Here is a 143,761-nt window from a genome sequence, read left to right on the forward strand (position 1 = left end):
CAGGTGGAGGATTAACTAAGCGAGCCAAAGCGCTGGCCCCAGAGAAAACAGATTTCTAAGTGGGGGAAGACAGGGCATTTTAACCCGTGCATGTTCAGATTAAACTTCCAGGTGGGGATGACGAGGCAGCTGACGCGCTCCAGTCTGCAGTCAGGAGCAAGAGCCAGTTTGGGGACCCGCAAGTGATTAAGCTGGAGGCTGCCCGCACATAAAGGTTGTCTTGTTGTTTTCTAAGAAACTTCTAAGAAAACGGAGATGGCCTCTCTGCCAACCACTTCCAAAAGTTTTTTTGTTGTTTTTTAAGACTATCGTCAATTCCTAATTAAACTCATTTTACTTCGAAGAGCTAATACGTTCTCATGCCCAGAATTTCCACCTGCAAACCAAGCTGCCTTAGAACTTTCCTCTCCCGAGACTGACACTGCTGGAGCTGTGACAGCGTCCAGGAGCCCACGTTTGGGAGAGCACAATAAAGCTGGTTTCAAGAACAAGACAAGCTCAGCCCCCCACCCTCGCGCCCAAGCCCAAGTTTTTAAACTGCTTGACAATAAAAAGCCTCACAAAAGTCTTACCAAGATTTAATGTACATTTATTCTTAACACGTGGAACATATAGTATAAAGATTTCATACTGAATAAATGATATTCATTAAGCCAAAAAAGGAAAAAAAGGAGGAATTTACATCAAGTTTTAGCTACATTGTTGAAATACAAATATGCAGATTTTATCACTGAAAAAATCTCAATTGTGTTTCTTCATCAGGAACTTCAACTGAACCTAGAACTTTTTCACACCTCGATTAGAAAGAAAACAAAACAAAACAAAAACCCAGAAAATAATAAACTATAAGTTGATTGGCTGCTGAGACAGCAAGGACTTTTTACAGAGACCTGTACAGCATCGCGCCAAGAAGGGCGATGTCTGGCAAGAGATTAAATAGCTGTGTCTCGCTTTGTGCAGGTCACCAACTTGTTAACTCGTCATACTAGAAAGGGGCAGCCGGGAGGGGACCAACCTGTGGGGATCCAAGGGTATGTGCAATGTACAACGTCATATATATACACACGTGGCAGCGTGGCCGCTGCAGCTAAAGGTTAAAACCAGTTCTAAGAGGTGATCTCGGGGTTATTCATACAATCGAGGAGGAGAGAAAGAGGTCAGGGTGTTGTAGGTTCACACATGATACTTTGGGGGAAAAGCCTTTTTTTTTTTTTCTCCTCAACGTTTAACTAAAAACATTTTTAAAAACTACAGCTTGCTGCTGACCCAGCGTTTCTCTCGTTTCCGTGTGAGACATTATTATTACAGTATGTTTACAGTATCAGGTGTACAGTACAGTACATGAAAGGGTCTACACTCTACTGCACAGGCCTCTCCAGTGAACAGTCTGTCCACAACTGCCAGCTTCTCGGCTCCTGCAAGATTGTGAATGTACAACAATAAACCACACAGTTCAGCAGTCACCTTTTTTGTCCTTCAGAGTTTTTTTTGTATTTTTTTCCTTTTTTTTTTAACCATTAAAAACAGTTATGAAATGTGGCATCCCGTTGATGCAAGGACCGGGAAAGCCAGTTTTATTTTATTTTTTTCCCCAAACTCACTGTAAACAACAGTAACTTTGGTTAAAATAAAAAAAGTCTTCTATGTAGGCAGAGCTTTGTCTTTTCAAATAGGGTGGGGTCCTGAGGGGTTTAAGGTGAGGGCAAGGAACAGAAAGGTGGGGGTGGGGGGCAGGGGAGGAGGAGGTAAGAGAACAGGAGAGACTTTTTTCCCCAGGGAGAAGCTGGACAGCACAGGGTAAACTGGATTCTGAGGTGGTTTTGCATAAATAAAGGGCAACAGTCAGTTTCTAAGTTTTCCACACACGCACACACACACAGGGGGGAGGTGTCCCACGGCTGTCATGACTGGCCAATCAGAAACAGTACATCACAAATGACCTGTGAAACCAGTGAGTTCATCAACGGTGACACCGAGATGTCCAACAGCCGTGACTCGTACAGCGTGAACTCCGAGTGGTTCTCATCAACCTTGGCCAGGGCGAGCAGCGCGCGGGCAGCCCGCCGCATCATGTCCACGCTCGTTGGCTCAAAGGGCGGGTTCTGCATGTGGAGGAGGCTGGCCTGGCTCTGCTGGAACTGGGTGGCAGCGAGGCTGTCCTCCAGGAAGCCCAGGAGGTTGCCGATGCTGCCCTTCTGCACGGCGATGGCGCGGGCTGCCAGGCTGTCCCCCTGCGCCAGGTTGGCCAGCAGTACCACGGCCATCTCCCGGCACACCGGGTTCTTTCGGTCACTGAGGAAGCGCACCATGGTGCTATACAATTTCTCCAGGCGGCTGAAGGGGGGTGTGGCCAGGATCAGGTCCACATTGTTGTCCTGGATGCTGAGTTTGCTGAGGGTTTCCAAGACCAGTCTCTGGGGGGAGAGGACGGCATTGGGGCCCAGGGTGGAGAAGGGGTCCTGGGCTTCAGCTGAAGGGCAAACTGCCCAGTGCAGGAGTCCGTCCAGGACAGGCAGGCAAATGCTCTCGGGGTATGGGGAGAGGTCCAACTGCCCCGAGATGTTGGCGAGTGTGACCAAGGTGTTTTCCCGGAGCATCTCCAAGCAGTCCCACCACCACTCCACTTTGTTACAGCTCACCCCTTGGTCCTGTTCCTCCTCCTTCTCGTAAGTTAGTGGTGCCTGCTTCCGTTCTGGGTGCTTGTGGTGCAGCAGGATCAGCTTGCCCAGGATGAGCAGCAGCCCTGGGTGTTTAGACATCTCAAAGTCGTTGCCTGGCACAAACGACAGGCTTCGGATAGTATTGGAGACACAGACGCAGCGCTTGGCAAGGGAATCCTGCCAGTCGAGAAGGGTGCACAGTGGGGTCTCATCCTTACTGTGGGGCTCGTCCTCTAGGATCTTGATGTTCCGGTGGCTCTGTGCTGGGCTAATGCCGAATGGAAACTTGCTGCTTTCCTTGGTGGCCTCTGCACTCTTGGCTCCCTCCTCGGTCAGCGTGCTGGACCGTGTGGACAGCATGTCATCCATAGTAGCTGTGATCCGTTTCTCGGGGGGGCCATCAGGTGGGGGCCCCTCCTGTTCTGCTGTCCCAGGCGTACCCTCTACTGTTGTGACATGTTTCCGGGGCGCCGCAGGGCAGGGGGCATGAGGCCGTGAAGGCAGCAGCTCCGTCTTGCTCTCAAAGTGGGTCTGAATGTGCTCGGTGGTGTCCCCCCCGCCGATCCGCCAGTGGAGCAGGCCGCTGTCAAACTCCTGCACGCGCCCAAGCTTGTCTGAGCAGTCCACCACAAACGGGTCGTTCTTCTGTGCGACCTTCACCGGAAGTCTGTCAAACTTGCTCATCAGCTTCTCCTCGTTATTCTCCGAGGCCGGCCTGTCCTTGCCTGAAAAGGCCAGCTCCTCATCATTTTCAGCAACTTCCTCCTCGTCTTCCTCCTCTAGTTTAGGACCTAGAAGTTCTTCGTCGTCCTCGTCCCCCTCCATGGGGGCTGGACTAGACACCTTGCTGAATCTCCCAGGGTCCAGTAGTGTTCTCTGTCCTGGGTCACCCACCTCATACTCCTTTAAAATGCCAAAGATCTCGATCAGGCATCGTCGGAAATATTCCACAAGGAGCTCTAGTAACCCTGGGAGCTAGAAGAGAAAGAACAGGAAGTAAATTAAGGGAGAACAATGTCCTACAAAGAGAATCCTTGACGTGAGACACCCCCTGACGCGGCTTCCCCTCCCCTTTCCTTTGAGGTCATGTGACTATCACGGGGAGGGCAGAGCTGCTCCCTTCCCGAGGCTTTCCACAGCGCAGGCTGTTTATCTTAGTCCCCCAGGCCTCCCGCCCACACCACCTGCACACTCGCCTGCCTCCAGTGGCAGGGAAACGCCAGCCAGCAGCACCGCACCTCACCCGCCAGAGCCTCCCGTCTCTGTCTCTGTTTCCCAACCACTCTTTTGCTTTTCTTCATCAGGCTGGTTTTCCTACTCAATGGACACCACAACTGTCTTTCCTGTGACACTCGCCACAGGCCACTACCAAGTTGAGCCCAAGCTACACAGCACAGAGGGATGATCTCCTTCAACAGGAGCTAAGAGAAGAGAGTGCAGTGTGGACAGACGTATGTACGCTCCTCTCCAAACTCCCCGACGTTCCAGGAGGTACACCTCCATGAACCTTGCAGTGGGATAAGGCTTCAGCTCTAAACGCTGGTCTGAGCCAATGCTAAGGAGACCCAAATTCCAGCTTGGATCTTTTATACAGGCCATACACCTCTAAAAGAAAACATTAATCTCCAGTCAAATTACTCTTTGGCTGCAGCAGAGTGGAAAAAAATACAGGCTTTTGGATCAGAAAGATCTAAGTTTGAAATCTGTTTTTTCCAGGAACTAGCTAGCTGTATGAAATGATCAATATTCCTAAAAGTTTACAAGGGTTGCTCTGAGGTCGAATGGAATATGTTAAACGCCTGGCACATGGAAATTGCTCCATCAGAATTGTTCCTTTACTTTCTCATGGGGAGCGATATCATACAATGAGAATCAAGTCAGGCTTTGGAATCGGAAGTATCCCACTGGGCAGGATGAGACTGAGTTCATTTACTATTTACTACATGGCCTGCTCTGAGGATGACACGAAACAAATTATTAATGGTCTGCCAAAAAGTGAGGGCACAGTAAGCAGTCACCACCAGTAACAATGCCCCATCAGCTCCCTGATCAACAAGATGGTAGGTACTAAAGACTATCAAAACAAAGAGTAGGATGGTGCAGCACAAACTCTTCCCAGCTACTGGGAAAACTCAAGGTGCACGTGCTGGTCTGCAGAATCAAATGTGCAAGCACCTTTCAGAAACGGACAAAAGCATGGGGTGTGGGAGGAAGTGGGCAGCAGCTGGGCACAGTGGTTATGCTCCATCTGGGATGCCCACACCCACAGCCCACAGTGAAGTGCCTGGTTTGAGTCCCAACTCTGCTTCCCATCCAGCTTCCTGCGACTGCACCCTGGGAGGCAGCAGGGATGGCTTAAGTACTTGGGTTCCTGCTACCCACAGGGGAGGCTCGGATGGAGGCTCCAGGTCTCCCAGCTTCAGCCTGGCCCAGCCCCGGCTATTGTGGAATCTGGGGAATGAATCAGCAGATAGATGACGTCTATCTGTCTTTGTCCCTCTGCTTTTCAAGTAAAATGAAAGCAAAGATGATCATTTAAAACAAGCAGCTCCTAAAAAACAAACAAACAAACAAAGGGCCGGCGCTGCGGCTCACTAGGCTAATCCTCTGCCCGAGGTGCCGGTTCTGTCCCGGTTGCTCCTCTTCCAGTCCAGCTCTCTGCTGTGGCCCGGGAGTGCAGTGGAGGATGGCCCAAGTCCTTGGGCCCTGCACCCCATGGGAGACCAGGGGGAGGCACCTGACTCCTGGCTTCGGATAGGCGCAGCGCGCCAGCCGCAATGCACTGGCTGTGTGGCTACTTGGGGGGATGAACCAACGGAAGGAACACCTTTCTCTCTGTCTCTCTCCTGGCATCAACAAAGACCTCTTCTGCTCAAGAGGAGAAGCGAGAGAGGGAAAAGCAGGGAAATTGCTCTGCTCAGTTCTGCTCAGGTCTAGAAAATATGGCATCCTCACCAACATCAAGTTTTTCTTTAACCAATACCAGTAATTGTCTCTTACATAGAATACACAAATTGTTACTGCTCTCAATGTCCTGAGCCAGTGTCCAGTGGCAAGAGAAACAGCAGCATACCAGCAAGAAGATGGCTGAGAGAGGCAGGCCACATGGGCTGGCATCTGCTTCATCCCCGTACCATTTAGTATTAACCTGTGTGAAGAGGACCTTGGGCCCTTGCAATCTGTACTCACCTGGCTGAGATTGAAGGTCATGATGCTGTTGTCGTCATACAGAAGGATGTTAATGGTGTCTAATGCCCACGTGCTCTCTGCCAGGAGCCCAGACTTGAGGGACATCATTACCCGCCATGCCTCCGGGGTTCCTGAAATAAACCTCTGTGTCGTCCATCCACCAAGCCCAGGTTGGCTGGAGGCAACCCCAGGGCTGCCCCATCAGTCAGGCTACTCTGGAGACATACGAGGTGGAAGGTGGTTCACCCAGAGATGACACACACCTGCCTCTCACAGCGTCTAAGCTCCCTGGGGCATCGCTGCATGGCAAGGCCTTGAACCTGGCATCAGCTTAGTTCTTCCTTACCCCAAGTTCTGTGGTTTTTAGTCAACACTGGACCAGATACAACCTTATCCAGAATATGAGGCTTGCAGAAACAACGGACAAGGTGGGAAGGGGCAGATTAAGCAACCCAGGCAGGGAGTTCTCCTTACCAATGTCTTTCATTGTGAGCCGCCTTCGCTGCTTCAACACAGGCTGTGTGGCTTCAACAGAGCCAGGTGGGAACGTGATGTCCCGCCGAATCAGGGGGGGCTGCACAGGGGCAGGTGCTATGTGCGAGGCAGGCACTGGTGGACCTGCCTTCTGCATTTTCATCCCAGAGTGCAGGAACGGAGACTTGCTGGGAGAGGTGCGGTTCTCCATTGGCCGAGGCAGGGGGGCGGGACTGGATACCTGAGGAATGTGATTCTGCATGCTTGGCGGGGGCTGGTAGTTAGACGGTGGGGGCCTTGTCATGGGAGGCACGGGGGCAGAGGGACCATATGGGGGCTGGCGTGTGCCATGGGAAGGCCACGGGCCTTCGTGGTTGGCCCTCTGATCCGTGTGCAGCATTTCATCTGTTCGGTTCACACCATGATACGTGGGGCCCTGGGGGGCAGAGCCCGTGCTCTGCCTGTTGGCATAATTATAGGTCATGTCATTACGCCCCTGCCACATGGTGCCTTGCTGAGCAACCTCAGCTGATGCCTGTATGGGACCGCCCATCATTTGTGGTGGCATGTTCTGCTGGGCACTGGAGCCAGGGGGTGCAGAGACACGGTCTCGGCCAAATTGGAATGGAAATTGGTTCTGGGGACCGCCTGTTGGTCGGCGCTCAGTAGCAGCGGTGGCAGTGGCAGGATAGGCATTGCCGTACTGGTTGTACACATCTTGCTGAGGGGAAGGCTGGGCAGCTTGCTGCTGGCTGGCAGACTGGGCCTGGGCTGGGGGCAACTGCTGCTGCTGAGGCTGCCCCTGCCCAGTGCTGTACGGCACACTGTACATTTCCCCTTCATGCCGCTTGGCAGGAGGGCCGTATGTGCCATCCATTGGCCGCTTATAATTCTAAAAGAGATAAGCAGAGGGAAAGTTAATACTCTGCCCCCAGAGACACAAAACCCACAGATGCTAGGATGCTACACCTGGACACTCGGCTTATATCTGTCGCTTCAGAAGAGAGCACTCAAGACTCCAAGAGAACAAGGAATCACTTTTACAAAGCATCTTCTTAAGTTGTTTCTCAAAGAAACCACCACTCTTTCTTCCTCGCTAGTCTCCAAGTTAAAAAACGTGCAAAACTTCAAAAATCAAAATCAAGTCCCTTTCTAGCCCTTTTGGAGGACTGGGGGGACCAGACTGAGGACCCGGCTCTTCAGGCAGAACTGGCTAGTTGGGCGAGAGGACACCCAGCTACCCAAACCAGCTCTTAGACTTCCACAGGGTGGCTGTGAAGGGAACCCATTCCCAGCTTCCCTCCTCACCTGCTGCTGCTGCTGATACATTGTGGTCTGCTGGCTGGGGAAGGGGTTGCCGGAAGGGGTGCCTTGGGTGGAGAACTGATTGCCATAGGAATCATGTCTGCAGGAGAGAGACTGAGGATGAGGGCAGGCGAGGGCCAAGCCAGTGCCGCAGCCCCCCTCGCACCAGGCTGCACTCACCGTTGCTGCTGCTGCTGCTGCTGTGGAGGGTAGCGGCTGGGAGAGTACATCCCCGAGTCTGGGGTGGAAGGCATAAGATTCGGCTGGGGGCCCCCCGTGCCCATGCTTCCCTCAGGCCCGAGTCCAGGCTCCGTCCTGGACAAAATTAGAGCAGTGGTTTGAGTTCGAGGGCATCATGGCTGGAGCAGTGGGTGCCAGGGCGGGACAAGAGCAGTGGCCATGCTTACCTCACTCTGTCATAAGGACCTCCATAGGGATAGTGCTGTCGTGGTCCCATCGCCACATTTCCCAGCCCAGGGCCGGCAGTCCGGCTGTAGGGGTCACCCATCCCACCGTTGGGGCCCTGCCCTGAGGACATGAAGGGATCATTCCCTGGAGCTGAATGCAGAAAGGAAGGCAGTGAGCAAAGGGAGAGGCCAGCAGGCTGACCAATCAATCCACACTGGGCTGGCTCCAAAGACCCAGGCCCTCTTCTTGCTCTCATTCTTTCCTGACAGGTTCAAACACAACTCTACAGAGACCCAATCAGCAAAAACCTTGTACTAATTTTTAAGGGGTAACAAGGTGAGCCCAGGGAGGGGGAAACAAGGAAGGAGATAGCGATGAAGAAGGGTGGTTAGGTCAGGAAACACTGTCTCAGAGCACGGCTCAATGAGAACCTGGAGCCAGCCTCCAGATAAGCCCCCACCACAGGCACACAGGCAACAGCAGCTGGTCACCTTTCCTCATGCTGCCATAAGGATCCTTATTTGGCTCGTAGGACATGCGCCCCATCATGTCAGAGGTATTCATACTGGGCTGGTACCCAGGGTTTGGAGTCATGGAATTCCGCTTCTGGAATGTGGGGTCACTTCCATCAGGAAAGGCATCCTGGATCCCAACTGAATTGCTCCTGCTCCAGAATGAGAAAAACCAATGATACCCCAAACAATCTAATTTCTCCAGCGTACCACAGACATGCAGGAGTCAGCTGGCTGGGCAGGCAGGGCAGGGAACTATCTGCAGGCTGCAAAGGAGTTCCACTGCCCCTGCCCCAGGGTCCCCCAAACCATCTGCCCTGCTCCTGGCTTACCTCATGCCTGGCAAGGGGGGGATCTGGCTGTGTGGTGTGGATGCTGGAGTTGGTGGCTTCAGGTCTCCTCCTTCTGCCATAGAACTGCTGGTGGACTGGGGCGTCTGTGGCCCCTGCATAGACCCTGACCCCGCTGTGGACAGAGACACAGGTGAGGCGTTTTCTTACCAGGAAGTGCTCAGTTCTCACAGAAGCACAGTAATGCCCCAGGAGTGCTCTGGGAAAGATTTTCCCAAGGCTTTAAAGCCTCCCTCACCCTTCTCAGTAGGGGATCTGCAAGGCCAGGTCATAGAGAAGGGAACTGGAGGGTTTTGTTGCTCCTTGCGTTTGTTGTACATTTGGAGAAGAGTGATGTATCCATGACATCACCGCTCCACTGACTCCTTGAGTCAAGGCTGCTTTCCTGACTTTTCCAAGGATCTTGTCTGTAAACCTGTTAAACACTGTAACTCTGGTGTACACAAGCTTCCAGTCATAGCCTGCACAATCCTGGGAGGGCAGGGTTCACCTTGCCCCAAACCTATGTTGCACTTTAGGAGTCTAGGGGCTTCTACTCTCAAGCCTCCAGCACAGTGTCATCCCTCAGGTTCAAACGTTCCTCTAAGCTGATGAGCACAGAACTACCAGTAATTACTGTCTCCATTAGTTACCATTCCAGGCACATGTCCCACTGCTGAGACCTCCCTCAGCGGATGAGTCATCTCAGGCACTTGTCACACCCCCAGGTCAGCACCAGGGCACATGTGTTCACACCCACCTTCCAGGGTCTTGGCCCTTTTCCCTCCTCATGCATGCCTGGGCCCCAGCCTCCTCTCAGAAAGAAGGGTGGGCAGAGGCACTCCCATCAGCATTCCATTCACATCCCCTCCCCGCCCTTCCATCCCATTCATCACCTTCTCTGCTCCCTGGGGAATCCAGGGCTCTAGTCTGAGCTGCATTCTAAGGCACTGACATCAGTGGGCCACAGCTCCCCCAGATGGCCCTGCCTCACTATCTGTCAGTTTTTCTCCACTCTGCGGGTGTCTCTCCCACTCACTAGTTTACAAACACTTGGCAAAATGCCAGGTGTACAGCGAAAATTAAAACTTAAAAGGCTGCCGCAGCATACGTCCCAAAGGAATCACCCCTGCCCGCTCTCTAGTCTGCCAACCTGTTAAGCCCTGGCATCTCCTCTTCTACCCCGGAGACAAGCACCGGGAGTAAGTAGCCAGGGTACTAGGCCCTCATCCTTGGTAGGGCTGTTCCACTTGTCCTTACCAGGAGAGGGAGGCTGGATCTTAGGCTGGGACTTCTTCGAATCAGCAGCTGCGAAGATGTCTGGGGGAGGGTCTTCTCCCCGTTCAATCTTGCATTCAAAGGCATAGAGACACTGGATATACTGCTTTTTCAAGGAACTGGCAGCGCTGCTTGATGTGCCCACATTGAGGTTGGTTGCAAGTTCCCGCCATTTTTTGTTCTTGTTGACCTGTACAAGCAACCAGAAGACTTAGGGTGTATCATCAACCTAGTCTTTCCTGTTCCAAAGCTTCAAACCCCAGGACTCTCGTGGAACCAGAGGTCTTTTTTTTTTTTTTTTTTTTTCTTCTTCAAAGATTTATTTATTTGAAAATCAGAGTCACAGAGGGAGAGGGAGAGGGAAAGGGAGATCTTCCATCCGCTCATTCATTCCCCAGATGGCCATAATGGCTAGGGCTGGGCCAGGTCAAAACCAGGAGCCAGGAGCTTCTTCCCAGACTCCCATGTGGGTAACATGGGCCCAAGCACCCCAACGATCTCTTGTTTTTCCAGGCCATTAGCAGGAAGCTGGATCAGAAGTGGAACAGCTGAGACACAAACCAGCGCCCACATGGGATGCTAGCATTGCTGGTGACAGCTTTAGTTTTACACCACAGCACCAGCCTTACAATCAGAGTTCTGAGGTAACTGCAAAAGTTCATCCTTTTTGGTGGGTCACCCATAACAAGTGCTATGCTCAGTCTGTGGCTGGCTTCACTCTACCCTCAGTATATTTCACTGCAACTATCACACAATGAATATTCAAAACAGAGCGAACTGCACATGACTACTAGAACAGAAGCATAGTCAGTCTTTGCTTTATAAAGGGCACTGCTGAAAACAGCATGCAGACCACAGTCAGACCCAAATCCCATTTCAAATGCACTAATGAAAACCTAACATTTTATAAAATGGAGATTCGTGGTAGTATCAGTGACCACCCTGCTTGACTTACTTCGTTAAACTGGGGATGCTGACACCTGATCCTCAGGATGGGGCTCTCTGCCGATTTGATGTTCTTGTACTAACTGCTCCCCTGCATCTCAGGGACATGTACCTACAGACTCCTTTCCTTCACCCCTTTTCTCGGTCACTGTCCTGACCGTCCAGACATTCAGGGACTTACGACTTCTTTTTGTAATTCCACACCCACCAGCCTACAGTTCTGCCTCCTTTCCTCAGCTTCTGGATACAACGACTAAAGACCATTCCCCAGATGCTTCCTACAGTCAGTCTTTCTGCTTCAACTGGGCAGGTCTGTTCCTTCGAGGATTCCTGTACTTATTCCCCTACCATATACAGCCTGTCCCTCAAAGGCAGGCGAGCAATGGCTTTCCAGTCTAGAGCCACCAAAGAAGCTCAATAGATTGTGAGACTCCTTGATCTGGAACCCGTGATACAGAGACAAAAGTTTAAGGGAAAAGTATGGAGGGGAACAACCTAGACAGAGGGCAGGTAGCTAGGAGTACTTCCTAGAAGAGGGTGTAGAGATGGCCTTGCTATATCCCAGTCTCTCCATCTCCATGCATCTGGTCCAGTCTCCTGGAATGAACCTATAAACCCTACTAATCCTTCAGAAAAACTCAGGACTCATCTCCTGTCTTCTCACAACTTTCACTAACTTAAAATACTACTCTTTCTCCTGACTTCTCATCATCATTGAACTTTAAAAAAGTTCAATTATATCTGAGTATGTACATCCTTTTGTAAACTAGAAGATAGGGCCTAGGCTTTGGGGATTTCTTTTGTACTTCACATCTTAGGTTCAGTGGATCCAGAGACCCACTGGATCAGAAGCCAAAGCCAACAGGATGCCCCCACGCCACAGAGGCAGGAGAAGCCTGACTGTGAGAGCTTAATGTCAGGGAGAAGTACAGAAATAAGCTCAGGTCACATCAGAAGCCTCAGCGGCTTTGCTTCCCACGCCAGTTAAGTGGCGGTGTGCACGTGTCTTGTTTGGTTTTGTTTTCCTTTGTGGGGGAGGGGAATAAAGCCTGAAGGGAGAAAGAATTCATAACTGACTGCTGGTTGGCTTCATTCCAATCACTTTCTTTTCTGCTGGTGACAGCTGTTTTCCTCCTCTGATTTAGGAGGTTTGGAGTAAGTCTCTCCCTGCCACACCTCCCCCTAAGCTCAGCCACAAACTGATCTAAGAGCAGGCTTCTGGTATGGTAACTAGTGAATAGTCTAACAAGGCACAGCATGCTGTCAGGGCGGACTCACCTGTGTGCTTCCTGGGCTGAGTCTAAAATGAAGCCGTAAGGTATCAGGGTAGGGACAAGCCTCGGGGTGGCAAGCGGTTCAGAGCCTACCATTCACACACGTCTCCCATAGTGGGTGACGAAACACACAATTGCCTACTAATTCACAGACTATTTCTGTTTAGTAGCTCCTGAAATCCTGTCCGCACTGGGAAGCTTCCTGGAGTGAGGGGTCAGCAGCTTCTCCAGATGCTCCTGTACCTTCTTGCAGATGCAGTCATGTGGCAGAAGTCCTGCTGAAACCTGTGTATGTATTATTTCTAACAGCCTAGCAGGGCGCGCACTGTCCCCACTTTACAAGTGAGAAAAGTAAGGCTCAGAGTGGCTTACACAACGTTATTCAGGCCACACATGTTGCGAAATGGCTAAGACAGGACTTAAAACCAGGCCACATCTCTCTAAACCCTCCCTGCACTTGCTACATCAATCTGCCTTCTGTGGAACCACAACTTGCCCTATGTATCCCAGTGGGATCCTAGATGCATGAAAAACTGAATGCTAACAGCTCATACCACCAAGAAGTGTCAGTCTTTGCCACATCTTCTGGAAACCCTGTGTTTCCTGTGACTCAGACAGCAGGAGAGGAATGTCCCTGTGGGATGCACAGTGTCATGGGAGGCTAACGAGTACCTGGAGGGAAGGCGCTTAAAACTACAAGGAAGGCCAAACGTCAGGCACTCACCTGAGTCAATCCACCAATCTCCTTCACAGACACATAGAGGCGATAGAGGTCCAGAGGTTTCCTACCCACAGCAGGCAGATTTGTCATGCCCATGGCCTTCTCCTCCGTGAAAGCCAGATAACGGTCTACCCACATCTTCCTCTCAGGCTCACCACCCAGCTCATATAATTTGGTGATTTTCTCATTGGTTGTAGTAGAAGAACTGGATTTCTGGAAGGGACAGGTCAAAAGTCATGGACTGTTTGGATTCAAAGCCCACGCTAAGGGATTCAGAAGTCTCCTGATTAGGGCAGAGGTAAAGCTTCTTACTTTAGGGTGATCACTTGACCCTGTAAGTGGGAGCTCCATCTTTCTATAAAGGACACAGACTGTGTGCTACATACTGGGAGCTGTGCTAGATTCATTTATTTATTAGGTGGCATAATTTATCCCACTTAAAAAGGAGATTTATTTACTTTGAAAGGCAGAGAGTCGGGGTGGGGGGTGCGGGTTTGGGGGAGGGATCTTCTATCCACTGGTTCAATTCCCAAATAGCTGCAACAGCCAGGGCCAGGAACTCGATCCTGGTTTACCACATGGTAGGCAAAGGCCCAAGCACTTGAAATACCATCCACTGCCTTCGCAGGAGCATTAGCAGGGAGCTAGATTGGAAGTGGAGCACCCAGGAGTTGAACCAGTACTCCAATATGGAATGCTGTATTGCAAGCAGCGACTCAACACCGTCCCCATTTATCCCCATTTTAAAGACAGGGAAGTAGGCACAAGGCAGCAATGACTAATACCTGACAGATTTTAAGTGGTAAGGCTGAGTTTCAAATTCTTGTCCAACACACATCAATGCCAGTACTACTCCCATTACCACTACCAGAAGCCTGGACACACTCAGGCACTGTTTAGAGAGCTTCCGAAACTGAACAATCTTGAGACAACAGGATGAACTAAATGAAGAGAAACTCTTATACTTCTCAAAAAAGGACAGGGGTTAAACAGCTGCTTACAATGTCAGCATCCCAAATGAGCGCCAGTTCAAGTACCAGCTGCTTCATTTTCAATCCAGCTCCCTGCTAATGAGCCTGGGAAGTCAACGGAAGATGTCCCAAGCACATGGGTCCTTGTCATCCACACAGGAGACCCAGATGAAGTTCCTGGCTCTTGACTTGGCCTGGCCTAGCCCCAGCTGTTGTAGCCATTTGGGGAGTGAGCCAGCAGATGGAAAGATCTCTTTCTACCCTGGCCGGCGCCATGGCTCACTAGGCTAATCCTCCGCCTTGCGGCGCCGGCACAGCGGGTTCTAGTCCCGGTCAGGGCGCCGGATTCTATCCCGGTTGCCCCTCTTCCAGTCCAGCTCTCTGCTGTGGCCAGGGAGTGCAGTGGAGGATGGCCCAAGTTCTTGGGCCCCGCACCCCATGGGAGACCAGGATAAGTACCTGGCTCCTGCCATCGGATCAGCGCGGTGCGCCAGCCGCAGCGCGCTGGCCACGGCGGCCATTGGAGGGTGAACCAATGGCAAAAAGGAAGACCTTCCTCTCTGTCTCTCTCTCTCTCTCTCACTGTCCACTCCGTCTGTCAAAAAATAAAAAATAAAAAAAAATTAAAAAAAAAAAAGATCTCTTTCTACCCTTCTCTCTGTAATCAAAAAAAAAAAAAAAAAAAAAAAAAAAGATAGGTCTCCTACTTGCTTGAAAGGCTTTGGGCATTATTTTGTTCAAGACAGGAAGATGGCCAAAAAGGGTTGGAAGCCAGAGGGGAAGAGCCAAGGAGGTAGCAGGTGTCTTTTACTTTCCCTACTGACGCAGATAGGGAAAGTGATGGTATGCACAAAGACAGAAACGTTTGAGATGATCTGAGCACCGAGCATGTACCAAGGCTGCCATACAGTCTGACAGAGAACACACTATGACCAACCCATGGGGAGGCCGAGGACCTCAGCGTCATCTCCCCCTTTATAGAACACAGGCCACTAACCATTCCTGCTGCTGTGAGTAAGGTCCAGAAAGAGGACAGGAACTAACTGTCCATGGTGCATACCGTCTATCAATGTTCCAGTAAGTACAGAAGGCAGTCAGTTTCACAGAGGGCACCAGCCAAACAATTCAGAGACTTCTACACAGCAGTGTCTTACAGTGTTACAGAGGTATGAGAATCAACGCTATTTACTTCACGATTCTTTGAGCTAACTCAAACCTAATTCAATGAGCTATTATTCTGGGCCCCTTCATGATAAGAAGAGGCAACTGCGGGGTTTTCAGATTACTTAGTGATGTCCTAACAGGCTAGACTCATCACTCTCTTTTCTTTTCCCTTCCTATCACTGAAAAAGAATAGGATCCAAAGTTGAAAGGAGTCACGACAAACTCGATACCTTGGATTTGGACTCTGTCTTGGGTGTCCCATCTGCCTTGTTGTTCATTTTGGTCGCAGGAGTTAACTTGACATCCCCAAGGCCCATCATCTCTGGGCTGGCTGCCATCCCTATAAAAGAGAGGACATAATTCGCATGTCCAATACATTAGTTAGCATGTGACGATCACTCTTGAAACATTCTCTAGGGTGAGCAAGGCAAGAACATACCTGCTGAATTGTTGGCCATGGTTCCACCCATGGGGTATGGGGGTCCCTGAGGGTTGATCATGCCAGCCATACTATTAATCCCTTGTCCATAGGGAGGTCCAGTTCCCATCATGCCCCCCTGATTCATATTGGGGTAGCCTGGTGGCCTAAGGAAGAAGAGGGAAAGTGAGAGATAGGTTACAAACATGAAGCTTTCAGATTGGGATTTGAGCTAATTAAAATTAAGGCTGTATGACCATCTAGTTAGGCTTAAAAGGAAAAAGCATATGGGTCTTCCCCCAAATAGAACTATGTAACAGTTAGATATTCTCATTTTCTACTTCCCACAAGAGTCTAAGAAGGGTTGAACTCTATAAATCACCCCCTCAAGTTGTATTTCCTTTTAACAGCCTAAATGAAATGCTCAATTGTACCAAGCCTTAATCAAATTGGACCCCTGGACAAAGCATCTGGAGATGGCTTTACAATCTTTCTTGATGGTCATAACACAAACTTTGCACTTCATCACTGTGAAGGTCTACCAAACCCACTTCTTTAGTCAACTGCTCTGTTTTATTGTGGTTTATCAATACGGCAATGAGATTCATTTTAAGAGTCATGGGCACTAACAATAGGGTGGTATAAGGAGTTGTATCTTGAATAACAGTGAAATCATATTCACAGAAGTCTGAGACTGATGAAGAGATAACTCTTCAAGTCGCTGGACCTCACACAGGAGCCTCCTGCACTTCAATACCAGTCAATGCACAGGACCATCAACAACCACAATACTACCATTCTTCCATTCTTCACACCAGATTCAAATCATGTTTATCACTAACCATCCTTTTAGAAACCAAAAAATTAGACTGACAGAAGTGAATCCACCTCTCCTGAAGACTTACTTTGCTAATCAACATAATCTGTTTATAGTTCTTTACATATAGTATAAAGTCCTTTATATACATATTTGGTCATGTGAAATTTGATATCAATATAAGATGCTTAAGAACCAATAATTCTGTTGTTTTTTTTTTTAAACACTATAATCTAATAAAACCTAGTCTCTAAAGAGCTCTTGATATGTTTCTACCTGTTACATGTGCATACATACAATGTTCTGATTTAGTTCCAGAAGCACCTCAATCACTAAATGGGTCTATGGTAGATTTCCTTGCACTGACACCCCTTTTACTTTCCAGGCCTTACCTGTTTTGGATAGAGTTGGCAGCAACATGCATGGCGACAGCAGTTTCTTGAGTTTTCCGGTTCATACCCCCTGGTGGGGGGCACATCCCTGACCCAACCTGAGGTGGCATATTGGCCATGTTAGGGCCATAAGGCCGGTTGCCCATGGAGGCATGACTCATTCTCCCTGGAGGGAGTGTGCCATAAGGTGGGATGCCAGGCTGCCCATGCATCTGACCTCCAGCACTCATTGGGTTTATGCTTCCAGCCATGCCTGCACTAGGGTAGTTGGCATTGGGCAAGGCATTATAGTTTGGCTGCCTGGGGTAGCCTCCTGGAGGGGGGAGGGGGAGAGGAAACAAGAGACTGAGTTAGTGACTCACTGGCAACTCACAGCTCTAAAACTCTAAACAATGAGAATCATTGACTATTTGGTCAGGAAAGAGGTAAACTTCATGGTAGCCTTTACCCCCATGCGAAAACTAAGTAAAGCAGTAGTGTTTCCCCATCTTAAAAAAGAGGTGAGCAAGGCTGGCTTTGCTATCATCTGGGCCCTTAAATCCCCAGAGGAATCCTTTCTTTTCAGTACACTCACCTTGCTTTCTATCCCATGCTCTGTGCAAGATATTCACCTTTAGATCTACTTAGGGCTGATGTATATATCTATGTATGTTTTTTAAAAGATTTATTTATTTGAAAGATGGAGTTACACAGAGTGAGAGAGAGACAGACAGACATAGAGGTCTTCCATCCAATGGTTCACTCCCCAGATGGCCACAACAAGCAGGGCTGGGCCAAACTGAAACCAGGAGCTTCTTCCAGGTCTCCAATGTGGAAGCAACAGCCCAAGCACTTGGGCCATCTTCCACTGCTTTCCCAGACGCATTAGCAGGAAGCTGGATTAGAATGAGCAGCTGGGACTCAAACTGGGGCCCATTTGGGATGCAGTGGCTTTACCTGCTATACCACGACAACCTCAAGACAAGAGCTGATTTTAAGTAACAATCTATTCTACTAGGACTTATTCATTAAAACAAACAAAACAAAACAAAACATCCACAGCTAACATCTAAAGAGTCTGTGCTCAGTTCTGGGCTAAACACCTAATCCCCATTTTATAAATAAAACTTAGGAAACTCATACTTTTCCATGGTGACAAAGATAAGGAGAGGCAAGATGGAACCCAGTACAACCCTACATCAGAGTCTGAGATGGGTAGATTTAAGGCAAAGGACACCTCACTTCTACAACATATCAGTGAGGAACTATTTTCTCCTCCGCCTACTCCCAGTTGGGTAGTATACTCACCTTGTGGGCCATACTGACCCCCCTGGGGGCCATAGCTCCCCATGGAGTTCTGCTGGTAGGAGCCCATGCCTGTGTGCATCTGTCCTCCAGAAGGCTGACGCGGAGATAAGGCCGAGCCGGGCTGGGGGGAACTGTACTGGGGCATCTGGGGATTCCTCTGCATATAACCTATTTGTGGGTAGTAGCCATACAGTTAGTATTTTTAAAGGTTTATGTATGTATGTATGTATATATGAGGTATGTATTTGAAAGGCAGAGTGACAGAGTCAGAGGAAAAGACAGAGAAAGATCTTCCATCCACTGGTTCACTTCTCTCAATGGCTGCACAGCCAGATTTAAGCCTCGCTGAAGCCAGGAGCCAAGAACTTCATCTGGATGTTCCACGTGGTGTTAGCGGCCCACACACTTGGGCCATCACCTGCTGCCTTTAGGAAGCTGGATGAAAAGCCGAGCTGCCAGGACTCCTACTGGCACTCCCATCTGGGTTGCCGGCAGTGGGCTTAACTTGCTATGCCACAACACTGGCCCCAAACATACACTTATTGGCTCAGTATAATAGGGACAAATGCTCTCCTGGGACTTCACTGTTATGTTCTCCTTGCAGCTACTTTTATGAAATCTCTCACGTGCTATATGGTCATATAGCCTTTCAGGCACCTCCAAAGTGCCCCAAGCCACTAATTAGGACATATCAACTGTTTCCACGAAATGGAAGTTTGAAAAGACAAAGAGTAATGATGAAAGACAAAATTGTGACTGAGTAGGGCAGGTACTGTGGTACAGCAGGTTAAGTTGCTGCTTAGGACACCTGCATCCCATACAGAAATGCCTGAGAGGCAGAAGATGACGGCTCAAGCACGTGAGTTTCTGCTAGCCAGCTGGGAGACCCGTATGAGGTTCCTGGGTCCTGACTTCCATATGGCCCAGACCCGGCTGTTATAAGCATTAAAGGAGTGAGTCAAAGGATAGGTGATCTCTCTCTCCGTCTCACTTACTCACTCAGCCTTTAAAATAAGTCAAAATGGATAAACACTTAAGAGGGAAAAAAAGTGAGTGACAGTGAGTGAAGACTCAGAGCTGACACTTCAGGATTGCTGACCAAATGAGGCACAATATGGAGGGACAGGGAGCGTGACCAAAAAGCAGACAAGTACTAAGAAATGAAGACTGAATGTTGGGCTGTGATTCTGAAGTCACCAAAATGGTCAAGTCCACTCTATTTATTCTTAAGAATTATTTATTTGAAAGGCAAAGTTATAGAAAGAAGGAGAGACAGAAAGAGGTCTTCTATCTGCTGCTTCATACCCCAAATGGCCACAATGACCAGGGCTGGTCCAGGCCAAAGCCAGGAGTCAGGAACTCCATCAGGATCTCCCACATGGGTGGCCGAGGCCCAAGCAGTTAGGCCATCTTCCACTGCTTTCTCAGGCACATTAGCAGGGAGCTGGATCAGAAGTGGGACTCTAACTGGTGCTCTCACATGGGATGCTAGTGTCTCAAGCAGCAGTTTAACTCGCTACGCCACAACGCCAGCCCCAAGTCGACTCCGACTTCACAATTGGCTAGTGATTCAGTTTTTTGATTTAGCCCTCTGCCCCTCCTCCAAAGCCCAGACTCTCACCTCGATCTTGGGCAATGCTTGATTGGTTCATGGAAGGATGCATGATGCTGTCAGATTGGCCACTGGGTGGCCGAGGCGGCATCTGGTTGCCTGTTCCAGAGAAAATAGTAAGCAAATCATGGCTAAGCCTCAGAATTTTAGCTGGAGGTCATTCAGAGCTGGGAATGGCTCACGGAGAGGCCAAGCATCTCCCAGTGTCACATACACAGATCCAGCCAATGGGGTTCTCATCTTATTTCCCTTTTTCAAGGGCTAAGGGGAAATTCTGCAGACATGAGCCAGTTGAAAGTTGGGACTCCTTAGTATCACTAGGGCCAGTCACCTTTCCCTCTCCCCAAAAAGCAGCACTTGAGGGTACCTGGCACTGCAGCAGGCGAGAGTGGTCCTGAGCGAGACTGAGCAACACTGGCGGGAGAGCCAACAGGGGAGGGGGAGGGGCCTCGGATGCCAGGCAGGTGAGGGGAGGTGTGAGGAGAGAAAGGAGACTGAGCTGGATTGCTCTGCTCTCCTTGGCTGCTGGAAATCCCTGATGTGCTCACTCCAGGGCTCAGAGCTCCTTCTGTCCCCATGGGGAGATCATCTATTGAGCCAGACAGATCCTGAAACACACACACAAGAACACAGATTAGTAGTGTCAGGCAGACTCTTTCAACACTTGTACTACATGCTTGTACTACATGCTTCTCCCTACATAACCAAAAGCAAACATGCTACACGCATGACTTAGTTACAGTACTATGGCTCACTTATGGCAAACTGTTAATGATCAGATGGAAAATATTTTAGACTTTGCGGGCCATATAATCTTTCTCAAAACTACTCAATTCCGCCACTGTAGCACAAAAGCAGTCACAAACAATACAGCAGCAAAAGGGTGAAGATACATTCCAACAAAACTTTTCTTTATAAAAGCAGGTATCTGGCCCACAAGTCGTTGCTTGTTGCTCCTTGTTTAATTTCCTCAAGTAGATCCAGTACCTACACCTTCTTTTCCAGCCCTGAGTTCTATGGTCTTAAGAAAGCAGCTATTTTAATGAGACTTTAGTTCTTTCCCAGTGGAGAAACTTCACAAAACGCTGCTAAGAGCTATGAGAAGAAGTCTGGGCAAAATTTACAATCCCTTCTCCTTCAGATTTTGATAACCTCCATTTCCAAGGATTCAATCACTCCAAGTTGTCATCCTTTGAAACAAAAGGGGTGAGAAAGGGAAGCATTGTATGAGAAAGGCAATTTCTTAACTGCCAAGGTTTAGGACTATATTCCCAACATCTGATTTTCAACAAAGATGAACAAATGTTTGCCAACTGAACAAATTCAGCTTTTCCCCTAGCTCCGTTTGTCAGTGAGATTTGGTATCTATTGGGGGGGGGGGGAGTGTGCTGCTTAAATAAATCAGTAAAGAGCTCACTCAAGTTCTATGAACTCCAAGATTAGCAATATGAAAAATACAACCAACCCCAGGAAATGCTCCCTGCCTCCCCCTTGCCCTACCACACCACGTATGTTCACTTGCCAGCAACCACTTCAGGCTGGGAACTATGTGCTGAAGAAACCATGAAAATCCCTGTTACTTAAATGGTTAAGAAGAGTTCTCTTAAAGAGACAAATCTGAAGAAACAGATTCGGGGCTAGCCTTGTGGCATAGCAGGTTAAGCCACCATCTGCAATGCTGGTATCACATTTCAGAGGGCTGGTTTGAGTCCCAGCTGTTCCATTTCAGATTCAGCTCCCTTCCTGTTAATGTGCCTGGGAAAGCAGTAGAAGATGGCCTAAGTGCTTGGACCCCTGCCTCCATAAAGAAGACCCAGGTGGAGTTCCAGGTTCCTGGCTTTGGCCTACTCCAACCCCAGGCACTGTCGTCATCTTGGGTGTGAACCAGTGGATGGAAGATTCTGTGTGTGTGTGTGTCTGTCTCCCCTCACCCCATGCCTCTATCACTCTTTCAAAAAATTAAATCTTAAAAGGGGTGGGGATTGAACTTGGTCTGATTTGAGTCTATTACTACTCACATAAATGAACTAACCTTCGAAAGATCAGTTCAATGTGACTCTGACAATAAGGCTAGATGTTAGAGGGCACCTCTTGGGCCCTCCCTCAAGTATCCAGGCTGGCTGATCTTCCACAAACCATTTGGCTACGTGGTGAGGTTGGCAGCATTTCTGTGGAATTCTATGGGACCAAAGCTTGCTCTGAGGAAAGGCAGGTGAAGAGGTGTGCATTAGTTTCGGCATCCGGCTCTTTAATGCTAGCTCAGAAGTCAGAAAATGCTAGTTTTCATGTTGATAAGCAGTGGAACTGGTATATCATAGCAGACTTCAACAAAGCAACTAGATGGGCCAGCACTGTGGCATAACGGGTAAAGCCGCTGCCTGTTAGCACTGGCATCCCAGATGGGCACCAGGTCCCGGCTACTCCATTTCCTATCCAGCTCCCTGTTAATGGCCTGGGAAAGCAGAGGAAAATGGCCCAAGTCTTGGGCCCCTTCACCCACGTGGGAGGCCTGGAAGAAGCTTGTCATGTGATCAACCCAGCTCTAGCTGTTGTAGCCATTGGTGGGGAATGAACCAGAGGATGGGAAGATCTCTCTCTCTGTAATTCTGTCTTTTGAAATAAAAACTTTTTTAAAAAATGCTGAGAATTAGTTCTATTATTGATGAACATTTAAGAGGCCAACCTCCAGGTAACACCACAGGACCTCCTCCTTCTCAAAGGAGTAAAGTATCCAGACCTATAAACTTGCCCGGGGTTCAACAAGAAAAGGCTAATACATTGTACCAGGGACACCTGGCTTCTGAGCCAAGAACAGACTCAAAAGAGCAGCAAGATGACAACAGGAGACAACTGTGAGGGCCAGGAATGTGTCCTGAAATCCTGGTGGGGCCTACAGCTTGCAGCAGAACTCAGAGCCCAGGTTGTCTCGGCGACCAGGAGGCTCTCACGTTCCCACAGTTGCCTACTCCTTATCAAACTGCCAGCTTCTGGTAACAAGAGCTACTAGCTCACAGGAGAAAGCAATTAGTATTTCAGAACAGAATAGGAATCAAGGATCCAGCCACAAAACAAGAACTTGGCTCTGTTCACATGGCTTTGAAAAATTAAGTGTTTTGATTTGAACATACGTGTGTGTATGTGTGTCTGTCTTTTACAAGCACTCTTATGGGTAAAAACATTTCAGATAATACATGTACAGCCAAGGTCCCCTTGTCTTTCTACTGTCCTCAATATGGGAACCTGTACTCAATTTGGTGTGTATTCTTAGACATTTTCTGAAAAACAGAGAGGGAAAAAAACAGCCAAAACCAAAAACAACTGAACAAAAAACACAAAACCCCTCTAACTGCTATCAGGTTAGGGCAGGGACTGAGAGGTTCCTTCCTTTAGTCACACTTCTGTTAAAATAAAAAACAGGCTTGCTGTATACCCACAAGGTGAGGGCCTGAGACCAGATTAAGGATCCCAGGAGCTAAAGAAAACCTCATGGGGCTGGCATTGTGTAGTAGCAGGTAAAGCCACCATCTGCAACAGTGGCATCCCGTATGAGCGCTGGTTCAAGTCCTGGCTGCTCCACTTCTGATCTAGCTCCCGACTAATGCACCTGGGAAAGCAGGAGAAGATGTGCCAAGTACTTGGGCCCCTGCATCCACCTGGGAGATGTGGAAAAAGCTCCTGTCTCCTGGTTTCAGCCTGACCCAGCCCATACTATAGCGGCCATTTGGGGAGTGAACCACAGGATGGAAGATTTTTATCTCTCTCCTCTAACTTTGCCTTTCAAATAAGTAAAATAAATACTGGGGAAAAAAAAGAAAGAAAGAAAAGAAAACCTCCTGTGGCCCCTAGAGGCGTCTGTGTCTGGCAAAGCACTTCCTTCCCAGAGGTGCTCTCAGTAGATCTGATGGTTTTGGTAAGGTGCCCTGAGCACAGCCACTGGCAACACCCCCATGTAGCAAAGAATACCAGGGAAGGAAGCAGCATTAATTTTCTTCTCTCTCTAATTTGAGGCCAATCTGTTAAACTTTTGTTCTCATCAGAAGGCAAATGGTCATCATGAGGGTAGTTGGTTTGAAATTCTTTTAAAAAACTTTGTTAGTACAGGAAGAGGCAAATAGTCTACTATTAACAGCAGCTATCATTGAAGCATCTACTACATGGCAGGCACTTTATGAAGTTACTTAATTTTCTACATTCTTGGCTGTAGGCACCACCTTCACTACCGCTTTGAAGAAGAGAAAGCTGATGCCAGAGAGATTGGATTACATGCCTAAGTCGTCACCCAGCAAATAAGTGGAGGAAACAAATTCTGAACTTAAGTCTGCTACACTCCAAAGCCTACGCTGTTCACTTATTCTCTTCACTTCCTGGGATACCACGTGAACTGAAGGAAAAAGGACAGACCTGTGAGCTGGGAGACCAAGGCCCATCTTTTGGAACTTATCAGTTGTGACCCTGGGCAAGCTGGTAACATGTGAAGACTGGACAAATCTGAGTTTGTGATTTCCCTGGGGTTTCTATACGAAACCCACTAACACTATTTGGTTTGGGTCAAATGACCAGCAGCAATACACTGGAATGAGACATAATAACACATAACCAGTATAAGATGTGAGACATATCCATCAGTCCTAGTGGCTAATCACAGTAATTATTTTTATTGGAGAATGGGAGGGGGTGGTAAGGGTACAAGTCACCAAAAGAAGTCTCCCCCCACATCTACACAAACAGATGTTACTCTGCACTTCATGTCCTTTTATTATACAGGACACACCTCTGCTTTCTACCCTACAAAAAGCAAGTTTTTCAGGTCTTTTGTTCCACAAAAAAGCTGAATATCTGGTTGTTGAGTCAGACTTCAATGTACCTAACAAGTTGTTTTCTACAACACACTTTCATAAAGACGAAGTTCAGTCCATCCTGGCTCCTACTCTACATGATGGGGGCTGTGCCCAGCATGTGAGGACACTCGCATTCTCAGCCCCCCAGCACGGCCCACCTAACAAGGGTCTTCTGCAAGGACGCCCACAGAATTGAAACAATGCCCATTCTGTGAAAAGACCTCTTTTCCTAGGTTTGCTCTCTTCCGAGTTTAATCTTGCTGAGAGATGGGAGAAGAGGATCAGCCTACTCCGTGCCCTGCCGGTTCCAAGGAAGCAGCAGGGCCAGGAGAATTTTCTCACGTGTTTCATGCATTTTATTGCTCATCTACCATGCAGATCAAAAGCACTGGAGCAAGTCCAACTATTTCACACAGAATCTCACACTCCGGGCTGGCTACAGCCCCGAAAGCCTTCATTTCTTCACTTGAAATATTGCCCAAAGTTATTTTTGGGATGTGACCTGATAGAGGAAGCCCACAGGGACTCCATGACGATAACTATTCCAGCTGTGACTGGTTGCCCAGCTCCAGTGAGTGCCAGCATGGGTTTGTCAGGCTCTGCTGACAAACAGAACTCAGCAGCTAACACCTTCTCTTCACATCACAACAAAACCATGCCTGAAATTATAGTCCATACTTCACTGGCTGAGGAGGTTGGGGTGGGGTGGAGTGTGTGTGTGTGTGTGTGTGTGCGCACACTGATGCTCTCACAAGAAGAATCACAAGTTCAACAAAAACTGGCTGCCTGATGAAGTATATTTTCAAGCAGGAAGATGCCAGACCAGAGTTAGAGGAGGGGGCTAAAAGACCTCCCAGCAGAGCCACATGGGGACGGCATCAGTTTATTTTGCCGAGCAGATTAAATAATGTTGTTGGACCAGTCTAAAGAACAGGATCACGGCAATGCTCAGAAACCTGGCTGAATCCTTGAGGAGCCCCGAGATGGAATTCTTGTACCCATTTAGTTGAAGAGCTTTTGCTGAGTTGCACAGATTATTTTGCATGTGTTTATTTGCAGGTAAACTACCTATCAAGAGAACCAAATAAACCCTACACACTTGTTTTTAGTGAGTATGAGTGTGAGATACAGAGTCTCCGTGTAGATGGTAGCAACCTTCCAACTCAGCTGTAGTCATCTGATACATTCTCAGTAACGTTTCAGTTGTACCTTCTCTTCTAAAATCTCTCTAGTCATTGTTATAAATGTCAGAAAATGCAATCTGACCCACCCCACACTAGCAGGGACTCTGGAGTTACCCACCTGCTGCACTGTTTTTCCAAGAGTGGGCTCCATCCAACAGATTAACCACCACCTATGCTTGGAGAGCAGGCTAGCTGCTGTTGGCTGAAATGCCAAGAACACAAAACAGGGAGCAGGCTGCCTCTTACTCCTGGTGGTACTTCCAGGGCAAGCATTAAGCAGGTGGTGAGGAAGGCATGTAAAGACGCAGGGGCTGGCTCCATCCTTTCAGTGCAGGACTAAGCACAACCTCCTGCATGGACGACGCTCACTGTCTGGTACAGAGAGAGTGCTTCAGGAAAGGCTCAGAAAGAAAACTATTTCCTTCTTGCCCAACCCAGTTCCAAAAACTTGGTTTGTATCCTAGAAACCACCAAATAGGATGAGACCCCCCACCAGACTCACTCTCCTCTTTTCCTACAATAGGCGATTGTTCTGGGGATAATGGTTCATTCTTCTTGGTACCTTCTGGCTGCCTGGTGGGGAACGCACAGCAGAGAGGGGTCAGACTCTTTTTGTCTCCAGAACGCTTTCAGGGGCCCAACCTCCAAGAGGAAACCCCCATATATGTGTCAGGATTCATAAAGAAAGCTCTAGGAGACCAAATCTCCAAATTCCAAAGATGCTGAAAACAAGTTAATAAAGCAAGTCCCTTTCTGTCTCTCTTTTGAAAGAAAACAGAATTTACACAAATGTAACTATCATGTTTAAAAGAATTGATGGACTCACATTTCATTTTTACTGTCACCTTCTGATATAACTTCCATTTTATCAAAGAAGAGAGAGGCTCAGAAGTTAGGTGACTTACTCAACTCGGAAGGGGCTAACCTCCCTAGGCCTCACTTAGCTCCTTTACAGAAGTAAAGACTGAAACCAGATAATCCAATTCTATAAATCTACAAGGTTGCATGTACCCCCTTGTCCCTCTCCATGCTTCCTGTAACCTTCACGGTCTATTTCAAATCAGCACTTTTATCTTAAATCTACTTTGTGCTTATGGGCATATACTTTTTCTCACTCTTGGGTTTTCTAAGGGGCACATGATGTAAGGGAGGGTGTTGGGAAGATGTCTTCGAATTGTAGGACAACAAGCAGCAAGAGAATTTCTGTAAAGGGGGGAATCTGGTTCTATTATCAAGCACAAGGGTGTGGCTCAGACAGAGACGTAAAGATATCCCTGGCCTCTAGATGGCCTCATCTCAGGAAATTTCAAATGTTCCCACTTTGTTCCTCACCCAGCCTGGCAGTCATACTTCCAAACAGCACAACAACTGGGTCTCTTGTTCAGGGTGCTGGTTTCTGAAGCTAAATGACGGGAAAGTTCCTTTCTGGAAGCAGAAGTCAGGCAAGTTTCAACCTCCTGGCCACAGATAAGCTCCAAGAATGAGCCACAGAGTTAACATACATCAGGCTGGCCAATTTCCCAGCCACCAGAGTAAACTAGGTGGGAGGACCAATTGCTTCAAGATGCACCAAAGGGGGCCGGCGCTGTGGCATAGCGGGTAAAGCTGACGCCTACAGTGCCAACAGCCCATATGGGCACCGCTTCGAGTCCCGGCTGCTCCACTCCATTCTAGCTCTCTGCTACAGCCTGGGAAAGCAGAAGACAGTCCAAGTCCTTGGGCCCCTGCACCCACGTGGGAGAACTGGAAGAAGTCTCTGGCTCCTAGCTTCAGATCGGCGCAGCTCCAGCCGTTGCAGCCCCAGCTGTTGCAGCCAGTTGGGGAGTGAACCAGTGGATGGAAGACCTCTCCTTCTGCCTCTCCTCTCTGTGTAACTCTGACTTTCAAGTAAACAAATCAATCTTAAAAAAAAAAAAAAAAGAAAGAAAGATGCACCATAGGCCCAACTATAGACTAAACTAATCTTTTAGCCTTGGGAACTTCAAAGATGACAATGGCTCTCTGGGAGCAATAGAGGAATCAGAAGCTTCCACACTGGCAGGAGAGATCTGCCAGCCATTCTGCTGAACCAGATTGCAAACCAAAGATACAGGACGATGGTCGTGACCCCTCCGGCCCCCTGTCCTCACCGGAAGCTGCTCTAGACTCAGTGTTACAGGGCTGATGGCAGTGTGCTGTTAGCTCCCCATTTTCTCCACTAGCTTGCAGGACTGGAGCAGAAAAATGCCAGGACACAAAAAAGGCAAGAAAGGTGCTTGATACTCGATAATCTGCTTCAAAGTACACTCTCGAAACCCAAACTCTGTTGGTCCTCCCTTTTTCCTTTAATCTCCAAACCCCACCTTTACCCCAGCATTTGAACTCTATACTCCCCCCAATGAGAGATGCTGACATTTAAGTGAATGAACTCTAAAACTGGGAGCATAACCCTGACTGGGCCTTGGCCACCTGAGTAAGAACTGTCGCCAGACCTGCAGCAGTGCAGCAAAGCAACGTCTGAAAAGGAGGCTGACAAGAGGCGGGGCTCTGTGTCACTGGAGAAATTTCAATCTAATTGCAAAATACAAGAACTTGCTGTTCTAACCCACCTCAGCAAAATCTCTCGAGGCAGGTCTGACCCTTTGGGTGGAGGCTAAGGGCGTTGCCGAGGTAAGAAGGAAGAAAGGCTGCCGGGCTGCTTGCATGCCTGTGGTGGGAGCCCCTGCGAACGGCAGCCTGGCCACTGCCGCAGCCATTGATTTTCCAGGGGTCGATATTCTGCTCCCGCAGGTCTGCTCGGCTGGAGGTTTAATCACATCGAGTGCTTCTGCTCAGCATCTCCCCTTCACTCCTATCCACCCCCCCCCCAAGCCAATAAAACAAACACTAAACACCACGAGTGGCAAAGGACAGATGTGACCGTTCTCCCCACAACTGTTCCCACCCCCAGAGAAATTCCAGGTGAAGCTTGAAGGGAGTAAATACAAGAGAGGAGCCAATGCTACATGGGGCAGTCCACAAGAAGCTGTGGGGAGACTCACAGGCCACAAAGTCTTTTAATTCAGGGCCCAATATCCCAACACAGACTCATCTAAAAATCAGGATATTTTACACTTATTTATTTGTATTTTTTTTTAAAGATTGAGTTATTTACTTGAAAGATAGAATTTCAGAGAGAGAGAGAGAGAGAGAGAGAGAATACTGATCTTCCACTTGCTGGTTCACTCCCCAAATGGCCTTAAAGTCTGGGGCTGGGCCAGGCCAAAGCCAGGACCTAGGATCTTCTTCTGGGTCTCTCACATGGGTGCAAGAGACTCAGAGACTTGGACCATCCTCTGTTGCTTTCCTAGGCACATTAGCAGGGAGCTGGATCAGGAGTGGAACAGCCAGGACTCGAACCAGCACCCATAATGGATGCTGTTACAGCAGGCCATGTTTTTTTGCTTTTGTTTTTTTAAACAGATGTAAACTATTTATTGGATATTTGCCACCAAATATTGCTAAAATATGGAACACTTCACGAATTTACATATCATCCTTGTGCAGTGGCCATGCTAATCTTCTCTATATCGTTCCAATTTTAGTTTATGTGCTGCCGAAGCGAGCACAGGCCATGGTTTTAACTTCCTACACCACAGTGCCAGCCCCAGGATATTTTACACTTAAAAAATTGGGTGAATAGCTGGCCTGGAAGTTGGAACGCCAGTTAGGACACACACGTCCACACTAGAGTGCCTGGCCTTGATGCCTGGCTCCGGTTCCTGACTTAAGCTTCCTGCTAGAGTCCTGTCCCACGTTCTAAGAGGCAGTAAGGGCAGCAAGTAATTGAGTTCCTACCACTCACATGGGAGACCTGGATCAGGTTCCCAGTCCCAGTTGTGTGGGCATTTGGGCAGTGACCCAGAGGATAGAAGCTTTGTCTTTCTCCTTCTTACATGAATCAAAAAACTTTACAAAAAAATTCCAGGCTTCCAACTTCTAAAACAAATAGAGGGACCGACACTGTGGCACAGAGGGTTAATACCCTGGCCTGAAGTGCCGGCATCCCATATGGACACGGGTTGGAGACCTGGCTGCTCCACTTCTGATCCAGTTCTCTGCTTTGGTCTGGCAAAGCAGTAGAAGATGGGCCAAATCCTTAGGCCCCTGCACCCGTGTGGAAGACGCTGGCTCCTGGCTTTGGATCGGCGCAGTTCCAGCCATTGTGGGATGTGAACCAGTGGATGGAAGACCTCTTTCTCTCTCTCTGCCTCTCCTCTCTCTGTGTAACTCTTTCAAATAAATAAATAAATCTTTAAAAAAAAAAAAAAAACCACACACACACACAAAAAACAGAAGATCTTCCAACTCTTACGGGCACTAATAGGTTGAAACCCTGCTCTCTGGTTTGTCCCAGTCCTCATGAGGCCTGCATAAATGACCAGCCCCCCTGTACATATACCCTGCCCCCATCTGAAGGTTCTCACTTGGGCCAGAGAATGTCTTATCCAGTCAGTAACCACCTCTTGGCCAAAAATATACAGATTTTTGAGGGTCACTAGTTAACAGACTCAAATCTGGAAAAAAAAAAAAAATGAAACTGGGTCAGAGCTGGGCCTGAGTTAGAGCAGCCAAGAGCAGTGCATATTTATGGAATGGGGCTGTTCTAATCCCAGCAGGAAACAAGAGCTCTATAAAGTTAGAGGAGGTAAAGAATTTAGGAACCATCCATTTCCTCAAAATCAAGTATTCCCCATTAGAAAGGCCAAACACACAGAGTGTGTTTCATGATGAATATAATCAGCTGTAATCCTAGAACCTGAACAAGGAGGGTAGCAAAGGGGATTGTGAGAGGACAGGACACAGGAAAGCAAGCAGCATGCTGGGTATAAGGGTAATAGGAAGGCAGCATTGCCTTAGGATTCTACGTCATCTGTTTCTCATATCTATAGCAAGCCTGGTTGCCCCTGAGGATTACGGCAATGAGAAAGCAAGCAAAGACAAGTAAAGAAAGCAACACTGGCACTGTGTTGAACATAGCTTAGAACTAGGGGCCTGACAGCTCCTTGATTTTGTAGCTTATTTTATTTTATTTTATTTATTTATTTTTTTTTATTTTTTGACAGGCAGAGTGGACAGTGAGAGAGAGAGAGACAGAGAGAAAGGTCTTCCTTTGCCGTTGGTTCACCCTCCAATGGCCGCCGCGGCCTGCGCGCTGCGGCCGGCGCACCGCGCTGATCCGATGGCAGGAGCCAGGAGCCAGGTGCTTTTCCTGGTCTCCCATGGGGTGCAGGGCCCAAGCACCTGGGCCATCCTCCACTGCACTCCCTGGCCACAGCAGAGGGCTGGCCTGGAAGAGGGGCAACCGGGACAGAATCCGGCGCCCCGACCGGGACTAGAACCCGGTGTGCCGGCGCCGCTAGGCGGAGGATTAGCCTAGTGAGCCGCGGCGCTGGCCTGATTTTGTAGCTTAATAGTTCTAAGTTGGTATCTGCCAATGGTCTTTCCCTACCATGGCCTACTGGTCTAGCAAAATTAAAATATTTAGATGGAATAGATATGAGTGGAGAATGGATAGAATCATAAGCCAGAAAAGACAGCCACCAATCCCAAAAGTCTTTAAAACCACAAGAACAGCTCTGAACACAGGGAAACCATACATAAGCTCTGGAGGAAGAATATGAAGGGAAAGGGATATTTTTGGTAACACTGCCTCTGAATGTTGTTTTCTCCCCTACTTCCACCAAAATGTAAGGAAATTACCTTTACTCCTCTCAGTAAACACTCTTCCTCCCACACTGAGGCTGGCTGGTCTTAGGGACAGGTTTGCTGACTCCCATGCTCATTCCTTCAATCCCTAGCTCCCACCTTCAGCAAGGCAAGGCTTGTTAGCTTCCTTGAGAAAGGCCAAATGAAAGGAAGGTAGCACCTTAGAGTTAAGTTCCACCTCACAGTAAGAGATTATGTCACAATACTAGCCAATTCTATGCTGATACCAGGTGGAGAAGATGGAACAGGTTTACTTCACATTAGATGGATCAAGGGAAGATCAAGTACTAGTTCCCAAAGAAACGGAACTAGAACATGTACCAACTTCAGTGAAACTTTCAGGTAAAACACCAACTATCTTAGAAACATGAGAAAAAGACAACAGAGCTAACCACATACTTGATTTATCAGGTATGTTAACATAACTCCACACCTAACGGGTCCTCTCCTCTGGAACAAGTTTGAAAGAACAGATTCTCACCTTGGTTTACAGGGCCCTACTGGTTTTTGCAAAGGCAGCCTTTTCAGGTGGACCTGGCTTCCTTCCTGTTCCAAAGACTCAAGTCCCCCAAGGATAGACAAGAAACAGACAAGAAACCATATGCATAGGTACTTTAAAAGTTTGTAGAACATGGAATTAAAAAGTAAGCTTATTTCGGTGCAAAAAAATTCTTGAAATCCATGCATTGTTTTTCCTAATATACATTTTCCCCAAGTTTTCTGAAGGCCCCTTGTATCTGGAGGCTGATTATCTGATTTTGTGTATGTGTATTTAATTTTTTGTTTTTAAACAGGACAATAACGGAAGCCAGAGAATGTACCTTGCTGGAGTAATCTAATCTGCTCAACAGAAGGTTATAAAGGCACCAACAGGAAAGGGAGTGAGTGGAGGTAAGCCACTGTCACTAAAGTGAGTGAGTTCAAATATGTTGACTAAAAAATGTCAGGAGATTAGTTTTTGAGTCTTCTTCTCATTGTAAATGCTTCTTACATCCTCTCGGGGGAACAGATCTAAGTCCAGAAGCCATAGCATCACTAATTTTGTTTAGTAATCTGAACCACATATCCCTTCATACCTCCTCCTTTTCTTTCTCCAAAGAGACCAGACTATGGAAGGCAAAATATTTTTCTGATTATGCTGTTCTTCCTTCTCTGAAGGGATCTTTTTGCTGTTCCTTGTGGAAGTTGGTAATAGTAAAAGCACTGGATTGGAAGTCAGGGAACCCCGGGCAAGTCCCTTACCCTTTATGGGCATTAGGTTCTTCATACGTAAAGTGAGAGGTAGAAGAGACAGGAAACAGGTGGTGATAGTGTGGTGAATATTCTGTTGGACTGGCTCATATTGTCTTCATTCTACTTTTTTCTAATTGTAGAGGTTAAAAAGCTAAAGATTCCATTCCATATGCAATTCAGTTTCCATAACTCTCAAGATATCAAAATATGGCACATATCATATTTGTCTCCATCATTTGTTCCCACAATAACATTTTAGCCCATTCCTCACTTAACCTGGTGCTGTTTCTGACAGCAGCAACTGCTTCTTGATTCCATCTTACTGATCTTTGGGTCATATTAAGGGATAACTTGAGAGTATGTAATCCAGTAGTGGCTCAGAGATAGGAGCTTCCCTGTAAATCAAATCTGGGTCCTATTCCTGGAGGCCAAGGCTAAAATATGCTCCCTCAATCCTTCCAATAATGTTTTAAGTGCAAATTCCATATATTAAAGCCTCTTTATAAAACATACCTAGCCTGGGTTCAGTACAGAAACATCAGATAATCCCAAGAGTAGTGTGAAGAACAGATTTATCCACAAAGTATATTCTTTTCTATGCTAATGCTTTTCTGGGGGCAGATGGGCAAGAGGGGTCCTTAAACCTTTAAACACATTTGTCCAGAACAATCGTCTTCATTTCTTCCTTTTTATAATCTCCCTCTGAAGCTCTGGGGGGAGAGGGGGTGAATCGCTCCCACAGGATGGAAGGGTGAGTCAGCACGTGCTTCTTTTCCATCCTGATGTTCTCTGTAGGCTGCTCTTCTGCTGAGAGTGGCATTACCTGACCAACCCAAAATAAGCACCATTTATACTTCAGGGAGGCTTGGTTCGACAGGGCACAACTACCTCCCTCAGCAGCAGGAAATATGTTTATAAACTCCAGGTGCAGAAGGACCAGGGTATACCAGATCCTGTGTGGCTAGTGAGTGAGGAAGACTAAGTTTAGCTCCACTTGGCTTCTTAAATCCATTTCTGGTCCACAGCTTCTTGAAGCAGTCTGGGAAGAACCTGAAACACATGGTCCAGTTCTCACGGTGTGCTTGTGGGAAAGGCACTTCCAGCTAGCACTCAGTAGGACCAGCTGACTCCAGGAGCCACCATACTAGAAGTACTGCTCATCTGCTTTTCAGTCTGAAGCTGTTCAGAAAACAAAAGGTTCCAGCAAGAGGAATCTGTGTGAGACACACAGGCAGGAAGCAGAGCTGAGCTCCCAGTGACTAGAATAGAAACAGGAAATGGGCCCAGGAACAAGCATACCGTCATCCGCTGCAAGCAGCAGCCTCCAGCAGGCACTAGGCAGTGTCAGAGCTGGAGCAGTGTGATTCAGATGGAGAAGCGCATTGGCCAGCCCTGCTAGAGAACCAGTGTTCTAGAGAAGGGACAGCTACACGCCTGGGGTACACACTGCTCTGAGCAATCTGGGTAGATATGACAGAGGGGGTGGGGATTTCCTTTTCGAGAATGTGAGAGCACCTGGGCACCAGTTCAAGGGAAGCAAGCACAGATACATGGTCACAGACATAAAGAGAACAGGTCACCAACCTCAGAGTGGCCTGACTTCTCTGGCCACTGAAATTGCTAGTGGCATTTCTGTTAGTGCTTTGAAAATAAAACATCAAAAACCTAGGCAATAACTAATGGCCCTCTCTCCTATCATAAAATGGACAAAAGAGAAAAGAAATAGTTTAAGATTAAAATCCTTCAAACATTCTGGCTTTTTAAAGCATTCAGAGGCATCCTGTCACTCCCCCAATAAACCTAGACAACAAAAAGCTGGTCCCCAAGCTCAGCTAGGTAGCAAGAAACCAGGAGCTATTCATACTCAAATATTCATATATTTACCAAATAACTACTTGTCCTGGGCAACGACAGAAGCAGGCTCAAGTGCTCAGCTAACGTACCAGTAAAATGATATGCCAGCATGAAAAAATGAGGCATATTTCAGCCTCTTTTAAAATATAAATTAATTAATTTGAAAGTTAGAATTAGAGTTAGAAAGAAATAATTTCCATCTGCTGGTTCACTCCCCAAACTGGGGCTGAGTCAGGCAGAAGCCAGGAACCAAGAGCCCCACGAGGGCTTCCCATGTGGGTGGCAGGTACCCAAGAACCTGGGCCATCTTCTGCTGCTTTTCTCAGGCCATTAGCAGGGAACTGGATCAAAAGCAGAACAGCTGGGTAATGAACTGGCGCCCATGTTGGATGCCAGTGTCACAGCCGGCAGTTTTACCTACTATGCTACAACGCCAGCCCCAGTTTTTTTTTTAAGTCCAATTTTCAAAATTAATTTTTATTTATTTGAATGGCAGAGACACAGAGATCTTCTATCCACCGGTTCACTCCCCAAATGGTTCCACAGCCAGGGCTGAGCCAGGTCAATGCCAGGAGCCTGGAATTTAATCTGGGTCTCCTAGGTGGTGTCAGAGAGCCAAGTATTCCAAGCCATCATTTGCTGTCTCACATGGTATGCATCACCAGGAAGCTGGAATTGGAAATACAGATGAGATCGGAACCCAGGCACTCTGATACGTTTGCAGGTATCCCATATCGCATCTTACCTGGTGGGCCAAATGCCTGCCCTTCTGCTGGTTTTTGAAGCTAAGGTGAAGTTTTCCAGAGAATTATTCCATTCTAATAGTCCAAGCTTTATATTTCCTTTGAAAAATTTTACTCTTACCTCTGAACATTTAACTGTATGCTCTGACACTATTACACATATGAATCACCCAGGGATTTTGTTAACAGAATCACACGCAAATAGATGGACAACTGGGCCTAAGAATCTTCATTTTTCGGCCAGTGCCGCGGCTCAATAGGCTAATCCTCCGCCTGCGGCACCGGCATACCAGGTTCTAGTCCCAGTCAGGGTGCCAGATTTTGTCCCGGTTGCCCCTCTTTCAGGCCAGCTCTCTGCTGTGGCCCAGATTCTTGGGCCCTGTACCCGCATGGGAGACCAGGAGAAGCACCTGGCTCCTGGCTTCGGATCAGCGTGGTGCGCCGGCTGCAGCGCACTGGCCGCGGCGGCCATTGGGGGGGTGAACCAACGGCAAAGGAAGACCTTTCTCTCTGTCTCTCTCACTGTCCACTCTGCCTGTCAAAAAAAAAAAAAAATCTTCATTTCCAGCAAGCTCTTAGGTATTGTTGGAGCTGCTGGACAGTGAACCACATTTTGAGGAACAGGATCTGATTAAAGTTAGCTAACGTCACCAGGACACTGAAATCTAAGAAGAAAGGCACAGAACAGAGAGAGATTCTCCATCTGCTGGTTCACTCCTCAAATGGCCACAACCTGGACTGGACCAGACATAAGCCACAAGCCAGGAACATTCCGGGTCTCTACGTGGGTGGAGGGCTACCTTCTGCTGCTTTCCTGGGGAACAACAGCATGGAGCAAGATAGGAAGTGTTACAGCTGAAACCAGTGCTAATGTGGGATGATGCTGTCAAAGGCGGTAGCTTACACCACGAGGCCACATCACTGCAGGGGGAAGGGAAGGAGGCACTGCAGGGGTAGGAAGGAGGCGCGCAGCTGACTTTTTAATATGTAAAACAGGAGTGCATGCTCAGTACTTTTCAACTCCTGACCTCCCAGGAGGACCGGTGTTAACTGTGGCTTGTTTCCTGGCCAGTAAGATTGCCTTGCTTCCTAACATATTAGGATTCTTTAGGAACAGCATAATTCCCTCTTCCCATTTCCTCTTTCACTGTAATCCAAATTTGTAACATCTGAGAATATCACAGAAGTAAATAGCCACTATATTATTAAGTGAAATCTTAAAAAAATTTTTTTGAAAGGCAGAAATAGATTTTTCATCCACTGGTTCCCCAAATGACCACAGCTTATGTTGGACCAGGCCAAAGTCAGGAACCTGGAACTGAGTCAAGGTCTCCCAAACAAGTGGCAGGAACCCAACTACTGGAGTCATGATCTGCTGCCTCCCAAGGTGTGCATTAATAGGAAACTGGAATCAAAGCTAAGTGGGAACTCGAACACAGGCACTCTGATAGGGGTTGTGGGCACACCAAAAGGCATCTTAATCACTGTGCCAGATGCCTGCCTTTGAGTGAAATCTAAAGATTGGCTTCAAAACCCAAGAGATAAAATAATATGGATAATTTAAGGCATTAAAAATCCTAATCCATGGGGTTGGCGCTGTGGCGCAACAGATTAAAAATTGCTGTCTGCAGTACCTGCATCCCTGTGGGTGCCGATTGGAGTCCCAGCTGCTCTACTTCTGATCCAGCTCCCTGCTAATAGGCCTCGGAAGGCAGAAGATGGCCCAAGTCCCTGGGCCCCTGCACCTATTTGGGAGAACCAGAAGAAGCTCCAGGCTCCTGACTTTGGCCTGGCCAGCCCTAGTCATTGCAGTCATTTGGGGAGTGAACCAGTGGACGGAAGATCTCTCTCTGTGTAACTCTGCCTTTCAAATAAATAAATCTTTAAAAAAATATTTTAGCCGGCGCCGCGGCTCACTAGGCTAATCCTCCGCCTTGTGGCGCCGGCACACCGGGTTCTAGTCCCGGTTGGGGCGCCGGATTCTGTCCCGGTTGCCCCTCTTTCAGGCCAGCTCTCTGCTGTGGCCCAGGAGTGCAGTGGAGGATGGCCCAAGTGCTTGGGCCCTGCACCCCATAGGAGACCAGGATAGGTACCTGGCTCCTGGCTCCTGCCATCGGATCAGCGCGGTGCGCCGGCCGCGGCAGCCATTGGAGGGTGAACCAACAGCAAAGGAAGACCTTTCTCTCTGTCTCTCTCTCTGTCTACTCTGCCTGTCAAAAAAAAAAAAAAATAAAAAAATAAAAAATATATATATATATATTTTTTTTTTTTAAATTCTAATCCTGTTCTCCATCTCACCCTCAGCACCAATAACATTTGTTCCTACCTAAAAAGGAAACAGCAGCCTCTAAGACGTTTTCAGTGGAAAGCATTATGTCCCATGGAAGCCAAGCCAGCAGGCACCTTGATTCCTCTCAGACCTCCAGGAGGAGATGCCTGTTTATGCTCTCCTGGTGTGCTGCCAGCATCTACCTGCCTCACAGGCAGGAGAGTCCTGGATCAAGCTGCGGAGTCTGGGCTGACTCAGCCCTTTCTTCCTTCTCAGTGCCTTTCAAGAGTGCTCTTTTCCCCTTCCCTTGTTCGTTTACTTTCCTTAAGCCCTCAGAAATCAGGTCCTTTCCCTACCTAAAAAGAATTAATAAAATGCCTTTTGACAAATCTAACAGCCTAGTTTTCCTTGAAACTAAAATTCGATGTGAATTGTTTTCCCTCATCCCTTGGTTTCCAGAAAGATCACGCAATCTTGGTCCTCCTCTGAACTCTCCAACTCTGTTGGCTGCTTCGACCTGGACTGAAGGCATTTTTTAGGGCCCCATCCAGCTCCTTTCTCCATACTCCACATCCCAGGGGGTCTGCTTTACTCCACCATTTAAATACCACACAATCACCCCCAGACTCTCCACACACAAACCTTCAATAGTGAGTAACTAGGCATTTGTTCTTAGACATCTCACTGTATCATAGTTCACAAAAGAAAAACAGGAACTTCTCAAAAATGAGTTTCTCCTATTCATCTTCCCACTTCTGTCAGTGAGATTTCCCCCTCTCTCTTCTCCTCTTCTCAATCAATCAAGATCTTTAAATCTTCTACTCACAGAATCCACTTATTCATAGTTCTATGAATTCATTCCTACAAGTCTTACATGTGGGACTAAGTGGCTAGCTACCAAGTGAGACAGAAGGGATAAAACTCTACACCTTCTGCCAGAATTAGTTTAATTTTTCCCCTTGCTTTCAGACTCTTGCTTTTTCAAATGATACCCCACACCAATGGATCACTTTGTAAAACACAACCCAAAAGACTGTAAGATCAGACCCAAGTGGCTTACTTAGCCCAATATGTCCTCAACACTGGTGATCTTTCTGTCCAGTTATTTCCCATCCTGCATACCCAGCTCCCAGATACCATCTATACTGTGCCCCATTCTCACCCCTGCTTGGCCTCTACTCAGGTGGGACTTTTCCTTTCCAACCTCACCACAAGCTCATACTAAACTTCTTTCATGTCTTTCCACATTAATGGCTTAGACATAAATGGATCATTGACTTCAACAAAACTGGTAGTGGTCATTTTAGCATTCAGGCATAAAATATTCTTCTGTTACACATCTATCTATTGCACTAATGAACTAGAGAAGGAGCCTTGAAGATAGCAATGCCATATTTAGAATCACGGATCTAAGAGTTCAAACAATCTCTTACAAGCCGTAAGTCCAACTCTTACCTAATGCCTATTTGGCTTCTATATAACACCACAGCAAAAAGCGTACCACACCCCAGGAGGCAGCAGGCCATGGTTCAAGACATTGGGTTCCTGTCACCCATCTGGGAAACCTTGATTGAGTTCTTGGCTCCTGGCTTTGGCATGGCCTAGCCCTGGCTGATGTAGGCATCTGAGGAGTGAACCAGCTAACGGGAACTGTCTCTGCCTCTCAAATAAAATTTAAATTAAGCATGCAGAGGGTTGGTGTTGCGGTACAATCAGGCTAAACCACTGCTTGGGAAACCCAGATCCCATATCGGACTGCCAGTTTCTCCTGGCTGCTCTGCTTTGGATCTAGCTCTCTGCTAATAATGCTCCTGGGAAGCAGAGAATGATGGCAAAAGTACCCGAGTTCCTGGATCCATGTGGGAGACCCAGATGGAGTTCCTGGCTCCTGGCTTAGGCTTGGCCCAGCTGGGCTGTTGTGGGCATTTGGGGAATAAACCAGCAGATAGAAGATCTCTAATCTCTCCCTCTCCTTCCCTTTCTCTGTTTTCTTTCAAATAAATAAATCTTTTTTTTTTTTATTTTTTTAAAGATTTATTTATTTGAAAGTCAGAGCTACACAGAGGCGGCGAGGCAGAGAGACAGAGAGAGGTCTTCCACCTGCTGGTTCATTCCTCAATTGGCTGCAATGGCCGGAGATGTGCCGATCTGATGCCAGGAGCCAGGAGCTTCCTCTGGGTCTCCTACGTGGGTGCAGGGGCCCAAGGACCTGGGTCATCTTCTACTGCTTTCCCAGGCCATAGCAGAGCAGCCAGAACTTGAACCGGCTCCCATACAGGATGCTGGCACTGGAGGCGGCAGCTTTACCCACTACGTCACAGTGCCGGCCTCCAAATAAATAAATCTTAAAAAACAAAAATGCATACCAGGTTTTACCCCAGGGACAGGAAATTTACCAACATTAAAATACACACACTCATTCTTCCTCTAAATTACAAAGGAACCTCTGTGTCACTCTTGAACTTAAATCTATAAACCACAGGTAGCCAGAGATTTTAAAGCCACGCTGTTACTTGGCCAGATTCATTTTATTTTGTATTTTAGAGATTTATTTACTTGAAAGGCAGAGTGGCAGAGTAGAGATCAATCTTCTATCCACTGATTCACTCCTCAAATGCCTGCCACAGCCAGGACTGGGCCAGGTGAAAGCCAGGAACTAGGGGCTCCATCCAAGTTTCCTATGTGGGTGTCAGGAACCTAAGTGTTTGGGCCATCACCTGCTGCCCTCCCAGCTGCATTAGCAGGAATGGTGGATCAGAAGCAGAAGAGTCGGGACTTGAACCAGCACTCTGATACAGGATATGGGAGTCTCAAGCTGCAGTCTAACCTGGCCCCAAGTTGGTTGGTTGGTTGTTTTTTATCACTCTGGTGATTACGCTAAAGACAGAATTGGAAGGAAAAAAGAACAGTCAGGTGTCTGTGGGAAGACACCAAGTCAGAGGTAACAGTGACCTGAGAGAAAGGTTCTGGGGAAAAACAAGGGAGACCAGATGCAATTTCTGAGGCAGCGTAGTATCATCACTAATGATGGCATCCAGTGATGAGCAATACAGAAGAGTTTCCAGGGTGGTACTGGCAGAGCAAGGACTGCCCAAATCCAGGAACAAACTACACTGAGGACACAACTGCAAGGCACCACTTCCAAGTTTCTCTTCTTTCCATCTCAGTACCTACAGCTTGCCCTCAATACCACCAAGAGTCAAACGACAGCATGAGTCACCACTATTATTCAAGTCACCACTGTGGCTTCCTAGTCCAGAAAACATTTTTCTTCCCTTTCCAAGGGGCTGCTGAGCTCACTGCTATTCCACCTATGGCCTTGCTGTTGTTTTTTAAAGATTTAGTTATTTTTTTAATTTGAAAGGCAGAGTGACATGGAGAAAGAGACAGAGAAAGATCTTCCATCTGCTGATTCACTTTCCAAATGGCTCTAACAACCATGGCTCAGAGAAGCTAAGGTCAGGAGCTAGAACTCCATCTAGGTCTCCCCTGTGGGTGGCAGGGGCCCAAGTCCTCAGGTCATCATCTGCCACTTTCCCAGGCGCATTAGTAGGGGGCTGAACTGCAAGTGGAGCAGCCAGAACTCCAGCAGGCACTCTAATATGGGATGCTGACATTGTGGGCAGCAGCTTAACCCGCTTTGCCACAGACTGGCGCCCCACGTGGGGCTTTTGGAACTGGCAGTGCACCAGTACCCCATGAGAGTCTATTAGGAATGCAAATTTTTGCGTTTGACCTTACTACATCTACTGAAATCAGAGTGTTTTTTATTTTTAAAATGTTTTATTTTTTATTTATTTGACAGGAAGAGATACAGACAGTGAGAGACAGAGAGAAAGGTCTTCCTTCTGTTGGTTCACTCCCCAAATGGCTGCTACATCTGGTGCTGTGCCGATCTGAAGCCAGAAGCCAGGTGCTTCTTCCTGATCTCCCACACGGGTGCAGAGTCCAAGCACTTGGGACATCCTCCACTGCTTCCCGGGCCACAGCAGAGAGCTGGACTGGAAGAGGAGCAACTGGGACTAGAACCCAACCCCCATATGAGATGCCGGCGCCACAGGAGGAGGATTAGCCTAGTTAGCCACGGCGCCGGCCTCAAAATCAGAATTTCTCAGGTAGAATTTAGTATCTGTGTTTTAATTACTCTCTAGGTAATTTTTTTAAAAAAAGATTTATTTACTTATTTGCAAGGCAGAGTTACAGAGAGGGAGAGGCAGAGAGAAAGTAGTCTTTCATCCACCAGTTCACTCCCCAGATGGCCCTAGCAGCCAGGGTCGAGCCAGGCAGAAGCCAGGAGCCAGGAGTATCCGAGTCTCCCATGTGGGTGCAGGGGCCAAAGCACCTGGACCATCCTCCACTGCTTTCCTAGGTGAGTTAGTAGGGAGCTGGATCAGAAGTGGAGCAGCAGGGCCAGCTGTCTGCTGTGGCCCGGGAAGGCAGTGGAGGATGGCCCAAGTGCTTGGGCCCTGCACCCGCATGGGAGACCAGGAGGAAGCACCTGGCTCCTGGCTTCAGATTGGCGCAGCACGCCAGCTGTAGCAGCCATTTTGGGGGGTGAACCAACGGAAAGGAAGACCTTTCTGTCTCTCTCTCTTTTTTTTTTTTGGCAGACAGAGTTAGACAGTTGGTTCATCTCCCAAGTGGCCGCTACGGCTGGTGCGTTGCGGCCAGCACGCTGCACCAATCCGAAGCCAGAAGCCAGGTGCTTCCTCCTGGTCTCCCATGCGGGTGCAGGGCCCAAACACTTGGGCCATCCTCCACTGCCCTCCCGGGCCACGGCAGAGAGCTGGACTTGAAGAGGAGCAACCAGGACAGAATCCGGCGCCCCGACTGGGACTAGAACCTGGAGTACAGGCGCCACAGGCGGAGGATTATCCTAGTGAGCCGCAGCGCCAGCCTCTCTCTCATTGTCTAACTCTGCCTGTCAAAAAAAAAAAAAAAAAAAAAAAAAAAAAAAAAAAAAGTGGAGCAGCAGGAACTTGAACCAACACCCATATGAGAATATGGGATACCAACACTGCAGGCACAGGCCCCACTCTCTGGGTAATTTTTATTGCATGTTATGGTCTGAGAAACACTAGCTAACCTCTCCTGATCAGGGCTTTCAATTCCAAATCCATTTTCCATCATTCTATTCCAGATACACTTTCTTTTCTTTTTTCTTTTCTTTTTTGACAGAGTGGACAGTGAGAGAGAGAGAACAGAGAGAAAGGTCTTCCTTTGCCGTTGGTTCACCCTCCAATGGCCACCGCGGCCGGCGCACCGCGCTGATCCAATGGCAGGAGATAGGTACTTCTCCTGGTCTCCCATGGGGTGAAGGGCCCAAGCACCTGGGCCATCCTCCACTGCACTCCCGGGCCACAGCAGAGAGCTGGCCTGGAAGAGGGGCAACCGGGACAGAATCCGGCGCCCTGACCAGGACTAGAACCCGGTGTGCCGGCGCTGCAAGGCGGAGGATTAGCCTAGTGAGCCGCGGCGCACAGATACACTTTCAAGACCAAAATATACATTTACAAATGTGCCCAAGAAAAAATGGGGAGGCATTCATTATTTCAAGGAAATCACATCCACCCGGATGAATCACTTAAATAAGAAGCTGTTAAAGATATAACATCATCATTCTGAAAAAAGCCTATAATCAAAGTCATATGCCAATTTTCTGTATTTGCTCCCAAATGAAGAAAGCTACAAAACTTAATGGAACACCTAAAAATTTGCTCACTGCTCACCAGTGCTGCAAGGTGAAGCAGTACATGTCCTCACTTCTTCCTAAGGCTTGTGCCTGTGTCAGTAAGCACAAATTAAGCGATGTGGGTTCCCAGAGTCTGTGATACCTGCCTTGCCCTGGCAGTGAAAACAACCACCTGGTAAAAGGGTCGACCAGTCCTGTCAGGCATACACTTCTTGTGTGAGGAGGTTCACGTACTCAATGAGTGGCAGCCTATCTATGCCACGCACTATGATGGCAATTGGCAAGACACAGCAAGGTAGCCCTCACTGAATCTGCATTAATTAAGTAGCTTTAATCACACTTAACATAAACACTGGCAAAAAGTACGGGTGCTGAGAGTTTACTACGGCAAAGGACCCTGGCACAGCCTAGAGTAGAAGCTCTCTATCTGGGTTCTAAGCCAGTCATCTGGGAAAGTTTCATTTCAAATGCTGAAGGAACAAGTCAGCACTCTGCACCCTGGCCCTTGCTTTTTTTTTTTTTAAAAAAGATTTTATTTGTTTATTTGAAAGTCAGAGTTAGAGAGAGGCAGAGGCAAAGCAAGAGAGATCTTCTCCCTGCTGGTTCACTCCCCAGATGGCTACAATGGCTGGAACTGCACTGATCTGAGGCCAGGAGCTTCCTCTGGGTCTCCTACATGGGTGCAGGGGCCCAAGGACATGGGTCATATTCTACTGCTTTCCCAGGCCATAGCAGAGAGCTGGATCTGAAGCAAAGCAGCTAGGACTTGAACCGGCACCCAAACAGGATGCTGGCACTGGAGGTGGCAGCTTTACCTGCTATGCCACAGTGCTGGCCCCAGCTAGCCATTGATTTTTTTTTTTTTTTTAAGATTTATTTATTTGAAAGCCAGAGAGAGAGAGAGAGAGAGAGGTTTTCCATCTGCTGGTTCACACCGCAACGGCTGGAGTTACAATGATCCAAAGCCAGGATCCAGGAGCTTCTTCCGGTCTCCCATGTGGGTTGAGGCGCCCAAGGACTTGGGCAATCTTCTACTGCCTTCCCAGGCCATAGCAGAGAGCTAGATCAGGAAGTGGAGCAGCCAGATCTCGAACTGGTGCCCATATGGGATGCCGGCACCACAGGCAGCAGCTGAACCTGCTACGCCACAGTGTGGGCCCCAGCCATTGATTTTTTTAAAAAAAGATTTATTTTATTTATTTGAAAGAGTTACAGAGAGAGGCAGAGACACAGAGAGGTCTTCCATCTGCTGGTTCACTCCCCAGATGGTCACAATGGCCGGAGCTGCGCTGATCCAAAGCCAGGAGCCAGGAGCTTCCTCCAGATCTCCCATGTGGGTGCAAGGGCCCAAGCACTTGGGCCATCCTCCACTGCTATCCCAGGCCATAGCAGGGAGCTGGATGTGAAGAGGAGCAGCCAGTACTGGAACTGGTGCTCATATGGGATGCTGGCACTTTAGGCCAGGGCGTTAACCTGCTGCGCCATAGCGCCGGCCCCCCAGCCATTGATTTTTAAAGATAATCTGTGCTCCCAGGAAATTTTAACACGCAGCCTTGGTAGACAACTAGTGGTCTTGAGCATCATATGATAATGCTGGCAGCACAGAGGGCTTGCCCTCTAGGAGCTTACCAGTTAAATGAGTAGAAACACTGCCAACATGCTCCGTCAGCACGGGGTGAAGGAACCTCAGACACAGGACAGCACTCCTCTGAGTCAAGCAGGGCACAGGTGACCACTGGGTGAGGCACCACGGTTGTTTCTAACGTGTACAGGTACTCAGACACTGAACTGCTCTTTAAAGCTTACAGTCGAAAGTATTTTAAGTTTTTTAAAAAAGATTTACTTATTTAAAAGGCAGAGTGACAGGGAGAGAGAAGACACATCTTCTATCCTCTGGTTTACTCCGGCCTGGGAGGCAGAAGGGATTGCTCAAGTAATTGGGTTTCGATGGAAGATCTCTCTGTGTCTCTCCCTTTCTGTCATTTTGCCTTTCAAATAAATAAATCTTTTTTAAAAATAAAAGTCATGCAGTCAGTGAAGTCGTCATAGAAGCTGAGCCTGAGGCTTGGTTAGGAAGTTTTCTGAGGAAACAGCCTCCAAGATGAACAGGAGCTGTTACAGGACCCAGTAGAGACAAGGGAAGAGGACAGAGAAAGGTCTCCAAGCAGAAAAAGGAAATGAGGCCCTGGGGAAACTGTGCAGGGCACGGCAGACAAACGGACGAAGCGATGAGGCAGAGGCTCTCAAAGTGCCACCCCTGGAATTTATTAGAAACGTACATTCTTGGAGCTGGCATTAAGGCATAGAGGGTTTAAGCTGCTGCCTATAGCACTGCATTGGCACCAGTTCAAGTCCTGGCTGCTCCACTTCTGATCCAGCTCCCTGCTAATGCACCTGGGAAAGCAGCAGAGGGTGGCTAAGTGGAGGAGCATCTGCAAACACGTGGACAACCCTGAAGAAGCTCCTGGCTTCCGGCTTTGGTTGGCTCACCCTGGCCTCTGCAGCCATCTGGGGAATGAACCAGCAGACAGAAGACCTCTCTCTCTCCCTCCTCCTCTCTCTCTAACTCTGCCTTTCAAATAAGTAAAATTTAAAAATATTTTAAAAATCAAGAAATATGTGCTCTCAGGCCTCACTCTAGAACCTACTGAATCAGGTGAGGAGAGTTAAGAGAAGAAACAGCAATCATTTCTGATGACTGGGCAATCAGATGCTGATGCTTAAAGACACTGGCAGAGGGCTTAACCTGCTACGCCACAATGCTGGCCCCCTACTCTGTACTTCCGAGCCAGCTTCCTGTTAATAAACCTGGGAGACAGTAGATGATGCGGCAAGTACTTGAGTTCCTGCCACCCAGATAGGTGACCCTGATGGAGTTCTTGGATCCTGGCTTTGGCCTGGCCTAGAACTGTCTGTCGCTGGAATTGAGAGTGATCCAGTGGATGGAGGGTGTCTTTATTATGCTACCTTTCCAATAAATTATTATGTTTTACATTTTTAAAAATAAAAAAAAATTTGAAAATTAGATTTACAGAGAGGCAGAGGCAGAGAGAGAGAGATGTCTTCCATTCACTGGTTCACTCTCCAATTGGCTGTAATGGCTGGAGCTGGGCCAATAATCTAAAGCCAGGAGCTTCTTCCGGGTCTCCAATAAGGGTGCAAGGGCCCATGGGCTTGGGCCACCTTCCACTGCTCTCCCAGGCCATAGCAGAAAGCTGGATCAGAAATGGAGCAGCCGGAAATCGAACCAGCACCCACATGGATGCCAGCACTGCAGGTGGTGGTTTTTACCCACTACGCCACAATACTGGCTCCTATTATTTTTAAAGAAGATGGTCCTTACAGGAATCTGGCTTCTCATTTCTCCAGATGTGGCTGTTTCCTAGCCTGGCTAGGTAAATCCAGCAACAAACCAAAATTTCAAATAACCACTTTTTGTTTCTTGATCCAAGTACCTGAGGAATAAAAAATAATTTAAAACACAAGATGCCAATAACTCAACCAGCTCACTTCCCACATGAGCACATGACCCACTTGGATGAATCTATAGCAGAAGCCTGTACTTGGGATTGTTCCTTGCTCTTGGGCTTCCCCGGAACAATCCTTCTCAAAAGAACAATTCCCCTCTAAAGACTGCCAACACCTTCACTTCAGTAAGTGACATCAGAAGCTGCTGGACCCCCAGCCCTCAGAATACATGCAACATATTTGCACATGAGCCTTCTCAAGACTGAAAAAACACCAAATACATTTCTATCAAAGGGCAGCAACTTACAGCACTGAACCCCACCGATGTGGGTTCTTGCCACAACAGCACCTCACCCAGATTTAACTGGAGACACAGACGATGCAAAGTGACTACAGATTTCTGGCTGAATCGGGTTAAAAAGCATATTCCAGTGAAGCTCATGAGGCAGAAAAGGACTGCAATGGGCGTGAATGAGAAGAGAGCCAGAAGTGACAACTTTATTCAGATACCTCTCCCCCAGTTCTTAGTTGACAAAGTCGGCCATCAGTGCTGTAGTTGTGGCACAGCAGGTTACGCCGCTGCCTCTGACGCTGGCATCCCACATGAATGCTGGTTCAAGTCCTGGCTGCTCTACTTCCAATCCAGCTTCCTGCTAATGTGCCTGGGAGAGCAGCAGAAGACGGCCCGAAGTGCTTGGGCCCCTGCACCCACATGGGAGACGCAGATGGAGTTCCACGTGCCTGGATTTGCCTGGCCCAGCCCTGGCAGCTGCAGCCACTCGGGAGTGAACCAGAAGATGGAAGAGCTCTCTGTCACTCCTTCTCTTTAATACTGCCTTTCAATTAAAAATAAATAAATCTTTTAAAATGCAAGTCAGCAGTCTCAGAAGCCCCATCTGACAGCAGTGCTTCATCTTAGAGCCTGAACACCAGTACTGAGGGACCCTGTAGGACCCGCCCCACTAGGACTGTATCTCAGCGAAGGCCTATTCTTTTAAAGATCCAGAAACCATTTTCTCCCAATTCAGAGTAACTGAAGAGACAGGTTGTAAATTCAAAAGTTTCAAAAGATTTATCTGGGCAAGTCTGGCTGAGTTTCCATTTGCTAACTGAAGCAGGATTTGTAATGGAGGGTTTGCTACCTGGATTTCAGAGTAGCCTATTTTATGTCTGTGCCCAGCAGAGTAACCTTTAGAGCCCAAGTGACTGCCCACGTGCAGTGGCAGAGCTAGAACTACGGTTAAATGTTTCCACAAGCAGCCCACTATCAAACAGTTGCTTTTTTTTTTTTTTATTTTTTTTTATTTTATTTTTTATTTTTTTGACAGGCAGAGTGGACAGTGAGAGAGAGAGACAGAGAGAAAGGTCTTCCTTTGCCGTTGGTTCACCCTCCAATGGCCGCCGTGGCCGGTGCGCTGCGACCGGCGCACCGCGCTGATCCGATGGCAGGAGCCAGGAGCCAGGAGCCAGGTGCTTTTCCTGGTCTCCCATGGGGTGCAGGGCCCAAGCACCTGGGCCATCCTCCACTGCACTCCCTGGCCACAGCAGAGGGCTGGCCTGGAAGAGGGGCAACCGGGACTAGAACCCGGTGTGCCGGCGCCGCTAGGCGGAGGATTAGCCTAGTGAGCCGCGGCGCCGGCCTTTTTTTTTTTTTTTTTTTTTGACAGGCAGAGTGGACAGTGAGAGAGAGAGACAGAGAGAAAGGTCTTCCTTTGCCGTTGGTTCACCCTCCAATGGCCGCCGCGGCCGGCGCGCTGCGGCCGGCGCACCGCGCTGATCCCATGGCAGGAGCCAGGAGCCAGGTGCTTTTCCTGGTCTCCCATGGGGTACAGGGCCCAAGCACCTGGGCCATCCTCCACTGCACTCCCGGGCCACAGCAGAGAGCTGGCCTGGAAGAGGGGCAACCGGGACAGAATCCGGCGCCCCAACCGGGACTAGAACCCGGTGTGCCGGCGCCGCAAGGCGGAGGATTAGCCTAGTGAGCCGTGGCGCCGGCCCCAAACAGTTGCTATTAACACCTTTCAGATCTGAAGCAGTCCCTACGGCCTCTGAGATGACTATGATGGCTGACACTTACGAAGTGCCTAGAGTACACCAGCCTCTATTAACCTAAGTAATACTAATCACCACCTGGTAAATTAAGTATTTCAGGTTCATTTTACAGATGCAAAAACTAAGGCACAGAGAGGTGAGGTGACTGACTGCTGCAGAGTTACTGCAGAACCAAGATGCAGACCTTGGGTAGGCATTTGCCTCGCAGGTAAGTAGGAGAGACTGCAACTGGGACACCTACGTTCCCTTGTTCAAGTTCAGTCTCTGCTCCCAACTTCAGTTTCCTGCTAATGTGTAACCTTGGGGGCAGCAGGTGCTGGCTCAGGTAGCTGCGTTCTTACCGCTTATGTGGGCTACCTGGATTAAGTCTGGCCTTCACCGTTGGCCCAGCCCTGGCTGTTGTAGGCATCTGAGGAGTAAACCAGCAGATAGGAAATCCCTGTCTCTCCCTGTCTCTCTCTCTGGTTCACATAAAAGAAATAAAAATTTTAAAAATTCAAAAAGAAAGATTTAGACCCACAAACTCTGGCTGTAAAGCCCAAGCTCTTATTTGCCAGACTGTATGGCCTTTCTCAGAATATGGTCAGATCATTCCATAAATAAGTATTTGAAGTTATAAAAAAGCACCTGGGAACCAAGTACTCTTAGATAAAAGTGTCCATTCACAGAAAACCACTACCAGAAAAACCACTTTCACTCCATCCATGCTCACTATGACAATGCATGCTAAATGTATTCCAGATCCCACTTCCTAGCTAAACACTAAGCCGAAAACCTAACAACTGAGCCCTCAAGAATAAGGCCAAGAAACACTTTTCTCAACTTTGGAGAGCAGAAGTACTTTTTTTTTTTTTTTAACTTTTATTTAGTAAATATAAATTTCCAAAGTACAGTTTATGGATTACAGTGGCTATCCCCCCCCATAACTTCCCTCCCACTCGCATCCCCCCCCATAACTTCCCTCCCACTCGCACCCCTCCCATCTCCTGCTCCCTCTCCCATTCCATTCACATCAAGATTCATTTTCAATTATCTTTATATAAGAAGATTGATTCAGTATTTATTAAGTAAAGATTTCATCAGTTTGCACCCACACAGAAACAGAGTGTAAAATACTGTTTCAGTACTAGTTATAGCATTACTTCACATTGGACAACACACTAAGGACAGATCCCACACGAGGAGGAAGTACACAGTGAAGCAGAAGTACTTCTAACATCTCTATCTTCACTGCTCCTCTTGTCTCTATGCTTCAGAGCCCAAGAGTAAACAAAACCACACATACACACACACATCTAAACAGGTCACAAACCTGTTCCCTAGCCAGGTGGACAAAAGAGGCATTCTAGAAGGTCAGTCTTTGAATCCCTATTCAGAATTTTGACCCTGAATTCAAGGAATAGCTTCTTGTTCATTCATTCAGTGTTGGGGAACATCTGAGCTGCATAAGGTCCACAAAGTGATTTGGTTTGGCCCTGCCAAGGCAACCACAGGCAGGACTAGAAATTCAATACATATCTACACAGCAAGTTAATTTTTAAGTTGACAATTCTGTATGGCATGAATGATATTACAAATATTCACATGGCCTTTGGCAGAAAAAAGGTTCCCCACCTCTGAATCCAACCAGAAACCGGTTTTCTTTGGTTTCCTCCTTGTCTCTACCACCTTCTAGAGGGTGGCAGAAATACTCACAGGCAAGCTGGAGGGTCTTGACTGAAGGCTCAGGTTCATATCTTCTTGCCCTCCCTTACTGGAGGTCATTGAGGGGGCTGAGGATGCCTGAGACCCAAATGAATCTTGAGATAGCTCCTGAAACAAGACAGACAAAAGCTGAAACGGGCTAGTATTAATAAACCAGGCCAGCTTATTTCATAGAAAAGAAGGTAAAGGACTCTTACACAAGGGAAGCTGGGTGAGAGGGAAAGCTCAATTTTGAACATTAATTAAAAGAAGGAAAATCCAAGCTGTGGTTCTTAAGTATGACACCAGTGGGCTTTTTCTGATGGAACCCTGTCCACTTACTGCCACCAGAACGCTGTCTCTTGGGGTTAAATGCTTATGGTCTGGCTAATGACAAGTCACACCTATCAAGAAATGATACCAACTGATTTTTAAAAACTCATGCTAGAACCTTTGCATTAAAATAAGTACTGCTTCCTTCAAAGACATTGCCTTGGCATGAAACATTTACTCCAACGATGCTACCAGTACATAAAAACTTCACTGGGCTTGTCATCATTCCGTCATTTCTCCTCTTTTGGCTCTATAAAGAATAAAGCCCAAATTACTATTTTTAGGCATCATTACCTACACCTTATTCACCATATATAGCTTCAAATGAGTCTTAGCTATTTCCTAAAATTAAACCCACTCTCAAAAAGTAAGATTTGCCACACTGAGGATTTTCTAAAGAATGTGACACCAACTCTGCTGGTAATTTCAAATGAAGAGATCCTAAATATTTTGAATATACAGAATGGGATGGTGGTTATAATGAATGTACAGTACAGCTTCCCAAGTTGACTAGTTTTTTAAAACTTTTTTTTTTTTTTTAATATTTATTTATTTGAAAGGCAAAGCTACAGAGAGAAGAGGGAAAGACAGAGATCTTCCATCTACTGGTTCACTCCCCAAATGGCCACAATAGGTAGGGCTGGGCCAGAGTGAAGCCAAGAGCTTCATCTGGGTTTTCCATATGGGTGCAGGACTCCGCTGCTGCTTTCTCAGGTGCATTAGCAAGGAGCTGGATCAGAAGTGGAGCAGCTAGGACTCAAACCAGTACCCATATGGGACATTGGCATCATAGGCAGCAGCTAAACCCACTGGGCCACAATACCGCCCCCTAGGTATAATAACTATTTTGAAAAAAGACCAGATGCAAGCTCTATGCTGTAGCAAGTAAAGCCACTGCCTGAAGTGCCAGCATCCCATATGGTCACCGGTTCGAGTCCTGGCTGCTCCACTTCTAATTCAGCTCTCTGTGATGGCCTGGCAAAGCAGTAGAAGATGGCCCAAGTCCTTGGGCCCCTGCACCCATGTGGGAGATTCAGAAGAAGCTCCTGGCTTTGGATTGGTATAGTTCCAGCCATTGCGGCCAACTGGGGAGTGAACCAGTGGATCAAAGACCTCTTTCTGCCTCTCCTCTTTCTGTGTAACTCTTTCAAATAAATAAATAGATCCTAAAAAAAGAAAAAGAAAAAGGACCAAAATCACTTAGATGATTAGGTTTTGAGATGCTTGTTTTAAAAAAAAGGAAAAATCAGGGGCCACTGTTGCGAGGCCACTTCACAATGTTAAGCCACTTCTCGAGACATGGGCATCCCACATCAGGGCACCAGTTCAGCCTCAGCTCCTCCACTTCCGACCCAGTTTCCTGCTAGTGCATCTGGGAAAGGCACTGGAAGATGACTAAGAACTTGGGCTCCTGCCACCAGGTGGGAGTCAAGGATGGAGTTCCTGGCGCCTGGTTTTAGCACCTGGCTATTGTGGGTATTTGGGTAGTGAACAGCAGATGAACGATCTCCCTCTGTCACTCTACCCTTCAAATAAATAAATAAATCTTAAATAAATGACAAGAAAAATCAGTACCTTTACCTTCAAATTCGTGCCTGTCTATGCAACTTACCATTGCCCTATCCCATCATCAGTACGGACAGCTACAGGTCTTCATGCACGGTTACACATACCTTTATTAGTTCGGCCAATCCAGCTCCTGTTTACCCTCCCAGAGTTTAACTGGTTTTAAGTGCATATCAGAGAACAAACTTATAGAGTGCGGTTCTCCTGACGTCACCTCCCGAGCTGTCTTGGGTCACATACGAGAGAGGCGAGAGGCAGGGGCGCCTTACCTGTGGTGGCGGGAAGCGCTGCTGGGAATAGGCAGCCTGCTGGGGGAGCGTCGAGGATGCTGGCTGCTGAGGCTGCTGGTAGGGAGGCTGCGCCTGCGGCTGTGAGTAGGGGGGCTGGCTCTGGGGATGCTGCTGTGCCGTGGACTGCTGGGAGGGATACGGCGCTGGGGACTGCTGATGCGGAGGCTGAGATGGCTGCTGGGAGTATGGCGGCTGAGAGGACTGGAGCTGTGGCGGCTGAGACTGCGGCTGCTGCTGATACGAAGGCTGGGCGTGAGGGGTCTGAGATGGTGGTTGCTGGGAGTAGGCTGGCTGCTGCTGCTGCTGGGGGTGAGGACTTTGCTGGTTGTAATATGGAGTCTGGCCCTGCTGACCATACCCGCCAGGGCCTTGTTGCCCATAGGGAGGAATCTGCAGGAAGAGAAAAGATACTTTTAGTGACTCTTCTGGATGAAGAAAGGAGAGGTAATTGGTCAAAAGCTATGTTATAAGGATGGGCAGAGAAAGCAGGCAAGCTAAGCCTCACTCAAAAGGCCCAGGGGTCTTGTACCCTTTCCATATAAACCAAGCCAAGAAGGATGGCCAAGCTGGGTTCTATTAGTTGGATTGTTTACATGTGGACTACAGTCATTCACGGAAAATTTACACTATTTGATATTTGGGCAACTTACATGAACTCAAGAGCAACCGTTTTTACCCACAGTCCAGTTTTTTTTTTCTTAATCACGGCCTGTACTGTTTTTGTAAGCATTAGGATTCTGTATCCTAACCACAGCCAGAAGTCAACAGCAGCCTAGTGGAGGCAACCGAAAACCTAGAATTCACTCACCCAGTCAGCATGCAAATCACTAAGCTAGCTACTTTAGTTTTCTCATTTAGTCTTCCTTCAAAAAAAAATCTGAGGGCCTACCTGCTTACCTGTGCCTTGCACTATTTTAGGCACTGGGGACATACCTGGTTGAGGGGAGGGAATCTATCCATCTCTCCTCAATCCTCATTGAAAAGGAACAGAACAGTATCCTGTCTTCTATATTTAAAGACATAGTTTGCTTTTAAGTCTTAGAAATAAGTTCAGTTTTATATTTTGTCCCTCATTACTTTTAGTGTAACACTCAAATACAAATGGTAGAAAATTCTGTGAACACAAAAAAATGACAATAAAAAGATAACTGTATACACGGCTAGACAAAAGGAGACGAGGGGAAATTTTAACATTTCTAACAGCATTGTTAGCATCTTTATTGTTTGGCTTTCCTTTTTTCTCAGGCCCTCCTAAACACTCAGGCTACTGATATGTTGAAAGCTCAGAGTAACATGAAAGGCCTCCTTGTCCCCCAGGCACAGGGTCTAAGTGGTTTTCTTTGTAGTAGCAGTGGCTGGGTGCTCAGCCACTGCTCCTCTTTCATCCCACCTCCTTCAGAAATCAGAGTGGGAGCCGGCACCGTGGCTCACTAGGCTAATCCTCCGCCTTGCGGCGCCGGCACACCGGGTTCTAGTCCCAGTCGGGGCGCCGGATTCTGTCCCGGTTGCCCCTCTTCCAGGCCAGCTCTCTGCTGTGGTCAGGGAGTGCAGTGGAGGATGGCCCAAGTACTTGGGCCCTGCACCCCATGGGAGACCAGGAGAAGCACCTGGCTCCTGCCATCGGATCAGCACGGTGTGCCGGCCGCAGCGCGCCGGCCATTGGAGGGTGAACCAATGGCAAAAGGAAGGAAGACCTTTCTCTCTGTCTCTCTCTCTCTCACTGTCTACTCTGCCTGTCCAAAAAAAAAGAAATCAGAGCGGGGACAAGTAGCCCAGCCAGGTCAAGAGAACTAGACGGATATGCACAGCCTGTGGTCAGGGAGCAGTTTTCCTTGGAGCACACAGAGGATGATACCTACAATCTTAGCAGCACAGTGTAACAAACTGAGCCAGTTGGCCTGTGTTTACATTAAGAGGCTTGGAAACCAAATATGTTCTGAGTTTGTAGCTCAAAGACAGATCCTAAATGCCAGCAAGCATTGAGGTAATCAGAGTAACCATCTACCTGCTGTGCATAAGAGAGGCCGCCCATGGCAGTCTGTGCCCGACCCTGCATGGTCATCGGGTACCGCTGTGGAGTCTGGGACCCATATGGTTGTCCTGGGTACCCATGTCCTTGCTGCGGTCCTGACGGAGGTCCCTGTTGTTGCGAGTATGGGTTAGTTCCACCATATGGCTGAGGTCTCATCTTGCCCATCTGATCCATTGGACTGGATGGCTACAAAATAAAAAGAGCATTTCATTAACCTAAAGTGTTGATAGCCTCTGGCCAATATGAACACACAACCAAAGTATACGGGCCTTCCAAGTCTACGCCACATAGGAAACCAGTTACTATAAAAAAGTAATGAGACTCAATAAGCCTTGAGTAAGTCATTTAACTTTCGTCAGAATCTTGATTTTGTCATTCACAAAACTAAAGCACCACCTGTTTGTGAAAGCATTTTGCAAGCTAAAACTACTCTGTAAGTGTGGTACTACTTGAAACCCAAGGGACAGGCTAAGTGTAGAGCAATTAATACATGCACTCTTTAAGTGCAGAAAATCAGAACAAAGGCCTTTCACGTAGGAGAGGACAGGGCTACAATGCAATGTTATGCCCTTGTTCAACACCATCCAAACTGATGCTCCAAAACACAACCATCTGAATGTTTCTATCTTTCCAATAGTGGTGACTTTCTCCCTTGGACTATGGCATAAGCAGTTAAAATTTGTGCTTTCTTCCAAATGAGCAACAAGGCTAACTTAACAGTTGCTGAGGGAACAGTAACAGAGCTTAGAGTCTCGTGCATCTCAACCAAAGAACTTCTGTCTCTTTAAAGAACAAGATACAGAGGCTCAACACAGCACCAACAATGAAAGTTCAAAGTTCAAATCACAGGTATTTGTCTACAAACATAGCTTTCTTTCCAGTTCTTTATGGAGCAACAGATTCAATCAGCTCGTTCATTTCTTTGGCTTGCCTTTGTTTTATCGGAGCTGTACAGGACGGAACCCAGTAAACATTCTCTCATAGATACCTACCTGTGAAGGGGAGGGGAGGGCAGGGGGTAGTTTCTCTAAGCATCTCTTAGCTTTCCCCAAGGTGGAACATAAGCCCATAGTCTAACATAAAACGTGAAATTTATTTTTTTTAATTTATTTATTTGAAAGGCAAAGTTATAGAGAGGTAGAGGCAGAGGCAGAGACATAGAGATCTTTCATCTGCTGGTTCACTCTCCAAATGGCCCCAACGGTCAGAGCTGGGCAGATCTGAATCCAGGAGCCAGGAGCTTCTTCCGAGTCTTCAATGTGGATGCAAGGGCCCAAGGACTGGGCCATCTTCTACTGCTTTCCCAGGCCACAGCAGAGAGCTGGAATGGAAGTGGAGCAGCTGGGACTCAAACTGGTGCCCATATGAGATGCTGGCAGTGCAGGCAGCGGCTTTACTCACTGTGCCATAGTGCCGGCTCTAAAATTGAATCTTAAGGAGGCCAGTGCTGTGGTGCAGCTGGTTAAGCCACCATCTGCAGATCCAGCATCCCATCTTGGCACTGGTTCAAGGCCTGGCTGTTGTTCTACTTTCGATCCAGCTCCATTGCTACTGGTCTGGGAAAGCAGCAGAAGATGGCCCAAGTGTTTGGGCCCCTGTCACCCATATGGCAGATCCAGAAGAAGCTCCTGGCTTTGGCCTGGCCCAGCCCTGGCTGTTATGGCTTTCTGGGGAGTGAACCAGCAGATGGAAGATAGCTCTCTCTCTCTTTCAATTAAATAAACAAACTAAAAAAAACCCAAAACAAAAAAAACCCTGAATCTTAAAAACGGCTTGAGCTTCAACATCATTAACTCTCAAATGAAAGAGTTCAATGGTTCTCAAATGTGAACATGTATCATAATCACTGGAGGTCTTGTTAAAACCAGACTGCTTGGACCCACACTGAGCAGGATTCAGCAGGTTTAAAATGCAACCAAGGATGCACTCGTAACAAGTGATGCTGACTGTACCAGTCCAGGGAACACACTTTGAGAACCACTGGTTTACATCACCTTTTAGGGTCCCTTCTAGTCCTGTTCTATAATTAACAAGTTATGCTATAATTTAAGGTATGTAAGACTTTAAGCAACAACAGCGAAATCTGTAAAATAAGGGGGGCATCCAAGTAATTGGTTCTTTGTATATGCTTTTACAAAAAAAAAATGCTAAGTGTTTTTAAGAGGAAGGAACACTGTCATGAAGAAAAATGGGTAAGACAGTAAGACACAGAAGCTATTCTTCTAAATATCAAGAGAAAAAAGCAGAAGCAGATTTCTCTCTTAAACCACAGCTGAGATCTCAGCTAAAAACACAATAGTGATGGGAGTATTCCCTTCCAAGATTCTAAACCACAGAGAATCGTAGTAAAAACTTTGTCCCAATCACTACTATGTCAACATTATTAAAGGGATCTTTCCAACAACCCTAATTAAACAATTTTTGTCCAAGGCCTGCATCTACACCAAAAGCTCCAATAATGTTCCCAATCTTAATTCTGGAACTATGTGGATTCTTTTGGGACTACTTAGGAAGCTGAAATTTAGCAACAACTGGATGAGTAATAAACAGTATGTGGTCTTCTCCAATACACCTGGCAATGGAGCCAAACCATCACCATTCTCTCCTGTAAAGAGCAGGGGCTTACATGGCCATATCATGCTGAATATCATAAAGAGGTCTTCATCTCATCCCAGAATGCAGCTGCTGTTCATGTGTCCCTTACATGAAGAGATTATATTTGCTGAACAGAGAGACCAGCCTGTTCTGGGTATCTATCAGTCTATGTCTCCCCACAGTACGAGGGACAGTCATTACCATGGTTACCATGGAGCTTCTAGAGCAGTAGCTATTAACGAGGGCTACAGATAGGAATTTTCTGTGAATGCCTGGGCTTCTTTCTAGAAGAGCTTGGGCTCCTACCCCTAAGATCCCTGAATGACTCTGATGTATACTATTAACAGAACCAGTAATCTAGTGAAGCAATAACCAATAAAATTTTTCCATAATGTGACTTGTTATGTACTTGAAATACGATCAATGCACTGAATTATTTTATTTACTTTTAATTAAAATTCACATAACCACATGTAGCTAATGGCTATCATATTGAACAGTGTAGTTCTACAGCAATGCCCCCAAATCACTTTCTGCTAATCCTGTGTAGAATTAGCATGTAAAGAGAGCATATTATAGTGGTTCAAACTTGGGTTCAAATTCTAACTACCTAACCTGAACACTTTAAAGACTGATTTATTTGAAGGGCAGAGTTAGAGAAAGAGGCAGAGACAGAGATCTGGTTCACTTCCCAAATGGCCACAACAGCCAGCACTGAGCCTTGAACTCCACCCAGGTTTCCCACAAGGGCGGCAGGGGCCCAAGTACTTGGGCCATCTTCTGCTGCTTTCCTAGGAGTATTAGCAGGGAGCTAGACTGGAAATGGAGCAATTGGGACACAAATTGACACCCATATGGGATGCTGCAGATGGCAGCTTAACCAGCTGCACCATAACACTAGCCCTGAATATATCAGTTCTGTATCTAAAATGCACATAAAACACATCAAACAGTGGTTTGGTATTTAAATGCTCAATAAGTGGTAGCTACTATCAATAATGATAAGGAAAAGTGTTGTGGTATACCAAGTAAAGCCGCTGCCTGTGGTGCCCGCATCCCATATGGGCACTGGTTGTTCCACTCCCAATCCAGCTCCCTGCTAATCTGTGCCTTGGGAAGCAGCAAAAGATGGTCCAAGTGCTTGGCCCCTGCACCCACATGGGAGACCCGGAAGAAGCTCCTGGCTCCTGGCTTCTGAAAGGTCCAGCTCCCGCTGTTGTGGCCATCTGGGGAGTGAACCAGCAGTTGAAAGATCTCTTTCTGCAACTCTTTCAAATCAATCAATCCGGAGCTGGGCCAATCCGAAGCCAGGATCCGGGAGCTTCTTCTGGGCCTTCCCACGTGGGTGCGGGAGTCCAAAGACTTGAGCCACCTTCCACTGCTTTCCCAGGTGTATTGGCAGCATGGGCTTCACTCAGTAACTGTTGTTTTCCTCTCAGCTCTGGGCTTTTTCTGAGATAGGACTGTCAATTTTTTTTTTTTTTTGTAAATTAAAGAAATGTTTTTGTTTATTTGAAAGTCAGAGTTACAGAGAGAAACACACACACACACACACACAGATCAATCTTCCATCCGCTGGCTCACTCCCCAGATGGCTGTAACAGCTAGGGCTGGGCCAGGCCGAAGCCAGGAGCCAGGAGCTTCATCGGGTCTCCCACATGTGTGTAGGAGCCAAAGCACTTGAGCCATCTTCCACTGCTTTCCCAGGTGTATTAGCAGGAAGCTGGATTGAGGTGGAGCAGCTAGGACTTGGACTGGTGCCCATATGGGATACCAGTGTTGCATATGAGGGCTGGTGCTGGCCCTAGGACTTACAAATTCTATGTTCACAATACATTGCCTGACACACTATAGAAGCACCAGCCCCAATCTCATGTATATCTAAATGTACTAGTGTAAATCCAGTCAACATTACTGTTACCAAAATTGCAGTCTCTGTCCTCAGTGTCAAAAAATAATGAGGACAAGGTCTGAAGCTGAAGGAAACAGAAGGTTTAATCTGTCCACCTTATAATGTTTAACAGTTGTAGCTAACTATTCTAATTAATAGATTGCACCTCTAAAGATTTAAGTTCCAAGAGCTGTGGCATTGTAAGTTAAGCCTCCGAACATGGTGCAGGCATCCCACATGGGCACCAATTTGAGTCCTGACTGTTCTACTCCCTATCCGGCTCCCTGCCAGTGGCCTGGGAAAGCGGTGGAAGATGGCCCAAGTGCTTAAGCCTCTGCACCCATGTGGAAGACCTGAAGAAACTCCTGGCTTTGGATTGGCCCCGCTCCAGCCACTGCGGCCATTTAGGGAGTGAACCAGTGGATGGAAGACCTCTCTCTCTCTCTGTGTAACTCTACCTGTCAAATAAATCTTAAAAAAAAAAAAAAAAGAAGAAGAAGAAGAAGAAGACGACAACAACGTGGGGAGGGGGAGTGGAGAGGGCGGCGAGGAGATTTAAGTTCCCAGTTACCGAAGTGTAGAGCAAGGACTCAGTTAACTGTTCAATGTGCACAGCTGCTCTACTGCAAAAAGTAGAACACAAAGGACACAATGGGGGCCAGCGCTGTGGCATAACAGGTAAAGACAACGCCTGCAGCCCAAGCATCCCATATGGGTGCTGGTTACAGTCCTGGCTGCCCTACTTCAGTCTGGCCCAGCCCTGGTCATTGTGGCCATTTGGAGAGTGAACCAGTGGATGGAAGACCTCTCTCTTTCTCTCTGCCTTGCATCTCTGTAACTCTTTCAAATAAATCAATCAATCTTAAAAAAAAAATTACAGTGGAGACTGAGATCTAACCATCCAGCCATAAAGGCCAGGGGCATACCCTAAATCCAACTCTAAGACAGGTTATGACTTTGAGGGAAAACAGGAGGATGAGAACAAAGAAGCCCACGTTGAGAATATTCTCCTGTGCCATCCTATCCCAGGGAGAAGTTCAAAACTGCACAGCATTTCCCAACACACTGTTTAAAAACAAAATGCTGAAGGCAAGTCACCTTTTCCCTCTCACATCAGGTGGGCCTGACGTCCAAATATAGTTTCTTACAGGGGGGCTATAAAGGACTCAAGGAATCTCTCATCTCAACTTTAGGAAATCCGTTCAGACCAAAAATAAGTGAGAGTCAAAGAAATCCATTTCCTAAAAATAAAATTAAGACACTTCCTTTTTCTGGTCATCAGATTAAGAAATCTCCCTCCTCACACCAAAGGCTTATAATTCTGCAACTGAAAATGCAGCTTATCTAGAAAACTAAAATATATTCAAACAACCCGATTATTTTGATGTCACGTCAAAGTTATAAACATCTGTTCATATCAGAAGGGGAGGTGGGCAGAAAACTCACACTTTTGACATTTAAACCCATTGTGAGAGACATGTGATCTGCAGTTACAGATGAAATGCCATTGGTCCAATGGCTTGTAACAGGGAAAAGCCCTTAAATTTTCACTAATCAGTTTTATTGGAAAGTAGCAATTTCAGACCAGAAAAATTCCTACTACATGCGAGATAGAAACACCAGTATTAGTAGCCTGCAAGCACCAGGCAAGGGATGGGAAACACCAAACCCTGGTTGTAAAGAGCCAGAGGTTCCACTCTGGGAAAGACAGAGGAAATCCTTTCAATGGGAAACCACAGGAGTAGATTACTGTGATTACACTTCAAAAGCAAAGGCTCTGCCACAGAGACACATAATTGAGAGGAAAATGCTGCCCCTTGATCAGGGAAGCCAGGCCCCCTGCTATATACTCTCCTGCATTCAAAAAATAAATAAAAATAAAAAAAGGAAAAGAGCCATATGAAAACTCCTCATCTCCATCTACCACTTATCTCCTTCCAGATCACTGGCCGTGTTATAAACTGCCTACCAAGTGAAATGCATCAAAAGATGCAGTTTAGGGGCATCAAAGGCAAGGATGCCTAGCAGGCTATCCTTCTGAATATATAAGGACAGACAGCTTGCAGACTAGCCAGCAGCACAGAGCTCCTCTGCTCCAAGCAAACAGAATGACAAGCCGCTCCACAGTCAGCTTCTAGAATCCCTCACACCTTTATTCTGCACCGAGGAAAGCCACAACAACACTCAGAGGTTGCTGAGATATAACAGCCTAGACTTTAAGGACCTGGGCTAAGTGTCCCGTAACCAAAACCAACCAGCTTTAAGAAAACTCAGATTAAATAAAACATTGATGCAAAGTCTCCATTTGATGGTGACTAGCTGAGAAGAAAGCAGACAGGGCAAGGACCCAAACCTCCAAGCGGAATGAAATAGTGTTTCACCAAAACGCACCCATACCACGTGGTAGTGGCACCAAGACAGAGGAACTTTCTAATTTTCTTGAACCAAAAGTACATATGACTTCAGTCCCAAAGAAACAGAAAGAAAGCACGCAAGCAGCAACCCCAAAGAGCCAGGTTCACTACCCAACAGAGCCGAGGACTAGCAAAAATAAGAAACGGGCTAGGCCAGGGACTGCCACAAAGGTGCCCACCAGAAAGGGTTGTCGACCACCACTTGTTCTGTCACCCAGAATACCAACTAGTTGGGTGTCTATAAACCCAGAACCATCACCTTAGATTGTGGACATTTAAATATCATTTCTTAGTCCTTGTGCTTTCAGTTTATTCCTGGCCAGCTTTGTTGTACGACTTTTAATAATAACAATAAAAAATGCATCTCTGGCTCTTTAACCGAAAGAAACCCCTAATTGATTCCCACAGTAATTAACCTGCATTTTACCTCAGAGAGCGGTAGTTAAGGAAGTCGGCACTGCTATTTATAACTCATCTCAAATTGAGGGCAGACTGCCTAAAATCTAACACATCCCAGCTGTACTCCTGTTTGAACTGGGGCCAAGGGAATTTTTTAAAGCAATCTTGGCACGGAATGAATGACACCAACAGTATGAGAGCGCGAGTGGTTGTGTTGTGGTGACGTAGCATTGGAGGTGGAATGGGAGAGGGGGGCCAGTGTACTGTGATCCCTCTCATGCATGCCTGCAGCTTGCCGAGTCCCAGTACAGTAAGCTGGGAACCGCCCACTGAGAGCCAAACACAGGAAAAGCCTTTTCCTGTGGAACGCCTTCAAGTGAGAAACACATGGCTAATCTGCATAAACTCGAAGCCACACCGCCCCTGCCAGGAAGGTTAGTGCTCGTAATCTCTGGCCACGAAGCCGGCTGCCTGGGAGGACTTGGACTGGCGCCTGATAACCCAGAAAGAGCCGAGAGAACAGATGGGTAAGGACCCCGGCAGAAAACAGCCCCAGGTCACATGACTCACCACATGGCCCCGCCAGCACAAACTATTGTCTGGCTGCAGCTCCCATACAAAGGCACTCGGCCTCTGCTTCCTGTGATTCCAGGGACAGCGGCAGCTGTTGATCCAGTTTCTGTATGGGACCCTCCCCTATTAAGGGACACTCCACGCACGCAGGGACAAGTATAAAAGTTAAGGCCTGTCCCAACTCAGGAGCTTTGAACTTCCTGCCAGTTCCACGTGGCTCACTTAGCTCTCACAACTCAGACCTTGGGACACAGCAGACTTCCACACAGAGCCACCCTGTGTACCCTGGCACACATGAGTTCCCAGCAAAAATCATCTCCATCGTCCTCCCTGTTCCCAGCCACAGCCATCTACAGCCTCCTCCTTACTCTGACCTTTTTTGCTCCTCAGTACTTCATGGCTTTGAAGAGCGGTCCAAGTTCCTTATACCCATTCAAAGGACACTGCCTAGAAACCTCTTCATTTTAGTTCTTCCCCCAGGCCCTACCTCCTAAAATAAGGACATTGCCTTTGCTTGGTTTTCCTTTTCAATAGTGGGGAAACATGACAGTTTACTTGACCTAAGACAGAGATTCTCAACTTTCTGTTTAGCTTCACCAAAGACATCATTACAAATTTTCTGAAGCTGAATCAATGAAAGACAAACAAAACAAAACAAAAATCTCATCAGCTATACCAACATCTGACCCCAGGCATCAAGCCCACTCAATCTAGGAATCTAAGCATTCATAACCTGGGAACCACATCCCAATTTTCGACTTCACAAGAGCTGAAATACAATTCATTCTAGTTCTTGTTCAGCCCAGTTACAAACCAAGCTATTCATCTGCCAGAGACGCATTAGTAACAAACTAGCTTGAAACTACCACTCCCCAGTTTTGTTTGAAAAAATTCTTTAAAACGCCTATAAGTTTCCAAGTTGAATATAATTAATCCAAAGTCAATGAAAAATCCTATTTTCCTCATTCTGTTTATAGAAATCACTCTAGAAGATCTAGAAGAAATGGACAAACTAAGAGCCCATTTCAAAGATACCACTGAATCCCAAGCTGATGAAACCCCCAAAAGGGGCTGCAACCAGACATCAGACTCAGGACCTTCTGTCCTACACTCTCCATCCCAAAAGTGATAAAGTCTCACTCTCTCCCTAGATCAGGGCAAGTTAAGCTACTGTGCTTTCAGAATGGATCACTGAAAACTCACTAAAGTTAGAAAAAAAGAGACCAAAAGGGGAAGAGAGTCATTTAAACTCAAACAGATTATGAGAGCCAACTGTAATAACCACCTCACAGCTGTCCACCTAAAAGAGGCATGCCAGCGAAACCACAACCAGGTGGCCGCTATTTCTTTATTTCTTGCTTAGCTCCAGAAAGAGTCCTTCAAATATAGCAGCTAGAGAACAAAACTAATGAATTCCTCCTATCGGCCCCTCCCCAAGAGGGTAAATTCCTTCTCTGCATCCAGCACGTTCATTAGCCACCTTTCATGGAGGAAGTGCTCTTCCTGAAATGATGGTCACTTTTTTGTAAGACCAAACTTTAACCAATTTCTCCCTATTTCCAATGAATTATAAAAGCCTCTAAGAAAATAAAGCAACTTTGTTGGGAAACAGTTTCTCTTCAAGTACTGCTTAAGACCCAGGGTTGTGGAAACAACAGTAAGGCCCCATGAAGACCAGCAAACAGGAACCAAAATGCCATTTCAAAAAATTACACATTGCCTTCTTTATAACTTTGAAAAGTAAGGCAATTGGGCCAGAGCTGTGGTACAGCAGATTAAGCCACCACCTATAACACTGGCATCCCATGAGCACCAGTTCAAGTCCCGGCTGTTCTACTTTTCAATCCAGCTCCCTGCTAGCACGCCTTGGGAAAGCAGTGGAAGATGGCCCAAATACTCGGCCCACTGCCACCCATGTGGGAGATCTGGATGCAATTCCTGGCTCCTGGCATCAGCCTGGACCAGCCCTGGCTGTTGTGGCCATTTGGAAATTGAACCAGCAGATGGGAGATCTTTCTCTGTCTCTCCCTCTAACTCTGCCTTTCAAATAAATCTTTAAAAAAAAGGGGGGGGGGGCAGTGCTGTAGCATAGCAGGTAAAGGTGCTGCCTGCAGGGCTGGCATCCCATGTAGGTGCCAGTTTCAGTCCCAGCTGCTCCACTTCCTGATCCAGCTCCGGGGGGAAAGCAGCAGAAGATGGCCCAAGTGCTGGGGCTCCTGCATCCACCTGAAAGGCCTATATAAAGCTCCTGGCTCCTGGCTTTGGCCTGATCCAGCTACAGCCATTTGGGAAGTGAACCAGCAGATGGAAGTTTCTCTCTCTCTCTCTACCTCTCTTTCTCTGTAATTCTGACTTTCAAATAACTAAATAAATTTTTTTAAAAATTAAAAAAAAAATTTAAAAAGAGTAAGGCAACAGTTCGACATGGTAGAAAATACTAAATTGAGAGGTAGAACACTAGGCTTTTTTTTTTTTTTTTTTTTTTTTAAGATGTATTTATTTGAAAAGCAGAGTTACAGAGAGATCTTCCACCCACTGGTTCATTTCCCCAAATGGCTGCAGTGGCCAGGGCTGAGCCAGGCTGAAGCCAGAAGCTTCATACAGGTCTCACACGTGGGTAGCAGGGCTCAAGCACTTAGGCTATATCTTTTGCTGCTTTCTCAGGTGCATTAGCAGAGAGCAGGATTAAGAAGTGGAGCAGGGGCCGGCACAGTGGCATAGCGGGTAGAGCCACCAACTGTGGTGCTAGCATCCCATGTGGGCACTGGTTCCAGAGTTCTGGCTGCTCCATTTCTGATCCAGCTCTCTGCTGTGGCCTGGGAAAGCAGTAGAGGACGGCCCAGGTCCTTGGGCCCCTACACCCATGTGGGAGACCTGGAAGAAACTCCAGGCTCCCGACTTCGGAATCAGCGCAGCTCCAGCCATTGCGGCCATCTGGGGAGTGAGCCAGTGGATGGAAGACCTCTCTATCTCTTTCTCTGCCTCTCTAATAAATAAATATTAAAAAAAAAAAAAATAGAAGTGGACAGAAGGATTCAAATGGGTGTCCATATGGGATGCCGGCATCACAGGTGGCAACCTAGCCTGCTACACACCACCACCAGCCCCAACACTAGGATGTTGAAAACTAGGGTTTTTCTAATCCCAGGTCTCAGACCAACTCCTGGGAGGAGTGGCAAGGCAATTAACCAAACTGTATCTCCATCTCCTTTACCACACAATCCTACCCTGCCCTCCAGATACTGAACCAACGGCTCTAGGATGGACCCAGGAACCTTTATTTATTTTAAAGATTTATTTATTTGCTTGAAAGAGATACACAGAGAGAGAAGGAAAGGCAGAGAGACAGAGAGGTCTTCCATCTGCTGGTTCACTCCCCAGCTGGCCGCAACGGCTGGAGCTGTGCCGATCTGAAGCCAGGAGCTTCCTCTGGGTCTCCCATGTGGGTGCAGGGGCCCAAGGACTTGGGCCATCTTCTACTGCTTTCCCAGGCCATAGCAGAGAGCTGATCAGAAGTGGAGCAGCCAGGACTAGAACCGGCGCCTACATGGGATGCTGGCACTGCAGGCGGCGGCTTTATCCACCGCGCCATAGCCCCTAGGAACCTGTATTTTTAATCTCAGGAGATTCTCTTTAGGCTACATGGCCTCCCTCCAAAGCTTCTCCTGTGTTCAGCACACAGTGACTCAAAAACTCTAATGCACAGTTTTCTTAGCCAAACAAAGGTCTGAAGAAGGCAATGCCTGGCCAATACACAAACATCAGGAATGTACTTCGGATTTCCAGATTACCAAATGAACAGTATTCTCAAAGACAAGCTTTCCTATACATTGTATCACTCACATGCTACCTTCAACTTTATTTCTCTTACTTCCTGTCTGTATCCTAGACTAGAATGCAAGTTCCAGGAAGGTTTGTGTGCAAAACAAACTCCTAAAGTAGGAAAAGGGGCTTGTAGAAAAAAAATAAAACTGTACAGGCCCTCCAATTCCTATCTACACTTAGGCTGAGAGGAAGTGCTTCGGGTCTACACGTTCAGGCCTAGGCAGCAGTTTAAGGGCTCTGCAACTGGAGTCCCTTCAATGTCACTGTCCCTCAGTGTTCTCACCAACAGAAGGTATGTCCCAAGACCCTCAGCAGCTGCCTGAAACCACAACCCCAGCATCGCAGTATCGAACCCTAGATATAAAACTAGGTTTTTTTCCTATACATTCATACCTACAATAAAGTTTGATTTATAAATTAGGCACAGTAAGAGACTAATAACTAACATAAAATAGAACAATTACAACAATATACTGTAATAAAGGTTACGTGGATGAGGTCTCTCTCAAAATACAGAATTTTCCACTTAATATTTCAGACAGCTGACCAGAGTCAACTGAAACTGCAGAAAAGAAACCACAGCAGGCGGGGGAGGCCACGGTAGTACACCCTTAGGGTTGAATGAAATGAGTTAGTAAGTGGCAAAAAGACCCACTGTTCCTAAAAGCAGCAGGTCTGTTCCAGCCTCAGTCTTCATACTCATCCATCCCTCTACCTGGAGTACTCCTTCTTCTGGATTAGGAAAGCTCAATTTTTGATGTCAAATATCATTTCAATGTGGCCTGATGAAATCATCTAAAATTCTAATCCAGTATACTTATCACTAACATACCATATGGCTTACTTATTTATCTCATTTAATGTCTGTATCCTAGACTAGAATGAGCCCCAAAACGTATGGAGATGTTTGTGTGTTTAATTCATTGCCGTGACTTCTAGCACCCAGAATGCCACTGTCATCTTACACAAGTCTCAAATTTTCGACAGTAAAGCTTAGAAACAGAAAATTAAGGTTTCACCCCATATACTCAAGACCAGGAGCCCGAAGTGGTCAATTACAGGTTAACTGGCAATCAAATAAAGTTATATTTGTTAAAAAAGAAAAAGAGGGAGCCGGTGCTGTGGCATAGCAGATAAAACTGCTGCCTGCAGTGCCGGTATCCCATACGGACACCGGTTCAAGTTCCGGCTGCTCCTCTTCTGATCCAGCTTTCTGCTGTGGTCTGGGAAAGCAGCAGAAGATGGTCCAAGTGGTTGGGCCCCTGCACCCATGCAGGAGAATTGGAAAAAGCTCCTGGCTCCAGATCGGCATAGCTCCAGGCATTGCAGCCAATTGTGGAGTGAACCAGCAGATGGAAGACCTCTCTCTCCTTCTCTAACTCTAACTTTCAAATAAATAAATAAATATTTTAAAGAAAGAAAAAGAGGCAGCATTGTGGTACAGCAGGTTAAGCTGCCCTTTGGGTCTTCCGCATCCCACGTCAGAGCGCCTGGTTTTGAGTCGCAGCTGCTCTGCTTCCAATCCAGCTTCCTGCTAACATGCCTGGGAAGGCAGCTGATGATGGCTCAAGTACCTGGGTTCCTGCTGCCCACATGGGAGATCCAGTTGGAGTTCCTGGCTCCTGATTTTGTCCTGGCCAAGTCCCAGCTTATATGGGGATGTGGCAAATGAACAGGTAGATGGAAGGTCTCTCTTGGTCATTCTGCCTTTCAAATAAATAAATCTTTAAAAAAAAGTCTGACACCACTTTGAGTAGGTCACTTCATCCCTTGGCACCAGAACATCTATATAAACAGGAGTTAAACATATGTTTAACAAAGATTTGATACTAGATACATTATGTGAAAAGCTTGTTATAGCCTGTCTGTAAAGTACATGGCTTCCCTCTCTTCACTCTCAATAGGAGAAAAAACAGAATGGGGTTGAAATACCTACTTTAAACACATGAACACTTAAGTCAGACAAAAGTGTTGGCCAGTCCAAGTCTCAAGCACCACCTACTTTCAGTCTGTTCTCCCTGAGGAATTTGCTCACTAGCTCCATCCAAGAATCTGAACAGTAACGCCAAGAGTTTTCCACCAGGGCAATACCAACCACTGACAAGTGTTTGGAAATAGATGTAGGAAAGCGCCCTTTTTGGTTGTCACAGTGATTCTACAGTGTGTTACCAGCACTTATTATCTGGGGAGCAGGATGCAAACGTCCCCGCAAGGCAGCACCACACAAAAAGCCCTGCTGAGACACAATGCCACTCCCAAGTAAAGCCCTGCTGAGACACAATGCCACTCCCAAGTATCACACTTCAGAGGGCAATTTCCTGCAAAACGTGATCCTGGGCAGCAAAGGGAAAGGATTCAGAGCTGACCAGCCCCATCCCAAAGCCTATCTGTGAAGTACAAAGCCAAGGTGAGAATAAACAAAACCTATTTTAAAAAACAGTTGGTGGGGCCAGTGCTGTGGTGCAGCAGGTAAAGCCACCGCCTGCAGTGCCAGCGTCAGTTCAAGTCCTGGCTGCTCCACTTCTGATTCAGCTCTCTGCTAATGGCCCGGGAAAGCAGTGGAAGATGGCCCAGATGCTTGGGTCCCTGCACCCGCATGGGAGACCCAGAAGAAGCTCCCGGCTCCTGGCTTCAGATAGGCCCAGCTCTGGCGGTTGCGGCCATTTGGGGGAGTGAACCAGTAGCTGGAAGACTTCCCTCCCCCCATAACTCTGCCTTTCAAATACATAAATAAATCTTTTAAAAAAAAGTTGGAAGACAATTTGCTGAAGGTATTTTCCTCTGTGCATTTATTACAACTGTACTTATATAGTTACTTGTGATTATTTACTTACGTATTTCTTCTTCACTACAAAGTATTTCACTGGAGGAAGGACTTATGAATTTTCCTTTCTGAACGTTTACTTATCTATTTGAATAGCAGAGTTAGAGAGACAGGGAGGGAGATCTTCCAGCCACTGGTTCACTCCCCAAATGGCCACAACGGCTGGAGCTGGGCTGATCTGAAGCCAGGAGCTTCTTTCAGGTCTCCCATGTGGGTGCAGGGGTCTAAGTACTTGGCCATCTTCCGTTGATTTCCCAGGTGCATTAGCAGGGAGCTGGATTGGAAATGAAGCAGCCTGGACTCAAACCACTGTCCATATGGGATGCCGGCACTATAGAAGCTAAATAAATACCTATTGTATTACCATAAGCAACTAGCACATGGCAGCACTCACAGGTTATTCAAAAAAAATTTCACTTGAGGGGTGGGCATTTGGTTAAGATACCCCTTATGATGACCACATTTCATAGTGGGTTTCAGTATCAGCTCACTGCAGAACCTAGCTTCCTCAAATGAGCACCTAGGAGGCAGCAGGTAATTGCTCAAGTACTCTGTCCATGCCACCCACAGGGGAGACCCAGACTGAGCCTCTAGTTCTGGGTTTTGGCTTGACCCAGCCCCAGCTGTTGCAGGCATTTGGGGAATGAACCAGCCAGTCTAAGTTGTCTGTCTCTCCCTTTCTCAATGACTTTCAAATAAATTTTTAAAATTATAAATAAACAAGATTTTGTCATGTAAGACTTCTTACATTGGCAAGTTCCCAAATATATATTTTACGCTTTAAATTAGACAACTTTCAGCAACAAGATTGGGCAATTAAGTGAGCTCTTAGTAAGTTCTTATCCTGAAAATTCTTAGGAAACAGGAATATGAACAAAGTCTGGGAAATCTTGATGATAAAGACAGATTGGCATACTGCATCCCAGTACATGCTTAAAAATTAACAACCAGGCCGGCGCCGCGGCTCACTAGGCTAATCCTCCGCCTAGCAGTGCCGGCACACCGGGTTCTAGTCCCGGTTGGGGAGCCGGATTCTGTCCTGGTTGCCCCTCTTCCAGGCCAGCTCTCTGCTGTGGCCAGGGAGTGCAGTGGAGGATGACCCAAGTGCTTGGGCCCTGCACCCCATGGGAGACCAGGAGAAGCACCTGGCTCCTGCCATCGGATCAGCGCAGTGCACCGGCCGCGGCGGCCATTGGAGGGTGAACCAACGGCAAAGGAAGACCTTTCTCTCTGTCTCTCTCTCTCACTGTCCACTCTGCCTGTCAAAAAATTAAAAATAAATAAATAAATAAATAACAACCAGTGTGACACTGTGACGTATAGGTTCAAGTCCCAGCTGCTCCACTTCTGATCCAACTGTCTGCTAACATACCTGGGAAAGCAGTGGAAGATGACCCAAGAACTTGGGTCCCTACACCCACATGGGAGACCTGGACCCTGGCTCCTGGCTTTGGCTCAGCTCTGGCCATTGTGGCTATTTGGGGAGTGAACCAATGGATGAAAATTCCTCCCCCCCCCCCCATTTCTGCACAATGGGCTAAGCCTCCGCTTGTGGCACCAGCATCCCATATGGGCACCATTTCGTGTCCTGGCTGCTCTTCTTCTGACACAGGAAAAAGATACATCCTGCTATAAAACACCTTCTAGGACTACTATTAGGAAAAAAACTTTGGTGGATGGACTCTAAGTCCCACTGAGAGGGGCAATTCTTTTGACATTCTCTAGCCCACTTATTGTCATTTTTCAGTAAATGATATGGTACACTAAAGGGACAGACAAAGGCAAGGATCATATGACCTCAAACACAAAGCTACACTCAGGTACTTACATGCCAGCTTTTCAGTAAATACAACACTGCTCTGAATCACACCTAGTTCCTCTGATCTAGGATCCAAAATAGTCTTCTCTCTTCCACATTAAACTGATATGCAGACAGATGCTCAAAAAAAGCAGGGGTGGGAGGGAACAGAGTTATGGTGTAGTGAGTCAATAAGGCATCACTTGCGGCACCAGCATCCCATATGTGTGCTGCTCTACTTCCAATCCAACTCCCTGCTAATGCATCTGGGAAAGCAGAGGAAGATGGGCCAAGTACTTGGGCCCTGCACCCACACGGAAAACCCAGATGAAGCTCCTGGTTTCAGCTCAGCCCACTCCTGGCTGTTATGGCCATTTGGGGAGGGAACAAACAGAAGACTGGAAGATTGATCGACTGATCTCTCTCCCTCCTTCCTTCCCTCCTTCTCTGTAATTCAAATAAATAAATCTTTAAAAAAAATAAAAAGGCTGGTATTGTGGCACACTGGGTTAAGCTATAGCCTACAAAGCTGGCAGCCCATATGAGAGAATCAGTTCTAGTCCTGACTGCTCCGCTTCTGATCCAGCTCCCTGTTTACAAACCTGAGAAAGCAGCAAAAGGCGGCCAAGTGCTTTAACCCCTCCACCCACATGGGAGATCCAGAGTTCCTGGTTCCTGGCTTCAGCCTGGCCCAACCCCAACCCCAATGACCATTTGAAAGAGTGAACCAACAGACAGAAGATCTCTTTCTGTTTCTCCACCTTTAGATTGATAAATAAATCTTAAAAAACAACTCTAAACTTGGGATGGTCTTGCACAGATTATACAAAAAGATTATGTCTTGGGGCCGGCGCTGTGGCGCAGCACGTTAAAGCCCTGGCCTGAAGTGCCAGCATCCCATGTGGGCGCCAGTTCTAATCCCGGCTGCTCCACTTCCAGTCCAGCTCTCTGCTATGGCCTGGGATAGCAGAAGATGGCTCAAGTCCTTGGGCCCCTGCACCTGTGTGGGCAACACAGAAGAAGCTCCAGGCTCCTGGCTTCAGATAGGCGCAGCTCCAGCCGTTGCGGCCAATTGGGGAGTGAACCAGCGGATGAAAGACCCCCCCCCCGCCTCTCCTCTCTTTATGTAACTCTGACTCTCAAGTAAAAAATAAATAAATCTTTAAAAAAACAAGATTGTATGTCTCTAAGTAGATATTCTCTATACCCTGCCAAAGTTTTTCCTTCTATAAAAAAGGTCTCTGACATATCACTGAGCTGTAGGAACTTAATTCACATGCTGTCAGGGATTCCTTTGTCACCATGCTTCAATCCAATCAGGCATTGCATTGTATTCTGATAAAGATACCAAGAAGTAGTAGCAATTGTACTGTTTATTTCCTTAAATCCCATGACTGTCTGAGACCACTTCCCCGAAATACCAATCTTCCACTAGTACTGCCCAAGTATACTCAGAACTATTAGCAGGCACAATTACAGAAGTAAAGGAATGGCCTACGGTATGGCCAACCTTACAGATTATAGAGGGTGGCCACTGAGGCAGAGCAGCTTAACTAGCTGCAACTTGGGATGCCTACATCCCACACTGGAGTGCCTAGGTTCGAGTCCTGCCTCTGCTTCCTATCCAGCTTCCTGCTAGTGGGCACCCTGAGAAGCAGCAAAAAATGGTTCCTGTGCTTGGGTTCCTGCTACCCATGTAGGAAGGAAGCTCCTGGTTTTGGCCTGGCCCAGCCCAGCTGTTACAAGCATTTGAAGAGTACATCAGCAGGGTGGAAGATGTGTTGCTCTGCTTTTCAAAGAAATAAATAAAAATAAATAAACTAAAAAAGAGAGATTATAGTTGCCTCCAGATCCTCGGGTTTTAAGGTCGGCAATCCCCTGAATGGGAAATCAGAGTCCTAGAAATTCTCCAGCTCTTTTCAAAGCTCCCAAAGTGTACTGGTACCAACATCCTCTACACCAGCATTCAGACAAATGTGTAAAGGAGACCCTGGCTTCATGATTAACAATAGAAATACAAAGAACTAGACCAAAGTTACCAGCTGTCTTTTCCAAAGCTTACTGTCCCTTCTTTATTTGCTATCTCTGACCAGAATAATCAAATTGATACTTGGCACCAACATGTAGACCTCCTCTCCCTTCCCACCTCCTCCCCTGTCCACTTTGGTTCTGACACACTTTTCCAAGATTATCTTATTCAAGGCACACAGAATTTCCTTTTGGTAAATGTTTCTGGGTGGGTGAGGCCAGCTTTCTCAATTTCATTTTATTTTAACCCAAAATACCATAATGAGACCACATATTGGTCACTTGAGGTTTTATGTTGGGGTTTTTAAAGAAGCCAATTCAAAGTTGCATTGGGAAAGCAAAGGATTCAAATCACAAATTGGAAAGAAAAATAAGAATGTTACAAATCTGTTCTGGGCCAACAGAACCCCAAAAACAAGATTATGGAGAGCTAAGAATCTGCTTCCAAACCAAAGGCAATAAAGTGGGCAATGAGAAGAGGTAGAGACCGTTTCGGCACTTCTGTTCATCAATTAATTAGATAAAGGTACTTCCTGCTTCTAGTTGGCAAGGACTTTCCAACAGAAGCAAGCAGGTACTAGGAATCTTCATTAAAATTACGTTAATCTGAAACTGCTATAAATTACATCTCCCGGGGCTGGCGTTGGGGCATAACGGATTAAGCTGCCACCTGCAATACTGGCATCCCATGTGGGGCGCCAGCTCTGCTTCCTGCTGATGTGCCTGGGAAAGAAGAGGAAGATGGCCCAACTCCTTGGGCCCCTGCACCTATGTGGGAGACTCAAATAAAGTCCCTGGCTTCTGGCTTCAGCCTGGCCCATTCACAGCCATTGCAGCCATTTGAGGAGTGAACCAGCAGATGGAAGATCTTTCTCTCCTCTCTCTGTAACTCTGCCTTTCAAATCAATAAAATAAAACCTTTTATTTAAAAAAATTACATCTCTCATGTCCTTTCAAAGATATTTTTCCAGCTGTGACATGATGAAGCTACTGGGAGTTTCCATGTTAATACAAAATTGGACACCACTCTGGATACCCAGGAGTGACACCCACATACCATTTTGGAGTGCCTGAGTTGAGTACCAGCTCTGCATCAGATTCCAGCTTCCCACTAACACACACCATGGGAAGCAGATGATGGCTCAAGTAAGCTGGGTCCCTGTCATACGTGTGGGAGACCTGGATGGAGTTCCAGGCTCGTGGCTTGTGGTTTGGCCCAGTCCTGGCTATTGTGGGTATTTGGAGAGTAAATCAGTGGATAGAAGATCTCAGTCTCTCTGCCTTTCAAACAAAAATGTAAACACACACACACACACACCAAATTCTACTACAGCATTCATCTGTACTTTCAAGTATCAAGCCACAGACCAGACTTTTAGCATAGTGGCCCCTGGAAACCAATGCCTTCACTGCAGCTGGGTCAGTGACCCTAACGACATTTCTCAGGCAAAGGAAAAAAGCCTGGTGGCAGGAAACTTGTTCTGAATGGTAAGGATACAGAAACCACATCAGATTTTCAGGAAGACCAAGTGAACCTGAACACTGTATCTCCATTTGTTACCTGACCACTCCTGTAGCTTCCCTTTCCGTGCTGAGCACAATCCTTACTCAAGCAAGTCATACAACTGGGGACAGGTCGTGGCTCAAATATCCGCCACTCAGAGAGGCCTCAGCCACTCCAGAGATGGAGTGATTTGTCAGGATTCCACTTGGAGGGTTCACTGAGAAAACTTCACAAAGGACACAAGGGAAAGAATTCACAGCAGAACAGTGGCCCCTGGGGAGTGGAGGGTAAGGGAGGGAATCGCAGACCTCACTCACAGGTCACTCGGTCGTCACAGGCAGAAGGGACATCATGGCATTTAACCAGTGCTCCCACACTGGCCTTACTGAAGTAGCATTTTCGGGAATCACTTTCTTAGGCAAAGTCTTTACTCAATTAGTCGTACTTGGAGACCACCAGTCACCATCCTAAAATAATCTGTCTGACCTTCACCACACTCCCACGACAACAGCCCCAGATTACTTTCACATCATCTCACTAAAACTCCAAGAAAGACAAATGGAGGGCAGGGAACCCTCAAGTCTACAATACGTGTTTTGTCACTGGAGTTTATCATCATTGAGCAAGAGAGGACCCATCTCAAAAGCACTTTTTTCTCCCCTGTTATGGGCTGAATGTGTACCCCCAAAATCCACATATTGAAGCCCTAACCCCCAAAGTGATATTAGGAGGTGGGATCTTTGGGAGGTACTTAGGTTTAGATTAGGTTATGAGGGTGGGGGTCCCACGATGGTATTAGAGCCCTACGAAGAGGGCTCTCTCTGGGGAGTCCGCATGTAAGCACTCAGTGAGAAGACTGTGGTCAGGCAGGGGGCCCTCACCCCTCCCCCTCACCAAGAACTCTGCACTCTCCAGAACCATAGGCAATACACCCCTAGTCTTAGTTACAGAAGCCCAAGCAGCCCAATGCAATCCCAATCCCGGGCACTTTTAACCTTTCCTCCACCCAATAACATTTTCATCTTAGGAGACACCCCAGGGGTCTTCAAAAAAGATAACAGGAAATGTACAATATGAAAAAAACTATTTATGGATTTCAAAAAAAAATTTTGCACCAAGATAAAACTTATATTTTTATTTTATTGGAAAGGAAAAGGGGAAGAGGCAAGTGGAAGGAAAGATCTTCCATCCATTGGTTCATTCCCCAAATGCCCACAACAGCTGGGGTTGGGCCAGGCTGAAGCCACGAGCCAGGAACTCAATCCGTCTGCCTAAGTAGGTGGCAGGAGCCCAGCTATTTGAGTCATCACCTCTTGCTTCCCAGAATGCACACCAGGAAGCTGGATTCAGAAGCAGAGCCAGGACTGGATCCCAGACACTCTGATATGGGTGGGATGTGGGCACCCCAAGCAGGGTCTTAACTGTTGTGCCAAACGCCCACCCCTAAACTTATCTTTTAATTCCACTTTCCACAAACTTCTTTTAGAACCCACATGTATCTTACATGTCAGTCTGCAGTGATTTGGAAGAAACCCCACCCCCCCCAGGGAATTCAGATGTACCCTACAGCCCTACTGAGAATTAAGTACCTAAATCCAGCAGTTCTCAAACTTGAACATTCATCAGGAAGATCTAGAGGGCTTGTTAGAACACAGGGTCAGGGTTTTGGATTCAGCAGGTCTGGGATGAAGATCTGCATTTCTTAACAATGTCCAGGTAATGCAGATGCTGGTGGCTGGGGACCACCCTAGGAACTACTCGACTTACCTGTCTCTCAAACTCAAACAATAAATGCTTAATAAAAAAAAAATAAAAGCACATAGTAACTCAGATACACAAAGAATAATGGGGATAAAGACCAACACTGTCTTTAACCATTCATTTCTATACATTCAAGCAGTGGCCTCTACCAATCAGGAATCATGTTAAAGTTTTCTTTGAAAAACAATACTTTCGCATATCTTATTTAGTATTTACTATAGCCTGTGAAGTGGATATTTTTCTTTCTTTCTTTCTTTCTTTTTTTTTTTTTATTTGACAGGCAGAGTTACAGACAGTGAGAGAGACAGAGAAAGGTCTTCCTTCCATTGGTTCACTCCCCAAATGGCCACCACGGCCCGGCACTATGCCAATCTGAAGTCAGGAGCCAGGTGCTTCTTCCTGGTCTCCGACGCGGGTGCAGGAGCCCAAGCACTTGGGCCATCCTCCACTGCCCTCCTGGGCCACAGCAGAGAGCTGGACTGGAAGAAGAGCAGCCGGGACTAGAACCCGGCACCCATATGGGATGCTGGCGCCGCAGGTGGAGGATTAACCAAGTGAGCCATGGTGCCGGCCCCAATATTTTTCATTATATAGTTGAGGATATACACTCAGAAGTGACTTGCCTCAAGTCACACAACCAAAGGGAACTTTAAACTCAGATCTTTGAGCTGTCTCTTCTATGACTTTCTATGTAGCACTTAACTTTATGTTTATTTCCCCAAGTGGCAAATTAAGGCAGTAATCCCTGCCTCTCCAAGTGCTCCAAGTTTCTAGAAAGTAAAATCACTGTTAACGTTTTCACGTTACAAGTCACTCTCAGTTAGGTCAAAGTGAAGAATCCTATCTTGGTGCAGTGATTAAGACCCTGCTTGGGATGCCCACATCTATATCAGGATTCCTGGGTTCAAGTCCCAGCTCCGCTTCTGAATCCATCTTCTATCTTAGAGCCTCAATCCCACTCTCTCCCTTACAAACCTTTCTGAGAAGGAGGTCTGAGACTCAAATACTGCCAGTTCCTACCACTGGAATCACAAGGCAACTACAAGCCATGGTCATTCATCAGAAACCCAGAATAATGAAACCTTAAATGGAAAGAACAGACTGGACCAAGATCTAGACATGCGACATTATAACGAAAGGCTTTTCAGTCTTATACCACATTTAAGAATTCCAGGCTATTGTAAAAATAATAAACCAATCAGTCTTGGTGCTTGGGTGATTTATTTTGGAGAAGTAAAATTAGTACTTTAGTGTCACAGCTCTGGAGAAGAATCAGATAAGCCTTGATTCAAATCCCAACTTTACCTTTCACTAGTTATGTTCTTTAGAGCATACTTCTTATTCTTACTCTATTTGTTCATCTATGAAATGGAAACAGCAATAATACAACTCACCTCTCAGAATTTTGAATATTAAATGAAGAGACTCATAGAGAGGACCAAACACAGGGCTTAACACAAAGCAAGTGCTCAAATGCATGCAGATATCATTAGTATTCACCTACAGCATGACATCAGGCTAAAGTCAGGATCTTGGTAAGGATCCCGGGCCCAGGACAATCTTGTGAATAAAGCATCAACAGAATTGTTCCCCAAATCCCTTATAATATAGTTCTCTTTGGTAGCCCAACTTCCTAAGCAGGTAAAAAGTTACAAGACTGGGAGCAGGAGTTTGTATGAGTGGTTAAGACCTCCACAGCCCATATCAGAGGGCATGGGTTCAAGTCCTGGCTCTGCTTCCAATTCTAGCTTCCAGTTAATGCATATCCTGGGAGGCCGCAGGTGACAGTTCAAGCATTTGGTCTTTGCCATCCATGTGGGAAGACCTGGCCTCTGGCTCTGGCCTGGCCCAGCCCCAGCTGTTTCGGGCCATTTGGAGAATGAAACACCAGGTGAGAGAAATCACTTGCATGTACTCTCTCTCTCACTGCCTCTCAAATATAAAATATTTAAAATATAATTAAATCTGGAGACAAAGGATGGACTATCCAAACCTGAATTACAGAAAGTTTCACACTCCTTAACTAATACAGGTCCAACACAGCAACTCTACCACCTTAGGACCAGAATGGGCAAGGAGAGAAGCCATTTGTATTTGCCAGAGAAAGCATAGTAATAAACAACTAATTCCCAGTATTTCTGCCAAAGTGACTTGTTCTCTGAGGACAAGAGAAATCTGTAATGTCTGCCCCCAGAGAGAGAAGAAATCACTGGGCAAAAGAGCCCACAGACCTGCTTCCTCCAAGGATGCGCCCGGCACAACGTGGCCTTTAATCCTCTACCTCACAGCCGAACGCTCATTCATTTCAAAGTATACCAGGCTGGGCCCACATGCACTCATGCCCGGCAAGCATGTCGTGACCTCAAGGAAAACAAGAGGTAACATAAAAACACCAATCACTCAGCAAATGCATTTTTTAAATGACTGATATCACACTGACCACCAAACTCTCTTGCTGCTGTCATACTGTTGCTGATCTTGGGGGGAAAGGGGAGGTTTCCAGAGATGCCTATAAACAAGCATGCTAAAAGCTAACAAGTTTAGGAGCAAAAAGCATACAAAAATCTTGGCTGCTGCTGATGAGCCACAGAAAATCACGAATGTGCCAGTGCCAAGGGAGGAGGAAGTCTAATATCTAACATTGCAGACTTGGGAACATAGAAGCAACAAAGCCATAAGGAAGCCCAAATGCAAACGACAGGGAAAAAAAAGGCACATGGCACATTTCCTCTTAGTATGGGTGGCAATTCAAGCAGTGCTTTGGGCCTACAGAACGCAGTCTGTATCCAAAGCCCCTTAGCATTTAATATCTACTCAGCTTCCCAGAGGGCGACAAAAATCTGTCCTGGATTACCGGGTGATTTCTAATATCTACCATAACCAACAGAAAGTCAACATTTTAGGGATCAAATTTCCTACTCTGCAGTATGTTGGAATGCATTCTTGGCATTAGACTCCTTCCCATTCCAGTGCACCCTTAGAAAAATGCAGATTCCAGGGGCTGGTGCCATGGCATAGCTGTTGAAGCTGCCCTCTGCGGCACCGGCTTCCCATACGGGCGCTAGTTAGTTCGAGACTCAGCTACTCCTCTTCTGATCCAGCTCCCTGCTAATGGTCTGGGAAAGCAGCAGAAAATGGCCCAAGTACTTGGGCCCCTGTACCCATGTAAGCAGCTCCTGGCTCCTGGCTTTGGACCAGCCCAGTTCCAACCATTGCAGCCATTTGGGGTATGAACCAGTGGATGGAAGATATCTCTCTGTCTCTCCCTCTAACTCTGCCTTTCAAATAAATCTTTAAAATCAAAAACAAAACAGATTCCATTGGGAAATACAATGTCCCAAAACAATCTTGCAGCCATGCACACGTAACTAAGAAAAACAAACAGAAATTCACTCAGTTGTTCATTTACATTTACCAAGAAACTAATTTCAAAGTGGATGTTTAGCTTAATGGTTAAGTCCCAGACTCCAGCTCCCACCAATGCAGACTCTGGGAGGCAGCAGTGATGGCTCAAGTGATTGGGTTCCTGCTTCCTACATGGAGACCTGGATTGTGATCCAGCTCCTGGCACCAGCCCAGTCCCAGCTGTTGCAGGCATTTGGGGAATGAACCAATGAATGAGAACTTGCTTGCTGGGACTGTCTCTCTGCCTTTCTGTCTCTCAAAAACAAAACAAAACAAAACCGAAACCCTTATTTCACCCATTTAAATGGGGGAAAGGGGAAATTTCAGAGAATACTCAGGCAGTTAAGTAAATGTTAAATGTTCACCTTAACTTAGATTCCTCTAAACTTAGACTTTATTATGCAGTTCTTCTCAAACCCCTCAAGACCTGCTGCCCATGGCAGATGAATTACCATGACCAATTTAAAGATACCAAAAATCTGTTCTTGCCAAATGTCAAGGAAGAAGTTGAGAGAGATTTCAAGACTAGAACCTGTATACAAGACTCCGTAACTTCTCTGTTAGTACAATGTAACTCATCCTTCTCTTCCAGGGAGAAGCATTGTAGTAGGCTGGCACTGGACACACCACACAGCCTCAGCTAAGCCTGACAGTTCTTGACAAGTGCCAGGTCCAACCAAACATGGACCAGCAGCAGGTAAACAGAAACCAAAATCAGTACATTGCAGAGGCTCCATATGAATAAACACGTGTTTGAGCTTCTTGGCCACATCCAACCTAATCAAACAACATTAAAGGCCATTTCTGTGAACAGATGGGCAAACTGCATATGCACATGCTTCCCCAACACATCAACCCTCAACGTAAGGTCCAGCGCAAGCAATTCAGCTTGAACCCAGCTCCTGGTTCTTCAGAAATAACAGCCACTTAAGAATCCCAACTTGTTTTATTTAAGAAAGGTCAACTAACTCTGGGAAGAGAGGAAAAAGCCCAGGATCACCAACCACAGAGTCAGTAGCACTGCAGAGCTGTCCAGAGCACACAATGCCAAAGGTGACATGACCTAGCAAACCCAAAATTCTTACAAGAGTTCCTGAACTGGCCAAAAATCTCAGTAAATTGTACCAAAAGCCCTATATAACCACAAAACCCACTAAGATCCAAGAACAACTCTTTTCCAGGAAGTTCAAATTCTCAAAGTCACTGGAACACTGAGAAAACTACAGGTCCAGGCATGGAAGTTCAATCTGGAGTCCATAAAACCCATGGAACTTAGAGCAGCATTACGGATAAAAGGTAAATTAACATTTTCACTTTCCTCTTCCTGAACACTTAGATTCACAAATCACTGCCTCTGAAAAGCTGTCCCAGGTTAACCCTGCCCCAATTCTGATTGCTCCTTATTCTCAAATTCCTTCAGCCCATATATTTAGTTTGCTCTATATCCATTTATAAAAGCTTGCTTCGCCAAATTTTCTGGATGTGTGCACATAAGCATGCTTTCCCCAAGACTAACTTCCTCTGCAGCAGATACTGCCTCTACCCCCGGACCCCCACCCTTTTATTTATTTATTTTTTTTAATGTAAGAGACAGACCAGACCTCCCCCATCTGCTGGCTCACTCCCCAAATGCCCATAATGGTTTCTGCCTGTGGCTGTAACCAGGAGCCAGAACTCAACTCAGGTTTCTCAGGCAGATGGCAGGGAACCAATCACTTATGCCATCACCACAAATTCCCAGGGTCCACACCAGCAGGAAGCTGGAATCAGGCATCAGATGCATTCAGCACAACACAGGACATCCCAACCACCAGGCACCAGGTCACAGACCCATCCCAACTCTATTTTTAAAAAATCTTCCTACGGGGTCTGGCGCTGTGGCGTAGCAGGTAGAGCCACCGCATGCAGTGCTGGCACCCCATATGGGCCACCAGTTGCTCTACTTCTGATCCAGCTCTCTGCTGTGGTCTGGGAAACAGTGGAAGATAGTCCAAGTACTTGGCCCCTGCACCCACGTGGGAGACCCAGAAGAAGGTCCTGGCTTCTGGCTTTGTACCCGCCCAGCTCCAACTGCTGAGGCCATTTGGAGAATGAACCAGTGGATGGAAGATCTCTCTCTCTCTCTCTCTCTCTCTGCCTCTCTGTAACTCTGCCTTCCAAATAAATAAAATAAAACCTTTAAAAAAAAATCTTGGGCCAGCGCCGCAGCTCACTAGGCTAATCCTCCGCCTTGCGGCGCCGGCACACCGGGTTCTAGTCCTGGTCGGGGTGCCGGATTCTGTCCCGGTTGCCTCTCTTCCAGGCCAGCTCTCTGCTGTGGCCAGGGAGTGCAGTGGAGGATGGCCCAAGTGCTTGGGCCCTGCACCCCATGGGAGACCAGAAGCACCTGGCTCCTGGCTTCGGATCAGCGCGGTGCGCCGGCTGCGGCGGCCATTGGAGGGTGAACCAACGGCAAAGAAAGACCTTTCTCTCTGTCTCTCTTTCACTGTCCACTCTGTCAAAAAATAAATAAATAAATAAATAAATAAAAATCTTCCTGAGACCAGCATTGTGGTACAACAGACTAAGCCACAGCCTGCAGCACTGGCATCCCATATGGGTGCCGGTTGGAGTCCCAGCTGCTTCACTTCTGATTAGCTCCCTGCTATTGCACCCGGGAAAGCAGTGGAAGATGGCATAGGTCTTTGGGTCCCTGTACTCACATGGGAGACATGGAATGAAACTCCTGGCTCCATGCTGACCATTGTGGTCATTTGGGGAGTGAACCAACAGATGGAAGATCTGTCACTCCCTCTCTTTCAAATAAATAAATCTTAAAAAAAAAAAAAAGGTCTCCCTAGTCCCAGTTAGCATGATTACACAGGGAATATTTCCCACCTTCACTGGAATTTCCAGATGCTCACAGCAACAAGTCTCAGTTTTTTTTTAAGGTCTTCCAACTGCTGAATCAATCCCCAGATGGCCACAATGGCCAGAGCTGGGCAGATCTGAAGCCAGAGTCTCCCACATGGGTGCAGGGGCCCCAGGACCTGGGCCATCTTCCACTGCTTTCCCAGGTCATTATCAGGGAGCTGGATTGGAAGTGGAGCAGCTGGGACCTAAACTGGCGCCCATGTGGAATGTCAACACCACAGGCAGAGGCTTAACATACTATGCCACAGCGCTGGCACAAGTCTCAGGTTCTAATACGTTACCATCACTATACTGGGAGAGGCCTGGGCAATACTAGACAACTAACATCAGTGCTGACCCAAGTTTTTCGTATTTTGTTTTAAAACAAGCTGATAGCCATTGGTTAAGTTACTTGAACCAAAGAATTATGGGCACAATTACATTCACATTATGTTACTATATAAGCAGATAATCAGTCAAAAAGGCATGGGGCCCAGGCTGTGGCGCAGTGGGTTAAAGCCCTGGCCTGACGCGCCGGCATCCCATATGGGCACCGGTTCTAGATGCGGCTGCTCCTCTTCCAATCCAGCTCTCTGCTATGGCCTGGGAAAGCAGTAGAAGATGGCCCAAATCCTTGGGCCCCTGCACCCACGTGGGAGACCCTGAAGAAGCTCCTGGCTCCTGGCTTCGGATCAGCGGATGGAAGACTTCTCTCTGTCACTACTTCTCCCTGTAACTCTTGTCTTTCAAATAAATAAATCTTTTTAAAAAATTAAAAAAAAAATGGCCGGTGCCATGGCTCACTTGGTTAATCCTCCACCTGCGGCGCCAGCATCCCACATGGGCTCTGGGTTCTGTCCAAGCTGCTCCTCTTCCAGTCCAGCTCTCTGCTGTGGCCCAGGAGGGCAGTGGAGGATGGCCCAAGTGCTTGGGCTCCTGAACCCGCATCGGAGACCAGGAAGAAGCACCTGGCTCCTGACTTCGGATCGGCATAGTGCCGGGCCGTGGTGGCCATTTGGGGAGTGAACCAATGGAAGGAAGACCTTTATCTATAACGCTACCTCTCAAAAAAAAAAAAAAAAGCACTTTCTGGGACAGACATTAAATGTTGCTTCCGAGCGCCTGGGTTTGATGCTGGGCTCTGGCTCCTGACAATACAGACCCTGAGAGGCAGTGGCGATGGCTCAGGTGGTTGGGTCCCTCGGGCCTGAGTTCCTGGCTCATAACTAGTGTAGCCCAGTCCCCAGCTCAGCCCAAGCCACCGCAAATTTTGGGGAGTGAACCAGTAGATGGGAGTTATCTATCTGTATCTCACTCTTTTCCTTTCAAATAAATAATTTTAAAAATTAAACACACACACACACACCTCTCATGAAGCAAACTGGTGTCAGAGTCGAGAATTCTGGTTAAAAAGAGCTCGAGCAGGTGAACCTGGCCGTCTTGCACAGCTAGCAGAGCAGCACACTGCACACAGGCAGCTTCCTCTTCTTCCTCCAGAGTAGGTTTCACTGAATGAACCCAGCAATGTTTTTAATCTTAAAGCAGCCATTTCAAAAACAAAGATGGAATCTACCCACATAACCCTTCAAACAGGACTGAGGCAATTTGCAACATTTGGATTTCTGCTGACCCAGGAAGAAACACTATACAGCATCAATTTTGACGTATAAGTGACAGAGAAGTTCAGTGAAACTATAAAAACAAACCCAGCCTCTGGATGAAGGAATTACAATCCTGAGAGCCACTGCAGAACAGGGGCTGAGGACAACGCTGTGGCTGCAGCACCTTTCTTCTTTCTGGTATCCCAAACAAGATACCCAACCCCCCCCCCCACCCCCCCCCACACACACATCTCGCCAAACTCAAAACCTTTCTGAATAAACAAGATTTTAAGAACCCAAAGTCTTAAAAACCAAGCTTTTGGAGCTCACTTACCTTACTATTCAAACCTAGGACCTTCTTCTCAAACTTACGTTTCCACTACAAAACTGCAGTTGATCTCTACCTGGGTCCCACGTGCCCCTAACTTAGTAGAGAGGCAGGCATACAGAGGGCAGCATCTTTCCAACTGCAGCCTCCTGGTAGATGTTCCCTCCTTCGCTCCACACACCTGGCCTGCCATCCGTACTACCTTCTTCCCCATCCCCAAGTCTTTTTTGCCAATGCTGTTTTATTCCACCACATGAGGAGACTAGCATTATCCTTGCTTGAAAAGTGTTTATTAATTTGCCTGTCAAACATTCTATACAGCCGTTTACATCTTACTACAGAAACCTCCTGGGTACATATTGACAGCTCAGCAAGTATTTACACAAAGCTCTGAAACATTTGGTTCCTTCAGAGAGGAAGAAGCTGCTGTGTCGAGCAGAGAATTCTCAAACCCCGTTCCCTCTACGTTCTTCCCTCCTTTATAAAGGACATCTTCCTTCTACCCCAACCTAACCGCCTAAATTACACTTCTAAACTTACAAGAGGAGAAATGGTAGAAATTATGCTAGAAATTCATATGTGCTCAAGAAAGAACAGCATTTCCAGGACCACGTGCAAACTACACCCTGTCGTTTTTAAAACCACAAGTATGAGAAAAGACAAATACACCTATGAAATTGACTCTGAAACACTTAGCTTTTCCTCTTCCAGTCTCAGAAACTTTTGCTCCTCTCTCAGCAAAACTTACAGGGCAAGTCCAGGCACTTAAATTACAACCAACTGCCCAAACCAGACCTAGAGCTGCCCAAACATCAAGAATGCAGAGCTTACAGGACCTCTCCCCACCTCCCTACCACCTAAAAGGTAGAGTGCTAACATGGAACTCATGACCATGGACCCACTCTCTACCCCACCCACAAACACAATGCCTCCCAGGGATCTTGAAGCAACTATCTTTCAGTTCTTGATTCAGCTAAGTCTAGTTTTTCAACTACTCTTTAGTGTTGTAAAACCATCAGCTAGGTGGAATGACTAATGACAAACAAATTAGCAGTTTTGAAGCAACAATCTGTTAGGGCTGTGAAGGTCCACGGACCACCATGGCACCCAAGTGTTCAGAGCCTGTTCCTGCGAATCCTCAGGAGAAAACAGCCTTGAGTACTTCAGGCCCAGGGGAAGAAAGACGGTCTCAAGACCCCTACAGTGCTACAGGGAGACGTCGCCCTTATAGCAAGCTGGGTATGGAAGCACTGACAGATGTGCAGAATCAGTGAGCGAGAGAAGGCCATGCGGTCCACCAACTTCATTTTACTGAGGAGAAAATGAAAACCAAAGCAGGCAAATGACTTGCCCATGTCACACAGTTTAATCTGGAACTGCACAAGGAGCCCAAGCCTCCTCCCTTCTCCTTATTCTCCTCCTCCTAAGAGTCCTGTGCTCTTCACTCCTCACCAGCATGCAACACACAGCTCAGTGTGCATCAGGAATGACAGTATGTGTGACTGTCAAATTCAGCCTGACCCTTACTAATTATTCTATTTCATTTCTTACCCTGATAAACTGGTACTACTCTCAAGGTATTACTGGTGACAGCATCTCCAGTACAAAAGCTTTACATCAAGTTCAAATGGACAGGAAACTAAAAACTATTCCATCAGTACCCCAATAAGGAAAAACCCAGAAACAAAAGCCACAGAAATCCAAACTCCATTTCAGAGCCCCAGGAATCACAGCTCACTGGTAGCAAGGAACTATTTAGTGCAACATTTTCAATAACACAGTTTAACCGCATTTCCATGCTTCAGTTGCTTCTAGAATCTCAAGATTTGAAGCCCATCAATACAAGCTTTGGGGGTAGAGGGTGGAACAGGTAAGGGCCCTGCCCACTACTCTGTTAGCTATTCCCACATCTTTCTAAAGATCACTCGCCTCTTTTTTGAAAGGCCTACTGCAGACACCACACCACACAGGAGTCAATCCAACATATGAATGTTTAATAGAATCCAAGACATCCTGTTACACCAAGTGCTATCTGCCACGGTTTCTGTGTCACCCACAACAGAAGGAACCCAAAAAAGGTCCTATGGGGCCAACCTTGGTCCTGGCTACTTTCTTCTCACACCACCATTCCAAGCCTCACTACCCCTAGTTCTCTCACAAACAGTAGAGAAATACAAAGCCCCCACAAACCACAGTGCCATCTCACTGAGGTTTTCTTGGTCCCTCCTACTTGAGAGGGCTCCAAGCGTCCTGTATTTCAGCCAACTCAGACTTTCTGCCAATAGGCATTACCATAATAAATCCAGGATTCCTATATCTGCTTCCCAGGAGTTGGAAATGTCAATAGCAGAAACTAAGAGTCAAAAAGTTCTATGATCAAATTCAACCTGATCCTTATTAATTATTCTATTTCATTTCTTACTCTGATAAACTGGTACTACTCTCAAGGTATTACTGATGACAACATCTCAAGCACAAAGCTTTACATCAAGTTCAAACGCACAGGTAACCAAAAACTGTTCCATCAGTACCAGTACTCAACACTTCGTGACGCAAATACTACTTAGGAAAAGGATAAAGAAGTTTGTCTGCTGGATCCTCCCAGCTCCTATTAAAAAATACACTTACTTAATCTTTACTTCATAAAGACAGAGTCGAAAGAGAATACACCGTCTTCACTATGCTGCTCCTGTGTCTGTACAACATTCTTATATTCTTAATCTAAGACTGGGTTAGGAAAAGAGAGCAGAGCAAGACTCTCTGAAGAATGAAAAACAACAGGCCATCGTGGTCTGACAAGAGGGTTACCTGCAAGTAGCAAAAGGGACTTGAGAACAGCGCAGTCCCCGCCCCACGACCCTTACTTAGATCACGGCCACACACCTAACGCAGCCCACAGAACTAGAAACTGCGGCGACTCCCAGCAGCCAGTCCCTGAGCCTCAGTGCGGCAGGCGACTGAACAGGAACCTATGTTGTGTGCAGTGCTCCGACTGGTGCGCCAACAAGAGACTCCAGCAGCGCATCCCAGGCAGCACAGACAGGCTTCTGCACAGAGACTCTACCTATTTTCCTACCATTTGCCTGCCACAGAACAGAGCACAGTACCCAACACACAGAAAGTGCTTGATTATTTAATGACTGAAAAATCACTACAGGGCGAAAGTTGGTTTTATTTTTTAAAAAAAGTTTCCCTAAGTACCCCCAAAGCTACAGAATTAAAATCAAATTTGCTTTTAAGTGAGTCTTGACTTATCCCAAAGAGTTTCCTCTAAGAGTTCTCCAGAAAGGTAAAATTTTCAGCCAACAACTAAATAAGGAAAAGAGGTACAGATTACAGACCGACCCAGAGACATGAGGATGCTCTGTCTTCTAAGACAAAACTTATCCTCCAAACACCAGGAACACAACAGTTCCCTTTTTCTTGCCCAGATGTAGAACATTAGGGTAGATGCAGAGTCAAGGCACAGAGCTCTTAGCCCACCATCTAACACAGCTATTTTCAAAACTCCCAGCACAGTGCAAGTGTAAAAAGCAGTTCTAGGATGAGGAAAGAACAAAGTTGATTAGGCCAACTAAGCAAAATGTTGATTTCTTAGCACAAAAGTACACATGGGAGTGGGTGCATAAGAGGGCTTTCCCCTCCTTGAAAAAAGATACGCAACTCCATCGACTACCCAATATTCCTGGCCAAGGCACTGCTGAGCAGGAAGAAAAGCAAAATGAAAACAAAATAGAGTGTACAAAACGGTACCTACACGTTGGAAATGTCTAGGCAAATCTATAGGTCATATGTCTGTATCTTGGAAGAAGGGGGGGTGGGAACAGAACATACATTGAAATGCATAGCAAAAAAAACTGACCAGTCTCTATCTCAAAGCTCCAAATGAGTGATGGCAAAAACAAAAAACTAGCCTTTTTGTTATTCCAGGAAGAGACAATAATTTCGCCAAAGCAAGCCTTCAGGAGAAAGTCCCTCAACATCATGAAAGACACCAGTTTCTCTTTAAGTTGCTCTCCCGAAGTCTAATTAACAAAAGAAAACTGTTAACAAGATTCAACATGTAAACAAAGAATGAGGCCAGCCTTGCTTAAAACAGAACACTTGAATCTAACATGAAATTCCCAAAGAAAGCTCCCCATTTTAAAAAGGATTATAGTGATAACCAAAAATGCCCCCTCCCCACAAAGGTCCCACATTTGCCACTCAATTAAAAAAAAAACCAAACAGCAAAATAATTTCAATTCTGCAAACAGTGTCAGAATTACTCAAGATAAATGCATCTTCACAGTCATCAAAGAAGTCATTTATCCCATCAGGAAAGTCACAAAACCAAAACAAACAGCAAACCCATTGTAGAGAAGAAACTCAGCTACTGTTCGGACAACACAGAATCTATTTCAGGCTGCATAAAATATAACAAGCAAAATAAATCCAAGGTACAAGCAAAATGCCATGGCCTCCTCTTTTGTTTCAGGCACAATGTAACAAGGGCAGCCTGTCTGGGGCTCTGCTCCTGCTGATACAGTATTGCGGCTTAAACCTCCCTCCTCAAGGTCACAGCCAATTTCAGCTCTGGAATAAAAAAGGCTGATAGTGGCAGCGATGGTTTGGGTTATCACTGGCAGAAAAGCAGAGTGTAAAAGTTTATGAGCTCATCAGGATTGTTGTACCATTACATCAGAGGCAATTATAAATGGCCAAGAGCAGGAGATGGGGAGCCAATCAGATCACAGATAGGATGTCAACCTAAGACCAACTGTCTCCTGGCTTTGACAGAAGGATTTTACCTCCATAATTCAAATCCCAAACCAAAGCAATCTGCACTTACTACTCCAATCACTCAGCTGTTTACCAGCGCTTCCAGGGAGAAGCCCAGGCCACTGGGCCGGCGGAGACCAAGACAGGCGATGGCCGGGCTGCCCGGGGTGAACCGCAGCCGGCCTCTAGCTGCCCCCAAGAAGGCCCCTACCCTCCCGCGAGGTCCCCCGGGCCCGAGGGGCCCCTCCTCGAGAGCACAGACGGGGGACGGCCTAGAGACAAGCAGGGGGCACAGAGAGGAGCGGCAGGCGAGCAGGGGGACGCTCGCTCGCCTTCCGGGGCTCCTACCACCGCTTACACCCCTGATCTGAGCCCCCGGCACCCCCTCACCCCAGGCCGGGCCCTTCCCCGCACACTCTGCCCCGCACCCCCCTGAAGACCCCCGGAGTTCGCAGGGGCCAGGGGAGGGGGAGCCGGGCAGCAGACACCTCTGGAAAAGCCCCACACAAAGGCTGAAGGAGGGAAGGAGAAGAAGGCAGACAGGCAGCCATTTTAAGAGAGAAGAGCCAGACAATGGCAGCTCCCCAGCAGTGGGGGCCCGGGACCGAGCGGAGCCCACGGCTGGGGCCTGCTCCCCGCAGCCGCCACCCACCCCCCCACCGCCCGGCCCAGCTCGCCCCAGCCCCCCTCCCCGCTCAGCTGTGTACCTGAGGGGTCCGGGCGAGCGGCTGCCCCCCGCCGCCGCTGCTCCCGGGGCTCATGGGCGCGTGGTGGCTCCTTTGTTGGGCCCCTCCCGAGGCGGCCGCCGCCGCCGCCGCTGCCGCCGCCGCAGCCCCCCAGCACTGCGAGGCTATGTCCGCCGGGCCCTTGCCGGCGCCCCCGTCCTGGGGCCCGCCGCCGTAGTCGCCCCCGGGGTAGCCCTGGTAGCCCCGGGCCGAGCTGGGCGACGTGAGCAGTTGGTTGAGGGTGGGGGTGGCGGTAGGCTGGGGGGTTCCCCCGCCGGCCGCGGAGGGGCCGCCTCCCCCCATGGCCCCGAAGCGCTGCTGAGCGAAGGACGAAGACGACGAGGAGGCGGAGGCGCTGGAGGAGGGAGGCGGCTTGGAGCCGGCGGCCGCCGCCGCGCCGGAGCCCGGAGTGCCACCTCTCGGGGAGCTCAGCGCGTAGGCCTGGGGGGGCGGGGGGTAGGCGCTGCGGTTGGGGTAGTAGGAGTTGTACTGGTGGTTGGGGAAGCCGTGGTCGTGCGAGTTCTGCTGGGGCCCCGCGTAGGGCTCCAGGCCCCCGCCGCCACCGCCGCTCTGCAGCGCTGCCAGGCCAGGGCTTTGTTGTCCGCCATGTTGTTGGTGGAAGACGGCGGCCGCCGCGGCGGCGACGGCAGACGGGCTCCGGCCGTAGGGCTGCCCGAAGCCGTAGGCTGGGGGCGGCAGGGCGGCCGCGGCTGAGTGAGGAGGCGCCCCCACCCCGTCGCTGCTGCTGCCGCCGCCGCCGCCGCCGCCGCCGGGCGGCTCCGTGAGGTTATTGTTCAGGGCGGGCCTAGGGCCCGCGTTCCCGTTCGAGTTCTTCAGGTCCGGCTCCGCGCCGGGCCCGCCGCCGCTGCCGGCTCCGCCGCCGCCGCCACCCCCATTGCTCTCGGCCCCGTCCTGCAGCTCCTTTCCCAGCGGCTGCGGCGGCCCCACGGCGGGGCCCTCGCTTTCCTGCCCGGCGGCTGCCTTCATTTCCCCGCGCTCGGCTGCTGCTGCTGCCGCTGCCGCCTCGCCCCCCGCCTCCTCCCGCTGCTGCTGCTGCTGCTCGGCTTTCTTCAGCTCCGAGGGCGGCGGCGGCGGCGGCGGCGGCGGGTTGCCCAGGCTGCTGGCGGCGGCGGGGGCGACCTGCGCGGCCATGATCCCCGCTGTCTCGTCCGCGGAGAGACCCGGCCCTGTCTTCGTCGTCTCCCCCCCTCCCACCCCGCCCCGGGGCCGAGTCCCCCGGGCTGCCCTCCCCACCCGCCCGGGCGGGCCTCGCGGGGCTCCGCTGCTGCGCTGCGCTCGCTCGCTCGCTCCTCTCCCCCCCGCCCCGCCGGCTCAGGCTCCGGGCTGGCGGCGGCGGAGGAGGAGGAGGCGGCGGCGGCGGCGGCCGAGGCGCCGGCGGCTCAGCTGCTCCCGGCTCTGCAGGCTCGGGACCCGGCTCTCCCGGCTCATTCCCCCCAAGCCCTTGCCTGGGAATGAGGGGGGCGGTGGAGGCTCCGCTCCCCAGGGCCTGGCCCCGCTGTGACTCTCCGCTTTCTGCTGCCGGAGAAAGGAGGAGGGAGGGAGGGAGGGAGGCGAGGGGGAGGGGGCGGGGAGGGAGGGAGGGAGCGGGGGGAGGGGGACCCGGGACGGGCGGGCTGGAGGGCGCGCGGCAGCAGCCGGGGCGCCGGGAGGCAGAGTCGGCGCGCGCGGGCCGGGCCGGGCGCCCTGCCTCCCCTCCCCGGCCGCGGCTCCGGCCGCGGCTGCTGCGCGGCAGCGGGCGGGCGAGCAAGCGGGCGGCAGGACTGAGCGGCTAGAGCGCCCCACTCTCCTCCGAGTCCCCCTCACTCCGACACGAGGCTCAGCACTGCCATTTTACCCAGCGCCGTCGCGGCCGCCTGGCAAACCCGGAGTGGAGCGCGGAGCGGGTGCCGCCGCGGAATGGACTCGCTCCCTTCCCCTCACAAAGGAGGAGGGGAAGAGAGCGAGCCGCGGCGGCGGCAGGCCCTCGGCCGCTTTCGCTCGGCAGCACCGCCGCCGAAGGCTTCGGGGAAAACCCGGCCCGGAGCTCGCGCCCCTCCGGAGCCTGCGCCGCCTCCCTCCCGGCGTGCCGATCCCCGGCCGGTCCCCTCCCGGCCGCACCGTGGGGAGCGGGCAGCGTGAACTTTACCCGCGCCTGCAAAATTGGCCAGAGCCCGAGACCGCGGCCGCCTCGGCCCAGGCCTGACCCCCCTGGCAGCGAGCCTGGTCTCTTGGCTGTTACTTAGCACCTCCACAGCACTTTTCTTCTTGAAAGCCTTTTTACAAACCGGCCCCAAAGACTCAGCCGAGAGAGCCCTGCTTTCTAACCCCTTTGCAAGGGCCGAGCGATCATTGTTCAGACTCTGCGTTTTCCCACTCCCCTGCCCTCATTAGCTGGTCTTGACAAGTCCCCGGGGGCACGAGGTCGGGATTATCCCCATTTTACAGAATTGAAAGACCGAGAGGGGAGGACACTGCCCAGGTCATTTAACGTCGGAGGGTGGGGGGTGGGGGAGCTTTAAAAAGAAGTGGAGTCTCCAAAGCTGCCTCCTGTCTACTTAGCCTTTAAAGAAAAAAAAGTCAAATTGTGAGCAAATGCAGCAATGGGGTCAAAATATCAGAATAGATCCAAACTCCCAGCTCTGTCATCAAGCACCCGCCCAGAGTGGGGGACACAGGACATTTTTCCAGCTGGAGAACCCAAGCCCCAGGCTCACTTCCTGAGGGAACTCAGCCCACCATGACCAACAGTCTTCAAAGAGTGCCTAAGAAGACTGAACAGCCCACAGAAGAGGCTCCAGGGGCTGGCGGGATGGGAGCTCCAGCTCCAACAAGCCCCTGCAAGAGAGCGGGGCAGAGCAGAGAGAAAAGGCACAGCTATCAGGTCGCTTAGCAAGCCACGCCACCCAGATTTCTGTCCCCCAGTGTAAGTTTGCCACTGCCTTCTAAAGAGACCCAGGTGGAGCTGGGGATAAGGCCAGGTTCCTCGGAAGAGAACACGGTGCACAGGAAAAGTCCAGGGTCACCCTACCCCCGAGGGCCACCAAGCCCTAGCAGCAGCCTTTCCCCCCTCTCTTCAGGCTAGCTGGACTGCTGACAGCACTCGGGTTTGCAAGCCACAGGGGATCCCAACTTCTCACCAGGCCCAAGGCTGCTTCGGGGAAAGGTGCAGGCCGGCATCTCCAGACACCATGGCTTTTCTCTCCCTCAGATTTTATAATTGGAGGCTTCCTGACCACAGAACTATTATCTTAGAACTTCCAGATTCTGCAGGCCGCTGGGGGTCACTGGTCACCCTGAAGAGTTCCAGCAGGCTGACCTCATCATCCCTGCCCCCCAAAACATAAGCTCCTCCCACACTAAAAACCCAAAACCTCCCGACTAACCCAAGAGTAGTGGAGCCCTGAAAAGCCCACTGCCCCCCCCCCCCCAGCTCAGAACCAGGCCACCCTACCAAGATCCAGGTGGCTGGCATGGGCCAGTGCCCTTTCACTCACTCCTCAGGAGCAACAACGCTCCGGATGCATTAGGTCCTAGAAACCAAATTATAGGCTGCCTCATAAATGGAGCTTGGCTATTTAATCAACTGCCTCTGAGCTGGCAAACAGTCCCGAGTCCTGCACACAAATGAGGAATTTTTTACATGCAATTACCCTGCCATTTTCCTCAGAGCCGGGGTGTAATGGGAAACCTGGAGCCCAGTGGAAATCTGGAAGTCAGAATGGACTTGTCTCCCCACCCCCAAAAATCCCTCACCCCCTTTCTTCAATGACCGTGAAATACGGAAAGCACCGAAGTGTCTCTCCCTCACACGTGGGCACGCTGTTTTGAAAACAGTCACCATTTTAATCCAGCAGTAAGGGAAAGTGCACCGGGTCGGGGGAGGGGACGTGGGATTCCTCCGTTCCCACTTCTTAGAAATCTCCGATCCTCCAGCGTCCTCCTGCAGTCCTACCTTTAGGGACCCACAGCACTGACCTAGGGAGAGCCGGGCAGAGGGAACTTTCCCAGACACTGGCCCGTCCGCTTCCCCGAGGGGCAGGGGAGACGGCGGAGGGGGAGGGGAGGAGCCGGGCACGTGGCCGGCCCGAGCGGCGAGACCCCGGCTCGGGGCTGCGGGTCCTCCCCTCGCCGGAGTTTTCTCCCCCACGGCCCCTGCCTTTCCACCCCACACGCAGGCAGCTCAGGAATCCCGGCGCAGATTAGGGAACTAGGACCAGGACAGCGCCAGCCCTCGCGGCGAGCGCCTCGGCCGCCGGCAGCCCGATGGCAAATATGGACCGAATCGTTGACATGGAAACCGGACTAAAGTCTCGCTCGCTCGCCCTCACAAGAGAGTTCTTATCGCCGGCTCCGGCCGGCCGGCGCTCGGCAAACGCGGACTGGACCTGCGGCCCCGCGGATCCGGCGCGGCTTCTGGGCGCGTGAACTCGGGCGACGGCGGCGGCCCAGGAACGGGGCGGGGGGCAGGGCCGCCGGGACGAGCCGGCTGGAAATGGCAGAGGCGGCGCTCCCGGGCTCCCCGGCGGTACGGTGTGCCAGGATTGGGCCCGAGAGTGAGGGAACGACCTACGAAAACCCACACAGTCGACTGGAAAATGTGGAGCCGAGGCCTGGAGGGCTTGCTGGGGGAGAAGGAAATGTCCGCGGGGAAGGCCAGCCCTTCCTCTCTCGCAATTTGCTTCCCCTCCAGGTCTGAAACACGAAACTCAGCAAACAAACAAAAGACCGGGGCCCGGCTCCTCGGGGCGCCTTCCTGCCCCGACTCCCGGTGGGGGTGGGGTGGGGGCGGCCGCTGTTTGCGGCGCAGCGACCCCCCGGGGAGGGTCCGGTTCGGTTCCGAGGTGGGGCGCGGAGGGCCAGCGCCCCCGCAGCTTCCCGCCGCGGCCCGGAGCTCTCCCGAGTGCGAACTGGAGCCGCGAGTTTGAGCAAAAGGGCAACTGTGTCAGTTGACGGAAGCCAGAAGCAGAGTTCAAAGCCTGGCGTGGATTTCCGTCTGCAGCCGTCTGTTTCTTAAAAGTTTGCAACTCCGCGTGGAGAAGCAGCCCCGGCGGAGGCTTCGGGATCCGTGCGAAAGTCTAGCACTACCATCTGACAGCGAGCCGCAAAACTTTGGGCTGCATATTAAGCGAGGAAAGTGGATTGAAGCGAGAGTCAAGGCAATTCATTATGTTCCCGGCTCCCAGACGGTCGCTGCAAAACGCGAACTGGATCGGCAGGCTGGCGGGCGGAATGGCGCGCCGCGGCTCTGCGCGGTAAAACTCTGCCTGCGAGGACCCGGAATCCCGAGAGCGAGCCGCGAGGCAGCAAGCTTCGTGGGCACGCCAGCCGCTGTGCTACCTCCCTTTCCCACTCCGTCGCAAAGCCTTAAACAACTTCGGAGGAAGGATGAGAAACACATTTTGAGAAATGTTCGTTTCCGAATAAGACTCCCCCTGCCCCCAACAAGAAGAGTAGCTGGGAAAAAGAGTCGTAGGCAGAAGTCAGCTAGCTGATTTTGTGCCGATATGAAATAAGAATGACCCTCTTCATCACCTCTCCCGAAACCAGAAGAAAAAATAAATAAGGATGCGGACTGGTCTGGTGCGTGGTCAGTTTCAAACAAAACAGAAAACTCTAGGTCAATCTCACGGAGGAAAAAGGTGTACCAAGTCTCTCATAACCTAATAGGCACACCTTCCTCAATTCTCCAACTGGCTATTTTTTTGGAGAATGAGTAAACCGCTACTAATATTAAAAAAAAAAAAAAAAAGAAAAGAAAAGAAAATTCAGGGCTGGAGTTCCAGAAAACCACCAGGCAGAGCAGGTATTTGTTTTCATTTCTCCTAAGTCTCACTGCAAATTTGTATTCACTGATACAAAAAGAGTTTATGAAAAAACCTATTTGCAGAGAAGCTTGATAGCCACCTAGTAGTCCATCGAAAGAGAAACTTAACAGTCTTACAGTTGGTACTCATTACGCTCAGCTGTTTTTAGATGTGGAGGGCCGAGAACCCACAATGTTCACAAGAAAAAGGTAAAGTCACCCAACACGCTGCAGAAAGCTGTGCCCAGGAACAGCAGAAGTCTGTTATCTGTGACACCCCATTTTACATCCATAGAGGCTGCTTTTGTTTTGTTTTATTCTGCTCTTTAAAACCGACCCAGGAACATTCCACACATACAAACTGGTTGTAAGGGAAATTTTGAAAGTTAAGGATGGGGAAGAAAATCAGAAGAAAAATAAAATATTCTATGTAGGTACTTTCGGTCCTTGCTCGAAAGCAGCTTTCTTTTTTTTTTTTTTTTAATTTATTTTTTATTTATTTGACAGAGTTAGACGGTGAGAGAGAGAGACAGAGACAGAGAGAAAGGTCTTCCCTCCATTGGTTCACCCCCCAAATGGCCACTATGGCCGGTGCTATGCCGATCCGAAGCCAGGAGCCAGGTGCTTCCTCCCCGTCTCCCATGGGGTACAGGCGCCCAAGCACTTGGGCCATCTTCCAGTGCACTCCCAGGCCACAGCAGAGAGCTGGACTGGAAGAGGAGCAATCGGGACTAGAACCCAGCGCCCATATGGAATGCCGGCACCACAGGTGGAGGATTAACCAAGTGAGCCATGGCGCCAGCCCAAAAGCAGCTTTCTTACACAGCCATTTTACTGAGATAGCAAAAAGTCAGAATGGGGAAGTTTCTCACAGCAACTCTGGAATGGATTTGGAATGGAGTGCTTCGCTCCATCCCCAGTTCTGTAGAAGAGAGTTGGGAAGAGAAGGGAAAACCGTGGCACAGACACGATGGAGGAGGCGGGGTGCAGTCCTCTGAACCAGACAGGTGGCTGGAAAAGCAAATGTACTTGCCTGCTCCGTGCAACACAACCACTCACGAGAATCCTCCAGCATGATCATCCCAGGCTTTTCATGTGAGCATCAGAGAAAACCCCAAGGAACCTCTGCAACATAAGACAGGAAGGGAATGTCCCTATGGAATAGCATTCTGACTTGCCTCAGTAGGGCTTGAGCCCCTGTATCCCTACAGAAAATGACTTCTTGCAAAGATAAAGGCAGCCCTGGGACTCCCTGCTGTAGCAGGAGTAGTGGCGGAGTGGCGCTCCACACCGCTGACACCAAGGGAAGGCTGCCAGGAAAATTTACAGCAAATGTTGGCACTTTTCCACACTGTCACTTTCCTCCCTGAAAGTTAACATCACTGGATCTGAATTCAGAAGCCACGGCAGGGTCGAGGGGTGGAGAGCAGCAAGTCTTACTGGCCTTACGGTCTCCAGAGAGACTACAAGAGACCTGTGTGCAAGTGTGTGGCTGTCCTTCCAGGGAGAGAACAGGAGGCAAGGGAGGAAATAACCCAAGAGATCTACCCAACAGTCCTTGAGAAACATCCCTGAAACACACACACACACACACACACACACACACACACTCCTCTCCACCTCAAGGTGTTCTCATTGATAAAGCCCATTCCACAAATTCCACTCAAACAAAAGGATTACCATGGAGCATTAGGTACTATTTTTTACCTCAAATACTAAGACCAGGATATAGGTTACCCATTTTTTTAAAGATTTATTTCTTTATTTGAAAGTCAGAGTTACAGAGAGGCAGAGGCAGAGAGAGAGGGGGGGGGGGTCTTCCATTCCACTGGTTCATTCTCCAACTGGCCACAACAGCCAGAGCTGCATCAGTCTGGTGCCAGGAGCCAGGAGCATCTTCTGGGTCTCCCACAGCGATATAGGGGCCCATCTTCTACTGCTTTCCCAGGCCATAGCAGAGAGCTGGATCGGAAATGGAGCAGCCGGGACTTGAACTGGTGCCCATATGGGATGCCGGCACTGCAGGTAGTGGCCTTACCCACTACACCACAGTGCTGGCCCCTAGGTTACACATTTGTAATGGTCCCCTTGGACCATTTTAAAAATATTTATTTATGTTCATTGTAGTTGAAAAACAAAGAGACAGAAAGAGGTCTTCCATCTACTAGCTCAGTCCCTGAACACCCACAACAACCAGGGCTGGGCCAAGCCAAAGCAGAGCCTGGAATTCAAGCTGGATCTGCCACGTGCGTGGCAGGGATCCAAGTACTTGAGGCTCATCTGTTGCCTCCCAGGGTGCCTATTAGTGGGAAGCTGGATTGGAAGCAGAGAAGGGACTGGAACTCCAACCAGGCATTTTGATATGGGATGTGGGTGTCCCAAGCAGTGTCTTATCCACTGCACCAAACGCTCACCCCTCTACTAAGGATTTTAGAACAATTTGTCTCTGTATAGAGGATAGACAGAAACCATTCTATAACAACTAAGACCTGTAGTCCAAGGACATGTGGTCTCTACCTTGAATGCTCAACTGGTGTGTGATGAAGCAGCTTAACCCAATGTGCCTGCTCCTCTTCAGCAATCCTTAAGTTGCACATGCTGTCCTGACCCAATTTCCACCCAAATCAGCCTTCTAGTAAGGACTGGAAATTGTGCAAGCATGTTCTTCTTTCATGCAGAAATTAATAGAATGACTATTACTAATAATAAAATCATTCCAAAGGCATATTTATAAACTTCATTAAGTACCTTGTTCCTTGCTTTAGCTCCTAGAACACTTATTAATGCCATGGAACTTGCATTTATTGCTATATTTTGGCAGTAGACATTTCTAAAGCTCCATAATAAAATCCACAGGAGATCCCTGCAGTAGCAACAGTGTCAGGACTCCATGCGATAGCAAACAGGAGCAGCCATGCTGAGCCATACCATCCCCTGAGTCACCTCTGCACTGCCTGAGAGCGACTTGCATCCTCAGTGCAGTGAGCTCTTCCTCATGGCATACCTCCGACTGAGTCTGCCCTCACCTCCGCACACGCCGCGCCCACGCACATACCTCTGACGTCATGTGGTGGTGTGCGCTGCCAAAATTCGAGAAATATTTAGTAGGATCAACAGGAGGAACATTTTCTAGACAACTAAAAATATAGAAGGGACCTGGATAATAAGGGGCATTTATTTTCTACTGGAGAAGTCTCAAAGATCTTTAATTCTGTACTTTTAACCCCAGAACACACACACACATATGTATACATGGACATCCTTTTTTTTTTTTTTTTTTTTTTTTAAGGACTCACAAATGCTGGCCAGGATTAAGGCTATACCAAACATATTCTACACTGCCATTTTCCAAAACTAAATGAAACAGAGCAAAAACATGGAGAAGGAATTTCCAGGAACTGGAAAGACACATGGAAACTCTGCAGAAGTGTTCTGGGAAGTGAGGAGGGCAGGGGGTGAGGAAAGGAAAAACGAGAGTTAAAGGAGTATGGCCTATCTAGTACTCAAAGACCCTGCAATCTGAGAGCCAGCTCAACATTTGAGACAAATGTCTGGACTTTCATTCTAAGATTTCCAAATGGCTGTATCCATTTATAAACTGCAATGACCAGGCTCTAAAATCAACTCACACAACCTAATCATATACGCTGCAAGTGCTTAGCAGCGTTGAGAGGAGGCCCCTGCACATCCAGTGGCCAGCTCTTAATGCTGATATTTTGAAAGCAGCCTGTGATTGTCCACTTTTTGATTGGGATATCAATCCTCTTGTTTGGCTTACTATAAACAGGACAACCTTTTACAATTTCCCTGCTATGATGTACAACATTGTATGTCTACTACCTTCGTACTTCCTGCGAAGTACATTATAGGCTGAAGTACTTAGAAACATACATGCAAAATAGCATTGTCCTTTTTATTTTTCTTTTCTCTCTCTTTCTTTTTTTCTTTCTTTCTTCCTCTCTCTCTCTCTTTCTTTTTAAGATTTAAAGGCAGAGTTACAGAGAGGCAGAGGCAGAGAGAGAGAGAGAGAGAGAGGTCTTACATCCACTGGTTCACTCCCCAAATGGTTGCAACAGCCAGAGAGAGAGAGAGAGAGAAAGAGAGAGAGGTCTTACATCCACTGGTTCACTCCCCAAATGGTTGCAACGGCCAGAGCTGGGTCAATCCAAAGCCAGGAGCCAGGAGCTTCTTCTGGGTCTCCCACATGGGTGCAGGGGCCCAAGCACTTGGGCCATCTTCCACTGCTTTCCCAGGTATTGGCCTTTTTCATTCAAAATTTATTTATAAGTTCCTGTACTTAGATCAAGATTCATCATTTTCTAAGAAAACTGATGAACAAAGAGAAAGGCAAAACTGAAGGATGGCAATTCCACTCTAGGGGACCCTAAAGAGATTTAGGTGAGTCGGAGGAAAATCATGGATTTTTTTTAGTACTTTGAGATCACTGGCATGATTACTAAGGGTACTATTATTATTATTACCACTCTTATACCCAGGTTATCTAGTTTAGTCTTTTTTTGCCCTAGATAGGAGACGAGAATTAAGGTAACTTCTGTTCGTCTCTGTCCTTTTTCCACGTTCTCTCTCTCTCTCTCTCTCAGTATCTCAGAGTCACTTAAGTTCTGACATTAGCTAATTGTGCTTGGACTAAAGGTACAGCAATATCCCCTATGTTCAAGTTATGCCGGATGTCTGCTCCCAAAGTTCAGGCTCCTGTATAGCAATGCCAGGGAGTCCTCCTAAGGCAGCTACGTGACATTAGCTGTTCCACCTATTTGGCTGACTCGGGTTTGGAACAGTCTTTGGCCTTTGTAACCAGAGAAACAACCATGCACCAAAATGAAGAGATAAGATGCACCACATCAAGTACTGTCCTTAACTGGGCAGAGGAGAAAGGAAGCAGCGAACCTGACCTGCAGTCCACGTCATCGCTCCCCTCAGACACGCTGCATGGAGAAGCAGGAGACGGTCTTCCACCCTTCTGGTCCTAGCTATTGAGAGACTAGAATTTGATCTTTAGATCGATGTTTGGTGGGTTTCACAATTAGTGACCTGGGAAGTCCCAGGCCCCCCGCCGGCACTTCCTTACTGTGAGAATGTGGGGCTGTCCTTTTTGGGGGCTCCCTTCCTACCATCCAGGCTGCTTTTTGAGTGCCTTGGCTAATAGCAACACAAAGAGCAGTTAAATGAGTAAATCCTAAATAGTAATGGTGCATGCATTCCATATGCAGAATGCATGGTTATCTTCTTTTTTGAAGATTTAGTGGCTTCTTTTAAATTTAAAAGGCAGTCACACACACACACACACACACACACACACACACACACACGGATCTTCCTTCCTTTGGTTCACTCCCCAAATGGCCACACAGCAAGAGCTAGGCCAGGCCATGAGCTGCATCTGGGTCTCCTACATGGGTGTGGGGGCCAAGGACCTGGGCCATTTTCTGCTGCTTTCCCAGGCACATTAGCAAGGAGGTGGATGGGAAGTGGAGCAGCTGGGTCTTGAACAGGTGCCCATATGGGATGACGGCATGTTCACAGGCGGTGGTTTACCTGCTCCCCCACAACACTGGCCCGGTAGTCTTCTTTTTCAAATTTGGAAACATGTGTTCAACAGAATTCTGCATGTAAAAAACAGAAAAGGTTGTTTTTACAAATGATGTCTACAAAGACAGCTTTCTATGATGGTATTTATAAAAGTTGGAGTGATATTTACCTAAAACTCTAAACGTTTACTAGTTGACAGCATTACAAACTTCCATAATTAAAAAAAAAAAGAAGAAAATTCTTTTTTTATGGTGCTTATGCTGAGTCCACAGTGATAGAAAGGTGCTGGGAAGAGGTTCAGTTTATAAAATCGTACAAGAAACACAAGAAACAACTTTCTAGCGTTGCATGCCAGAAACTTGCCAGTGACGACGAGCGTTTGCCTCATTTTCTTAGAGAGATCAGAAAAAAACAGAGAGGTCAGTCTAAAAGTTGAAAAGTCTATAAAAACGAAAAGAGAGTGGCACCGTGAGTCTGTGACGTCAGAGAGGAGCCCGGCTTTACCCGGGAGAGCGAGAGCGGCGCCCCGCTCCTCCGCGGCCGCTGCAGCCCGGGAAGCGCCCAGCACAGGGCACCCGAGAGCGAGCCGCAGTCCTCACCCCGGCCGGGTCCAGCCGCGAGCTGGGGCCGCGTCCTGTCGCTTGCAGCCAGCCCCTTCGTGGAATCCTCTCCCTCAGTGGGGAGTCGCTGAGGAGCAGCTCTGTCCCCAGAGGGACAGTCTCCCCGAGGGGCAGGCATTCGGCAGGCCTGCCCGCTGCACCTGTAGAGGAAAAGGAAAGCGAGGGAGGCCCTGAAACGCAGGTGAAGTAACGCAGTGTGAAAGAACTGTCCACAAAAATCAAAATCAGTTTTGTTGAATCATGATGCCGGCCTCACACTTAAAAATCAGGAAGGCTAAAGAGCCAATTCAAACAGAGGAAAGCACACGCCATGTAATAAAAATCATACTGCTGGGTGGGCATTTGGCGCAGTGGTTAAGATGCTGCTTGGCACGGTCCCCTGCCATGTCGCAGTGCCTGGCTTTGCATTCCAGCTCCACTTCCCATTCCAGCTTCCTGCTAGTGCACACCCTGGGAGGGAAGGCTCAAGAACACGAAGACAAGGGAGATTGGATGGAGTTCAAGACTCATGCCTTTGGCACCACCCATCTCTAACAGTATGCGGGTATTTGTGGGGTAAACCAGCAGATGGATGGTATCACTCTCTGTCTCTTAAAATTTTCAGATATTAAATAAATGATATTCCATTTGGATCAGTGCCTTCTTCAAATGGAGGAAGACAAAAAAATCTTAGAGAAGCTCCTGCACAACCAAAATTTCAAGATTTAAAAGAAGGGGCCAGTGCTGTGGCATAGCAGGTAAAGTTGCCATCTGCAGTGCCGGTATCCCATATGGGCGCCGGTTCGAGTCCTGGCTGCCCCACTTCTGATCCAGCTCTCTGCTGTGGTCTGGGAAAGCAGCAGAAGATGGCCCAAGTGCTTGGGCCCCTGAACCTGTGAGGAAGACCTGGCTTTGGATTGGCCCAGCTCTAGTCGTTGCGGCCATTTGGGGAGTGATCCATCAGATGGAAGAGCGCTCTCTCTTTCTGCCTCTGGCTCTCTGTAACTCTGCCTTTCAAATAAATAAATCAATCTTAAAAAAAAAAAAAAAGATTTAAAAGGAAACATGGAGGGGTCAGTGCTGTGGCGCAGCAGGTTAAAGCCCCGGCCTGTAGTGCATATGGGCGCTGGTTTGAGTCCCAGCTGCTCCACTTCAGATCCAGCTCCCTGCTAATGTGTCTGGGAAAGCAACAGAGAATGGCCCAAGTCCTTGGGCCCCTGCACCCACATGGGAGACCCGGAAGAAGCTTCTGGCTCCTGGCTTTGGATAGGCTCAGCTCCTGTTGTGGCCATTTGGGGAGTGAACAAGCAGATGGAAGACCTCTCTCTCTTTGTCTCTGTCTGTACCTCTCTCTGTAACCCTTTCAAATAAATAAAGTAAATCTAAAAAAAAAAAAAAAAAAAAAAAAAAAAGGAAACATGGAGTGATTTAGACATAAAAAGGAATGTGGGCTAGACCTCCCATCTCACAGAAATTGGACAACACTCATCATGGCTACCTCACCATGCAACATGAGTAGTGTGCCATATTTAGAAATCCTCAAAGATGGGTATTATCTCAATTCTAGAAGCAAAGAAACTGAGTGTAACTAGATTAAATGATCTGAGGTCAAAGCACTGGTAAATGATAGATCCAGTATTCAAACTCCACTCTCATTCAAATTCTAAATCCTTGAAGTTTCCAGTAAAAATGGACAATGCATCCCATAATATTAGTAATGTACTGTTTCAAGATATCAGTATTAACTATGATGTGAAACACTATAAATATGGATGGATATGGATGGCCATTATATATTGGATATGGATAAACATTATATATAATATATATATATATATTTATGGATGGCTCTTTGGTTAAAAACCAAGGAGGAAAGATTACAAAGTGGGTGCCTTCCTCTCTTCCCTCTCTGGTCCCATGTCTGTGAGGCGCTACCAGGGAAGCAGGCATCCCCTCTCCCTGGACTGCACCTGTGCTTTACGATTGTCCATACATATATGAAAGCATCACTTTGGAGCTCCCCATAAGTGCACACTCTCAGGCCTTACCCCAGCCTTCTGAAAAAGAATCTGTATTTGGCAAAGATTCCCCTGGAAGTTTGTATGCACATTCAAATTTGCAATGTACTGGCTCAGAGCTGGGTGACTCCAGGGAGAGAGGTGCCTGCTCAGAGCCTACGTTTATAGGACCAGGGAGGGAGTAGGGGGTAGAATGCACCCACTTTATAATGTTTCCTCTCTTTTTTTAAAAAAAGATTTATTTATTTATTTGAAAGGCGGAGATACAGAGAGAGAGCAAGCTTACATTATCACCCCCCAAATGGCCTCAATAGTCAGGGCTAGTCCAGGGTGAAACAAGGAACCTGGAACTCTGTTGAGGTTTTCCATGTGGGTGCAGGGGCCCAAGCACTTGGGCTATCTTCCACTGCTTTCCCAGGCCACAGCAGAGAGCTGGATCGGAAAAGGAGCAGCCGGGACACGAATTGGCGCCCACATGGGCTGCCGGCACCACAGGTGGAGGATTAGCCCACTACACCACAGCGCCAGCCCCTACTGTATCTTATTTTATGATTTATGAATTTTAAAGGCAGACTGAAAGAAACAGATGGAGAGAGAGAGAGAGAGAGAGAGAGAGAGAGAGAGAGGGAGAGAGAATCTTTTATCCACTGGTTCACTTCTCAAATGGCTGCAATGGCTGGGGCTGGGTCAGGCTGAAGCCGGGAGTTAGGAGCTGCACTCTGGTCTCCCACATGGGTGACCGGGGCTCAAGCACTGATGCCTGCCTTGGTGCGTTAGCAGGGAGCTGGATTTGGAGCAGGGCAGCCAGGACCCTAACCTGGCTCCAACACAGGATGGCAGCGTTGCAAGCAGAGGCTTAACCTACTGTGCCACAATGCCAGGCACCATAATCAATTTTAGATCCATTTATCACCCTGAAAACAATCCCTATTACCTTTATCAGTCGCGCCCCCCCCCCCCCCCATGCTGCCTAGTCCCACACCCTAGATGGATATTAAGCTACTTTCTGTCTCAGATTTCCCGGTACTGGACATTTCATACAAATGGAATCATGTGCTATGTGATCTTTTGTGATTGGCTTCTTTTTTAAAAAAAATTTATTTATTTGAAAGATAGAGTTACAGAGAGGCAGAGAGAGAGAGAGAGAGAGAGAGAGAGAGAGAGTCTTTCATTTGCTAGTTCACTCCCCAAATGATAGAAGCCAATCCGAAGCCAGGAGCTTCTTTCAGCTCTCCCACGTGGATGCAGGGGCCCAGGAACTTGGGTATCCTCTACAACCTTCTCAAGTCATAGCAGAGAGCTGGATCGGAAGTGGAGCAGCCAGGACTTGACCCGACGCCCATATGGGATGCTGGCACATCAGGTGGCGGCTTTACCTGCTGTGCCACAGCTCCGGCCCCCCGTGAATGGCTTCTTTCATCCAGTATGATGCCTTCACAGTCACCAGTCTGAATCCAGTGTTCTGTCCACAGATATGTGGATGCCAGCCAGCCATGGGACCCTACTGCTCACTTCTCCCAATGGGGCTGAAAGCTATAGCTCCCCTGGGAAAAATCCGCCTCCTCCCATTACTAACGATTCTAATAAGGAGGCTTTTTGCAGAGTTCTCTTTCTCCACCTTCTCCCTGGGACTTAGCAGCTCAAGTGCTGCTGGCCCTTGGCCAAGCTTCCTCTTCAAGACACCTGCAGGCACTGCCAGTGCTGCCACCTTATGCCCGTTTCTTGAAGTAGTGGACACTGGCTCCGGCGCCGAGAGCCCTGCTCCTCCCTGTTTTCACGGCAGTGGAGGTTGTGACTCATGACGGAATGCGACCAGGAGAGGTCGAGGCTGTGCTGCGTGGGAACTCTGCCTCGCGTCTTCACACAGCCAAGGGGCGGGGCGAGAGTCCAGTGCACACGCACTTGGGGCCCTGGGGAGCGTGATTTTACAGTCTCTCTTCCTGATTCTCTTGGCTGTTTCTTCAGATCCCATTTCTCTTCTCCTCAGTTTGCTTTCATTTCCCTAAGTCATTCTTCACAGAATAGGGAACCTAAACGTGGCAACCCGTTCATTTTCACCTGGGTTGTTTTCTGTTGCCAGTTCTGGGGGGCACAAGAGTTGTGCACTTGGACATCTGAATATGCTCCAGTTAGTTCTATTAAAAAAAAATCGGTGTCAACCTTCTGGTCTCCAAAATCAAGATGTCCTTCTTTAATAACTGAGCTACCCCGAGCCAGATTTTTGTTATGAAACATACTTGAACGATCACTCCCAAAGAAAAACTAGCAGAGTAGTAGAACACACTCCTTCATGGAGCACACAGTTCACTTACGATGACTGTGCACCCCGCCGGGCTCCCTGAGTAGCTTGTGATTTTCTTCCCCTTGTGCCCTTACTCCTGGGAAGGCCTTTCCAAATTAACGGTCCAGGTACCAGCTCCACCTACAGCTCTCGTTGCCATTCTATCTTGTTCATTCGAGAAAGGTTTGGAGCAACAGGTGTTAAGCCGCTTCTTGGGACACCTACATCCCACATTGGGGGATGCCAGTTCAACTCCTGTCTACCCTGCTTCCAATGCAACTGCCCTCTAATGCACTCTGGGAGATGATGGTACAAGTGGCTGGGCCCCTGCCACCCACCTGGGAGACCCAAATGGGGGTCTGGGCTCTTGCCTTTAGCTGTTGTAAGCATCTGGGGATTGAACCAGCAGATGGAAGATCTCTTTCTCTCTCTCTCTCTCTCCCTGCTCTCCCCACCCCGCTGTTGCTGCGCATTTCAAGTCTATGAAAATACAAAAAGTACACATTAAATAAAGGAAAGTTTGGATACTGTAGCTCCCATGGGGTCTGGCTTCCGGCGGGGGGTGTGATGGCACACTGCCGCCCTAACAGACCCGTCCTGTGCTCGGCTGAGTCCCTCGCTGCGTCTTGGGGAGCCCTGCCAGCCCGAGTGCAGCCAGCTGGAGAGAGCTACCTGGCTGTCTTGTCTTGGCCCAGCAGAATCTTCTGCCTTGTCGAACTTTGACACTTGGACAATCTCCCGAGAGCCACAGAAGTACCACTAGGGCTGAGGATCCCAGCACTGAAAGGACTCCTTGCCAGCGTGGAAGACTTCAACTACAGCTTATAAGTGTTGGGTATTGCTTAGAAATCGTTTTGATATATAATCTTATCTGTATCATTTGATACTGTTTGTGTAGATAATTTACAAGATAGATTTGTTTGTATTATCGTCCCTCAGTCCCTGGAAACTCAGACAAACCGTTCCATGCCTCTCCTGTTTCCTACTCTTTTTGTATCCCTTCAGGCTGGGCGTATGAACTGGCGCTTGTTGAACTTTGTTAGTCGGCTGGGAGAGGAATGCGTTACTTATTCTCTCTTGCTTGGGGGTCAAAGCAACCAACCAGATCGCAAGACACATTTAGGAGACCTGTCAGTGTAAGCAGGTTGTATTTGCTCTTGAGTTTGTGGTAAAGCTCATTTATCTAACACCTTTGGAGAATGGGAAAAGTCTGAGTTCATTTTCTAAATAATCGAAATTAATCATTTGAAGAGAAAAGGTTTTAAAATATTCCTTTAATGAAATGTTTATTTAAATATTTAAATTTATAAATAATGGAATTGTTTAGATAAATGTTTAAATATTTATTTAAAGTAAAACAGATCCTTGCCTTTTGAAATGTACAGCAGATATAATTTAGTCTTTTCTTACTTTCTTGGTCATTATCAACATTCTGGATCAGCTTAAAAAAGTGATGTCTCTTTGGGAAATATTCAGATCTGCTAGGCTTAGGTATGGGCATTTAGCCTGGTGGTTAACACGCCTTCATCCCATATCAGTGGAGCTGAGTTCCGTTCCTGGCTCCAGCACCTGGTTCCAGCCTCCTACCAATGCACACCCTGGGAGACAGCGGTGATTCAAGCCGTTGGGTTCCTGGCATCCATGCGGGACAGCTGGGCTGAGTTCCCAGGTCCCAGTCTTGGCTCTGGCCTGACCCAGTAAGACGGGCGCTCTGTGTTTCTCTCTTTTTCTGCTTCTTGAATAAACAAACAAATAAAATGCTAGGCTGTGTGTGTGTTACTCAAAATGATCCAAGGCTGGGTGTGGTTGTGAGTTCTTTTATGTAATTCTAATGATTTTCTTTCTGTTTTCCCCCTTCCTTTGTCAAGATATCAGATAATAGGGTGAGTGTTTGGCATGGCGGTTAAGATGCCGCTTTGGACATCCACATCCCATATCAGTGTCCGGGCTCCAGTTCTGACTCCGTTCCCAGTTCCAGTTTTCTACTCACGTGCATGTGGGAGGCACATGGGGGCAGCAGGCGACGGATCACAGAGTCGGGTCCCAGCCACCCATGTGGGAGACCCAGATTGAGTTTCCTGCTCCCAGCCCAGCCTGTCTGAGTTACTGCAGGCATTGTGTGTGTGTGTGTGTGAGAGAGAGAGAGAGAGAGAGAGTGCGAAAGAGAGAGAGAGAGAGAGGTCTTCCTTCCATTGATTCTCTCTCTGGCTATCAAATAAACAAAGTAAATACTATTTTAAATGTATTAGTTTTGCTGCTTCTTGGATGTCTGGCTTTAGCAGACCTCTTTGTAACCTGTGTCCTAGGAAACCAGATAACCACTTTTATTAGCATTTTGTGTAAATTAAGAGCAAGTAGATTTTGAAGCTGAAAGTCTTTCCTAAAAGTGAATAGCACTGGGGCCAGCACTGTGGCACAGTAGGCTGAGTCTCTGCCTGCAGTGCTGGCATCCATATGGGTGCTGGTCTGTGTCCTGGCTTCTCCTCTTCCAATCCAGCTCTCTGTTATGGCCTGGGAAAGCAGTGGAGGATGGCCCAAATGTTTGGGCCCCTGCACCCACGTGGGAGACCCTGAAGAAACTCCTGGCTCCTGGCTTCAAAATGGCCCAGCTCCAGCCGTTGCAGCCATCTGGGGAGTGAACCAGCAGATGGAAGACCTCTCTCTCTGTTTCTCCCTCTCGCTATCTATAACTCTACCTCTCAGATAAATAAATAAAATCTTTTTTTAAAAAAAGTGAATAGCATTAGCTTTTTTAAAGATTTATTTATTTGAAAGTCAGAGTTACACAGAGAGAGAAGAAGAGGCAGAGAGAGAAAGGTTGTCCATCTGCTGGTTCACTCACCAATTTGCCGCAATGGTCGGAACTGTGCAGATCTGAAACCAGGAGCCAAGAGCTTCTTCTGGGTCTCCCACTCGGGTGCAGAGGCCCAAGGACATGGGCCATCTTCTACTGCTTTCCCAGGCCATAGCAGAGAGCTGGATGGGAAGTGGAGCAGCCAGGACACGAACCGGCACCCATATGGGATGCCAGCACTGCAGGCGGTGGCCTTACCCGCTATGTCACAGCCCGGCCCCAGCATTAGCTTTTCAAAGGGAGTTCAGTAGTCTGTTTCACTCGTACTAGGATTCTCAGTTCTCCTATGATGTCCTGGATTGCTGGATAAATCACCTTCTGGAGAAAACTGAGGTGTTGGGAGCGTTGTGGTGTAGCAGGTTAAGCTGCCACCTGGGATGCTGGCATTCTATATGAGTGCTGGGTTCAAGTCCCAGCTGCTCCACTTCTGATCCAGAACCCTGCTAATGTGCCTGGGAAAGCAGCAGAAGATGGTCCAAGTACTTGGGATCCTGCTACTCATGTGGGAGATCCAGATGGAGCTCCAGCTCCCTGGCTTCGGCCCAGCCCAGCCCAGCCATTGCGGCCACATGGGTGTAAACCAGCAGATGGAAGATCTCTCTCTCTCTCTCTCTCAACTCTGTTTTTCAAATTTTAATTAATTTAAAAAAAGAAAAAAGAAAACTGAGCTGTTAACATAAGTACTTTTTTGCTAGAAAAATTTATTCAGCTACAATTTTTCCATTAAAAATTCTTTGTTTCTAAGCTATTTTTTTAAGACTTATTTTATTTATTTGAAAGACAGAGTTACAGAGAGAGGGAGAGAGAGAGAGAGAGAGAGAGGTCTTCCATCCGCTGGTTCACTCCCCAGATGGCTGCAACGGCTGGAGCTGCGCCAATCTGAAGCCAGGAGCCAGGAGCTTCTTCCGGGTTTCCCACGTGGGTGCAGGGGCCCATTGACTTGGGCCATCCTCCACTGCTTTCCCAGGCCATAACAGAGAACTGGGTTGTGTTTTGTTTTTTTTTTTTTTTTTTTTTTTTTTTTTTTTTTTTGGACAGGCAAAGTGGACAGTGAGAGAGAGAGACAGAGAGAAAGGTCTTCCTTTGCCGTTGGTTCACCCTCCAATGGCCGCCACGGCAGGTGCGCTGCGGCCAGCACACCGCGCTTATCCGATGGCAGGAGCCAGGTACTTATCCTGGTCTCCCATGTGGTGCAGGGCCCAAGCACTTGGGCCATCCTGCACTGCACTCCCTGGCCACAGCAGAGAGCTGGACTTGGAAGAGGGGCAACCGGGACAGAATCCAGCGCCCCGACTGGGACTAGAACCCGGTGTGCCAGCGCCGCAAGGCAGAGGATTAGCCTAGTGAGCCGCGGCGCCGGCTAAGATCTTATACATTTCAAGAAGCCTCCTAAACATGGTATTTTTTTATTGGATAAGAAGTCTTAAGCACTCTTCTCAAACTCGTGTGACTGGGAGAGATGTCGACGGGTCTTTCAGGCTTAAAGGGGACAGAGACCCTCTGGGGAAATGAATGCGATGACTTGAATCAGAAGGGCCACTCTCAAGTTCTCTCGGTAGTGCCACAGTCTCCTAAGGAATAAGTGACGGTGGGAATTATATTTTTCTGAGTTCTTATTTAATATTTACAGCAGCTTTTTGAAGTCTTTAATTCTTTGAAGTTTCTTCCCTTTTCCCTTAAATTGTGACAAACGCCAATTTAGTTTTGTCTAAAATAATTCATATTCTTTCTTGCATTTTCTGGTCCTGCCTTGTGTTAAGTTTTATGCTCTGATTAATTATATACTACTATCCAAGCTACCTCTACCTGGTTAGCTATACTAGTCCATATACGAGTTGGCTTCTCTAGCCAATACCTCCCGGGAGGCTTTCGTGGCTTTTTCTCTTTTTCTTAGATTTTCAAAATATTTTTCAATTTTGTTTTCTACTTGGTCTTCTAGGTACCTACTACCTTTTTCCCTAGAAGAAGTGAAACAGCTCATCTTCTTTGTGGTAAACAGGATTGGGTTTTGAGAGATTCTCCTTTCTTTAGACCCTCTATCCCAGCAAAGGTGGGGCCAAAGCTCAATTGATTAAAAGTTTACAAAGGGCAACCATTCACCATTCAGATTTGCTTTGAATCTTTGTGTGTGGAGGAGCAGGCCGTGGGTGTGAGCCATGAGCTGTGGTGCCATCTTGATCTGCATCTTGTGATTTCCCTTTTGTGTCTTTTTAAAAAATTATATCTGTATTTGAAAAGCAAGAAGAGCAAGAGCAAGAGTTCATGTGCACGAGAGAGAGAGAGAGAGAGAGAGAGAGAGAGAGAGATCTCCTATCTGCTAGTTCAAACCCCAAATGCCCACAACCAAGGCTGGCCCAGGCCTGAGCTGGGAGCCCAGAACTCAGTTCAGATCTCCCACATGGGTGGCAGAGATCTAAGTACTCGAGCTCTCGCCTGCTGCCTCCCAGGGTGTGCATTCGCAGGAAGCTGGAATCGGGAGTGGAGCCAGGCATGCTAATGCGTCACGCCAGCACCCCAAGCAGCGTCTCAATCACTACAGCATGGGCACCCCTCCTGTTAGTGTCTTGTTGCTTCAGTTCCTGTAGCTGCAAGCTGCAATGACTGAGAGAGATTAAACTGGCATTGCTCTTACTCCCGTGAGTGACCCCTCTCCAGGCTGTACTGACATGCCCTTCACTCCTTTCCTTGAGCTGCTCCTTCTGCCGTAAGCACCCCTGGGGCTCCCTACCTCTCATCTCAACTGTCAACTCCTTGGGAAGCTCTCTAATTCCTTTAAAGCCGTAGTCAGCAGGTATTTTCTGAAAAATACTTTAAAGATGGTAAATATTTTAGGTTTTACTGGCCAAGAGTGGTGAGAGTGCTATGGAAGTCTCTGTGTCAGTGACGCAACTCCAGTGTTGGAGTGTGAAAGCAACCAGACAGTAGACAAATGGGAGTGACTGTGCTGCAACAAAGCCATATTTACAACAACAGACAGTACGCTCAATTTTGCACATGACCCAGTTTTCTGACCCCTGATCCACTTAGCTATTTCTTCTCGACCCAATTTATCCATGACTCTATTATCATATTTGTTGCATAAGGTGTGTATGAACACCTCAAGGACAGGTATTCTGTCTTTACATCTTTCTGAACTGACCAAAGAAAACATTTCTGGAGGGAGGTGGGGAAGAGCAGCAGGCAGGGGAGGCTCCTAATTAAGCAGGAAACAGGACCACGCAGATCTTGCACTGGTATCAGTCGGATATGATCCTCCCCGACTGGCGGGCTCAGATGCTATTTACATGGTGGCTGCTTAGGGCTCTTCTGAAAACATTAATTCATTAAATGGCTCCCAGTGACTCTTGCTTCCTGTGTTCGTGTCCCCTCCCACACGGGATCGGGATGACCTTTGCCACCAATAGTGTGTTGTGGAAGCCAAGGTGCGTCTGATGCCTGAGGCAATGCTTTTTGCCTTGCCCTCTCTGAGGTCACTTTCTTTGCGGAAAACTAGCTGCTCCGTCATGAAAATCCAAGTTCAGCGAACCTGTGGAGAGGTCCATGGAGTAAAACAGCAGGGTCTCTGGCCATGGCCTTGTGCATTGGTCATCTTAGAATGGAACCTGCTTTCCTCAGGTAAGCCTTTAGGTGAGAGCACCCCCCACCAACACTTTCACTGTAAACTCATGAGCGACTCTGAGCCACACTTTTTGGACTGTCCTGAAATCCTGACCCACAGAAGCTATGTAAGATAATGATGATAAATTTTCATTACTGTCGTAAGCTGCTAAACGTTGGTAGTAACTTGTTACATAGAATACAACATACTGGCTGGCACTGCGGCTCAATAGGCTAATCCTCTGCCTGCGGCACTGGCACCCCGGGTTCTAGTCCCGGTCGGGGCGCCAGATTCTGTCCCAGTTGCCCCTCTTCCAGGCCAGCTCTCTGCAGTGGAGGATGGCCCAAGTGCTTGGGCCCTGCACCCCATGGGAGACCAGGAGAAGCACCTGGCTCCTGGCTTCAGATCAGCGCGGTTCATTGGCCGCGGCGGCCATTGGAGGGTGAACCAACTGCAAAAGGAAGACCTTTCTCTCTGTCTCTCACTGTCCACTCTGCCTGTCAAAAAAAAAAAAAAAAATACAACATACTAAGTGACTCTCCTTCACCTCAGTTCCCTCCTGGGGGCAGGTGCTTGGCAGTGTTTAAGCTAGTACTTGGAGTTACCACACCCCATATTGGATGGGAGATTGAGTCTTGGCTACTCCACTTTTTTTTTTTTTTTTTAAGATTTATTTATGTATTTGAAACTCAGAGTTACACAGAGAGAGGAGAGGCGCGGGGTGGGGGTGGGGTGTCTTCCATCCGATGGTTCACTCCCCAGTTGGCTGCAACAGCCGGAGCTGCGCCTATCCACCAAAGCCAGAAGCCGGGAGCTTCTTCTGGGTCTCCCACGTGGGTGCCCATATGGGATGCCGGTGCTTCAGGCCAGGGTGTTAACCCACTGTGCCCGGCCCCTGTACTAGCTATTTTGAAATATATGATCACTGTTGTCAATCTTGTGTGCTACGGAACATTAGAAGTGATTCTTCCTGAACAACTGTACCCTTTGCCCCCCCTCTTTTTTTTTTTTTTAATTTTTTGACAGGCAGAGTGGACAGTGAGAGAGAGAGACAGAGAGAAAGGTCTTCCTTTGCCATTGGTTCACCCTCCAATGGCCGCCAAGGCTGGCGTGCTGCGGCCGGCGCACTGCGCTGATCCGATGGCAGGAGCCAGGTACTTCTCCTGGTCTCCCATGCAGGTGCAGGGCCCAAGCACTTGGGCCATCCTCCACTGCACTCCCTGGCCACAGCAGAGAGCTGGCCTGGAAGAGGGGCAACAGGGACAGAATCCGCCGCCCCGACCGGGACTAGAACCTGGTGTGCCGGCGCTGCAAGGTGGAGGATTAGCCTAGTGAGCCACGGTGCCGGCACCCTTTGCCCTTTAACCATCTTCTGCTCTCAGTCCCCTTCCTCACACTCTTCCACATCCTGGAAACCACTGGTCTACTCTCCACCTCTAGGAGAGCAACGTTGTAGTTTTCACTGTAAGTGGTACATATCTTCCTATGCCTGACTTATTTCATTTAATATATTGTTCTCCAGTTCCACCCATATTGCAGCAAATGACAGAATTGCATTATTTTTTATGCCTGAATAATATTCCATTGTGTATACATACCACATTTCTCTTTACACATTCATTTGTCAACAGACACCTAGGTTGACTTCATACCTTGGCTACTGCAAAAAGAGCTGTGATAAACATGCAGATGCAGATGTGTCTTTGACATATTGATTTCATTTCCTTCCGGTATATACCTGGTTAGTGAAATGGCTGACTCATACATTTCTTTCTCCAGTATTTTTTAGAAACCTCCATGCTATATTTCATAGTGGCTAAACTAATTCACATTCCCACCATGGAGTATGAGTGTTGCTATTTCTCTTCATCCTTCACGGATTTTTAAAAAATTATTTATTTAATGGAGCCAATACCATGGTGCAGCAAGTAAAGTCACTGCTTGCAATGCCTGCATCCCATATCAGAGTGCCAGTTCTAGACTCAGCTTCTCCGCTTCTGATCCAGCTTTCGGCAAAGCACCTGGGAAGGCAACAAATGATGGCCCACATACTTGCATCCCTGCTACCCGTGTGGGAGGCTGGGACAGAGTCCCTGACTCTTTTGACCTGACCTAGACCTGGCGGCCGCAGCCATCTGGGGAGTGAACCAGCAGATGGGGGATAGTACTCTTTCTGTCTCTTCATTTTTCTTTTAAAATTTTATTTGTTTATTTGCGGGGTTGGGGGGGGAGAGAGAGAGAGAGAGAAAAAGAGGGAGAGAAAGTTACCATCTGCTGGCTCACTCCCCAAATGCCCACAAAGAGCTTGGGCAGGGCCAGGGACCAGGAATTCCATCTAGGTTTCCCATGTGAATGTCAGGAACCCAAAATTACTTGAGCCATTAGTGCCACTTCTCAGGGTCTACATTAACAGGAAGCTGGAGTTGGGACCCAGGCTCTCCAATATGAGATGCAGGTGTCTCAACCAGTGTCTCAACTGCTAGACCAATTGTCACCCCACATTTGTTATTTTTTATCTTTTTGATAGTGGGGTGTTGCTGTGGATTCGTTCTGAGAGCAAGAGCATGGTGGGGGCAAGAGGCACCGAGTCACCACACAGACCCCGGGGGGGAGTCGGGTGAAAGCAGGCCAGAGGCGAGCAGCCCACAGACTCGTGTATTTCAGTTGCTACAGCAGCTTATACAGCCAAGGCAGCCAATCCGGTCAAGGGGTGGTCTATGCCCTAACCAATCACACCCTGTTGCCAGGCAGTTTCCGAAGCCATCCAATCACAGCCTGTTGCCAGGCAGGCTCCGTTGTCATGTGGTTTCTGAAGCCATCCAATTACAGCTTGTTGCTGGGCAGTTTCTGTTGCCAGTGGCCATCTTGGCATGGCCTTCTCATTCCACCACAGTGGGGTAAAATGATATTGTGGTATTGATTTGCATTTCCCTGATGTTGAGTACTTCTTCATATACTTACTGCATATGTATATTTCTTGTTTTAAGAAATGTTTAGGGGCTGATCTTGTGGCACAGCAGGTCAAAGCCCCAGGCTATAGAGCCAGCATGCCATATGGGGGCCAGTTTAGGTCCCAGTTGCTCCACTTCCAATCTAGCTCTCTGCTAATGCACCTGGGAAAGCAGCGGAGGATGGCCCAAGTCCTTGGGCCCCTGCACCCATGTGGGAGACTGGGAAGAAGCTTCTGGTTTTGGATTGGCTCAGCTCTGGCTATTGTGCCCATCTGGGGAATAAACCAGTGGGTGGAAGACCTCTCTTTCTCTCTGTCTCTACCTCTCTCTGTAACTTTGTCTTTCAAATAAATAAAATAATTCTTAAAAAAAAAAAAAAGAAATGCTTACCAAGGTCATTTACCAGTTTTTAAATTAGATTTTTGTTGTTGCTGTTGCTGCTGAGTTGCTTTTAGTTCCTTACATATTCTGAGTATTAGTCCCTTGTCAGATGAGTGGTGCAACTATTTTCTTCCAGTCTGTAGGTGTCTCTTCACTCTGATGACTACTGCCATTGTTGAACAGAAGCTTTTTAGCTTGACATAACTTTGTTGGTCAATTTTTGCTTTTGGGGTCATATCCAAAAAAATACATTTCCAGGCCAATGTCATGAAGCAATTACTCTATATTTTCTTCTAGTGGCTTCATAATTTCAGGTTTTACACTTAGTGATTACTTAAAACTTTTGTTCATTTGTTTATTTCATTTTTTTCTGGTAGACAGAGATAGAGAGATCTCCCATCTGTTAGGTCACTCCCCAAACCCTGTAGTGGCTAGGGCTGGGCCAGAACAAACCCAGGAGCCCAGAGCTCAGTCTGGGTCTCCCCCATGGTAGCAAAGACCCAACTACTTGAACCATCTCCTGCCACCTCCCAGGGTGCATGTTAGCAGGAAGCTGGGGTCAGGAGCAGAGCCAGGCACTCTGGTGTGGGATGTGGGCATCACAAGCAGCATCCTAACTGCTACATCAGTTAGCGCCCTCACTGCCCCCTTTAAGTCTGATCCATTTTGGGTTGGTCTTTGTATATGATAAGAGGCAGGGGTTTAGTTTCATTTTCTGCACATTCTTCCGTGTAGGGATATCCAGTTTTCCCAGTATGCATTACTGTGGAGACTTCTTTTCTCCAGTGTTCTCTTAAATTCTTGCTGCCTTTTAAACAACAGTTGGCTGTAAATATGTGGATTTATTTTTAGGTTCTCTGCTCTGTTGCTTTGGTCTATGAGTCTGTTTTTATGCTAGTACCATGCTCATTTGATTACTATAGCTTTGCAGTATGTTTCACAGTCAGGTATTATAATGTCTCCAGCTTTGTTCTTTTTGCTCAGAGTTGCTTTAGTTATTTGGTGTCATTTGTGGTTTCATATAAATTTTGGAATTTTTTTTTTTTGACAGGCAGAGTGGACAGTGAGAGAGAGAGAGAGAGACAGAGAGAAAGGTCTTCCTTTCCATTGGTTCACCCCCAGTGGTCACTGCGGCCGGTGTGCTGCGGCCGGTGCACCGCGCTGATCCGAAGCCAGGAGCCAGGTGCTTCTCCTGGTCTCCCATGCAGGTGCAGGGCCCAAGCACTTGAGCCATCCTCCACTGCACTCCCTGGCCACAGCAGAGAGCTGGCCTGGAAGAGGGGCAACCGGGACAGAATCTGGCACTCCGACCGGTACTAGAACCTGGTGTGCTGGTGCTGCAGGGGGAGGATTAGCCTAGTAAGCCGCGGCGCTGGCCGGATTTTTTTTTTCTATTTCTGTGAAGAAATTCATCGGTATTTTAATAGGAATTGCATTGAAGCTGGAGGTTGCTTTGGATGCTGAAAATACCTAATTTGGGATGAGGATTGTGGTGCAGTGGATTAAGCAGTCACTTGGGCCTCCTGCATCCTCTATCAGAGTGCCTGGGATTCAGTTCCACCCCCTCTTCCAATCCAGCTTCCTGCAATATGTACACACTGGGATGCAGCAGATGGTGGCTCAAGTACACTTGGGTCCCTGCCACCCACATGGGAGAGCTGGATGGAATTCCTGGCTCCTGGCTTCAACCTGGCCAAGCCCTGGTTGTTGTGGACATTTGGGTAGTGAATCAGAGAATGGAAAATGGAAGATCTCTCTCTCTCTCTCTCTCTCTCTCTCTCTCTATGTATGTGTTTGCCTTTCAAAAACGATAAACTTAAAAAAATATCTATTTCTATATTTAACGTCTGTCTGTCTCTTTCACTGGGGGCAGAGATCACACCTAATTTTTTATCAAGCCCAACTCCTAGCATTCAGAAGGCATTCAAATACTTTTTAGCAAATATGTAATAACATACTATCCTAAACCCAAGAGCAATTTCTACCAGCATTCTATATCCCTAAAACATGTGAGTGTCTTTCCCTAAACCATCCTTCACACATGCTGAGCACATTGATGTACTTCTCTGAGCTCCTTGAGGGCAAAATCTTATCTCTTTGTATTTCTAGTATTTGCAAGTGCCTGCCACAAAGGGTGTTCAAGAAATGCTTATTGAGTGTTAAGAAAGTTGATCAATTTGTGGAAGACTGAAGATGGACTTCCATGGTACTATTTAAGTCTTCAAATGTATGACATCTCAAACAAAGAAGTTACGGCATCTCACTATAAACTACAGGTGGGGGATTTTTGCTTTATTGTGGCATCTTCAGTTGTATTGAATTAAAAATAAATCCCTCTTATAGCGGGTAAAACTGCTGCCTGTGGTGCTGGCATTCTTTATGGGCTCCGGTTCAAGTCCTGGCTGCTCCACTTCCGATCTGGCTCTCTGCTATGGCCCAGGAAAGCAGTAGAAGATGGCCCAAGTCCTTGGGTCCCTGCAACCGTGTGGGAGACCCAGAAGAAGCTCCTATCTCCTGGCTTCAGATTGGCACAGCTCTGGCTCTTGTGGCCATCTGGGGAGTGAACCAGTGGATGGAAGATTTTCTCTCTCTCTCCTCCCCCCTCCCCACTCCCCCCAGCGTAGGTGCAGCGGCCCAAGGACTTGGGCCATCTACAGTGCTTTCCCAGGCCATAGCAAACAGCTAGATCGGAAGTGGAGCAGCTGGGTCTCGAACTGGTGCCCATATGGGATGCCAACACTTCAGGCCAGGGCGTTAACCCACTGTGCCACAGCGCCAGCCCCAATAAATACATCTTTAAAAAATAAATAAAGCCCTCTAATAATGCTGCTTAACCAAAGCAAATTTAAGACATAAATCAGAGAAAGAAAAGTAACATTTTCTGGTCCAACTGCTGTTCTAGCTTGGCAGGTGGGAACACAGGAAATACACATTCCACAAGATATGCAGATCTGTAGACTAACCAATCAGTGTTTATCTGCTGAACTAGCGAACTGAAGATACTAGACACAGATTCTGCAAGAGGAAGAGTAGAAGGGCTCCCTCGAGAGAGTGCACCACTCCGAATACCTAGAAAGCCCAGTGATGACAGACGATTTGGATGATTCACGACACATGCAATAGTACAAGCCAAGAGCAAAATGCCTCAACTCTACACTATTTACAGTAATACGGACAAATGGCCACAGGTGCAAAGCCTTTATTATGGCATCCTCAAGGCAGCAGATATTTTTCTAAAAATTGTTATTTTATGTGACTCTGCAAATTACACATCTTTTTATTTGAAAGGTAGAGAGAGAGACAGAGAGAGAGACTGAGACAGAGAGAAACAGAGATCTGCTTGTTTATGCCCGAAATGCCTGTGATGGAAGCCTGGAACTCAATCCAGGTCTCTCGTATGGGTGGTAAGGAGCCAGGTAATAGAGCCATCACAGCTGCCCCCCAGTGATGTGCATTCTCAGGAAGCTGGAATTGGGAACAGAGGCAGCACTTGGATTCAGGCACGTCAACAGGGGATTCGGGAGTCCCAAGTAGGGTCTTAACTACTAGACCAGAAACCTGTCCCATTATGCAAATTTATATGAGAACAGTTAATGTTATTATCATGGGAAAAAGTACTGAAGTATCACATATACTAGAAATATCAAACATGACCTATCTGTTTGACTTGAACCAAAGCTACTTATAAAAACTGTTTAGTAAGTATACACTAATTAAGACTAGCAGGAGTATTGGCTATGTTAGGAATGACTGAGAGCTGAATTAGTTAATTTTCTCCTGTTAGTAGTGCAGTGGCTATTACTGTCAACCCAGTCATACTAATGTATTCTTACGGAGTTCCAACATCAGAATAATGAGGTCACATCTTTCACTGATGTTTTTCTGTCTGTTGACACTCTCATACAACATAAAAATAATTTCCATAAAGCAATAACAAAAACAAAAATCTATGTTAAATTATCAAAACATAATGACAAGCATGGAACACAGGTCCTGATAAAGAAGCAAGGACACAATTTAAACTCACTTCTGAAAGCCCTCCATGTTCAAATAATATTCATTTAGATCAGCTACAGCCCCAAAGGGCAAACCACAGCAATGCCCTCGATGGACCACACAGCTCTGAAAAGATCTCTTAACAAAGTCACAGGAGCCACCACCACACCTCCGGTGCCTGAATGGAACATTCAGGTTTGATGCTCTAGAACGGGGCTCTCTTTATATGATGTTGCTATAAACAGCATCTCAGTTGCAGAGTGTGGCTGGCTTACCAATGGTCTTTCGTTTCACTGGTCATGAGGGAAGGAGATCTACTGCTTCAGTAGATGGAGTGGTTACCTAACAAGTAACCACGGAGGCCTTAATTACAACTTTCACAGAAGTAGCCAATTTCATTATATCCAAGTGAATATATTCAATTTCATTGTATATTCTCAGATTACAGTGGCAACCAGTCATTCAACATATATTTCTGAAGGCCTACAATTTGCCTAGCACTAGTTTAGGTGTTAGGGATGCAGTAGGGAATAAAGAGGATAAAAGTCTCTATCCTTTTTCTTTTTTTAAAGATTTATTTATTTATTTGAAAGGCAGAGTTACACAGAGAGAGAAAGAGAGGCGCAGAGAGAGAGAGAGAGAGAGAGAGAGAGAGAGAGAGAGAGAGAGAGAATGAGGTCTTCCATCCGCTGGTTCACTCCCCAGTTGGCCACAATGGCCGGAGTTGCACTGATCTGAAGCCAGGAGCCAGGAGTTTCCTCCAGGTCTCCCATTCAGGTGCAGGGGCCCAAGCACTTGGGCCATCTTCTACTGCTTTCCCAGGCCATAGCAGAGAGCTTGATAGGAAGTGGAGCAGCCGGGACTTGAACCGGCACCCACATGGGATGCTGGCACTGCAAGCGGCGGCTTTACTTGCTATGCCACAGTGCCAGTCCCAAAGTCTCTATCCTTAAGGAACTTAGATTTTTAGTAATGGGAGATAGAAAATAAAAAATAAAATACAGATAAAATCTATGTCAGATGATGTACTAGATAAAAATAAAGCGTGTAGGATGGACAAGGAATATCAGCATTAGGCAGGATTGCAAACTTTTTAAAAAAAATTTATTTGAGCAGTAGGTGTTATGCAGCAGCATGTTGGGCCGATAATGCTTGGTTGACCGCAGCCCATATTAGAGTGTGGGTTCAAATCCTGGATACTTTGCTTCCAATTCAGATTCCTGCTAATGTGCTTGGGAAGGTAGCAAATGATGGCACAAGCACTTGGGTCCCTGCCACCTATGTGAGTAAACTGGATGGAGTTCCGGACTCCTAGCTTTGTTTGGTAAAGACTTGGTTGTTGTGGGAATTTGGAAGTAAATTAAATCAGTGGAGTTCTCTCTCTATCTCCTCTCTCTCAAATTTTTAAAACATTTTTTAAAATGAAGACTTATTTGTGCACTGTTTTGAGATTTATCTGAGAGGTGGAGTTACAGAGAGAGAGAGAGAGAGGCAGAGGCCAAGAGAGAGGTCTTCTATCTGGTTCACTCCCCATATGCCACAGTGGCCGAGACAGCCAGACAAAGCCAGGAGCCAGGAGCTTCTTCCAGGTCTCCCACATGGGTGGCAGAGCCCAAGCCATCTTCTGCTGCTTTCGCAGGTGCTTTAGCAGAGAGCTGGATTGGAAGTGGAGCAATTGGGACCTGAATTGGAGCCATATTAGATCCTGGCATTGCAGGCAGCAGCTTTATCCATTACTCCACAATGCCAGCCCCTCAAATAATTTTTTTAAAGATTTATTTTATTTATTTGAAAAATAGAGCTAGAGAGAGAGAGAAATCTTTCATCTTCTGGTTCACTCCCCAAATGGCAGCAACAGCCAGGGCTGGGCCAGGCCAAAGCCACAAGCTTCATCTGGGTCTCCCATGTGGGTACAGGGGTCCAAGGACCTGGGCCATCTTCCACTGCTTTCCCAGGCTCATTATCAGAGAGCTAGATCAGGAATGGAGCAGCTGGGGCTCAAATCAGTGCCCACATGGGATGCCAACACCACAGGCAGTGGCTTCATCAGCTATGCCACAGTGCCAGCTCCTAAAGTTAACCCTTAATCCCACAAACTTTTTTTTTTAAAGATTTATTTATTTGAAAGGCAGACTTACAGAGAGGCAGAGGCAGAGAGAGAGAGAGAGACAGACAGACAGAGAGTGAGTGAGAGAGAGGTCTTCAATTCACTGGTTCACTCCCCAAATGGCCGCAATTGTTGAAACTGGGCCAATCCAAAGCCAGGAGCCAGGAGCTAGGAGCTAGGAGCTTCTTCTGGGTCTCCCACATGGGTGCAGAGGCACAAGGACTTGGGCCATTTTCTACTGCTTTCCCAGGCCATAGCAGAGAGCTGGATCTAACTGGCACCTGTATGGGACACCGGCACTGCAGGCGGGGACTTAACCCATTATACCACAGTACAGGGCTAAATTGCACAAACTTTTTTAAACTACACTTGTAGATTATATCTATATATATAATATATAAAATATTATATATAACATATAATATATAAAACATATTATATAACATATTATATATAATATAATAAGACATATTATATAATATATATATTTGCAAGGCAGAATAAGAGAGAGATAAGTCCAGGTTGGACCAGGCAAAGCCGGGAGCTCCCTCCATCAGCTCTCCCACGCGAGTGAAAGGGGCCCAAGTGCTGCCTTCCCAGGAACCTCAGCAGAAAGCTGAACGGAGAGCGGAGGAGCTGGGATGCAGACACCACAGCATCAGGCTTACCTCACTGCACCACAACGTCCACCCCTGCAGATGTTACTAAAGTCATCAGGCTGGATGAAACACACACACACACACACAAGAGACAAAACCCCAAGACTGATTCTGGTATGTGCCAATGTTTAGATGTCAGAGATGAGGACCCTGCAAAGGAGGCTGAGAAGGAGCAGCTAGTGAGTGGGGTAGGGAAAAACATGGGAGAACATAGTAGCCCAGAAGCCTGGTGAAGATGTGGAATTTCAGAAAGGGGAGGTGAGAATGGTGCCTCTCCAGCGGTGTGTTACCAGCATGAAGATCACCAGCGATCTTACCAGAGTGATGCCAGTGGAGAGAAAGAGCCTGTTGGCGTAGGTTTGAGAGAGACTGAAAGGGGAGATATTTCAAATACTGAATAGACAGAATTGATACGCTGGACTTGATCAAAATTTAAAACTTTGGCTCAGAATGATATAATCAAGAAAGTACAAAGACAACAGACAACATGAGAGAAAATATTTACCAATAACATATCTGTTAAGAGGCTGGAACCTAGAATATATTACTTATTTGTTTTAAAAAATTTATTGATGGGGGGCTGGCGCTGTGGTGCAGCGGGTTAAAGCCCTGGCCTGAAGCGCTGGTATCCGGTTCTAGTTCCGGCTGCTCCTCTTCTGATCCAGCTCTCTGCTATGGCCTGGGAAAGCAGTAGAAGATGGCCCAAGTCCTTGGGCCCCTGCACCCACGTGGGAGACCTGGAAGAAGCTCCTGGCTCACAGCTTCGGATCAGCGCAGTTCCGGTTGTTGCAGCCACCTGGGGAGTGAACCAGTGGATAGAAGACCTCTTTGTCTCTACCTCTCTCTGTAACTCTATCTTTCAAATAAATAAAATAAATCTAAAAAAAATTTATTGATGGGGCCAGCATTGTGGGGCAATGGTTAAACCACTGCTTGCAGTGCCATCTCAGAGTGCTGATTCGAGCCCTGATTACTTTGCTTTTGAGCCAGCTTCCTGCTAATGCTCCTGCGAAGACAGCAGAAGATGACCTAAGTGCTTCTGTCCCTGCCACCCATGCGGTGGACCAGGATGGAGTTCCAGGTTCCTGGCTTTGGCCTGGTCGTTGTGGCCATCTGGGGAGTGAACCCACAGATGGAAGATCTCCTTCTCCCCTGCCTCCCACCATTGCTCTGCCTTTCAAACAAATAAATAAATTTTAAAACTTTTTATTTATTTACTCATTTGAGTGGCAGAGATGAAGAGAGAGAGCTTTCATCTCCTGGTTTACTCTCCAAATGCCCACAGTAGCTGGGCCTGGGTTGAGGCCAAGGCCAGGAGCCAGGAACTCAATCCAAATCTTCCATGCGGGTTACAGGAACTAAATCATTTGAGCCATTACCAGTGCCCTCTTCCCCATCCCCCACTCCAGGGTTTTCATTAGTTAAGAATCCAGAGTCAGGCCGGCGCCGCGGCTCACTAGGCTAATCCTCCGCCTAGCGGCGCCGGCACACCGGGTTCTAGTCCCGGTCGGGGCGCCGTATTCTGTCCCGGTTGCCCCTCTTCCAGGCCAGCCCTCTGCTGTGGCCAGGGAGTGCAGTGGAGGATGGCCCAGGTGCTTGGGCCCTGCACCCCATGGGAGACCAGGAAAAGCACCTGCCTCCTGGCTCCTGCCATCGGATCAGCGCGGTGCGCCGGCCGCAGCGCGCCGGCCGCGGCGGCCATTGGAGGGTGAACCAACGGCAAAAGGAAGACCTTTCTCTCTGTCTCTCTCTCTCACTGTCCACTCTGCCTGTCAAAAAAAAAAAAAAAAAAAAAGAATCCAGAGTCAGGAGCTGCAGGCAAGTATCGAACCTAGCACTCCAACATGGTATGTGGGTGTCTTAACCACCAAGCCCAATGTCTGTCCCTAGAATATGTTTTGTTAACACTCTTACAACTCAATAATAAAAAAGCAAAAAACTCAGTTATTTCACGTAGGACAGGATTTGAATAGATATTTTCCAACAAATACATTGGCAATAAACATATGAAAAGATGCCCAAGATCATTAGCCTATTGAGAAATGCAAATCAAAGCCATCATGAGGTATTACTTTACACACACTCACATTGCTGTAACTAAAAAGACAGATCATAACGAGCATAGGTGAGGATGTGGAGAAACTGGAACCCTTATACATGGCCAGTGGGAATGCAAAATGGTTCAATGTTTTGGAAGAGTTAGGTAGTTCTTCAAAAAGTTAAAAATTAGAATTACTTGAGACACTTGCCATGCCAGCATTATATCTTTTTTTTTTAAGATTTATTTATTTATTTGATTGGCAGAGTTACAGAGAGGCAGAGGCAGACGGCCCTAATGGCCAGAGCTGTGCCATTCCAAAGCCAGGAGCCAGGAGCTTCTTCAAGGTCTCCCTTGTGGGTGCAGGGGCCCAAGGACCTGGACCATCCTCAACTGCTTTCCCAAAGCATAGCAGAGAGATGGACAGGAAGTGGGGCAGCTAGGACTCAAACTGGTGCCCATGTGGTATGCTGGCACTGTAGCTGCCGGCTTTACCTGCTACGCCACAGCACCAGCTCCAAACATTATCTTAAATAAAAAAAATTCGGTAACAAAAGATTACATATTATATTGATTCCATTTTATGAACAGTTCAAAATAGGCAAATTCAGAGCCAAAAAGATTCTGTAGAGACAAAGATTATGTAGGGTTCTATAGGATAGGGAGTGACTAATGGACAGGGGGTTTCTTTTGGGGGTAATGAAAATATTCTAACGTTGTAGTAATGGAGCCAGTGCTGTGGTATAGTAGGCTAAACCTCTGCCTGAGGCACCAACATCCCATATGGGTGCCAGTTCATGTCCCAGCTACTCTGCTTCTGATCCAGCTTTCTGCTATGGCCTGGGAAAGCAGTAGATGACCCAGGTGCTTGGGCCCCTGCACCCCCATGGGAAACCCGGTTAAGCTCCTAGCTACTGTTTTGGATCGGCGCAGCTCCAGTCTCTGGTATGCTTTGGGAAAGCATTTGGGGAGTGAATCAGCAGTTGAAAGACCTTTCTCTCTGTATCTCCTTCTCTCTGTCTGTAACTCTACCTCTCAAATGAATAAAATCTCTAAAATTGTGGTAATGGTTGTACAACCCTTTGAACATGCTGAAAGCATTGAACTGTATACCTTGAAGGAGTGAATTTCATGGTATATGAATTATTTCTCAATGAAGATGTTTTTAAAAACAAAACAAAACAAAAACATGTGGAGTGATGACATGCACAGCAGGGAAATAAACTCTAAAAGATACTCATTTGATATCAACATTTGCTGGGCAAGCATTGTGGTTCAGTGGGTTAATCCGTTGCCTGATACACATGCATCCCATTTCAGAGTGACTGGTTTGAGTCCTGGCTACTCTGCTTCCAATCCAGCTTCCTGCTCATGCTCCTGATAGGCAGTAGATGATGGTCCATGTAGTTGAGATCCTGCCACCCACGTGGGAGACCTGGTTGGATTTGCAGGCTCCTGGCTCTGGCTTGGCCCAGCCCTGACTGTTGCAGACATCTGTGGTATCAATCAGCAGATGGAAGATCTCTCTCTCTCTCTCTCTCTCTGTGTGTGTGTGTGTGTGTGTGTGTGTGTGTGTCACTCTGCCCTTCAAATAAATAAATAAATATTTTCAAAAAATATATCAACATTTGGGATTTAATTCTAAGTGTATCTGACTCAGTGACTTGACCATACTGCAGGATTACTTTCTTAGGTTAGATTCCTAGTGGAATTATTGTCACAAAGGCTATGAACAATTTACTGGAAGAGCTGAAGTCTATGGAGCCACCTGTGCTTGCCAAGTACCTGGACCCCTTCTAGGTAAAGTGATCCAGACTGCTCTTTCTTGCTCAAGTGCTACGACTCAAACAACCTGTTTTGAACTAAGCAAACCCTGCTATGGACCAGCGGCTTACATACAAACCAAAGGCAAGTGCACACGGGCTAGCCAACTGCCGTTGAGGTGGTGGCAGTAGCTTAGTGTTCCAAAGCAGCACTCAATACCAAGTAACGGCAAATCCATTCAATCAAGTTCTTTCTTTAGGGAATAAATGCCAGGTGAACAAAGGGAAAGCAAGTAACTCAAGCTCAAGTTGTTGAGCTTTTAGCAGCTGTGGAGTAAGTAGGAAATGAATTATTTATGGAGAGGTTTTCAATTGTCATCCAAAGAGTGAACCCAAATGCTCCTGAAAACAAACTCACCCCACCAGGACCACATATGGAGCACAATGAGGACATACTCTTTATGTTATCAGAAAAATATAATTGTATGAAGCATTCTCCAAGGATAAAGACTTTTTCAAAAGATTCCACCAGACTGAATCCTTGTACCTATAAAAGTATTAGTTCAATGGGGCAGGGGGGTGGAGGGAGGGAGGAAGAGAAGTTAGAACACCAAATTCAACAAGGCCTCTAAACTTTCCACATCTTCTGGTTGGCACTGCGGCTCACTGGGCTAATCCTCCGCCTGCGGAGCTGGCACCTGGGGTTCTAGTCCCAGTCAGGGCGCCGGATTTTGTCCAGGTTGCTCCTCTTCCAGTCCAGCTCTCTGCTGTGGCCTGGGAGGGCAGTGGAGGATGGCCCAAGTGCTTGGGCCCCTGCACTGGCATGGGAGACCAGAAGAAGCACCTGGCTCCTGGCTTCGGAGCAGCGCAGTGCGCCGGCCGTAGTGGCCATTTTGGGGGGGTGAACCAATGGAAGGAAGACCTTTCTCTCTGTCTCTCTCTAAAAAAAATTTTAAAAAATTAAAAAATAAAAAACTTTCCACATCTTCATCTCTCCGAAACTTTAACAACCATTTCTGCTCTGCACTCTCCAATAATGAATTTGCTTTTTTGTGTCATTGGGAAAATACAGGCCACTAGATAGGCACTTCCCTACCCTCCTACCACCGACTCTACCAACCTACCTGTGTCAGTGCCCATATTCTATTTTCTTTCCTGTGACAGGGAGGAAGTATCCTTGTCCTGTTAAAGCTCAGTCACCATTAGGTCTCTGTATCCCACACAATCTAGAGCAGTCAGGGGACTCTGCTCCTGAACATTTCCTGATTCTCCTACATCATCAATTTCTCCCTTTCCACTGAAAACATGCAAGCATGTTCCAGTTTCTGTATCCCCATACATTTAAAAAAAAAACTCTTCTAAGAGACAAACACTTTAGAGTAGAGGTTTTCTTTTTTTAATACTTTTTATTTATTTATTTGAGAGGCAGAGTTACAGAGACAGAGAGAGAGAAAGGGATCTTTCATCGCTGCTTCACTCCCCAAATGGTCTCAATGGCTGGAGCTGAGCCTATCAAGAGCCAGGAGCCAGGAGCTTCTTCCAAGTCTCCACACAGGTGCAGGGGCCCAAGCACTTGCACCATCTTCCACTGCCTTCCCAGGACATAAGCAGAAAGCTGGACTGGAAGAGGGGCATACAGGACACAAACTGGCGTGCATATGGTGCCACAGGCAGAGGCTTAGCTTACTAAGCCACAGTGGCAGCCCCTAGGATTTATTTATTTGAAAGAGCCACAGAGAGAGGGAGAGACAGACACAGAGAGAAATTTTTCAACCACTGGTTCACTCCCCAAATGGCTGCAACAGCAGGTCTGGGCCAGGCCAAAGACCAGGAGCCAGGAACTCCACTCTGGTCTCCTACATAGATGGCATGGGCCCAAGTACTTGGATCATCTTTCATTGCCTTCATAGGCACATTAGCAGGAGTGCTGGATTGGAAGAGGAGCAGCTGTGACTTGAATCTGCACTAACTTGCTGGCCCCAAGAGATATTTTTTAAACTATGATGCAAACTTGGATAATTTTCACTACATAACAATATATAACAATAAAGATTTCTTGGACCAACACTGTGGAAGTTGTAACTCAAATTTATTATAAAGGCAGAGTTACACAGAGAGAGATTTTCCATCCACTGGTTTACTCTCCAGATGGCTATAATGACCAGGGCTGAGCCAGGCCAAAGCCAGTAGCCAGGAGATTCTTCCAGGTCCCCTACATGGGTAGCAGAGGCCCAAGCAGTTGGGTCATCCCTGGCTACTTTCCCAGGTGCATTAGCAGGGAGCTGGATCGAAAGGGGAGCAGCTGGGACATGAGTTGGTGCCTATATGGGATGCTGGCATAATAGTCTATGCCACAACACTGGCCCCTATTTGTTTATTTAAAACACAGATTGACACACACACACACAGAGAGAGAGAGAGAGAGAGAGAGAGAGAGAAGGAGAAACCTTTCATCCTCTACTTCACTCCTCTAAATGCCTGCAATAGCCAGCACAGGGTTAGGCTGAAGCCATCTGGGTCTCCAACAGGGTTGGCAGGGGCCCAGTCACTTGGGCCATCATTTGCAGCCTCCCAGACACATTAGCAGAAATGTGGAAGCGGAAATAAAGACTCCATCCCAGGCACTCGGATACAGGATGTAGAGATTTCAAGTTGCAGCTTAAGCTGCTGCACTACAATTGCTGCCACAATTTCCTTTTTTGCAGGATTTATTTATTTGAAAGTTAAAGTGAGGTGTGGGGAGGAAGAGGATGAGGAGTGGAAGGGGGAGGGGGAGGGGGAGGGGGAGGAGGAGGAGAGAGAGAGAGAATGAATATGAACGAGATCTTCCATCCACTGGTTCACTCCACAAATAGCTGCAACAGTCAGGTATGGGCCAGGCTGAAGCCAGGAGTGAAGAAATCCTTCCTGGTCTCCTACATGGGTGTCAGGGTCCCAGGTACTTGGGTCATCTTCTGTTGCCCTCCCAGGTGCATTAACAGGAAGCTGAATCAAAAAATGAAGCAGGTGGGACCCCAATCAGCACTCTAACATGGGATGCTAGTGTTACAAGTGGCGGTTTAAACCCCGGAGCCCACAATTGGTTCTTATATAAAAATATTGTTAGTTTTCCTTGACCCACCTCCGACTTCACCACCTCCCAGCATTCTGTTTCTTTATAAAACTACTCAAAGTTTTGTCTGTATTCGTTGTCTCTACTTTCTCATCTCCATTTTTCTTCAACCTATTTAAATCCACTTTTTGGGGGGTGATGGTGTGGTGTAGCAGGTCAAGCTGCCACCTGCGGTGCTGACATCTTATATGGGCACCAGTTTGAGTCCCAGCTGTTTCACTTCGAATCCAACTCTCTGCCAATGTGTCTGGAAAAGCAGCGTAAGACGACCCAAGTCCTTGGGCCCCTGTACCCATGTGGGAAAAGCTCCTGGCTCTAGATCAGCCCAGCTTCGGCCATTGTGGCCATTTGGGGAGTGAACCAGCAGATGAAAGATTCTCTCTTTCTGTTTCTCTTTCTCTCCTCTGTAACTCTGCCTTTCAAATAAATAAATAAATCTTTTAAAAACTTATTCATTCATTTATTTTTAAATTTATTTGGATGTCACAGAGAGGAAAACAGTTGGATAGAGATCTTCCTTGCACAGGCTTACTCCCTAAATGACCACAACGGCCAAGGCTTGAATAGGCCAAAATCAGGAGCCAGAAACTCAACTTCTGTCTCCCATGTGGGTGGCAGAGACCCAACTACTTGAGCCATGATCTACTGCACATTAGCAGGAAGCTGGAATTGAGAGCAGAGCTGGAACTTGAACCAGGCACTCAAATATGTGATGCTGGCAGGCATCCCAAGTGGTATTGTAACTGCTATGTCAAATGCTCACTCCTAATTTTTTAAATTGTGATTTTTTTTGTCATTGAGTTCTAGGAGTTCTTTTTTGTATATGGATATTAATCCCTTATCAAATATGTGCTTTGCAATCATTTTCTCCCTTTGTGGCAGCCTTTTCAGGGGTGATAGTATCTTTTGATGCACAAAAAGGCTTTAATTTTGATATAGTACAACTTAATTTTTCTTTTATTGCCTGTGATTTTGGTGTCATATACAAGAAATCATTGCCAAGTTCAATGTTTTGGAGATTTTTCTCCTATGTTTTCATCTAAGAGTTTTATAATTTTAGTTCTCATGTTGAGGGTTTTTTTTTTAATCTATTATGAGTTAATTTTTGTGTATGATGTAAAGTAAGAGACTTTCACATGTGGATGTCCAGGATTCTCAATATATTTAATTGAACATCCTATTCTTTGTCTGCTGAATGATTTTGCCACTCTTGTGGAAAGGGCTTAGCTCTGCACTCTGTTCTATTCTGTTGGTCAAACCTGTCTCTATGCAAAGTAGACTTTTTAAAGATGCTATTGTGTACTCTTCAGATTATCAACAATTTCAACACTGGAATGAATATGGGAGATGAGAACTCTCACACATTGCTGGGGGAAACAAAAATTGCTATCACTTTTTTGGAAATTATGATGGTAATATCTTTTAAAATTTAAGACATCATTAATGTAGCAGTTGTGCTTTGGGGAATATTTTCTACAGAAATAAAAACAGAAGAACACGGATTTGTTCTATAATCTGTTTCCAATCACTGCAAAATACAAGATCCCTGTGAGTCTGTTTCTATTATCTATTCTTTCCTCTGCTTACTCATGGTGTCTTTTTTCATGTGCCTGGTTATCTTTATATTAAACAATGTATTTTTTTAATTATTGAAATAATTTGATGCCTTGGATGATGCTATTTTCCTCCAAAGTGGATTTTTATTTGTTTTTCCCTCTAGAGATTAGAGCCAATTTAACATAAGTTCAGGCCCTGAAATTTTTCTGGTGATTTGAAGTTGGTCTGCAGTCTATATGAGAGTTGATTACCTTACACCTATAGTGCACTGTTTTAAGGTCCTAGGCCAATGCAGAGGGTAATTATCAGAGTTGCCATTCTTTGTGAGTCTTGGACTCCAACTTCTGGCCCCATGGTCTCCTTTTTAAAAATTATATTTGTGGAGCTGGGGCTGTGGCGTAGAAGGATAAGCCTCCACCCACAGTGCAGGTATCCCATATGGGCATTGGTTTGAGTCCCGGCTGCTCCACTTCCAATCATCTGCTGCATCCCAGGGAGCACATTAGTAGGAAGTTGGAATTGGAGTGGAGCAGGGACCAGAACCTAAGTACTCCCATATGTGATATGGATGTGCCAAGTGATGTCATTTTTATTTTTTAAAGATTTATTTATTTGAAAGTCACAAGTGACATGGGAGTGGGGGGTGGGAAGAGAATGAAAGAGAGCGAGAGCGAGAGCGAGAGAGTGAGAGAATCTCCCATCTGCTGGTTCACTCCCCAAATGCCTACAATAACCAGGGCAGGGCCAGCCCAAAGCCAGAAGCCAGGAGCTCCACCCAGGTCTCCCACATGGTGGTAGGAACAGAATAGAGTACAGAACTAAGCCCTTTCCACAGGAGTGTCAAAATCATTCAGTAGGGAAAGAACAGGATTTTCAATGAATTATACTGAGGAAATATTCTCTGTTGTCTCCCAGGTGCATCAATAAGAAGCTGGATAGGAAGCAGAGGAACCTGAACTCAAAACTGGCAATCTGCTCTAGGATGCAGGACTCCCAGGCAGTGACTTAAACCCTTGCACCACAGGCCTGCGCTCCAAGCAGTGTCTTAACCACCGCGCTGAAGGCCTGCCCCTCGGCTCCCATGGGCTCTTTATGCTGCCAAAAAATGCATCTTAACTTCCTAATTACTTCTTCCGAATCATCAAATGCCTCAGATAAAACAGCATAACGCCAGGCTCATCACTCTAAATTCCTTACCTATCCAAAATCTTGGCCCAGTTAATTCTTCATTATCTTGTTAGTTATTAAATGCTTTTGGCAGATGCTTTTTAATGTTTTATCCAGCTTCTTTAACTGTACTCAACAGGAGGGTTGATGTGAATTACATGTCTACCATTATCAACAATGAAAGTCCGTTCAGGGGTCGGTGCTGCGGCATAGCAGGTAAAGCTGCTGCCTGCAGCGCCGGCATCCCATGTGGCTGCTGGTTCAAGTCCCAGCTGCTCCATTTCCAATCCAGCTTCCTGCTATGGCCTGGGAAAGCAGCAGAAGATGGCCCAAATGCTTCGGCCCCTCCACCCACGTGGGAGACCCAGAGGAGGGTCCTGTCTCCTTGCTCCTGGCTTCAGATTGGCCCAGCTCTGGCCATTGTGGCCATTTGGGGAGTGAACCAGCACATGGAAGATATCTCTCTCTACCTCTGTCTCTCTGTAATTCTGCCTTTCAAGTAAAAAAATCTTTTTTTAAAATCTGTTCAATTTAATTTATTCCTATAAGACAAAAGTCTCATTAGCTCTAGTCAAGGGCCCATTCTTGTTCTTGTGGTCAGGTAGACAGGGTCATTCAGTAAATAGGGTGTTCACTAGATACTAGCTTTGGGAATGCAGGCTTCTGAGAAGGAGATGTGAGTCTAGGAGAAATGACGGGCATCTCTAATATACCAGATTCATGATTCTATGATGTTACAACTCTAAAAAACAAATTTCTTCAGTGGTTTGTCATCCCCTGGACGTTTTAATGCTTAAAAAAATTTCTGGAGCTGGTGCTGTGGTGCAGCAGGTTAAGTCCCAGCCTGAGACACTGGCATCCCGTATGGTTTAAGTTCTGGCTGCTCTGCTTCTGATCCAGCTTCCTGCTAATGGGCCTGGGAGAGCAGTAGAAGATGACCCAAGTTTTTGGGCTTCTGTCACCCATGTGATAGACCTGGAAAGAAGCTCCTAGCTTTGGCCTGGCCCAGCCCTGGCTGTTGTGGCCATCTGGAGAGTGAACCAGCAGATGGAAGATCTCTCTCCCTCCCTCTCTGTAGCGCTTTCAAATAAATAAATAAAATAAAATATTTACTTAGTAAGAGTAAAAATGTCTAATATTCCACAGCTCCTGATAGTTTGAGATGTTTCATTGATCTGTGAAAGTCTTTCTTTTCAACAGTTGTTGCCCCTAGGCCCCGGAGATATTAGTGATCACCCAAGTGGCTTTAATATAATTTCCCAAGATCTGTGTAGAAATTTTCAATTATGTTCAAGAAACTCACCTGCTGCACTCAGATATTTACATTTTTCCATATTTGTTATTTTAAATTTGGGGCAGAAAGCTAAAGAAAAGAGTGAGCAGATGGTACATTATTAAGACCTCTTTGGCAGATGTTTGGTGGATGAACCAACAAAAAAAACCATGAATCAACGGAAAAAAGGAAGACCTTTCTCTTTGTCTCTCTCTCTCTCTCTCTCTCACTGTCCACTCTGCTTGTCAAAAAAAAATGGCTATCAGGGAATAACTAGGAACCAGGCAAGTGGCCCATCACCACTTGAACATGTTAATTAATTAATTAATTAATTTGAAAGGCAGAGTTACAGAGAGGGGGAGAGAGTGAGAGAGAGAGAGAGATCTTCCATCTGCTGGTTCACTCCCCAGATGGCCACAATGGCCAGGGTTACACCAATCCAAAGCCAGGAGCCAGGAACTTCCTCTGGGTCTCCCACAAGAGTGCAGGGGCCCAAGCACTTGGGCCATATTCCACTGCTTTCCCAGGCCATAGCAGGGAGCTGGATTGGAAGTGGAACAGCTGGGACCGAACCAGTGCCCATATGGGATGCCGGGACCACAGAAAGTGGCTTTACCCTCCACGCCATGGCGCTGACCCCCAAACATGTCTTTTTATAAAAAATTATTTATTGGCCGGCGCCACAGCTCAATAGGCTAATCCTCCGCCTGCGGCGCCAGCACTCCGGGTTCCAGTCCCGGTCGGGGCGCCAGATTCTGTCCCAGTTGCTCCTCTTCCAGGCCAGCTCTCTGCTGTGGCCCAGGAAGGCAGTGGAGGATGGCCCAAGTCCTTGGGCCCTGCACCCGCATGAGAGACCAGGAGAAGCACCTGGGTCCTGGCTTGGGATCAGTGCAGTGCGCTGGCCGCAGTGCGCCAGCTGCAGCAGCCATTGTGGGGTGAACCAACGGAAAAAAGGAAGACCTTTCTCTTTGTGTGTGTGTGTTTGTGTGTATGTATGTGTGTGTCTCTCTCTCTCTCTCACTGTCCACTCTGCTTGTCAAAAAAAATATTTATTTATTTATTTGAAATGCAAAGACAGAGAGAGAGAGAGCTCCTCCTCTTATCTGGTGGTTCTCTCTGTAAATTCAGATCTAGGATGGGCCAAAGCTGGGAGCTCAGAATGCAATCCTTGTATCCCACATGGGAGTCAGGAACCCAACCAGCTGAGCCATCCACAGCTGTCTCCCAGGAAGGGCAGTAGCAGGAGCCAGGACTTAGGTGCTTCAGGCAAACACACCAGCTTGCTAACCACTGTGCCAAACACCTGCTCCAGTATGGTGTTTCTTAAAGAACATTTATGTAATATTTTTGTCAAAAGTGTATAATTATAAAGAAATAATAATATTAATCCAAATTAAGGCCTTACTCTCTAAAAATGGCAAGGGTCATTTAAAAAAATCAAAAAATTATGGAGGAATGTTTCTAGAATAAAGTAAAGTGAAGAGAGTTGAGGATTAAATGCAATCCTGAATTTAAAAAAATCTATAAAGTAAATTACAAGAACAATTGGGAACATTTTAATATGGGTCATATATACAGGTAATAAAATTGTATCTATATTAAATTTCATAAGGGTGACATTTAAATGTGGTTAAGTAGGTATATTGGGCTGATTTGTGCCCCCCCCCCAAACAATATGTTCATTTCCTGACCCCTAGGACCTGCGACTGTCATTTGGAAACAGAGTCTCTGTAGACATAATGAAGGATGATGAGGTGAAGGGATAACCTTGGGTCATCTGAGTGGTTCCTAAATTCAGGGATAAGGAGGTGGCAATGTGATCTCAGAGGCAGGGGCAGGAATGACGTGGTCACATGACAGATCATGCCAATAAGTACCAGAACCTGGACCAGGGGAAAAACAGATTCTTTCCTGGCATCTCCTGAGGGAGTGCTCTACTGCCTGATCTTGGACTTGGGCCTCCAGAACTGAGAGAGTAAATTTCTGTTTCTTAACTCACCAAGTTTGGGGCAATTTGTTACAGCAGCCATAGGAAATTAATACAGTAGAAAATGTATTAGAAATGTAAATATTTCTAAAAATATTTAGCATATTTAGAAAAGTGTCATGATATCTACAACTTATAACCTACTTTTGAAAAAAATCATATTTCTTTTAAAGATTTATTTAATTATTTGAAAGGCAGAGTTACACAGAGAGAGGGAAAGACAGATTTTCCATTTGCTCATTCATTCCCGAAATGGCTGCAAAGGCCAGGGATCAGCCAGGCTGAAGCCAAGAACTAGAAGTTTTATCCAGGTCTCTCATGAGGAAAAGGGCTCAGGTGATTGAACCATCTTCCATTGCTTTCCTAGGTACATCAGTAGGGAGCTGGACCAGAAGTGTGGAAACCAGGACTTGAACCAACACTCATATGGGATGTTGGCACTTTAGGCAGTGGCTTAACTCAACGCACCACAATGTTGGCCCCCAAAATCATATTTTTAAAAGTTATATATGTATGTGTATTTTAAACACATTTACCTACATCAATACACAGTAAATAAGGTAAAACGTTAATGTTACCAATTGAGAAATTTAAGTGAAGGGTGTATGGGATGGCCATTGCACCATTCTTTCCATTTTATTTATAAGTGAAATGGTAAAAAATAGGATTTGGAAAAGAGAACACCTGTAGCTTAAAGAAAAGATCACAAGTCACACTGGGACTGTCAGTTCTTACAGACAGCATCCTGTTATTTCATAGAAGGACGGATATATCACAGAGTTTCTTGGAAATCTTAAGAACAAGTCAGAGCCGGTAGTAGCTGCCGCCTTACACCCCCACCCTACCCTCGCGATGGAAGGGTTATGAAAAGTACTTAAGGACTGTGAACGGTAGAGCTAGGCAGGCTCTTTATCTCACTTATCAACTGCGGTAGTGAGAAGGAAGAGTGGCAAGTTTAAATAAAACCAGAAAGAAAGTGCAAGGTAAGGGTGGGCATGTGACCTAGCAGCTAAGATGCCTGCATCCTGTTTCAGAGTGCCTGGGTTTGAATTCTGGCTCACTCCCAATTCCTGCTGATGCACACCCTGGGAGGCAGCAGGAGATTCAAGTCTTGAATCTCTGCCACCCACATGGGAGGCCTGGACGGAGTTCCTGGCTCCTGGCTTCAGCCTGGTCCAGTCCTGGCTGTTGTAGACATTTGGGAAGTGACACAGTAGATGAAAGATTCTCTCTCTCTCTGCCTTTCAAATAAACAAAATAAATTAAATCAAATCTAAAAATAAAGCCAGAAAGAATTTAGACCATAAACTTATTTTTTGGTCTTCCCCTTTTTCAGATTCATGATTATTTGCATCGCCAATAATTTTACCTGCACACACAGGTTTTCCACATCCTGCCTTTATGAAGCTAAGTACAGAAACCATTAACTTGAATGGTACTAATATGATTAAAACCCTCTAGGGAGGAAACACAAATCCAAGGTAATAGTGTTTAAAAATAACATAAATATCATAAGCACTAATCAGATGAAGGAAATTTAAAGCCCCAGTTAAACTCTGCTCTTGAAGCTGAAAATGAAATGAAAGCAATTTTTACAAGTAAATCAGTGAAATAAATATTGTGCAAATGAGGAAAACATGTACTAACCAGCTCCATTCTGTAATAGTATGTGTCCAAATGGTATCTGTGCAAATGACAGATCACAAAAGAAACCAACCAAAGTAAAACACAATCTTTGAATATAGTTTAAAACTTTTTAGTTACAAAGATACTGGTTTGCACTCATATCCATCACTAATTTAAGAAAGAGAAAACTAGGAATGGTTGCTGTGGTGCAGCAGGCTAAGCCAACACTTGGGATGCCCACATCCCATATGGGAATGCCTGGGATCAAGTCTCCTGCCTTCGATCCCAATCCCCTGCCCTCCTAATGAGCACTTTGGGAGACAGCATATGATGGCTCAAATACCTGGGCCCCTGCTGCCCATGTGGGAGACTGGGATGGAATCTCCTGTCTTCTGTCTGGCCCGGCCCTGGCTGTTGCAGGCATTTTGGGAGTAAACCAGAAGATGGAAGATCTTTCTCTTTCTCTGTCTCTCCCTCTCTTTTCTCTGTCACTCGTCTTTCAAATAAGCAAACAAATATATATTTTTAAATGTGCTCCTGAGACTGGCAACGTGGCACAGTGGGTAAAGCTGATGCCTGTGATGCCAGCATCCCAAGTTCAAGTTCCCACTGCTCCATTTCTGGTCGTTCCTTGCTAATGGCCTGGGAAAAACAGTGGATGATGGCCCAAGTATTTGGGTCCCTGTCATCCACATGGGAGAAATGGATGGAGCGTCTTGCTTCAACCTGGTCCAGCCCTGGCCATTGCAGCCATCTTGAGAGTGAACCAGTAGATAGAAGATACCTCTCTGTCTCTGTCTCTGTCTCTCTCTCCCTGTCTTCCTCTCTCTCTGTAACTCTAACTTTCAAATAAATGAATTTTTTAAAGTGAGCTTTTTTTAAAAAAATTATTCATTTATTTATTTATTTGAGGGGCAGAGTTACAGACAGTGAGGAGAGACAGAGAGGTCTTCCATCTGCTGGTTCACTCCAGAACTGGACTGATCCAAAGCCAGGAGCCAGGAGCTTCTTCCTGCTCTCCCATGTGGGTGTGGGGGCCCAAGTTCTTGGACCATCTTCCTCTGCTTTCCCAGGCCATAAGCAGAGAGCTGGATCAGAAGAGGAGCTGAAGCAGCGGGGCCGGTGCTGTGGCATAGCGGGTAAAGCCACCGCCTCCAATGCCAGCATCCCATATGGACACCAGTTTGAATTCCAGTTGCTCCACTTCCCATCCAGCTCTCTGATATGGTCTGGGAAAGCAGTAGAAGATGGCACAAGTCCTTGGGCCCATGTACCCGCATAGGAGACCCAGGAGAAGCTCCTGGTTCCTGGTTTTGGATCAGTGCAGCTCCAGCCATTGTGGCCAATTGGGGAGTGAACTGTGGATGGAAGACCTCTCTCTCTCTCTCTCTCTCTCTCTGCCTCTCCTTTTCTCTGTGTAACTCTGACTTTCAAATAAATAAATAAATAATAAAAAATTATAAAAAAAAAGAGGAGGAGCAGCTGGGACATGAAATGGTGCCCATATGGTATTGCTGGCACCACAGGCAGAGGCCTAACCTACTATGCCACATTGCTGTCCCAAAAATGAGCTTCTAAAACATTTATATCTATCTATCTATCTATCTATCTATCTATCTATCTATCTATCTCATATTCTATCTCATGTATGTACCCACATACTCTCTCATATGTATATGCATTTCTCTTATACATATATAGATATGAGAGGGAATACATGTTTATGCACACACACACATACCATGGAGCTCATTTTTGGGTACCTGCTATGTTAATTCATGTCACAAAATTTACCACTTTAAATTAAAAAAATTAGTTTTCTTATGCTTAACTGACACAAAAATTATATAGGCATGGTTATTTGTTCTAGTAGCTAGGATGCCCATGTCCTGCATTAGAGGATTGAGTTAGATGTCTGGTTCTGTTCTTGGCTCCAGCTTCCTGCTGGTGAAAATCCTGGGAAGCAGCAATGATCACTTGAATAATTGGGTTCCTGCCTCCCATGTGGGAGAAGTGGGTTGAACTTCTGGCTTTGGCCTCAGCTAGGGGGATCTGGGTAGTGGGCCAGCAAATGGGAGCAAGAGTGTGTGTGTGTGTGTGTGTGCACACGTGCGCGTGTGTTTGTCTTCAAATACATAATGAGAAAAAAATTTTTAAAGATTAATTTTATTTATTTGAAAGGAAGAGTTAAAGAGGGAGAGACACAGAGAGAGAGATTGAGAGGGAGATCTTCCATCTGCTGGTTCACTACCCAAATGGTCACAACAGCCAGCGCTGGGCCAGGCTGAAGCCAGTAGCCTCCTCCAGGCCTCCCACATGGGTGCAGGGGCTCAGCACTTGGGCCGTCCTCCGCTGCTTTCCCAGGCACATTAGCAGGGCTCTGGATCAGAAGTGGAGCAGCTGAGATTCTTCAGTACTCAAATGCAATGCTAGAGCTGCAGGTGGTGGCTTAACCTGATATGCCACAACACAGGCCACAAAAATACATTTAAGTGTGTAAAAAGTATAATTTATGGGGTAACATGTGGCATTTCAGTGCTTTTATATATTGTGTAGTGTCTACCATTTAAAGTGAACAATCCAGTGATTTCAAAGGTATTCTCAAGATTGTACAAGTAACACCACCAATTCCTTCACCCTTTAATGAAACACTGTCCCCATTAGCCATCAGGCCCAAACCCCTCCCCCGTCCTCTGGTGGTCACGAATCTGTTTTCTGCCTCTCTGGATTTGTTTATTCTGGAAATTTCATATAAAGGGAGTCACATAATGTGTGACCTGCAATGGCTGATTTCTTTGACTTAGCATAATTTTTTCAAGTTCATCTGTGTTGTAGCAATTTCATTTCTTTTTTTAAAAATAGATTGATTTATTTGAAAGACAGAATTACAAAGAGAGAGAAGGAGACACAAAGAGAGAGAGACACAGAGAGAGAGAGAGAGATCTTCCATTTGCTGATTCACTCCCTACATGGCAGAAACAACTGGGGCTGGGCCAGGCCAAAGTCAGGAGCCAGGAGCTGCTTCCAGGTCTCCCACGGGGCCTTGGGCCATCTTCTGCTGCTTTCCCAGTTGCATTAACAGAGAGCTGGACTGAAAGTGAAGCAGCAAGGACTTGAACCATCACTCATTTAGGATGGCAGCGCTGCAGGCGCTACACCAGAGTGCTGGTCCCGTTTAATTCCTTTTTACTGATGAAAAAAAATTTCTACTTTATAGATATTTCACATTTTGTTTAAACACTCATCAGTTGATGGTAACTTGGGTTGTTTATACTTTTTGACTATTATGAACATTGATGTAAGGAATGTTTATTTACAAGTTTTTTATTGTGAACCAGATTAACTAATATGGAAGTATTCATGCATGAATGAATTATGTATTAATTAGTATATTAACTAATACAGAAGTAGTTTAATGTGCAAAGCCTTATGTACTGGATTTTTGTTGATTTTGGCTGCCCAACATCTGCTCCTCCTTCCCCTAAGTAGCAGTACCCATATTCTCTTACATGAAATCACATAAGGAAGCTTCTAAGAAAGTTGATTTCACCCCTAATCCAGGAGTGGGTCCAGTTTAGCTTAGGCCCAGTATATTCATGGCCATGTCCATGAACATTGATTATATCAATAATAAGCCGATGACCTTCATTCAAGTCAATGAGATATGAAAAGAGCTTTGCTGAGGCTTCTGTGAAAGACATTTCCTTATTATTCTGAAGGAATTTCCTTAAGAGATGTTCTAATGGAAGTGAGGAACGCACAGAGAGGAGGGCTCTCTTAGAAGTCCCTGCAGCTGTATTGACACCACAAAGGAGCAAACTTAGAAATGTCAAATACTCTAGAAGGAGAAATGCAAAGAAACAAAGTGTTTGCTAACATCATTGAGCCTCAACACTGAAGACTCAGCTTTGCCTGGATTTTCAGTTGATGACTAAATTCCTTTAATTGTTTTAGACAGCTTGAGATGAGTTTTCTGTTGCTTGCAATCAAAATATTACATCACAATATAATAGAAACTACCACTTTTATAGCACTGTATTAAGTATTTCTGAGCTATGTGAATTCAATGGCAGATACATTGGATTCTGCCTGTGGGAGTCATGAAAGTCTTCATGTGGAAAACGACATTTGAATTACAATCTTCCATTTAAAATGCATTTATTAAGTACAATGGGCTCAACAAAATGAAGCAGATTTCTTTTACTTTAGACCTTTGAGAGCCTTTAGTATACTAATACAGATCATGAATATATTCAAGAAAGGAATATACAGTGTTCACAAATTTACTTCACCTTAAACACCTAATAACATCTCCAGAAATTCAGTTGACTCAGGAAACACTGGAATGCACATTAATGGATGATATGGTGAGTACTTTGGTGCTGCGGCTCAAGCTGCTGCTTGGGACAACCACATCCCATACTGAAGTGCCAGTCTGAGTCCCAGCTAGTCTACTTCCCACCCAGCTTCTTGATAATGCACCTGGGAAGCAGCAGATGACAGATCAAGTACTTGAGTTCCTGCCAGCCACACAGGACACCCTGATAGAGTTGCTGGCTCCTGGCTTCAGCCTGGCCCAGCCCCAGATGTTGCAGGAATTTGGGGAATGAGCCAGCAGATGGAAAATTTCTCTCTCTCTCTGCCTTTCAAATAAATAAGTCTTTAATATATATACATATGTGGATATATGTATACATTAGTGGATGACTAGAAGAGAAGAACAAGATTATCATAGCCAATTTATTAGAAAGTTTTTAAAGAAAATGAGGATATTTGAAACACTTTATAATAGATTGGTACACCTTGTCCAAGTAGAATGAATCTAGGTAGTGTTGCTGTTGTTAAAAACATTTTTTTTAGGGGCCAAAATTGTGGAATAGCAGGTTAAGCTGCCATTTGCAGCACCAGCAACCTATATGGGTTCAAGTTCAAGCCAGGCTGCTCCAATTCCGATCCAGCTTCCTGCTAATGCACCCGTGAAAGCAACAGAAGGTGGCCCTAGTACTTAGGAGACTAGGATTGAGTTTTAGGCTCCTGGCTTCAGCCTGACCCAGCCCTAGCCATTGCAGCCATTTGGTGAGTAACCCAGAGGATGGTAGATTTCTCTCTGTGTGTCCCCCTCTCTCCATGTAACTCTGCTTTTCAAATCAAATAAAAAAGGTAAATCTTAAAAAAAAAAATAGGGCTGGCATTGTGACATAGCAGGTTAAGCTGCCACCTTCAATGCCAGCATTCCATATGGGCACTGGTTCCAGTTCCAGCTGCTCGACTTCTGATCCAGCTCCCTGCTAATGTGCCCAAGAAAGCAGTGGAAAGTGTCCCAAGTCCTTGGGCCCTTGTACCTAGATAGGAGACCTGATTGAAGCTCCGGGCTCTTGGCTTCAGTCTTGCCCAGCTCTGGCCCTCACGGCCATTGTGGAGTGAACCAGCAGATGGAATATTTGTCTTTCCTTCTCTCTCTGTAACTCAGCCTTTCAAATAAATAAATCTTTAAAAAAAAAAAAAAAACATTTATTTGACAGGTATTGTGGCACAGAAGGTTCAGCTGCCTGCATCCCATATCAGAGCGCTGATTTATATCCAGGATCCTCCACTTCTTCTTCTTCTTTTTTTTTTTTTAAGATTTTTATTTACTTATTTGACAGGTAGAGTTACAGACAGTGAGAGGAAGAGACAAAGAAAAAGGTCTTCCTTCTGTTGGTTCACTCCCCAAATTGCTGCAATGGCCGGAACTGTGCCGATTCGAAGCCAGGAGCCAGGAGCTTCTTCCTGGTCTCCCATGTGGGTGCAGGGGCCCAAGCATTTGGGCCATCTTCTACTGCTTTCTCAGGCCACAGCAGTGAGCTGGACTGGAAGAGGAGCAACCAGGACTAGAACTGGCGCCCATATGGGATGCTGGCACCGCAGGCGGAGGATTAACCCACTGCACCCAGTCCCGACCCTCCACTTCTTTTTTAAAAAAGATTTATTTCATTTTATTTGAAAGGCAGATTTATGGGGGCGGGGGAGACAGAGAAACAGAGAGAAAAAGATCTTCATCCAGTCTACTAGTTCACTCTCCAATTGGGTGCAATGCCCTGTGCTGGCCCAGGCTGAAGCCAGGAGCCAGGAGCTTTCCCCAGGTCTCCCAATAGGCACAGGGGCCCAAACACTGGGGCAATCTCCTGTGCCTTCCCAGACCATCAGCAGGGATGGTGGATCCGAAGTGGAGCTGCTAGGACTTGAACGAGTGCCCATAAGTGGTGGCTTACAGGACTGCACATTCAGTCTTGGGAAGAGCTGGGTGACTGCACAGGCAACAGCGACTTGGAACTGATGTACAGACACATCTCTCCCAATCCATCTTCAGCCGACTGAATGTGGTGTGACAGCCCTTCTCTGCAGCAGGGCTGGAATG

The 143,761-nt window shown here is 47.3% G+C and overlaps 1 protein-coding gene, 1 long non-coding RNA gene and 1 other non-coding gene across 5 annotated transcripts; all 3 read right to left on the bottom strand.

Moving 5' to 3' along the window:
* Window positions 1-568: 568 nt before the first annotated feature.
* On the bottom strand, window positions 569-91,844 carry ARID1A (AT-rich interaction domain 1A). Of its 3 annotated transcripts, none has more exons than XM_089301275.1 (20): window positions 91,511-91,844; window positions 54,694-54,906; window positions 52,668-53,078; window positions 50,512-50,628; window positions 20,124-20,364; window positions 19,766-19,855; window positions 18,145-18,312; window positions 16,858-17,170; window positions 15,670-15,815; window positions 15,461-15,570; window positions 13,099-13,308; window positions 10,138-10,345; window positions 8,881-9,013; window positions 8,528-8,703; window positions 8,036-8,186; window positions 7,809-7,943; window positions 7,632-7,728; window positions 6,324-7,215; window positions 5,850-5,980; window positions 569-3,635 (listed from the first exon to the last, which is right to left on the bottom strand). In XM_089301275.1, the coding sequence occupies exons 2-20, from the start codon at window positions 54,892-54,894 to the stop codon at window positions 1,902-1,904; spliced, it is 5,664 nt and encodes a 1,887-aa protein (XP_089157401.1). In that variant the 5' UTR covers window positions 54,895-54,906; window positions 91,511-91,844; the 3' UTR covers window positions 569-1,901. The 3 variants fall into 3 exon arrangements, with proteins under 3 accessions (XP_089157401.1, XP_008264121.4, XP_051712774.3); XM_008265899.5 differs by lacking the exon at window positions 91,511-91,844 and adding an exon at window positions 90,027-91,258; XM_051856814.3 differs by lacking the exon at window positions 91,511-91,844 and adding an exon at window positions 90,027-91,257 and having other exon boundaries at window positions 8,528-8,700.
* Window positions 29,259-29,365, bottom strand: LOC127493786 (U6 spliceosomal RNA). The gene has a single exon (XR_007924330.1). It is a non-coding gene; the product is annotated as a U6 spliceosomal RNA (small nuclear RNA).
* Window positions 91,845-97,576: 5,732 nt separating the features above from the next.
* Window positions 97,577-100,108, bottom strand: LOC149125781 (uncharacterized). Its single transcript, XR_016211210.1, has 2 exons — window positions 99,963-100,108; window positions 97,577-97,809 (listed from the first exon to the last, which is right to left on the bottom strand). It is a non-coding gene; the product is annotated as an uncharacterized LOC149125781 (long non-coding RNA).
* Window positions 100,109-143,761: the final 43,653 nt, after the last annotated feature.

The sequence above is a fragment of the Oryctolagus cuniculus genome, chromosome 7 (genome assembly GCF_051225735.1).
Source record: "Oryctolagus cuniculus isolate XC-2025 breed Fujian yellow rabbit chromosome 7, ASM5122573v1, whole genome shotgun sequence".
Classification (NCBI taxonomy): Eukaryota; Metazoa; Chordata; class Mammalia; order Lagomorpha; family Leporidae; genus Oryctolagus; species Oryctolagus cuniculus.

Coding starts and splice junctions, on each gene's coding strand:
- ARID1A (XM_008265899.5), bottom strand. CDS start 91,196: ATGGCCGCGCAGGTCGCCCCCGCCGCCGCCAGCAGCCTGGGCAACCCG. Junction 17,171..18,144: donor GGGTCAGTATGGCCCACAAG/GTGAGTATACTA, acceptor TCCCCCCTCCAG/GAGGCTACCCCAGGCAGCCA. Junction 7,216..7,631: donor TGTATCAGCAGCAGCAGCAG/GTGAGGAGGGAA, acceptor TATCTCTTTTAG/AATTATAAGCGGCCAATGGA.